Source organism: Tauraco erythrolophus, chromosome 13, assembly GCF_009769465.1.
Source record: "Tauraco erythrolophus isolate bTauEry1 chromosome 13, bTauEry1.pri, whole genome shotgun sequence".
Taxonomy (NCBI): Eukaryota; Metazoa; Chordata; class Aves; order Musophagiformes; family Musophagidae; genus Tauraco; species Tauraco erythrolophus.
Window position 1 is genome coordinate 23542139 of NC_141477.1, and position 133483 is coordinate 23675621.

Sequence of the window (133483 nt, forward strand, 5' to 3'; positions counted from 1 at the left end):
CCTGGGTCGGGGCAGGGGGCCTGGCTGGGGCAGACAAGGCAGAGCCCCACAAAGAGGGACGGGGACAGCGGGGCTGCAGGGATCCGCCTGGCCCAGCGAACCGGGGCCGGGGGGGGAGCCCAGTGCTGGCTGCGGGCAGGTGGAGGTGCGGGCAGAGGGGCTGCACGCGCCCCGTGCTGGGCACTTCACCTTCACTAAAGCAAACAAGAAACCCCCCTGTGCCATCCCCGGGGGCCGGTGCGAAGGTTTCCCACGGCTTTTGGGGCAGGCAGGGCAGAGGGAAGCTGGGGCCACCAGCCCAGCGAGGGGCTCTCCGGCGTCACGGCACGGAAACGCTCTCCGCTTCCTTTCCTTTTTTTTTCTTTCCAGCCTGGGGTAAATTCATGCAACGCAACCGCGGCCCCATCCGCAGGCGAGCGCTATCTGGCCGCCCCAGGGTGCCGCACGGGGCCAGCGACACCCGGGCAGGGTCCCTGGCACAGTCACAGCACAGGCAGCACCCACTCCGATAAGCGTGCCAGCATTCACAGAAGAGCCCTGCGTGGTTTTGGGGAGAATTCAGGGAGTTGCAGGGCACCCGTTCCCAACCCCGTGGGTGCCCACGCCCCAGCCCCACTGGACAGCCCCCCCTTCCCCAGTATGACCCGGCTGCAGGGGAGAAGGGTGACCATGGCAGCTCTGCCCTGGCCCCAGGGGACAGGCAGCAGCCAGGGGACCCTGCCTGGCTGCTTCCCGGGCAGGCTGCAGTGCCAACGTGGTGCCAATGTGGGAGGAGGTGTCCCTGGCGCGAGGGACGTGTTTCCTGGGAGCAGCAGCAGCTCCAGCTCCTTCACTCAGGCTGGGGAGTGTTTCTCTGACTGGCATGAGCGCAGCGCACGTGGGCAGAGGGAGGAGAGGCCTGGCAGGATCCCTGCCCACTCCTGTTCCACCAGGCGGCTCTGGCACATCCCTCCGCTAGCGCCGGACATGCCAAGCACCCCGCTGTCACCCTCTGAGGGGTGGGCTGGGCCCAGTGGCGTGACGATGGCAGCGTGGCTGCGCTGGGGGGGAGCCAGCTCCCAGCGCTGGCGGAACAGTGGCACCTTACAGACCCGCTTTCCAGCTCATCGGGTTTATTTCTTACTTTGGAGCTGCAGGTGGCCGTGAGGAGCGGTGCCCCGGGGCTGGGCTTGGCACAGCAGCGCTGGGAGAAAGCTCCTTGCGCCAAGATTTAAAAAAAAACCAACCCCAAACGTATAGATTGTATATAAAAAAAGGGGGGTGTGAAAGACAAAAACACCGGCCAGGGGACACCCAGCCCCGCGGGAGCACGGGCAGCTGCTCCACCCCCCGCTCCAGCCCTCCCAGTCCGACCCAGTGTGTGCCATTCACGTTACACCGGGCCAAAGCGCCCGGCCCCGCGCTGGGCCCCACGGACAGGCAGGAGGGCACCAGCTGTCTGGCCCGGGGCACTGCCGGGGCAGACGCAGAGCGCACAGAGGAGGCAGCCCAGAGTTTTATTGGGGGCAGGGGGTAGAACGCACTGGGCAGAATCCGGAGTGTCTCCCGGTTCCTCCGCCAGCCCCAGTCCGAGCACCAGAGACCCACGGGCACAGGGCTATCGCACTCTCCTGCGCGGGCGGCGAAAGGGCTGCTCCTGCTGCCTGGGTGCCATTTCCAGTGCGGGCTTGGCTCCGCCGCCCGCTGCCGGGGCCATGTCGGGGACGTCCTCGGCAGAGATGGGCTGGATGATGTGGCCCGCCCGGGTGACGACTCGGGGGGCGGTCAGCCTCTGGAAGGCACGCTGCGTGTTCCACGTGGAGCCCACGGGCGCCCGGATGCTCTGCTCGAACTGCTCGTGCCTCTCGAAGGGGAAGGGCAGATCGCTGACCTGCGGGGACACGGCGCAGCGGGGTGACTCCCGCACCCCGGGGCTGCTCTCCTCCCACTCACCCAGCACCCGCTCGCGCCGCTTCCAGCCCCCTGCCCACCTCCCTCCATCCCCGCTTCCAGCAGATCCCAGAAGAGCTGGCACAGCAGCAGCTCCCATCCAGGGAGCAGTCCTGTAAATTCCTCCTCCCTCCATCACCCTGGCAGCCTCTGGGTTGTCAAAGCCGGAAACTACGTGGCTGGGCAGGGATTGCAGGCAGGGAGGGATTCAGGACTTTTGGGAACGGGTCACAGGAAGGTTCTGGGCCAGCCTGCGTGCCGGAGCGCTCGCTGCTGCCGGGCATCACCCACCTGGTGTGCTGCTGCGTGGATGTTGCGCCGCTCGCTTATGATGACGTGGGGCAAACGCTGGTCCTTCCTGGGAGGCGCCGGGGGCGGCTTGAGCAGGAACCTGCCGGGCAAGCGAGACGTCAGGGCCTGGCACTGGGGTAACGCCCCCGCGGCTTTTCCACACTTACCGTTTGATTTTCTTGGCACTGGGCTTCAGCCCCGTGCCCCCCCACTCGCCCCAGCCCGGCAGCACCAGGTTCACCGGCTGCGGCTTCGCAGCCTCCTCTGCTTTGCGCTTCTCCCGGCGGAAGTCGGCGACCACATCGTCCCCGGCAAAGGCCTCCGTGATCACCCCCCTTTGGTCGATGCCACCCTCCTGTGGAGAGGAGAGTCAGTCCCCTGCGGATAACCCTGCCCTGGGACCGAGGGGCAGCCCACCCTGCTCACCTCCTCCTCCACGACCACAGGGAGGCTGGTGCACTGCACCTCCTGGGACTTCCCAGCCAGCACAGCCTCCAGGCTAATCATCTTCTTCCTGGCTGCTGCTTTCTTGGCACGCCTGCCCCCAGCTCGGCCTTCCTCCTGCTGCTGCGCTCGCTTCTCTGTTCGCGCTGCCGCTGGCTTCTCCTGCTCTTCCACACGCTCCTCGGAGGCCAGAGCCTCGACGTCCTCCATTGTCCGCGCTCGGCCCAGCTGCTCTGACAGCAGGATCTCCTCCTGGGCCTGGGGAGGCTGCTCGATCCCGGGGCTCGCCGGCTCCATCCCGGGGCTCGCCGGCTCCTCAGCACAGACGGGCAGGATGGGGCTGCCCTCCGGCAGTTCAGAAAGCGCCTCTGTCTCATCAGCACCTACGCATTGAGGTGACAGGTAAGAAAGTCACCCACGAGCAGGGAAGGGGAGAGCAGGACAGCTGCGTGAAGCCAGGCAGAAAACAGCCCCTGCAACTCCTTTCTTTCGCCCAGCCCTGCGGCACACCGGACCCACGATGCCCGGGGCTGCCAGCTCCTCACCTTGTCCCCCAGGGCTTCCTGCCCGCTGCTGCCGCGTGTGCCGTTTCTGCGCAAAGTCTTGTAGCAGAGCTTCCTCCTCTGACATCTCCTCCTCTGACATCTCCTCCTTGCTCTCCGCAGCACCAGGGACTGCACTGTCTCCAAGACCCTCCTGCGCCTCAGGCTCCTCAGCTGGGCTGCTGGGCTTGCCCAGCATCCAAGGATTAGCTCCGCTGGCACCCGCAGGTATGGTGGGGACTGTCACTGACGTGAGGTCCTCCTCAGGCACGTCACCTGGCTCCTCCTCAGGCAGCTCCACCCGCACCTTCTGCATCAGCTCCTTGTTCTTGGCCAGCTGCTCCTGCATGGCCTTGCGGGCCTGGGAGGGGATCGAGACGTTTCTAACACAGGCCAGAAACAACATGCCCACCCTCCTCGCCTCACCTGTCTCCCCTTTCCCCAACCTCTGTTGGAGACCTTATTGTGGCTCTTCAATATATAAAAGGGGCTTATGAGGCAGAGAGAGAGAGACTTTATACCGAGGCCTGCAGTGACAGGACAAGGGGCAACTGCTTCAAACTAAAAGAGGGTTTAGGATGGATATAAAGAAGAAACTTTTTATGCTGGGGGTGGTGAGACACTGCAGCAGGTTGCCCAGAGAAGCTGTGGCTGCCCCATCCCTGAAGTGTTCAAGGTCAGGTTGGATGGCACTTCGAGCGACCTGATCCAGTCAAGGACATCCCTGCCCACGGCAGAAGCGTTGGACTAGATGGTCTTCAAAAGTTCGTCCCAACCCAAGCCCTTCTGTGATTCTGTGATCTCACCTCTAGGTCATACTTGGCCATAATGGCCCTGGAACGGGCCCACTTCCCCTTGTTCTGGTGCTTCAGACTCATCCGCTCCTGGGGGGAAGAGAGAACCATCAGAGAGAGCACCCTTGGGAACAAGAGACTTCCCAATGGGCGAGGGAGAAGTGCAAAAGCAGCACCTGCATCCGGAGCTGCTCCAGCTCCTCCAGCTTTGCCAGGGCAGCCTCTGGGTCCGACTGATGCAGCAGCTCAAACTCCTTCAGGGCCTTGCGCCTCTTGCTCTTCTTCAGCACGCGATGGTACCTGCAGCACAAGGGTGCAGGGCCAGGGCGTGAGACCTCGCGGTGCCAGGGAGCCCATTGGGAACGCGGCGCTGGTTGGGGCAGGACGCTGCCCGACACACTGCCCATCCCGCGGAGGAAGGGCGACGCTCTGCCCTTCTCCGTGTTTGGGCCGTACCCGCGTGCTGGGCAAGGTCGGCTCCAGCGCTAAAGCTGGGACCCAGTCGCCTTCCGCCACACCAAGCCCAGCAACGGCGGAGCCTTACTTCTTGCTCTTGATCTTCTTCTCTCGCCGAGCCTTAGCTTCGTAGTAGGACTGCACCACCCGAGCCTTCTGCAGCTCTGCCCGCCGCTGCCGGGCCTGCCGGGGAGCGCGGAGTGAGGGCGCGAGCCAAGGAAGAGGCCTCCAGAGCCAGGGCATGGCACGGGGGAAAGCACTCACCTCCTCCAAGCTCATGGCCTGCAGTGAGGCTGTCTCCTCTGGTGTCAGCAGAGGGTCTGTGATGGGCTGCTGCGTCTTGCGGAGCAGCCCAAAGATCTCCTGCTCCAGGGGAGTTCGGGCCTGTCATGACAGGACAGACACAGCAAGAGCATGATGAGAAGAACTGCCAGAGCCAACGCTCCTGCAGATGTTCCTGCCCTCCCTGGTGCCCCCGAGCAGGCCCACGGGAGGGCCCAGAGGAAAAGGCTCGCGGCCAACGGGCAGCGCCGGACGGGGTGCGCGCAGCAGAAGCTCCGGGCCATGTGACACCATGTCCCACCAGAATGGAAAGGGGCCTTTGGGCAGGTCGGGGCGAGTGCCGGGTACATCAGGAGCTCGGCGGGGGCTGCCACTCACCTGAGCACCTGGCAGAGCTCTCAGGGACAACAGCAACTCTCCTACCAGCAGCACAACTCCCACGGGAACTCACATTCAAAACCAAGAGTGCCCTTCTTGCATAACAAGGATTTACGGACATGCAGGCTTTGGCACACCAACCCTTCCCTCTGCCTCCACACAAGTGGCTGAGGGCTACCAGAAGGCACCTGGCCCAGCCCAGGGACTGGGAAACGGCAGACTGAGCTGCGAGTCTGGAGCTGAAAGGCTAAAGAGAGGAGGCAGAGCAGACTCCAGACCCTCTGCTCACGCCTCACCGGCCTCTCCCAGAGAGCACTTATACATCTGCTATACGTGAGGAACACAGGGGACCTCCCTTTTCAGCTTCCCAAGCTCAGTGTGCACCTGCCCAGAGCCTCAGCTCCAGGCTGGGCCTTCCTCACGCCTTCCTCACTCCAGCCGACCCCCGGGAGCTGTGTGACACATGACAGCACCCACCTTCCATGCTGAAGCCGCTTGCTCCAGGGGCACAACCGTAGCAATCTCCTGCTTCAGAGGGAACACCAGCTGCTCCGCCCGTCGGTTCTGCAGAACCACCTGCTGCCATTTGCCCACGTCTTTGGAGGTCCTGACGTAGGCGGCTTCCCGCATGACCTGCGGGCAGGGACGAGGAAGGAAAAGGATGAACAGATAACGTAAAGAACGAGAAAAGCCTGTCAGCATCAGAGACGAGCAGGTGGGCACTCAGGGCTCTGCCCATAGGGCCAGGCCATCCCTCTGCTGCCTGCACAGCCCACTCACCCGCTTTGCTTCCTCCTTGCTGAGCGGCAGCTCCACCGCCTTCTTCTGCTTCACTCTGGTCAGCTCTTTCTTCACGCTGCTCAGGGCGGATCTGGGACGGATGGGCTGCAGGAGCTCGGACAGAACCAACTTCTCGCCGGTGCCTGCACGAGGTCCCTCCTGTCAGCACAGCGCTCAGCCCTCGGGGCCCGGGCTGGCACAGCGATCCCATGCTGCCCGCTGCAGGCGGGCAAGAGCTCTGCCCCGGCGGGGGGGTCTCACCTTTGCAGCTGACATTGAACTCGGACACCTGCACACTTGGCTCCGTCCGCTCCGCCAGCTTCCGCCTGCGGGGAGAGAAAATAAAGCAGAGGGCTCCTCGCGGGCCCCGGGGGAACGGCAGGGAACCGAGTGCCCTCCCGAAGCGCTCCGTGCAGCCTCACGGGGGAAACGGGGGGCGAGAGCGCCAGGGAAGGAGCCCCTCGGACCCCCCCCCCCCACTCACCGCTTCCGTCCGGAGAGGGAGCTGACCGCCTCCAGGAGCCGCCGGTGCCGCCGCTCGCCGTCCTCCCGCCCCTGGCGCACGGCAGACGCGGTTACGGTGCCCGCTCAGCGCGGGCAGGCGCGGAGCGCGGCCGCAGGGACGGCCCCGGCCGGCGCTACCGGGCGCAGCGCCCGCTCCCCGGGGCCGCCCGCTCCCCGGGGCCGCCCGCTCCCCGGGGCCGCCCCGCCTCCCGGCCGAGGCCCGGGGCGCACAGGACGGGGAGGGCCCGGAACGCCGCACGCCGCGGCGGTGGCTGCCGGGGGAGCCGAGCCGAGCCGAGCCCAGCCCCGCTCACCTCATCCTCATCCTCGCCCTCGCCCTCGCTGGCACTCGCGGCCGCCTCCACGCCCAGCCAGTCCTCCGCCATCGCGCCGCACGCCGGGGGTGCCGGAAAGCGCCGCGCGACGCGCCGGAAAGCGCGCCGCTTCCGCCCGAGCTGCCACCGCCCGCCGCGCTTCCGCCCTCCCCACCTGACGTCACTGTTGCCGTGGCAGCGGGGCCCGGCGAAGGGAGGGGGGGCCGCGCCCGGGCCGGGAGCCCCGGCGGTCCCCGCCCCTCCACGGCCGGCGTGACTGAACCGTCCCGGGCCCCGGGGGCCCCGGCCGGCCGCGGCGGCGGCAGGTCTGGCCCTCGCTGCGGCGGCGGCCGCCCTCCCGCCCGTGCTCCTCCCGGAGCGCTGCGGGGCCGCGGGAGCCGGCGGGCCGGACGGGGCGGCGCCGCAGCGGGCCCCAAACGCGGCTCCGAGTGTCTCCGCGCTGCGGGGCCGGGCGGGCGGCCCCGAGACCCCCCTCCCGCGGGAGATGGGCTCCGGTATCCCCGCGGGTCCTGTCCAGCGCCGGGTGTTCTGTGACTCGCGATTCCCACCGGGAAGCTGCGGGCTCGGGCGGAGCTGAGGGCCCCGCGGCGCAGCTGCCCCTCGCTCGCGGCTTCACCGCTCCGCTCGGTCCCTCCTCCCCCCACCCCCTGCCTGCGGTAACGCTCCCGAACCGGGCGCAGGAGGGGGGCTGCCGGGCCGCGTCTGGAGAAGGGGGAGAAACAACGAGCCGCTCCCCGATCTGCCTCGGTCTCCATAGCAACGACCGCGGGAAAAGTTCCTTCGTTTCCCCCCGGGATTTGACGCGCCGGCGGGGGCTCGGGCGGGGGGCGCACCGCGCGGTCTGACAGCCCCCAGGGCGGCGCCGGGCCGAACCGGAGGGGGGTCCGCTCCAGCCCCGGGCCCCGCCGGCCGCCCCGGCCCCGCTCCCGGCCGCCGCACCGGCGCTACGGCCCCGCCCCCGGCCACGTGCTGAGCCCCGGGGCGGCCCCGCCCCCCGCCCCGCCTCCCCTTGTCCGCACCGGCGCGGGGGGGGTGGGGTGGGTCCCGCGGAGTGACGCCTCACGCACCCAATGGGAAGGCGCGGAGCGGCGGGGCGGGGCAGCGGGCGCAGAGCGGCCAATGGCGGGAGCGGCCCCGCCCCCTCGGCGGCGCGGGGCGGGGCGGCCCCTCCCGCGGCGCTGGGGAGCGATCGGCCCGCCCGGCCCGGCCCGGCCCGCCCGGCGCTGCCCGCACCGGCGCACGGTGAGCGGCGGCGGCGGCGGCAGCGCGGACCCCTCCCCTCCTTCCCTCCCTCCCTCTCTCTCCCCCCCCTCCGGGGCTCGGGTCCTGGCGCGGCCGCGGGGCGGGGGCTGACCCGTCCCGTCCTCTCTCCTCTCCTCCCGGTAGGGCCCGTGCAGGGCCGCCCCCCTCCCGCGGCGCGCCCCCCTCGGGGCCGGGGGTTTCCCTGGCCGCGCCCTGCTGCCCCCCCCTCCTCCCCGGTGGGTTTCCATGGCGACACCCCTCCCGGGGCGCGGGGGTTTCCATGGCGACGGCCGCCGCCCCCCGGCGCTGCGCCCCGCCGCGCTCCCGCCGGTGCGAGCCGCCGCCCCGGTGCTGAGGCGGTGCTCTCCCTCTCCCTGCAGCCCCCAGCCCAGCCCTCCGGGGCCCCCGATGATGCCGGGGGCGCGGGCGGCGGAGGAGCAGCGCCTGGACGTGTGGCGGCCGCCGCCGCCCCAGTGACGGCCGCGCCATGTCGGTGATGGTGGCGAGGAAGAAGGTGGTTCGGAAATGGGAGAAGCTGCCGGGCAGGAACACCTTCTGCTGCGACGGCCGCATCATGATGGCCCGGCAGAAGGGCATCTTCTACCTGACGCTCTTCCTCATCCTCGGCACCTGCGCCCTCTTCTTCGCCTTTGAGTGAGTTCCCCGCGGCGGCCGGGTGACCCCCGGGCCCGGCGACGGGGCTTGGCCAGGGCTCGGCTGCCCGGCGGCCTCGGGAGAGGGAGGGGAGCTCGGGGCAGAGGGGCCCGGGGCGGTGCGGCTCTCCCTGGCAGGATCTGCCTCTTCGTCCTCAGCAGATTGACCCTGGAGGCTCTGGGGGAGGCCGGGCCCTGCTGGAGCTTCCCCCTGGCTCTGCCCGTGGTGTGATGCCCGCTCTTCGTCCCTGCTGGCCGCGCTTCCATGCGCCTGGGGCTTGGCCTGAGCACAGCTAGCGGGGAGGGGGGTTTGGGGTGCGTGATTCTCGCCCGGGGCAGCCGGGGTGCAAGGACACTGCTGCTGCAGCAGCCACGGCCGGCGCGGGCCCCACTGAGCCCGGCTCCCTGCCCGCTGGGTGTGCGGGCAGCCCCCGGGCAGCCCGATCAGGGGGGTGACCCAGCTGGAGAGTTAACAAAAAGGCAGCGAGCGTGGCGGCACCGGGGTTCGGTGCAGATCCAGCTCGCCCTGCAGCTGTGTGCCAGCCGGGTGTGCAGAGTGCTGCGCTACAGCAGACCCTCCCGCGAGCTGAGGCTTCGGCGTTCGGAGAGGCTCCGGCCACCCTTTTGCGCCAGCTCGGCGCCCCAAAAACCTGCAGCTGAAGTCGGGGACGCTGCCAGAAGAGCAGGACCTGCCCCCTCCTCACGGCTGCATGAGCGGGCTTGGGGAACTGCTCTGGCCTTAGACTGATCTGACAAAAAACCAAACACACAAAAAAGGACAAAAAGCCCGTGTTTTGTCTTAAGCACTGATGTTGTAGGAGGGGCGGGGCACGACTGCCCCTTTTTGCCTGTTCTGAGGATGAGCTTGGATCAGCTGAACAACCGTGAAACTTTCCTTCCCGGTCTCCATCAGCACGGTGATGTTGTTCTTGGGAGGCGAAGGTCCTGACGGTGCTGGGTAACACAAACGCTCTTTCAGCCGGGAAAGCAGGCGGAGGAAACCGCTCGCTGGTTAAGCCCTGGCTGTTCCTCCGGATACGTAACGCACTCGGCCCAGGTGCTGGCCTCCTAGACATCTTCCCCAGACCAGGGTGCTCGTCTCAACGTCCCCTGGCCTGGCATTGCTCTCCCCAGCTCCTCCGTTAGCGGGTATGGCTGGCAGCCTTGGAAAGGGCTTTCTGGAACAGTCTGCCAAGGCTCGCCGTGTCCCAGCAGCAGCAGCGAAGTGGCTAGCGCCGGGCCTTGGCCAGGTGCGAGACTGGTTTTTCTGCTTAGTCGTTGTGCGGCTTTGGAGGCAGGAGCCGTGCAACTGTAGCACGGGGTGTTGGGATTCCCGAGGGTGGACAGCCCGAATTATCCCTGACTCAGTCTGAATCCAAAGGTATGAAATGACACGATGGTTTGGTTTGTTGTTTGTTTTTTTTTTCCCATCTGAAAAATGAGGCTAAGACTTCCTGCCTCGCAGGAAGAACTAAGTGTTGCTGCTCCAGAAACACTTATTGCGGGGGATAATTGCTCTCCCTCCCTGCGGAGCCTGTCCTCAGCAGGAGAGTGAAGCCACATCCTGCTCTGCCCTCTGTGCCCTCGCCAGCGCGTGGTTGTGCGGGGCAGAGTGAACCAAGGCTGCCTTTCCAGTCCTGGGCCGTGTCGGCAGAGCCGGTGGCGTGATGGTTTGTTTGGCCATGGGCACAGCGGGTGCGTGACTGGAAATATCCCCGAGAATCCCCTTCCCGTGCTGCGGGAGGCAGAGGCCTGGGGAGGGGTCGCTTGCGCCAAGACATCTGGGACGTGCCCTCTGCATAGAGCTGGAGGGTGGTCTCCGCGGGGGACGCGGGCCCAGGGGCAGTTCTGCTGGGAGCAGAATCATCTCTGAATATTAGGTGAATCGGCTGAGCGGTTTCCACTGGGGAGATGAGGAAAAGTTTTTGGAAAATCCAAAATATCCATTTGATTCTGTCAAAGCACAGCACCTTAGTGTTTTCTGTTTGAAAGAGGTGGGTTTGTTTTGAAATCGTTCGGGGATTTTCGGATTTGGGATAGGGATGAAACATTGCCTTTCCAACTGGAAACACTCCCCAGTGTCTCCGAGATGAGCGGCTTGGCCGCTGGAGAGCCCTGTGTGCCCTTCTGCGCGCGCTGGGGTGCGTTCGCGTAGGGGTCTCGGCCTCGACCTTTTCGCTGTGTTATCCATTCGTGGCAGCTTTTGGCAGGTTCTCTGGCGTTTGCGCGGAGATTTGTGATTTCCCCCTTACAGTTTGTGCCGCAGAGGAACAATTCGGGTCGTTAGGGTCTGGTTTTGGAGAGCAGCAGACCGTGGTGGGTGGAGGAGTCCTTGTGCGCCTGCCGCAGGGGTGCCCGTGTTCCGTTCAGCTGAATCACTTGCGCAGTCACACCTTGTCTGGACGAGGCGCAGGGGCGCCTGGAGCCAGAAAATGTCTCGCTACGCGATCCGAGCCGGTGCGGGGTTGATCCTCGCCCCCCGGCTGCTCTGGCTCGGCTCGGGTTGCAAACGCTGTCGCTGGAGAGCCGGCGGTGACCGGCATCGCGCGTCATGAGATAAGCTGCTGCTTCCTCGCTGGAAGAGTCCTCCCCGGCCGCGCAATGACAGCCTCTGTTGGGGCTGCTGCTGGTGGTGGTTTATTTTTTTTCCCCCTCCAAGCAGCTCCGATGCCATCGGCTCATCTGCTGCATCTCCGGTTGAACGGTCCGAAGCCGCCTCAGCCCCGTGCGTGGGAATTTTTGTTTTTATCCCCCAGGCCGCAGAGCTGTGGTCTGGAAGCGGTAAGTGTTTTCGTCGGGGGAGCGAACGGGAGGCAGAGGCTGCCTGCGCTGCCAGCGCTGTACCTGGAGATCCGGCTCCTCCCTCCCGGATAGAGCAGAGGGCCGCGGAGCTGTACTGGCTCCTGTACTGGGGAAGTGCTCTGCAGCGACCGGAGTCCTCTGCCCAAGGGCACCTCTCTCGCCGCCGCCTTGGCAGAAAGCAGCTCCTGCTGCTCCAGGGCCGAGGCTGTTCCCTGCAGGGTCCGAGACCCACATTTAATTGGGTCTGCTCCGTGATCGTAACGCGTCACCTGAAATTCCGTTTGGTGTCCTCCTGGCATTGTTTCAGACGCTTATTGGGTATGCCAGCTTTCGTGGGAGGGTGCTTAGTTGTCTAACTGTGCTTGCGGTGTTTGAGGGCGAGGAGAAGCCCAGGTAAAGCACTCAGTGAAATCCGTTTGGGAATTAAGATGATGGGATGTGGCGTCCTCTCTCTGGCTGCTGGGAGTTTCCTCTCTGCAGTTTGCCGGTGTGTCTGTAATGGCCCTCCTGAAACGAGGGTTCTCCATCCAGCTCTCCAAAGCAGTGCCAGAGAACTGGATTTCTTTTGTCTCCAGCTTTTCAGCACGAGCGTTCGACATTTGTAAATGTTACAGGCAAGATAGCGCCGGCGATACCAGGCTGCTGAGCGCGGAACGGGGCTGCTGTTTGTTTTTCCAATAACCAACCATATTTATCACCTTATTTTCTTTTCTACTTTCCTAGCCACGTAGAGATTAAAATTTCTTTGTTGAAAAAAAACTATGCATGACCCTTCATGTGACTTAAATTTTTTTTTTTTTTTTTTCCCCAAACTCCAAAGATCCAAGATTTTGCCCTGACAAAGAAGTGCTTCTGAGATGGCTTTTACCTCCGGTGAGGTCTGTCAGGCGTTGTCAAAACCTACACAACAGTTGATGGGTGCTTCTTAGTTACAGTTTCTCTTGATGGAGGTGAAGTTGGTGGTATCCAGAGTTCAGCTCGTTTTGCTGGTGAGGATGTTCCCGCGGGAAGCGGCTGCTCCCGGCTTTCCGAATTGCACGCCCTTTTTCTTGCACGTGAGCTCCTTTTCGGAAGGCGACGTCGCTCTCCCTGCAGCGTGCACATCCTCCGTGGCAGCACCGTTCCCCGGGCAGATCTCAGGGCGCTGCCTTGCCCGTGCGGGGATTCGAGCCCAGCTGGAGAAAGGGCAGTGACCTCAGCGTCACGTTTCTGTCTCCCGCCTACAGTCGGGCGCCGCGTCGGTTGGCTTGGAAGCACGTGGCACGCGCTCGCCGCGGACCCGCGCCGGAAGCGGGTCTCTCGCCAGCGTTTTTGGGGTTGCTGTTGAGGGACGGGGAGAGTTTCCGTAGGCAGCTCCAGCTCGGGAAAGGGCCCCGAACTTGCGGCACTGCAGTGCAGCGGTCACCCGCGCTTTCGGAGCAATGGTTTCCGCGCTTACCGCAAGTACATCAGCTCCTGGAAGTCGTCCCAGGTCTGGGAGATGCAGATGACTGGAAGTGCTCTGGTGAGGGTCGAACGTTTGGTGGAGACGCTGCTTTGCTCCGCGGGCGTTCGGGACGAGTGTGTGGTGTGGTTATGTGCTGGTGCAGGAAAGTTAAATGGGTGATTTCCAAGGGAGATGTAAATGAATTGTACAGCAGAGCTTGCACTGAGCCCCGGAGGGACCTGGCCATGAGATGTGCTGCCTGCTGGCCGTGGCTGAAGCCCACTCCCATCAGGCCTGGCGTGTTTGTTTTCTCCTTCCTCCAGAGCTTCCCGTAGCGCGCTGGTTACAGCAGACCTCCCAAAGTGGTCGCAAAATAATGGGCCAAGCAGTCTTTGCACTGTGAACTCGTGGCACCTCGCAGCTGCTGCTTCTTGCTGCTCACCACCCCCCCATTCTAATGATCTCTTTGTTTGAGCCGTTCTCACCCCAGCCCCCCCTCGCCCCGTGGCGACGAGTTGCGATAGTGCTGTTATTGTCTGCTATTAGATGACAAGACTCAGGAGCACAGATACTGCACGGGGAGTGGAGGAGGAGCAGTGTCCTTACATGCCAACAGTATGTCTCTGTTGACTGTCAGCTTTCCCAAACAAAAGGTCTTTAACGTGTCTGTTACTTAGCAGTGGCAACGAACTGCTGAGCTGCAGACGAGGTGTAGGCTGAAGGCTCCCCAGCACTAGTGGGCACCAAGTCCAGACCTCCCACGGTGGCCTTACCTGTTGCTCAACCGTTCCAGACAGCGCTTGGCTTTCTCTGCCATGGCAGGTGCCTTGGGCATGTTCCCTGAAGGACACCTCCCTGAAAGCAAGGCTCCATCAGCGCAGGGAAGGACCGGAGCAGGCAGTGGGCTCACTGCTGGGTCTTGGGATGCGGTTTCAGCACGGTGGGGGTTTGTCTCCGGGCTGTGTTCGTGCGGAGGGGACGCAGTGGTGCTGCCAGCCCTGCTACCTGGGGAAGCAGGAGGGCCCTGCTTGGCCCCTGCTGCACCACGGCACGTCCGAGTGGCGAGCTTGAGCCTCCAGCACAGGGCCCGGATGTGTGCTTCGTGCCGGAGGGACGACGGCAGCAGGACAGTGGCTTTGCTGAGCAGACACCTCGTGCTTCAGTGAACAGCAGGTGAAGGGGCCAGCGTTAATGCCTCCTTGCGTGAGTTTCTGGGTGTCTTTTCCCCATCAGACGGGAGAGCAGGCATCTGGTGTTTTCTGGGGCTTTGTCCTTGTCCTCCCCCCTACCCACCTCTGGGCAGACAGGCAGTCTGCCTGGGATCGCTTCTCTGCCCTCCTGGATTGGGGACCTAACCTGCCCTGTGCCACACTGGGAGCTGGATGGAAGGGCTGGAGACCGGCTGGATGGTGCTGCTTCCCTTGCAACAGTGGGGAGGACAGTCACAGACTCATCTCTTTCTTCTCCTAAAACTGCAGGCTTCGTCCCGTTCCCATGCCACGCTCCACGGTGTGGGAACACCGATCTTGAGGCCACTCTTGCTGTGCCTCGGGGACTGCAGGACTTGCTGCATCCCCAGCGGGCAGGTTTCCTCGCAAAGATGCGTAGGGAACGGTCAGCAGGGAGTGAGTCCCATCCCGGGCTCGTGCTCGTACGCTGGCGGAGCGGGACCGCGCGGGCTGCTGCAGGGACCGATCCCGGTAATTCTGGAGTGCTGCTGCGTAGAGCTTTCAGGTGCGTGCCTGGGAGAGCACGCCCGGCACGGATCGCGTGCTCGCAGTTATTAAATCCCTTTGCTGACAGTGCACTGGGGAAACTTGTGTTAGTGTGTATGTGAGGCTGGAAGCTCTGGTGCAGCTTCGGCTCGGCTCTATCCAGTCCATGGATCCGTACTTTAAGCCCGTGCTACGTTCACGTTGTTACAACAGGTATAAAAGCTGTCGTGTCAGCTGGACAAGGGTCAAGCTGCAAACCCGTGTTCCTTCCCTTGATGGGATCCAAGGTTTCTGCGTAATCGCTGGCCGACTTGCAGTTCTCGTTCTAGACTTTGCCCTGGCAGAGGGAAGGCAGAGTTGTCTCGGGCTGCTCGGCCCTCCGGCCGCTCCGCCTGGCTCTTGGAACGTGCGTGGGACCCTGTGCGTGGCAGCTCTAAGGGTCGCGTTGTTTGGAGTAACTGCAGAGTTCGTGGTGTCTAAAATCAACAGCGTTGGTTTAAGGGGCAGGCCCTGTGCATCGCCATGGATGTTTCGTGGCCGGAGCGTTCCGTAGCTCCAGGATACAGCCCTCTGTGTGCCTCGTCACGGGCAGGGCGCCGTCGCCGGAGTCAAGCAATGGCAAATCAAAGCCCGGCGAGCCATCCTGCCATGGATGGTGGGCTTGCAGAATCCCGTGCTGCAAAGCGGCCAGCTGGAGCTAGAAACTTTGTTGTGTTTGGAGCAGCTGTGGGTGGGAAGTCTATCCAGAATTTAATAGTTAATGCTACGGATGTCGTAGCAATCGCCTTGCTTAGGATGACGGATCCACTGGGGGATGATCCCATGCCTTTCCCCACAGCAGCCTTGTGCTTTCTTAGAGGGCAACTGTGGATGGGAGCAGGAGTCTGGGTTGGATCAGGGCTTACGGGAAAGCCTGGGTACCCAGCTTCATTGGGAGGAGCCTGGGGAAGCAAGGCGTGCAAGGAGCAGTGAAATTTTGCACAAGCGTTGGGATTTGGGTGGGCTTTCCCTTAAACCATAGGAAGGCTCTGTAGGAACTTCACCCCAACATAGTGGGGTTTTCTGAAGGAATCAGGGTAAAAACGTGTTTTCCTTCAGCCCGGTGTGCCTCCAAACCATGACTTGGTACGGGCCTTCTGCATGGCCCGTGCTGCAGTGCCCACGGAGACGTGCTTGCGGGTGTCCAGAAGTGACACGGGCCACAGTGAGATTAGTCTCCTTCCTCCCTTTGCTCTGCCTCGATCAGCGGGATTAGCAACACAAACTCCTCGTTGGACCTTTCGTATTTATGAAGGAAGCAAACCTTGTGCTGTGTTTCCTCTCTTGAGCTGGGGTTGTTTTGGGGCCGGAGCCTTTCTACTTTATTTGGAGCTCTCGAGTCCCTTACCTCCGAAAAGTCGAGGGAAGCCAGACGTCTTGTGGCACGGGGATGTTGCACTTCTGTGGGAATCTGTTCCTGAGGAGCACTGGACGCAGTTAATCCCTGGAAAGTCATTTCTGCGGTACTGGTGGCGGCTGCCTCTTCAGCAGACAGCCAGAGATTCCCACTGTTCCTATGTGTGTCCGTGCCTTCCGGCTCCAGTGGTGGGACCAGCCCTTGGGTGCTTCTCCCGGAGCTGCGGCCCGTCCCTTGGCAGCTGGCTCCGGGCGGGATCCCTCTGGCTGTCCGTGTTTCTGGCATTGCCCGTGGCTCTGAGCAAAATGGGAAACAAAATGCTGGAAGGCTGTGCCTGGCCGGTTGAAAACCTGGTGGTATGTTGATGGTGCCTGGTCATCCGCGCTGCCCCGGGGATGTTTCCGTGTGGCGGTGGGATCGGAAGGAAGCGCTGAATGGCTTCCCTTGCCCGGCTGTAGCTGGTGTTCAGAAGGGTCTGGACTCTGACGCCTTGCCAGGCGGTGGGGCCCTGGCACGGGCAGAGCTCGCGGCGGTCTGGTTCATCGCCGCCCGGTGTCTCCGCAGGTGCCGGTACCTGGCGGTGCAGCTGTCCCCAGCCATCCCCGTGTTCGCCGCAGTCCTCTTCCTGTTCGCCATGGCCACGCTCCTGCGGACGAGCTTCAGCGATCCCGGGGTGATTCCGAGAGCCCTGCCCGACGAGGCAGCCTTCATCGAGATGGAGATTGGTGAGTGCGGAGCCAGCCGAGCTGGTGACACCTGGAAGAGCCTCTGGATTTCTGGCGTATCCATAGGCTACGCTCTCTGCAGAGCCTTTTTTCCTGCTGACCCTCCAAAAGCGAGGATTTCCCCAAATGGGGCATCATAGCACCCGCTGGCTGGTTCTGCTGGGCTGTGTCTGTGCGATGTGCCCGCTGCCCTTTCTGGGCGCCTTTCCACATGCCGTTTTCTCTCTCGTAGCAGCGTATATATAAACTGGGTTTTGGGAAGGGGTGCAGGAAGCTTGGTGTGGGCCTCTTGATCCTTCGGGTAGAGAGGAAGTTTGGTGGATGCGGGTCTGTACAGTGACACACACCCCCTCGGCCCCTCTCAATATGCCCATGAAAGCTCTGGCATCCATTTTCCTGCCGCCAAGCTGCCAGGTTGGCTCTGGACCATGTGAGCAAAGCTGCAGCTACTGGCTCCAGACCCCGCAGACTCTGATCCCACTGGTAGGAAAAGCAGGGAGGCGAGTAGTCCTTCTAGGCCTGTCATGTAGCAGCAGGTCTGATCCCTGCTTGGTTCTCTCTCTCAGAGGCCACCAACGGGACCGTGCCGCAGGGTCAGCGCCCGCCCCCACGGATTAAAAACTTCCAGATCAACAACCAGATCGTGAAGCTGAAGTATTGCTACACGTGTAAGATCTTCCGTCCGCCCCGTGCCTCTCACTGCAGCATCTGCGACAACTGTGTGGGTGAGTAGAAGAGGCCGTGCCTGCTCCTGCCCCGGCGTTCGGTGAGAGCCTTTGGAAGGGAACGGGTGAAGGTCGCTGCCTGGTCTCGCTCCGTATCAGGTCTCACTGCGGATGCTGAGCGAGTCCAGAATGGTGCTGTATGAACAGACGGGGACAGTCTGCCTCATCTTAAGCTCAAGGAGCTAGAGATTTGCTCAGAACCTGAAGCCAGATGGTTCGTCATGCTGGTAGTTCTTTGGCAATGACCAGTCTAACAGAAGTCTGAGCTTGTCCATGTGAATGTGCCATCCGTTTTTGAGGTTGACCGAACTGCTGGCCTTGCTGGGCCAGAGGGTTCCAGCGGAGAGCTGTGTCTTGCGTGAAGGCAGCCCCTTGTGTCGGCGCGGAGCTGCTGCTGTTGCGTCAGCGCGGAGCTGCTGCCGTTGCGCTGAGCGCCCCTGATTTTCGTTCCCCGTGCTGCGTAGCAGAAGCTCTCGCAGCCCTTTTGTGTATCTTAATTGGCTCGTGTTCAGCATCCCGTCTCCAGGAAGAAATGCCGTTCTTTTGGATCCCTTTCCTCCTCTGCAGGTTCCCAGCCCTTTGAATCTTTATACGGTTCCTTGAACCCTCTTCTAATTGTTCCAGTGTGAGTAAGTGGCACATGGGTTAGATAAGAACTTCTGAACTCCCAGGCTGCCGTCTAACCTGCTGTAGTACGCGCTGTTACACCTCGGGGCCCTGGGAGGGAAGACACGCACGAGGCCAGGCTCTTAAACTCTATCATAATGTGCAAAATGACTCACTAGTGAAGTGGTTTTGCACTTTCTTACCTTCTAGAAGAGAGCCATGATATGGGGCCCTGAGTTAGCAGAGGGTCAGACTTGATGGCCCAGAGGAGTCCTTGTCAGCCTTGGCAGTTTTGAGATGGGGGCACAGCAGTAAGCGTCGGACACAGGCGGGACTGTGCCAGGGCAGCACTGATCTCCGTCTTCGCTTTCACAGAGCGCTTCGACCATCACTGTCCCTGGGTGGGCAACTGCGTGGGGAAGAGGAACTACCGCTATTTCTACCTCTTCATCCTCTCGCTCTCACTCCTCACCATCTACATCTTCACCTTCAACATAGTCTACGTAGCACTGAGTGAGTCTGGCAGCAGAGAGGTGGATGGCTGGGCTGGCTAAGGGAGGGGGGGATACAGATGGTGTTGCTAACCTGAGATGGAGTGGGAAAGGGAACTGGACTCAGTGTGATATTCTAGAATAAAAAATACCTCTCTCTTTGTATTGCCAGAATCTCTGAAGATTGGGTTTCTGAACACGTTGAAGGAAACCCCAGGGACATATCCTTCCAGAGCACGGGGTGGTTGGCTTCTCCAAAGCTGGGGGTTAGTGTGAGCTGCATTATGGAGGGACTGGAGTCTCGATGCCTAGGCTTCTCTAAGAAGTCTTTCAGTTCAGTTTTCCCAGTGATTACAAGGCGAGGAGCAATTTTATGGCTTTTGGGAGGAGGGTAGAACAGAAAACCATGTCTGGGAGAAGAGGAGAAGTTAGGGTAGTGTGCCTGGGGGTAGTGACATAGCTGGGCTGGGACTGTTCCCAGGCTGTTCCCGGTCCTTAACTGTTCTCACTGTACTGGAGGTGCTCATCTGTTTCTTCACCCTGTGGTCAGTGGTGGGGTTAACTGGGTTCCACACCTTCCTGGTGGCACTGAATCAGACAACCAACGAAGATGTAAGTAGAGTCTTTCCATTCCTCTGAGCCATCTCTGTTTCTCATCGCTTCCTCAGTGTGCCACGGCTGCGTCCACCTTGCTGCCATGCCCCACGGGCTTAAGCAGGGCTCCGTGGGCTGGAGGCAGGTGTCGATGGAGCAGACCTGAGCTCATGCCCTCACTATTGCAGATTAAGGGGTCCTGGACCGGGAAGAACCGTGTGCAGAATCCCTACAGCCATGGCAACATAGTGAAGAACTGCTGCGAGGTGCTCTGTGGGCCTCTGCCCCCCAGGTAAGCTCTCAAGGAGCAGCCCGGCCGTTCTTGCCCCAGAGCCCGGTGCAGGACCCTGTGGAGCTCTCCTTGCTTGGGTACAAGACCTGGCTGCTCTTCTGCCAGCGCTGCGTGTATTGAGGGCTTCTGGAGGTCACTTGGGACATGTCTGGATGCTCTGGGGAGGAAGGTCTTGTGTCGCCTTCCTTGCATCTTTTGTCATGTGCTCCCTATCACCATGTGCTTGGGAAGCTGGTGGAGAAGTGACTCCCCTTCGCTGGGGCAGCGTATGGGGCAGAGGCTCTGTCCAGGGCACTGGTTTTGGTGGGCTCCCACCCTCTGAACTGGGCTGCTCTCCAAGGGCCTTGGTTTTTACAGGAGGAACGTAGACACTGCCAGCTAGGTTTGGGCCGTGCACAGCCTGTTTTGGAGAGGAGCCCCTTCACCTGATATTTGTCTTCCACCAGCAGTTTTCCTGCCAGGAAAAGGAGTCGGCTTTGGGGGAGGCGTGGGTCTCTGACGGTGCGATTCTGTTCCTGCAGCGTCTTGGACAGACGGGGCATCTTGCAGCAGGAGGAGAGCACAGCTCAGGAGGAGTCGTGCCCACGGGGGCCCCGCGCTCACGAGCCCGCTGCTGCTCGGGGCACGGGCGGGCAGGCGGAGGAGAGCAGCACGCAGCAGGACGGCAGCCTTCCTCCCCCGAGCGCTGTGAGTGGGTCCCTCTGCGCAGGGGGCGAGGGGGCTGCGCCTGCCCGGGGTCACTGGCGCAGAGAAGGCTGGTAGTGTGACTTGGCAGGAGCAAAGCAACGCTCGGGGCCGTGCCGAGAGGCTGCCGATGAAAAGCCTCTTGTGCTCTGGCCCTGGAAACTTGTTGCTCACCAGCCTGGGCTGCGGCACCAAGGACGCTGTTGCATCCTCCGCAGCCAGGAGGAAATGGCCTGCCTCTTGTAGGCAGGGTCGGTACCTTGAGTTGAGTACTTAATTAGTAGTTCATTATCTCATAGATTTCTAGGTTGGAAAAGACCTTAGAGATCATCGAGTCCAACCATCCCTAATCCCCATTAAACCATATCCTCAAGTAGCTCATCCACCCTATTCTTAAACTCATCCAGGGATGGGGACTCAACCACCTCCCTGGGCAGCTTATTCCAGTGGCTGACAACCCTTTCAGAGAAGAAATACTTCCTAACATCCAACCTGAATCTCCCCTGACTAAGCTTATGCCCATTTCCTCTTGTTCTATCACCCATCACTAATGTAAAGAGCCCTTCCCCCACCTCCCCACCATCTTTTCTCAAGTATTTATAGGCCGTAATCAGGTCTCCCCTCAGCCTCCTCTTCTCCAGGCTAAACAGCCCCAACTCCCTCAGCCGCTCCTCATAAGTTTTATTTTCCAGCCCCTTGACCAGTTTAGTCGCCCTTCTTTGGACTCGCTCCAGGAGCTCAATATCTCTCTTAAAGCAAGGGGCCCAAAACTGGACACAATATTCCAGGTGCGGCCTCACCAGTGCCGAGTACAGGGGCAGGATCACTTCCCTGTTCCTGCTGGTCACACTATTCTTGATACACGCCAGTATCCCATTGGCCTTTTTGGCCACCTGGGCACACTGCTGGCTCATATCAAGCCATCTCAACTCAGTCCAGCTGGGTAAGAATAATTGGTGCCATAATTCCCCCTTTTTGTTTTAGTATTTTTGTTTTCACAAAGGCTTTATGGGTGAGCAGAGACCCGGCCCATTCATCCAACTCCAGCACGCTTCCCTCCCGCGAATACCACGTCGGGGCTTGCGGCCTTACCTTCTTCTCCGAAGGACTCTCGCTCGGGCTCCCGGCTCCGGCGCTGGCTCCGGCTCTTTTGGCTCGGGCTCCTTTGCAGCCAGGGCTCTCGGCTTGGCGAGGGAGTCGGGGCTTCCCAGGGTCTCATCGATGTATCACGTCGGGGTCACCAGTTGTTGCTCACCAGCCTGGGCTGCAGCACCAGGGACACTGTTGCATCTTCCACAGCCAGGAGGAAATGGCCTGCCTCTTGTAGGCAGGGTCGGTACCTTGAGTTGAGTACTTAATTAGTAGTTCATTAGCTCAACTCAGTCCAGCTGGGTAAGAATAATTGGTGCCATAGAAACTAGCATCTCCCCGGAGCTGGCCGGGAGGGCGCTGGGCTCCTCTGACTCCTGGGTAAACCCCAAAGGCAATCACAGCTGGCTGCTGTTTTGGAGATGTCAGTTCTGTCGTGAGAGCATCCAGGAGCTGGCGCTTACGGAGGCGGGAGGGGTTGAGGAGGGGTGGGAGATGGCAGGCGTCTTCTGGCACCGGGTGCGAGCTGAAGGGCTGTCCCTGGGAAGGGCCCTGGCAGGTGTGGGATCTCCATCCTTGGAGAAAGCCATTGCCCCACTGGATATGGCCCCAGGCAGCCTGCTCTGTCTTCGAAATTAGCCCTGCTTTGGGATATGGTTGTACTGGAGGCTTCCGGAGCGCTCTTCCCACTTCATTTTTCCTGTGAACGTGGTGGGAAATGGCTGGGCCCTGCTCCTGCTTGGGCATGAGCTGCTCGTTTCTCTGGTGGAAGCAGTCCAGACCTCTTCCAGTGCTCCAGATCTTCATGAAGCTGCTGTTTTGCCTCTTTGGTGGCCCCTGGTTTCTCCTTTTCCCAGGCACAGCTGAGAGCTCTGCCTGGTAGAGCTGGAGGCGGGAGCAGGGCGGTGGGTCGGTGTGTCTGTGCTCAAACAAATGCTCGTGCAAGTCCCCGCTGTCTTCTCTCTCCAGGTCCCTGCGCCGGCCCTGAGCAGCGCTGAGATGCCAGAGGAGAAGCAGCTAACGTCTGGGGAGCTCCCGGTCCCACCCCAGGACGCTGGGCGAGCAGAGCACTAGCCTCTGCTTGAAAGGGAGAACTTTCTTGTTTTGTCTAATCGAAGCTGGAAGTGATTGAGGAGAGGAGGAGAAGGGCTGGATGGCAGGCAAGCGATTCCTCGTGGCCATTTTGCTTTAGTCATTATTCACCTGGATGTGCGGGCGGTGCGGGCTGGCGCTGGCCTTGCACGGTGTCGAAGGACAACGGGCACGAGTGGCCCGCGCCGGTCACCGAGGGGCACTCGCCGCCGCCGAGGCTGGTCTCCCTGCAGGCCGAGGCAGGACCTCTTGCTCTGCAGGTTGTCCTGGATGCTGAACGCCGGCTTGGTGGCCGGGGCTGCCCCTCCGCCTGGCCCCGGCTCTCTGACCAGATGGCTCGCGGTCAAGCAGCTCAGAAGCAACGTTAGGGTGGGCCTGCTCCCTACTGCTGAGGAATCCTGGTGGGAAGGGGAAAGCGATTTATGGCAGTAGCGTCCTCTCTCCCCTCCTCCCTCCTTCCCCTCATCTGTGGCATTGTTTTATTGGTTAACGTGGCAGGGCTTGTCGGGAGACGGTTTGGTGCCAAAAGGGCCAAAACAACGGGGAAGGTGTTCTGCTGGCAGCGATTTTTTAAGGAGCTTCCTTCCCATGCTCCTTCTTTTCACAGGGCTCGGCTGGCACGAGAGCGGTGGCGGCGGGGGCCTCCTTCCCTTCCCGTCCTTCCGCGGGGCTCGCACCCAGCGGAGGGCTGCGGGGAAGGAGCGGGGCAGCAGCCCGTCTTCCTGCTGCTTGTCTCCGCCCCGCGCCGGCCGCAGAGCAGTTGTGCAAGGGCTGGAGCCAGCTGCGGCGGAGGGTCTGCCTGTGCCACGGGCGCTCTCGCTAAGTGCCAGGGCTGCGTTCGCTCCGGGTGCCTGTGCTGAGCACAGCCATGCCCTCCGCTTTCCCACCAGGCTGGGGCATGCCGCTCACCCGCTGTTCTGCAGAGCCTCAGCCCCCGTTTTGTGTTGTGTTCCCCCTGCCTGGCCCTGCGTTTCTCAGCCATCCTCAACCAGCTTTTGGAGCCTCGACTCTTCCCTGGGCTTTGCCAGCTGTCCTGGGACTGGCTGCGTGGTGTTGGCCATCTGTGCCTGCTTGGCAGAGGAGGGAGGAGAGGCCCGGGCTGGGCGGCGGTGGGTGACCTCCATGCTGTGGCAGGGCTCCTCTCCCACTGCAGCGCTCCCTGTCCTGCGCCTGGCAGCGGGGCTGGGAAGAGCCTCGTGTCTGCGGGGTGCCCACAGAGGCTGGTGATGGAGGCAAGGCCTTTCTGTGCCCTGGCAGCTCTCCATTCCGTACCACAAAGGCCGGGTACTTCTGTGCCTCCCCGCAGATACGTGGTGAGTGGGTGGCAGGTGGGGAACGTCCTGCCAGGGCAGTCCTGCTTGTTTTTCTGCGATGCTCCTGCCTGGCAGCGTGGAGTGGCTGCTCCTCCTTCCCTGGCCTCATGTGCCATCCTGCTTTCGACAGTGGCGTGGGGCGGAGCGAAGCAGGGAGCCTTGTCCCTCCAGAGCCTGATGTGTGCCTCCCAACCCGCTCCTCTTCCCTGGCCCTCGCAGCGCTGACCTGGGCTGTGCCTGGCAGCGGGTGAAGTGGTAGTAACGTGGCGACCAGCACTGCCCCCTCTCCCCTAATGCCAGGGTCTCCTCTGCTGGGCAAGAGGGCAGAGCTGCCGCTGCGGGCTCCAGCAGCGGGTTCACAGTTGCCCTGCAGCCGTTCCCTGCTGGCATTCACCCGGGAAGGAGCCCTGGCTCCCTGCTGCCCGCGGGGCCCGGGCTGCCCGGCTCACAGCGCTGCCACCCTGCAGCCAGCCTGGCCGTGCCCCCGGGCAGGGGGGTCCCGGGACCAGCCCCGGCAGCCGAGCCCGGCCCCACGCGCACCCCGCTGGCGGTGGGAGCCGCCCCTCCTCTCCCACCCGCCCCAACACGCTACTGACCAAATCTCAAAGTCGTTGTGAAAAGGTGTATTTTTTGGTTTTACTAATCTCTTTTCTAACGCGGTGTGTGGCGCGCTGCCTGCCGGGCCGTCACGGGTGCTGCCTGCACCTGCGGTTCCTGTCGCTCCGTTCAGGTTCTCTGTGAAGGAAGTGGGGGTAGGGCGAGGGTTGGGGTTTCTTTGTTTTGTTCTTCTTTTTTTTTTTTTTTTAATTTTAAAACAATGAAGGAAACTTAATTGGTTTGAAAAATGGCTGAGCTGTAGCCTCTGCCTGTGTCTGTTCCTCCCTACGCCAGCTGCCTCCTTCCCCTTCCCTGTGGCTTTCCAGCCTCTACATCTCACACTTCCAGGGTGTCTCATCTGCCTCGTCTTGTTTGCGTCCCACGGTGGGTGAAGGGGGTCGTGGTGGGCACATGCTGTAGCCCAGACTGGAGCGGTGACAAATCCCAACGGGTGCAGCTGGGAAGTGTCCTGGGAAGCTTTCGGTTACCAGCAGGCACTGCTCCCTTCCCCAGCTCCCTCCCCTGGCACGTGGGAAGCAGGCTGAAGGCCGGAGCAGAACAGACTCGCACGCTTTTATTGGGATCGAGCACAAAGGAACAAACTGGGTACCCAAAGGCCGATGCTGCAGCAGCAGGAGCGGGGTTGGAGGGGGCTGGGGTGGGTACCCCAGCGGGGGCTGCCCTACATTCCCATACGGATGCCTTCCCTTGCCTGCCCCTGCCCGGCCCCTGCCCACGCAGGGTGGCTCTGCGGGGCCCTGGCTGGGCTGCAGCTCCCCTGCCTCTTCCCAGGGGGTGCTCGGGGTGGCTGGTGCTTTGGGGGATCTGGCAGCCTGGAAGGGGCTGTTGTGCCCTGGGGGGCTGTCCTGCTGGAGCCTTCGGGGCTCCCCTGGAGCGCAGTGAGGGGGCTCCCAGTGCCCTCGCTGGGGTGCTCCCAGCTCGGCAGAACGTCTCCCGCGCAACCCACACTTTCCAGCAAACCTTTCCCTGCCTATCCCGGCTGTGCGAGGAAGATGCTGGAGGAAGGCAGTGCGGGTGGTCTCCCTGCCGGCGAGGGGCTGGGCTCGGGGGGATCTCTGCGCGCTCCCACCCAGCTGCTGAGCGCTGGGTTTGCTCCGTCCCTGCCTGCCCAGGACCTCCCTGTCCTTGTGGGCTTCTCTGCGCTCAGTGCAGCGGGCCAGGGCTCCGGGGGAGCTCTTAAAGCTGTGGATGAAGTGGGGCAAACCCGGGAGAGGCAATCCAGGCCCGCGGCATCTCGGCGGGGAGCGTGGTGCCCCAGGGTGCCCGGCACACCCGTATCAGGGCAGCGGTGCCAGGCAGTGCAGCGTGAAATGGCTTGGGGGCTGAGCTGAGCTGCCTTGCAGCCATGTGGCGCGGGGGCCCATGCTGGGCCCGGGGGTCCCACTGCCAGGGCTCACCGCTTCCCTGCTGAGCAGCTGTGCCCCACAGTCCGGACCCGCTGCCAGGCTGGGGCCGGAGTGGGAAGCAGCTGTGGGCTGCGTCCATCGGCAGGGCAGTGCCGGCAGGCAGGGCAGGCTCAGGGGGACTCTGCCAGGGAGAGGGCCCTGAGCTGCCCCTCGGGACCCCCCAGCTCGGCCTCATCCCGGCTGCCATCTAGGGTCTCCGATCCCTCGAAGCAGCCTGAGTCCCGGGGAATGTCCCCCTTGGGCTCTGGGGGCGAAGGCTGGGCTTCGGAGCTGTCACCTTCCTCCGGCTCGCTCGCTGCTGGGAGAGATGGGATGTGGCATTAGCGGGCGGCGAGGCTGCCCGGCACGGGGGCTGCGGGCAGCGTGGGGTGTCTCCCCCTCGCTCCCCCCAGCTCTTACTGTCATAATCCAGGAGGAGCTCGGCGGCTGTGAGCAGCTTGGCGCGGTGCTGGGGGTCCGTGATGTTCAGCTCGTTGAGGTGGGTCTCCCGCAGCTCCTTGAAGTCCTCCAGGGTCTGGTAGCCGTTCAGCAGCAGGGTGGAGGTGTGCTCCTGGGGCGGGAGGGCACCGGGCATCGCGGCGGAGGGGTGAGCGGAGCGTGGCATGGCTCCCCCCAGCTCGCCCTGCCTGCCCCTCGGTGCCAGCCACGTGGCTCCGGCTGTGGCATGGGTCCACAGCAGGCACTCGCCTGAGCGTCATCTGGAAAAGCCCCTGTGTCCCCTCTGCCCCCCCAGCAGTGCTCGAGGCAGCGTGACCCATGGGGTCAGGGGACAGTGAAGGGCTGCTGGGGAGCAGAGAAGGGTGGTCCTGCCACTGGCACCCTGGGCTCGTGCTGGGTGCCCCTGCCCCCCCCGTGAGCCCCTGTCCCTCACCTGCAGGTTGATGCGCTCCAGCAGCTCGTGGAGGGTCTTGGGCTTGAGCCGCTTGCTCCTGCTGGGGCCGCGGCTCCTGCGGGCGGGGGCCGTCTCCTCGGGGATGACGTCCACGTAGATGAACTTGAAGGAGCCCACCCTGTTGTTGAGCAGCCCGGTCCAGGTGCCAACGGGCGGCTTCTCGATGATGCCGATGATGTCCCCTTTCTGGGAGTGGAGGTAGGCGCAGGCTTGGGGACAGCTGGGGAACCCCCCTCGGGGGTCTGCAGCCAACCCCGCTCCCCAGGGACCCCCCCAGCCCGGGCTGGCCGCGGTGGGGCTCACCTGCAGCTTCAGCGAGTCCCTGTCGTACGGGCTGGGCGTGAAGTCGGTGTGGACGCGTGCCCGGCCGCAGAAGGGGCCAGTGTAGGCTGAGCCACGCACCTCCAGCTGCGGGTTCTCCTGGTTGCTGCCGCCTGGGCCGGGGCTGGAAACTTCGCTGTCTGTGGAGGGGAGGGGGATCAGGATGTGCCCGGCGCTGGGGCGGGGGGCCAGGGTCCTGCCGGGGCTATGCTCACCGCTGGACAGCTGGCGGCTGACGGATGGGTGCCCGTCTTCCTCCATCTCCAGGTACGACAGGGGCACCTTCTCGTGGCTCGGCTGCTCCGTGCTGCTGGCTGGGGATGGGGGGCACAGGGACCCCTCCTCCTCCAGATCTCCCTGCTGGGGGGACCGGGATCAGACCAAGGGAGGGAGGGCTGCCCCTGCCTGCCTGGGACCCCCACTCACCTTCCCCTCAGCTAGCGCCTTCACCGCCATCCTGCCCATCTTGCGGTTCATGGTGCGGGAGATGACAGCCCGCCACTTCTTGCCCAGTTTCATCCCACTGCTCCGCACAGCATCGTCGGGGCCAGCGCTGCTGGGCTCATCCTCAGGGATCTGGCAGAGGGATGGAGAGTGAAGGCAGAGCTCTGCCCCCCTCGAACCTCAGCTGGGTCACACAGGGCTACAAGGCTCCTTGGGGAGCGAGACCCCCAAATCCTGCTGGTGCTGGAACCCCCGGGGCTGCCCCACGGCATGTGGGGCACCAGTTGGACCAGGAGTTTGGGGAAACGGGTTCTGGAAAGGGCTGAGCCCATCGGGAAGGTGGTCCTGGTGGAGCAGGACGTGGCAGGTGGTGCTGCCACCCTGGGGGGAGCTGGGCACTCACGTTGTCCTCCAGGTTGAATTCCTTCTCGGTTGGCGCCGGGGAGCTGACTTTGGGCTTGGCGAAGTCCTTGAAGCTGCTGGAGCGCTGGAGGGAGAGCTGGGAGAGAGAGAGAGGCGTGAGGCTTCTCCCTGTGTGCCCCATCCCTGCTCCCACCTCTGCTCTGGCACCCGGGCACCAAAACACGGCTTGCTGCACCAGCCCGGGGGTTTTGGGAAGCAGAGCGGAGTGGGACCCGCCTCGTGCCAAGCTCTGCTCCTGCGGCGGCTGCGCCGTGAGTCGCTCCCGCCCTTCCCTGCGTGTCCCACCGCTACAGGCGTTTTCAGCAGCTGAGAGCAGGAGCTGCCGTGCCTGTGCCACTGCCGTCCCCTCCAGCTGCCCGCGTTCTGCATGCGGGCATCGTCCCGGGTCACCCTCATCCCTGACGCCCAGCACCAGCACCACTGTGGGAGCTGGCTCACATGCTGGCACTGGGCGCGCTCGGCTCCTGGGCATCGGCGCGCTCGGAGCTCACACCCTGGTGCTTGGTCTTGCCTCGACCGCAAATTTAGCAATTTCCTTTCTCCAGTCGCTCTGCCCACCCCGGGCTCCTGCTCACCCCGGGGGCAGCTGAGGCCCTCCCCAGCCCCGGCGCAGTTTGCCCCGCTCAGGCACGGCCCTGCGCCTTCCCCTCCTCTTCCTCCTCTTCATCGACTCGACTGAGCATCCTTTATCTTTGCCGTTTTCTCATGGAGGGCTGGCTCGGCTCGCCCGGCTCCATCCCCGCTGTGGCTGTACTTAGCGGGACCCGCTCCGCTGGTGCATCCGTGCGGAGGAGATGCCGGTGCTTTGCCCGGCTCTGGCCCCAGCACCCCTGAACCCCCAGACCCGGGCAACTTGAGCCCCTTGGGTCACCCCCTGCACCCTTCCGATGAAACAACTTTGCACTCTCTGCCCCCTCCCCACCACCCCCCAGCTGGGAACGCTGCGGCATCGGCCGCTGCCCTGGGCTGGAGGAGCCGGGGGTGCGAGCAGCTGCGGGAAGCCTGGCAGCGGGGCCCCGGGGAGCGTGGCAGCGAGAGGGAAGTGAGAGCGGCGGCTGCGGCTGGGCAAGGGTGGGGGATGCCCGCTGGGACCTGCCAGGCTCGCTGGGCCACCCCGGCACAGGGAGGGGGGGCTTCACACAGATTTCCCCAGGGAGCTTCCCACGGGGCTCTGCTGGGATGTCTGCCTGCTGCGGGCAGAACCATGGCACCAGGCACTCTCCCCTGGTCATGGCCCCCAGCGGTGGTTCCAGCCCTCCAGGCAGGGTGGCACAGGGTGGCACAGGGTGGGGTGGCACATGGCCCTGCTGCGCAGGGACTCGCGAGAGGCTGCGGTGCTGGTAGCCGGTGCTGCTGGTGGCTCCTGGCTCTCGGTGCGGTGGTGCCGGAGGAAGCAGCTGACGCACGTGATGGAGCTGCAGCCTCGCAGCGCCTGGACCGCAGACACCTCGCTGCGCGGGCCGGGCTGGCAGCTGCGCACCCGGCAGCCGTGCGGCACCGCGGCCGTCCCCCCCGCCCCGGCAGGAAACGGCAGGCAACCACCCACGCTGTGGGGAGCCCACGGGGAGGGGGAGCTGCTCCCCCATGGCAGAGTCCCACGGGTCCCACTGGCACCCCTGCTTGCACCCACACTCACCCCGGGGGTCTGCGCATCCCCGCCACGCATCCCAGAGGGCTGCAAGGCAGGGTGGGAGCGGGATGTGGGTCAAGGTCAGGACCGTGCGGCGGTGAGGCCGCAGCGGCCGGTGATGGCAAGGACTGCCTGCTGGCCACGTTGCCCCCAAGCCCAAAAGGGCTCTGCTCCATGCCCACCCCACCCTGCGACACCAGCGCTCCCTGCTCAGCATCCTGTGGGCAGCCTGAGCTCAGCGGGTGCTGGGCGCACAGGGGCACCCACGGGTGCAGAGGGCAGCCAGGTGCCACCAGCACTCACCTTCCTGTGTCCCGACTCCTTCTCGCCAGCGTTGGAGGGCTTGCGGCGCAGCATGGTGCTGGGGCCTGGCGGCAAGGGCGCAGTGTTGGGGCAGCGCCTGGCACGGCACGTACCGAAACACCGGCACCGAGGCCGGGAGGCGCACAGGAAGCCGGCGGTCACATGAGAGGTGCTCGCAGCGGCGCGGCTCGGGGTGGCTGGCGGGTGCGCGGGCTGGGGCAGGAGGAAGGAAGCCCTCCACGAAGCTGCTGCCCTTCCTGGGGCCCCGGGGGCAGGGATGCCTGCCTGCACCCTGCCAACCCTCGGTGATGGTGCCTCCCCTCGGTGATGCTGCTGGTGGGCACCGCGTCCCGCTGTGCAAGGGATGAAGGTTCCCAACCCCTCCACCGTGCCAGCTCGGTCTCCCTGCTGGCACACAATGGCCAAGCCCTCCCTGTGAGACTTGCTCCGGGATACCCCCTCTGTACCCTGCATCTGTGGGTCCTCCTGGCTGGACATCGAGCCTGGGTGGGATGGGCCCCTTGCTGCTGGCACCCACAGGGCAGCAAGGACGGCCCCAGTTGGGCCGGCTGCCCTGCACCCTCTTGCTCCAGTTCTTCCATCTCTTGTCCCAAGAATTAAAATCTGCCCTGAATCCACCTCCTCACCACCGATGCCAACTTGGCCGCCCCAGCCCGAGGCAGACGGCACGGGCAGTGCCACATGTGTGGGGCTGGACCCCAGCCCCACTCCAGCCAGCGAGGCAGCGGCGGGGCTGGCAGCACGCGGGGCTGCCGCGGCAGGGCACAGCAGTGCACGGGCACCCGCCGGCGTTGCTCATGTTTAATCACAGCCAAGCAAACAGGACAGAAAAAGGAAGCGAGCGGCGGGGAGAAGGAACGGCAGCGGCAGGGAGGGGGCTGGCATGGGGCTGTCTGGCGCAGGGTCAGGCCTGCAGCCCGGCCAGCAGCGTGGAGAGGAGGGAGGTGAGGGCCAGCATGCCCAGCGTGCCCAGCGTGGCGGTGGCAGCGCTGCCCAGCGGGAAGGGCTCGGTGTTCCTCTGCAGCCAGCTGTACGCCTCCGCCAGCTGCTGCCGCTGCAGCTCCGGCCCCACGCGCGCCCGGATGGTCTCGTAGTAGGTGTTCAGGTACCGGATCTGCAGCCGGGCACCACGAGGGGCTGCGGGGGGACTGCCCCAGCCACCTGCCCTGCTCATGATGCCCCTCTTGCCCCCCATTTGCCCATCCAGCTACCCCCCACCCTGATCACTGGCCCCATCTGCAGACCCGGTTGCCCCTCTCCACCCACGCATCCACCCCTGCCCCAGCCCCATTCACCCGCCCCGACCTCATGCCGCAGCCCCGGTTTCCCACCACTTCCACCCCCCTCAGCCCCTTCCGCTCTCCCCGCGCTCCAGCCCCTGGCGCTGGACGCCCGTCCCTGCTCCACCCCGAGCACCCGGTACCTGCTCCGGTGACAGGAGGCTGAGGTCGATGAGGTTGCGGTCGTAGGGCACCAGGGACACCACCTCGAAGGTCAGGAAGGGCTCCTCCCCGCTCTGGTACTGCCGGAGAGAGGTGGCATTGGGTGCCCCCAGCCTCGCCTAGGGGGTGGCCCCCCCCCCCCAGCACTGTGTCACCCCTGCCAGCCCCATTGCTACCTCTGTCTGTGCCTCCACCACGAGCGCGATGTCCTCGATGCGGATCCCGAACTCGCCGTCCTGGTAATACCCGGGCTCTGGGGGCCGGGAAGGTGCCCGGTGAGTGCCGAGCCCCAGCGACTGCCCCAGCCCATCTCGCCCCGGAGGGGCTGGATCTGATCGCCTCCTCCCCTGGCCGGGCTCTGTGCCTGTGGCACATCCCCGCGTGCCCGAGGCGCCAGCCGGAGCAGTGGGCATGCGTACCGATGGAGGTGAACATGCCGGCCGCCAGTGGCACGTTGCTGGACTGGAAGCCCACGGGCCCTGCAGGGGACATGGGGAGAGTCACAGCTCCTGGGGACGGTGTGTGCTGCAGGGACTCCCCAGCAAGGACCTGGGTGGCACACCAGCAAGAGCTGCATGACCACTCCAGTAAGGACCAAGGGGCCACCCCAGCAAGGACCGTGGGTTCATCCCAGCAAGGACCACCGGGCCACTCCGCAAGAACTGTGGGATCATCCCAGCAAGGACCACAGCAGCCCGCAGATCGGAGCCACCCACCCGCGGCAGGAGACTCAGCCGGGCTGTGGGAAGCCCCAGACGAGCCCCTGCCCTCGTCCCCGTTCCCCGCGCTGGTGCCGGCGCCGCAGCACCTACACTCATGGACTGAGAGGAAGTTGCCGATGCCGTGGCCAGTCCCGTGGCCGTAGTTGAGTCCCACATCCCAGAGTGCCCGGCGGGCGAAGGACTCCACTGTTCTCCCTGGGGAGGGACGACATGGGATGGGGGCCAGTGAGCTGGCAAGGGCCCTCCTCACCCTCCTCCTCCCCATGCCTGGGGTCCTGGGCAGGGCCGGGCTGCCCGACACTGGCTCAGCACCCACCTGCCGTGTTGGGTGGGAAGATGAGGCGGGACAGGTCAATGTTGCCCATCAGCACACGGGTGTAGGCTTCCTACGAGGGGCATGGCGGCGGGGCTGAGCGTGGTGGTGCCTGGACACCCCCCAGCACATCCAGCCCTGGCTGGGACCTTGGTGCTGAGTGCTACAGGGGGGTGCTGGGCATCGCAGCAGGATGCTGGGGGGCACGGCAGGGGCTGGTACCTTCTGGAGTGGGGTGGGCACACCCCAGTGCACCGTCCGTGTGATGTCCGTTGTCCCATCCCTGCAAAGGGGGGATGTGAATGGGGGTGGCGAAGCCCCTGCACTGGTTTTAGGGCCCCCTGCCACCCTCCTGCACTGGGGGCACGGGGAGGGCATGGGGGGGTTGTGTGGGCTGGGGGGTCCGGGTTAAGGGCTACCCACAGATATTGCCCTCCGGTGTCGGCGAGGTACATCTCATCCACAGACAGCTGCCGGCTGCTCCCGTTGGAGGGGCTGCGAGGGGAGCGGGGGTCGGATCCTGCTCCCAGCCCCCAGCCACCCGCTCCCCACGGCAGCCGCGGCCCCTACCTGTAGTGGGCCAGTGCTGCGTTGAGCCCGCTGGCCGAGATGGGCTGGAAGCTGGGCCCGTGGCTGTGCTCCTGGGCCCTGGAAGGCAGCAGGGAGGGAGATGCTGGGGGTCCCCGGCTGCCCTGCGCCAGGCGGCGGGGTGAGGGGCCACAGCGGCAGCACTGACTGGCGGAGCGCGTTGATGTGCTCTGCTCCCAGAAACTCGTCCACCTGCCCCTGCGGGACCGTCTTCTCCAGCCACAGCAGGTACTGGATGACGGCCACTGCGTCCCGAACCTGGGGGGGGCCCGGCAGCATGAGGGGAGGGGGCAGCAGCAGTGCCCCCCGCTTCTGCTCGGGGCCGCGGGGATGGGGACAGCCCTTACATGAGCAGCTCGCAGCAGATCCTGCTCCTTGGCGTTTTTCACCGCCTTGGCCAGCATGACGGGCGAGTAGCTGTCCTCCAGCAGCTTCTCCTGTGAGGGCAGGCTGGGGGTGGCACGGCCGGGCACAGCCACCCACCCCCCCTGCCCCAGGGACGGCTGCGGCACATCCCACATCCCCACAGCTCGGTGGCATGGGGCTGTTCCCGAGCCCGGCGGGACCCACGTCGCCCACGGCCAGGCTCGGCGGCGCAGTGTCAGCGCCGGCACACGGCCATGCCCACCTGGGGGATGACGCTGTAGAGGCCATAGGTGGTGTACTCAGTGCCCAGCCAGATGGTGACATTGTCCTGGGCGTAGCGCTGGACGTAGGCACGCGCCTGCCCGTATTCCAGCAGCTCCACGCACAGCGGTCCCGGGCAGCCGTCCTGCAGGGACTGCCGCGCCGCCGCTGCCAGCCGTGTCTCGTCCACGAACAGGCTGGGGAAGGATGCGGGATCAGGTGGGCACAGCCATAAGGTTGGCCTTCTGCCTTTGGTTCCCCCCGAGCCCAGCTGTGCAGGGCATGCCAGCGGAGAGGAGGGGGCTGGGGGGCTCAGAGGGGGTGCTGGGCTAGGAACGAGGGTCGGGCTCAGGCTGGGCTGGAAGGGAGGGTGCTGCACCCCAAGGTGGGCTGGGTGGGAGGGGGCTGGACCTGGGCAAGATGCGGGGCTTGAGGGGACAGTCCATGGGGCTGGGCACTGCAGGATGCGGTGGGCTCTGGGGAAGGGGGCAGCTGGGCCGAGGGGAGGGTCCCGTGGGTGCTGGCCTTGGAAGGGAAGGGGGAGGTGGGTGCTGAGCGCCGTCCGTGCCCCGTGCCCACGGGGAGAGGTTGCCCACCTTATGCTGGTGTTGGTCAGCAGGGTGTAGGAGTAGAAGACGGGGTTGTAGGGGATGTCGTCTCCGCGAAGATTGAAGAGCCCTGACGGGAATGAGACCTCCGAGCCCGCGCCCGCCAGCCGCCCTCCCACCCCCAGGGCTCAGAGCCCACGGCACCCACCACGGTGCCACAGCTACTCACAGGCTGTCTCCTCTAGCCCCGACAGCAGCACGGCCGTGGGGCGCTGAACGTGCTGCTCCATCTGCTGCCGAATCCCGGCCACCTTCTCCTGCCAGCTGCTCCCTGGGAGGGGAGCGAGCAGCCGCTCAACTCTGGGACCACCGTGATCCCCCGGGCCGGGGGCTGCCACGGGCGAGCACCCGCCCAGCAGCCCTGGGGAGGACGGCGGTCGTACCTGTGAACGCTGTCGAGAGGCTGTAGATCTCACCGGAGGTTGGAGAGGGTCTCTGGTCACCCCACGCTTCGTCTACAAGGTTGGTCTCGATGGGGAGCAGGGTCCTGCCGGAGCCGTGCAGAGCCTGGCTGTAGCTGTTCCAGGTGGCTGAGGGGGGGAGCAGCCCCTGGGTTGGAGGCACCCGGTGAATCCGCACCCGGGAGCTGCCCCCACCTCAGGGAGGCTCCCCCCGTGCGATGGCCAACCCTACCGATGGAGAAGAGGAAGGGGTCCAAGCTGATGTTCCCCCCAACAGGAACCGCCTCCAGGATCCACAGCCCGATGGACTCGATGGAGGCTGCAGGAGAAGGCTGGGTGGCACCACAGGGACGCACCATGGCCTGGGGGCTAGGAGGGTGCTGGGGGCAGGGGGATGCCGTGGCCCTCCAGCCTGACCCACTGACTCGTCCTCTGCAGCTCCCAGTTGCAGTCCAGCTCCCGCTCCGCCTGGGTCCAGTAGCGGCTGTCGGTCCACAGGGCAGCCTTGTCCTGCGTCACCACGCCGGTGCCTGCGGCGGGAGCGGGGGCTCGGCCATCACCTCTACCCCCTCTCCAGGCAGCCGGTGGGACCCCCGGGGATCCCCAGCCCGATCTGCTGCGTGGAGCGGGACCGTGCCTGGCCCCAAGGATGGGGACCAGCAGGCAGCCGGGCACCGACCCCCGAGCAGGGACCCCGGGGTGGTGAGGGTGCTCTCACCTGCAGAGCCGGTGAAGCCGGTCAGCCAGCCCAGCCGGGAATCCCGCTCGGAGATGTACTCGCTCTGGAGCCAGAGACGGAGCCATGAGAGGCGGCCACGGGCGCCGAGTGGGGAGCCGGTCCCGGAGACGCAGGCAGGCTGCTGCCTTACCATGTGGGCATCCGTGGAGGGCACGATGTAGGCCTGGACGCCGTGGGCTTGCATAGTGCCACGCAGAGTGGCCAGCTGCGCTGTCGTATTGGTGGCCGTGGGGGGCAGGTACTGGTGGCACAAGGGTACACGTGCTGGGGGGCACCGGCTGCAGCAGTGGGGCTGGGGGGTGACCCCGTGTGGGGTGTCCTAGGAGCAGGGGGGCTGGGCACAGTGGCACTCACTGGTGGGTCCGTGGAGCAGTCCCGGATGTCGGTCCTGGCCGAGGCAGCGCGTGGCAGCCGGCCCGCAGCACAGCCTGGGGGCACAGGGACACCCCGGAGCCTCACGCTGCAGCCTGGGCTCCCTCTGGCCACTCGCTCCAGCCCAGAGCCAGCGCCAGGGCAGCCGTGCCCCTTGTCCCCAGCCCCAAACTCCGAGCTGGCCCAGCTTTGGGGCTTTTTGCAAAAAAACAGTGTTTCTAGCCCCAGGAATGGTGGGCGAAAACCAACGGCATCACCCGGCTCAGGAGGAAGTAAGTGCTTGGGGGGCACAGCCTGTGCCCACGGCATGCCTGGGATCAGGCCCCGCGGGTGAGGTGGGACCATCGCCAGGTGCAACCGGTGCCCACTGTGCCCGGGACCTGGTGAGGGGGTTGGCAGGAGCCAGCCCTGAGCATCCCTGGCACCGGGGCTGCTGGAGGACCTGGCTGGCAGCCAGAGACATGCCCTGGCAGGACCCGGCCTCTCGTCAGTGCTGCTCTGCATCTGGTGCCACCGCCAGCACCGCCTTTGCCCAAGCTCCCTATCCTGGCACCGCTGCAGTCTGCGGGCAGCGACCACGGTTCTTCACCTCGGGACAGGGGCACCAGGCTCGGGTCCGTGGGGCAACGGGTGGCCCTGAGCACGGTGCAGCCTCGGACACCCGGTCTCTGTGCCCCTGGGAGCTGCTCCTCACCCGTCCTCCCCCAGAGCTCAGCCCCGGGGCCAGGCTGGCAGGATGAGCCCCTCTCGGTGCCAGGGTGGCGGGTCTGGAGCAGCAGCACAGCCCTGGCTCCCCACGGGTAAACCCACCCTTGCTTCACCCTGAGCTGCGGTTCGGACGGCTGCGCAGCACCCCGGCATCCCCTGCGCCGGGACCAGCCTGGTCCAGGGTGCCCCAGGCTGTGATGCCCCTGACGAGCCCACCCCACCGACGTACCGTGGAGCAGCAGCACCCAGGCTGCGACCCACTGCGGGGGGTGCATGGCCGCCCTGGGGTGCCCGGCAGGAGTGGAGCGGAGGGGACGTTTCCCGGTGCCCTGGGTACAGGTCCCTCCTCCTGCGCCTTTGTCCTGGGGGCGGAGGGGTGCTGGGTGGCAGAGCGGAGGCCCGGAGCAGATACGGGGGGTTGTTGTCCTGTGCATGGAAAGTGAATCCTGCCGTTAAATAAACTCAAACAGCAAAATCAGCACAAAGTCCAAAGATCCTCCCGGAGCAGAGGTGGGGCTGAGCCAGCTCAGACGGGCACGTCCCGGCTGCCCGCGGCTGAAAGCTGCAGCCCACTCCGCTCCCCTGCATCCCTGGGGAAACCTCTGTCCCCCGGAGCCAGGCGGAGCTGGCATGGGGGTTCCTAGGGAAAAAACAAAGGGAAAGGAGCCGACCACCCTCAGCAGTGAGCCCTGAGCTCCCTGGGGATGCCTGTGGGCAGTGCCAGGGCAAAGCAGCACGGGCAGCAGCATGGCACTTACTGATGCCTCTGGTCTCCAGGCTGGCTGCGGGTCCTGCGCGCCTGCAGACGCTTTGGGCTGCATGAGAGGTGTCCGTGCGGGAAAACCGAGCGCTCTGGGGAGGGAACGGGTCTTGCTGGGTCTCCCTGGCCAGAGCGGGGCCAGCTGGAGGGCACCCAAAATCCTGCCATGCGCCCCCATGGACTGCAGAAGGAGCAGAGGTGACGGCTGTGCCGCTCCTGCCTGCTCTGCCCAGCCCCTGCCCGCGGGCCACGGAGGAGGACGGGGACCCCGCGGGACACGGAGATGGCGTCTGAACAGCGCGCGGAGGGACGGGGCCAGAGTGCGCGTGGCGCTGCAGCCTGGCATTTAGCCGGCGCGGTTACGTGGCAAAGGGATCACCCTCGGCGCGTGGTCCTGCGAACGGAGCAACAGCGGCGATAAACGGGGAGTGCGTTGGCAGGTCGGGTTGGAGACGCGGGCAAAGAAGGAGACAGCGGCGACATTTTAGCGTCGAGCAGCCTTACGCCACCAGGGACACGGGGAGGGAGGGGAGCGGGACAGTGGCGAACAGCCGGAGCTGTGCCGTGCAGGGGGGTACCAGCCCCGGCCGCACCCCGGGCACAGGGCTCAGCGACCTGCAGCCACCTCCAAGGGCTGCGCCAGGACCTGCTCTCTGTGGGAGATGCCCTCTGGGATGTGCCCTTTGTCCCATCGAGCCCCTGAGCTCTGGACCGCTGTGGCATCTGCCTTCCTGAAAACTTCCTTACCTTAGTCCTAACGAGCCTGACCCCGGGGCCTGTCACCTTTGCTGCACACGTGTTTCCTCCAGCGGGTTCACTGACTTCTCCGTGGCTGTGGAAGAGAAAGGGTGGCTGAAGGACAGACCTGCCGTCGGCAGGCAGCAGGGATGTCCCTCCATGGGTCGGACACGGACCATCAGGGGAGGATGCACTTCACATCCCACCCAGGGCAGACACACGTCCCACCCAGGACAGGGGTACCTGCAGGAGTCCCTGCTGGACAGTTGCTCATCACGGACCGTGAAGCTCCTTGTCACTGGCCAGGACGTCTCCTGGACCTGCTGCAGCACTGGGCAGGTGCACCATCACCGTCACAGCCAGCCAACTGTCGGGTACCTCGGGGCTCCATGGGGGCACAGCCAGCTGCATGGCACAAACACACCTTTGGAGGAGGGTAAAACAGAGATGGGACGGGGTGAGACATGGGGCAGGGACGGGAGATGTGCCAAGAGCACACCCTGAGAGAAGGGTGGAAGGACCTCGCTGCCATGGCGGCAGGACCTCACACTTGGCTCGTGCAGCAGGATGCAAGTTGCAGGAGGTCTTGTAGGTCCTACAGTAAATGAACAAGCAAACGCTTCACAAAACTCCTTGAAAGTGTAAGGGGCACTTCAGAAAATGTGGGCAGCAAACCCCTGTGACCCTGGTGCGATGGGCAGGAAGGAAGCCCTGCCAGGCTGGCTCCTGGGCTCTGCAGGACCCCTGCCACCCCCCTGCTGCCCCCTCACTCCTCACGAGTCCCTCTGCCAGCCCAGACCCTCTGCTGGGGCCATCTCCAGCACCGGGCTGTGGGTCCCTGCACCGTTGCCCACGAGCTCTCCGCTTCCCCTGCATGGCCACGGCCACGGCCACGAGGCTGGGTACAGGCAGGCCCAGGGTGGGAGTGACGGACCCGCTCAGAGGTGCTGCCCCTTCCCAGCGCTGTTTCACGAGCTGTTGGACAGCCCCTTTTTAACCCATTTAATGGGGCGGCACCTCCATGGTGCCCTTCGAGGTTCTTGAACGGCCATGGAGCTCCTCCGTCGGCTTTATGGCAGCTGGCGCATCCCATCCCGGCTTCACGGCAGTGCTAAGGGCACTGGCCTGGGTGCTGGAATTTGGGGTGACCCATCTTGTCCCTCTGCATGGACAAACTCCCAGCGACAGGGCAGCAAGGGCAGGGCCAACCCACGGGCGGTGGGCTGTGGGTGGGACCAGCTGCTGCAGTGCCTGCTGGTGCCAGGGCACACGCTGTGGCCTCTTGGCCACCCTCTTGTCCCAACCTCGTCCCCCCACATGCCAACCCCACTTTTGCTGAGCCCACTCGTCAGCTTCGGAGACTGGAGCACATGGCTGCCACTGCGCACGGGCACGATGCGGGCAGGGGTGCAGGCAGGGGTGCGACGCTGCACTCCTGGCACACGCCATGGGGCCAGTGCCCAGCCCCACTGCGCTGTGGGGCCAGCCCCCTCCCCTGGGGCTGGGGAGCAGCCTGGCCCCGGGACTGAAGGGTTGGGGGGCAGCGTGCCCACAGGGTCACCGCCCGGCTGTGCTGCCGAGCCACTGGTCACCCTGCGCAGCGGCTGCCTGGCCCGGAGGGGTCTGTCCGGCTGTGCCACCGCGGGGTCTGTCCGGCTGTGCCACCGCCATCCCGCTCACCACGAGGTGGCACCAGGACCGCGCCGTGGAGCCGCACAGCCCCCTGTCCCCGTCCCCCGCCCGCCCGCCCCGTCCTGCCGCAGCCCCGGTGCAGGTTGGTCCCGGTGCTCCCGCTGCCATCCTGGCCCTGCCGCGGGCGGCCGAGGCCTGGCACGCTCACGTCACGAATGGTCTCAAGCTGCCTGTGGCTGGCATCACCCTCCGGTCGCCTGCTCGAAGGAGCCCAGGGCGGGGGGCGGGGGGGGGCGGATCCCCCTGCCCCAGCAGCCTCAGGACGGGCAGGACAGGGGCAGGAGCGGGGACGGAGGGTGACAGCGAAACTGCCTGGCATTGTTATGGCAGCAAAAGTTTCTCAAGGACGTGCGATGCAGTTGCCGTGGCGACAGGCAGCGGTTTGCTGCCATCCTGCTAATTAGTCAAATGCGCTAACGATGTTTCTATCTTCCCCGCCTGCTCCCTGCCCGGTGCCAGGGTGGGGGCTGCACCCACGGCGGTGCCCAGGCTCCCCTGTCCCCTGCCACCCCCCCTCATGCCCAAGCCCATGGGGTCTGCACAGTGACATGGGTGTCCCTGCACCCCCTTATTCCCAACCGCTGAGCCCAACTCTGCGATGCCATCCCTGATGCCACCCCCCACGCCACATCCAAGGGATGAGGCTGGTACTGACCTCTACCATTGCCATGGGTACAGCATCAACGTGCACATCTCTCCTCCTCCTCATCCAGCATGGGGGAAGGTGGCACTGGCCGTCCCCGGGGACCCTCGGGGCCGCGTGCCGCTCCGAACACGTCAGCGTCAACAGGACGAAGCTCATCGGCCACCGCGCGTCCGGTGGGGCCCTTCCCTCCCGCGGGAGGTTTCCTCGAAGACGGGCCGGAGGAAGGCTTTGGGGGGACATCCTCCCTTTGTGGGCTATTGTTGGCCTTCCGTCACCTGCGGAGGCCGTGGGGTGACTCAGGCCGGGGTGACGTGCCCGGCAAACAGGACGCGGGTCGGGAGGGAGGGAGGGTGTGCGCGGCCCCAGGAATGCGGAAGCAAGTGGTGGCACAGGGCTGCTGCCACAATCCCTTGCCAAGGCAGGGCCTGCCCTCCCCTGCCTGTCCCAAAACCCAGCAGGTGATGTGTGCCCAGGGAGGATGGGCTGGGAGGGTCCCCGCTGCACCCCAGAGCCTGGCAGCTGGCCTGCAGGGATGGGGCTCCAGCTCCTGGACCCCATGGGCTGGGCCTCTCCGAAGGAGCACCCCACTTTGGGAGTGCCCACCACTGGCAGGGAGCAGTGACCCTACACTGTGCCAGCAGCAGGGGGGCTGCAGACAAACCTGCCAAGAGCCCTCAGCCAGGCTGCAGCGGCGGTGCGGGCACAAGCAGCAGGACTGGAACGGGCACTGGGGATGTCCTGCTCCTGCGGTGCCTACGGATGCTGCAGGGGTGTGACACGGTCCCCACATACCTCGTACGTTGCGGGTACAAGACACCGGGTGCCCACCAAGCCACTCAATCGCTGCCCTCCTCGGCTGGGCAGGGGGTAGGAAATAGAAGGAGAAGCTGGTGGGGCAAGACGGGACAGGGAGGGATCACTCACCCATCACCATCACGGGCAAAGCAGACTCGACTTGGGGAAATTAGTTGAATCTGTTACCAGTGAAATCAGAGTAACACAAAACACCTTCCCCCACCCCTCCCCTCTTGCCAGGCTCCACCACTCCTGATCGCTCTCTCTTCCCCCCAGCAGTGGAGGGGGGCAGGGAGTGGGGTTGTGGTCAGTTCATCACATGCTGCTTCTGCAGCTCCTTCCTCCTCACACTCTTCCTCTACTCCAGCGTGGGGTCCCTCCCGCGGGGTCACAGGTCCTACCAGCAAACTTGCTCCAGCCTGGGCTCCTCTCCCTGTGGGCTCCCAGTTCCTGCCAGGAGCCTGCTCCGGCTTCCTTGGGGTCACAGCCTCCTCCGGGCACCGCTGGCTCCACCACAGACCTCCGTGGCTGCAGGGCACAGCTGGCCTCGCCATGGGTCTGCACCAGGGGCTGCCAGGGAATGTCTGCTCCGGTGCCTGGAGCATGTCCCCCCCCTCCTGCACTGACCTTGGGGCGCTGTTCCTCTCATGTATCCTCACTCCTCTCTCCAGCTGCTGTTTTTCCACCAGGGTTTTTCCCCTTCTTGACTCCGTTATCCCAGAGGCACTACCACTGTCGCTGATGGGCTCGGCCCTGGCTGGCAGCAGGTCCATCTTGGAGCCGGCTGGCATTGGCTGTATCGGACATGGGGGAAACTTCTACCAGCTTCTCCCAGAAGCCACCCCTGTAGCCGCCCCCGCTACCAAAACCTCACCACACAAACCCAGCACACTGCTGTACCGGCACCCTGGCAGCCTCCTGCTCAGGGGAACCCCGTGCCCGGAGCTGGAGCAGCCGCTTTCTGACCGTTGGCTCACAGAACCCCTCGGTGTGCTGCGGCTGTCACCGTGCCAGTCCTTGGCACAGCTGGTTTCACAGTTGCCCTGACTTCCCCCTCCCCAGCTGCCATCTCCCAGTCCCAAATCCCTGGGGTGGCGTGGGGGGGGTCACAGCAGCCCTCAGCCCCCAGGGTGCTGGGGGAGAGGAGTGTTACAAACAGGGCTGGGCCTCCCCAAACCTCCCATGAGGTCTGTGGGACATGAAGGGTGATGTCCTGGCACGGTGCGTGGTCCCCGTGGCCTCCCTGGCAGTGGCTGCGGGCAAGGGGGTCCCCAGGTTGTGGCAGCCTTTGGCTCTGCCGTCATCACCCGCCACAACACCATGCCAGCGGCTGTACCTGCGCACCCAGGTCAATGAGGGGCTCCGTGGATGCTCAGTCAGCACCCAGGCCATGCAGGACTGGCACCGCCATGCAGGACTGGCACCCACACCTCTGTGCGTGGGGGTCTCAGGGTGCTTTAGCCCCCGCCCTGGCCCGTGATGGGTGCTGCAGCGCCCGTCCTGCAGCTGGTCTGTCCCCCATCCCCGCACAGGTAATGGCATCTGCGCTGTACACCCCCGCAGAGGGGGCTTCGTGTGTCCCCCTGGGCAGTGGCTGGATGACCTGGGGGGCAGCAGGGGAGGAGGGTGCTGTAGGTGGACCCCTCTGGGCGCACTGCCTGGCTGGGGGAGTGGAGGTGCAGGGGCTGCTGGGGGTGGTGGGCATCGGGGAATGCCAGGACAGCCTCCTGCCTCCTAGGGTGCCTGGGGAGGTGGGTGGGCTGCAAGGGGGGGCCTGGGCCAGGCAGGGTGGAGGATCCCAGGGTTAGGCTGGGAGGGGGGTCTTGGAGCCTGGACTGGAGGTGGGTCCTAGGGCCAGGCTGGGTAGGGGGTCCTGGGCCAGGATGGAAGGAGGGTCCTGGGGCCAGGCTGGGTGTAGGGGACCCAGAGCCAGCCCGGGTGAGGGATCCCAGGACCAAGCTGGGGAGGGTGGTCCCGGAGCCCTGGGGCTGGGGCCGGGCTGAGGGAGGATGTGGCGGGGGGATGTCCAGGAGGCGATACCCGTAAGGGAATCAAACGAGAGGGGGGATGTCCCAGGAGGGGTGCGGGACTGGGGCGGGACGGGGCGGGGACGGACCCCCCCCCCCCCCGCCGGGGGCCCGGCGGCCACATGACCGGGGGGCGGCGGGGCCGGGCCGGGCTCTCACCGCCTACAAATGCGGCTCCCCCGGAGCGGGGCCGCCGCCGCTGCCGCCTCCCGCCGCCGCCCCCGCCGCCCCGCAGCCCCCCAGCATGGCCGCGCCGCGCTGGCTCCTGGCGCTGCTGCTGCTCTGGCTCGCCCTGGCCGCCGCGGGTGAGTGCCGGGACCCCCGGGCGGGGGGGCGACCGCGGCTCCGCGCCGTGCTGGGGACCCCCCTGCTCCCTGACCCTCCCTTCCCCCCGTCCGGCATCGCCCGGTGCCCGGGCGGGTAGCGAGGAGGATGGAGGGAGCGTGCCCGGGTGACCGTGGGCAGGGTGGGCTGAGCGGGGCTCCGGGGGTACCGGCACCCCTGCCCGTGCCGGCCGGGAGCGGCTGCCGCCGGGCTGGGGAGGACAAAAGCGCTTTTCACGGTGCCAACAAACCCCCCCTGTCCACCCGGGCAGCCGAGCAGAACAACAGCCGGCCGAGGCCCGGAGAGCCGTCACTGCCACCGGCTGCCGGGGCACGAACCGCCTGGTGCCGCGGGTGACAGCCCGGGGCATCGCCGGGATGCTGGCAGCGGGACCCGCGGCCCTGCCGCGCTGCCCACGGCGGGTCTCCGCCCGTTTCCCCGTCCCGGCTCACGTCGTCTGGATGCGGGACCGGTGGTGCTGGCATCGGTGCTGGCACCGGAGCGTCTCTGCCAGGCGCCCTGGGGACCGGGCGGCAGCGGGCTGCAGGGAGAGGGCACTGGCTGAGGAGAGGCATGAGGGTCTCGGTAGACCCTGCCCATCGCTGGCAGGGAGAGGGGCACAGTAGGGTGGCTTTGGGGTGGGCTGGGGGGCAGAGCCTGAGGCCGGAATGCTCCGCGCCCCTCGGCGAGGCCGGTGGCCACACGCGGTGGCCACGCTCGGCGCAGGTGGCCCGGCCGCAGGAAACGCTCGCCCGGCGAATGGCTCCTGCCGGGGGCAATTCAGGAAGCGGGGTGGGGGGCCCGGCTAACGCTCTCCCTGCCCTCCAGGGCCGCTGGGCCGGGCGCCGGACGGGACGGCTGCGGAGGACGGCCTCATCCGGACGCTGGTGCGGCCGCGGGGGGCGCGGCGCGGGGCCGGGCAGCGGCCGGGCGGCTGGCGGAGGTACCGGCGGCCCCGGCCCCGGCTCTCCCACAAGGGCCCCATGCCCTTCTGAGGCAGGTGAGGAGCCGCGGGGCGTGGGGGGGACCCGGGGACACGCGTGACACTGCTGGGGGGGGACTCACGCGTGGCCGCGTCTGCTCTCGTTGCAGGGTTGGCACCGGCCCCCCAGGGATGCGCCTCCCGTCGCCCGCCGTGTGTCCTGGCCTGCTCCGCTTCTCTGCCGGCCCTGAGCGCGGGGTCCCACCCGTGAGCCCTCGGCCAGTGCCACCTCCTCCCTGTGGATGTCCCGGGTGGCCCTGGCACCGTGTCTGGCACCGTGGGTGCCTCCTGCCTCACCTCCCTGCCTCCTGGGGCTGGCTGAGAGCGGGTTGCCCATGTAGCTCGTGGTGGGGCCGGGTGCTGCCACGATGCTCCTGTCCTGGTGGGCACGGGGCTGCCCTGGGCATCAGCTCACCAGGACCCGTGGGCTTTGCGCAAAGCACTTTGTCAGGCAGAGGAGCTTCTCCGCAGGGATCTGCGAGCTCCCTCGGGGCTCCTGCCCGTCACCCACATGCTGGGCTGAGCACATAACTTGTCCTGATGTGGCATTTATTTATTCCCATGGTGCTAATCCCCCATCCTGGGTGAGTTGCCCTCCCCTCTCCAGTGGATGTGGAGTCCCCTTCCGGCTGGCAAACCCACCTCCTGGGGACCTCCGAGGCATGGGGTGCGTGCCCAGGACACAGCGTGGGGCTCTGGGCCCTCTGCCCTCTCCATGCTGTGGGACAGTGGGAGAACCGGGGGACACTGGGGTCTCTGTGTCAAGCACTGACATATGCCAAAGGAGGGACCCTTGCTCTGAGCGCTGCCAGGTCCTGTTGACCATGTTTCTCATGAAGATTTATTCCATGTAAATATATCTTTATAATAAAGAGTTATGATGTCAGTAAACCCTTATTTTTGCAGATGTGGGCACAGTCACTCACCTGCTGGAGGGGAGGGCTCCCAGGGGTCCTCTGCCCGCTCCCAGCACTGCCCAGTGGCAGCTGGGGGCCAAGGCAGCCCGTTCCCCAGCTTGGTGCTGGCAGAGAAGACACCCAGCAAAAAGAGGCCTGTAAAGTTGGGGAGGAGGGAAAATACAGGAGGCCAGCGTCCCGCAGGGCTGGGTGATGGAGGAGGGGATGCTGGATGGGCACAGGGATGCTGGTCCCAGCCAGGGTAAGTGGCTGTGGAGCAAAGACCCTGGGCTGCAAATTCTACCCTCTGCCTTTATCCCCTTCTGGGGTTTAATTTTCTGCTCATCCGAATTCCTCTCCGCGGTGGCCGTCGGCTGCGTGACGAGGGGCTGAGCGGTAATAACTGCTTTGGGAGCAGGGAGCAGGGCAGCGGAACGGGCTCTGCCGCCGAGGGACCGTGCGCAGATGCTTCATGCCCAGCCTGGACATGGCCTGGCCCATCCTGCTCGGGTCTGGGGACCAGCGCAGCTCGTTAGCCGGAGCCTTTGCTGGGATAACAGCTTTTGTAAGGTGGTTTCTGCAGGGAGGTGCAGGTGTGTGGGTGCTCCTGCCCTGCACCCCTGATGTCGCCATTGCCTTGGTTACCAGCGCCCACGGGTGCTGGGTGAAGCAGAGGGTGCTGCACTCATGTCCAGCAGCACGGTGCTGGGGCTGGGAGGAGGGTTTGGGACTGGCGTGGCCCCGGCGTAGGGAGGATGAGGCCAGTGGGACAGAGACAGGCAGGGACCGCGTGGCAGCAGCTGGAGCTGTCTCTGCCTACTGCCGAGCGCCTCGTTGGGATGCTCCAGCCCCAGGTGAAGGGCAGGCGGCTGCCCCAGTGCCACAGGGTGGTGGTCCAGTCCTGGGCACGTCTCCCTCACTGGTTCCATTAGACTCTGCTGCCTTCTGGCACCCCCAGTGGCCCCTTTCCCCTCGGCCTGAGCCCACCTGCCCTGTGCAGCTGTCCCTACAGCCCCGCAGACAGGAGCATCTGCGGGTGCCTGGTACCTGGCATCTCCATCCCTGGCATCCCTGTCCCTGGTGTCCTCGGCATCTCTCTCTCCAGTGTCCCTGTCCCTGGTATCCCCATCTCTGGTGTCCCCGTCCCCACGAGCTCGGGGGGGGGCGAGCAGGACCCATGCAGTGGGCAGGGCTCTGTAGGATCTCGCGGGTGGGTGGGGGCCGAGCCCTGCAAAGGGATGGGACCCCCCAGGACAGGACCACCCCCCGAGCCCCAGCCGGGACCCCCGAGCGAGGCGGTGCCCGTGCGGGGCCCCCACCCCCCGCATTGTTTGCAGGAGACCTCCCGCGCTCGCCGCCCCCGGGCGGAGGGAGGGCAGCTCAGCCCCGGCGCCGTGCGGGGCTGCGGGCCGGGGGGCGGCCGCACCGGCGGGGAGGGGGTTAACGGGGCCGCCGAGGAGCGGAAGGGCTGCAGCTGCGGGGCCGGGAGCGGAGCCCGGGGAAGCGGGGCCGGCCCAGCTGCCGCCATTACTCATCCTGCGGGACCGGGCGGGATGCGCCGCTCCCCGGCCACGCGCCAGCGCGCTCCCGCCGACCCACGCCCGGTGGGGACCGGGCAGCCGCTGCCGGGGGGGTGGGCGAGGGCTGCCCGGTCCCGTCCTGGCCCTTGCACGGCGGTTTCCAGCCCCACCAGCCTCCCGGGGCTGGCGCTGCCGCCGGGGCTGGGACCGGGGCAGGATGAGGTGCCACGGCTCCCCCCGGCTGAACCCCCCCGCTCCCGCTCTGCCTCGCCCGGGGTGATGGTGGGGGTACCAATCCTCCATTGCACCCTACCGTGCTGCTGCTACTGGTTTGAACTGGGAGGGGTCACCTCCTGCACCGCAAGCTGCCCCTCAGCACCGCTGGTTCGCCCCCCGCCCCAAGCTGCAGGCAGCCAGCACCCTGCCCATGGGCTCCGGCAGCGGGGTGGGGGGCACCCGCCTGGGTGCAAGCAGGACAGGCAGCCGGGGGCTGGCCTGGCAGCCTCCCTCAGTGCAGGCTGCCACAGCCCGTGCCAGGACAGGCAGCGATACCCCACAGCCCCACTGGGCATTGCCCAGCCCTGAGCACGGGGGCTTGGGCTGCGGCCAGGGGATGCACAGCTGAGCCCTGACCCTGGCCCTCCCGCGCCAGCCTGGAAGGAGGAGGCCAGGGAGGACCCCCCGGTTGGGCTGTGGCCAGCCGGTGCCGGAGGAAAAGGCTCCTGGGCCGGGAGACCTAAGGAATCTCTGGCTTTTCCTGGCCTGGCTGGCTGCCCGCAGGCAGGTGGGAGGCTGCCGGGCTCCGTCACGTTCCCGGTGCACCGCGTGCCATGGCAGCTCCTGCGCGTGCTGCCTGCAGTGCTGGAGCCCCTGCACCATGGCAGGAGCCGTGGTAGTGCAGGCAATGGGGCACAAGGGCAGTGCCGGGGACAGGGGCACGGGCAGAGTGGGGAGTGGTGGGCAGGCAGGGAGAGGAGCGTCTCCAGCACGGTGGCTGCTGCAAGTGCTGCCAGGCGGGTTGAAGCCAGAGGGCTGCCAGGTCTCTGGAGCCAGAGGCAGATGGCGAGTGCGCAGAGGCAGCCCCCTCCCCAGGCAGCTGTCCCTGGGTGCACGTGCGGATGCAGGTCCTGGCATGGCGAGGACGGGGTGCTCTGCTGGGTCTCAGCTCGCTGAATGGGGAACAAAGATGCTGGGTGGGCTGGGAAAGGGGCTGAGAACCGCTGGAGCCCTCCAGCCCTTGGGGACCTCTGGCTGCATCCAGGGGGACGGGCAGGGCTCACCACCCGCCTGGGACTGGCGATGGACACGCGGGGTAGACCTGGGACACCGGCTGTGCCAAAATCGCAGGCTGAGCCCAATCGCCCATGGCAGGCGCACGCTGCTGAGGTGCTACCAGCTGCACCAGTCACACCATCTGGGCATCACCAGCACCCATCAGTCCCCGCGACGTCTGCAGCGGGCTGACGGGCATGTGTGAGCCCCCCACCTCCACACAGGGCACAAAGCAGTGCGCCAACAGCCAAGGTCCCCCAAGGACCCCCATGCTCCTGGCTGAGCCTGAAGGATGAGCAGGCCCAGCCTTCGGCCCCATCCCTGGGGAGCGGCAGGGCTTCGTGCTTGCTCCGGCATTTCCGCCGGCAGTGGCAGGAATGTGATGGCTGCGGGAACAATGCCGGCACCTTGCACCGTCCCCTCTGTGACAGTGCTGGGAGCAGCTGCCCAGGCACAGCCCTGCTCTCAAGGAGCCAGCAGGAAGCAGATGGAGATGACACCGGTGGCCGTTTCCTGCGGCAGGACGCGCTGGCTTTCTCCACCGCTGCTCCAGTTGCTGAGCCAGTGGGGCCAGAGGGACCCAGGGTCCACCAGCATTGCTGCTCGAGCCTGCAAAAGCCCTGTGCCACACTCTCCCCAGTCCCTGCTCCGTGCCGATTCCCCGGGCTGCACCATCCTTGGTGTGGCATGTGCCAGGCACTCTGCCAAACGGCCAACCTGCTGCCCAGGAGCAGGAGCTAAACCAGAAGGAACCAGGGGAACACGATTCTCTGCTGCTGTCCCCCGGCTCTGCCCGGTGTGCTGCCAGAGTGGTGGTGGGCGAGCTCGAGGACTCGGCCGCCTTTGGAAGGCTCCAGCCCCTCCACTGGAGCCCGGAGCCGCGGGCAGGGAGGACGGCGGAGCTGAGCCACAGCTCTGCGTCACGGGATGCCGTGGCCCAGCCGCAGCCACCCCCGGGCCGCGCGGCACGGAGCTACGTGAGGGGCGGCAGGCTTGGCGCGAGCACCCAGCGCAGTCCCGCGAAACCTTGCACAACGGAGGTTTATTTGGAACAAACGGTTTCCCAATAAATTATGTAATTTAAAAATTTTGAAGAAAAGGAAAAAAAAAAAAAAAAAAAAAGAGCCACAAGGTAGGGGAGCCCCCAGCAGCTCAGCCAGCGCCCAGGGACCACGGAGCCACATGGACACCCACGGCCTGAGCACAGGCACTGGTGGGGGCTCCAGGACCGCAGCCCCCTCCCCAGTCTCTGGCAGTGGCCCCCCCCCAGCTGAGGCCACGCAGCCCCCAGCCCGAGCAGGCAGGACTGTGCGTAGTGTTTCAGTGGGACAGGGCTCCCCCTTGCACACAGCAGTCGTCAGACCCAGAGGTGTCCCCTCCCCAGCCGTGTGGGACCCTGGCACTACAGCCCCCCCCCAGCACAACACCCCCACATGCCCCTCAGCCGCTCTTCTGGGCCCTGAGGTGGATTTCTGGCTCATTTCCTCCTGTCACGTTCTCCCTGCAGCCTGCACCCTCTGGAAGCACCTCGGGGAGGGGGGAGGAAGGACAACATTCACCACCATCCCCATCACCCAGCCCAGTCCCACTGTGTCCTGCTCCGTGCCACACATGGGGACAGCCCTAGAGAAGCTGAGTGCACCTCACTGCCCTACCTGCCCTGGGCTCCTCCAAGGCACCCACCATCCCATGTCCCAGAAGGGAGCTGGGGCACAGGGGCAGGGAGAGGAGAGCAAGGCGCAGGTGGCAGCGGCAGGAGGCTGGGAGCGCAGGGAGAGAGCTGTGTGCCCGAGCCCTACAGCCCAGGAGGGAGGGGAGAGGATAACACCCTGCTGAAGGGAAGAGGCCAAATGTCCAGATAACCTTCTGGGGACAGCCACGGTCCTGCTTGCACAGCACAGTGATGGGGCATCAGGGTTGTCTCGGTCTGCCATGTGGCAGAGGGTGAGATGTGCCCAACGCCACCTGGGGCCGAGCGCGGGCTCTCAGCAGTACAGTCGGTACGCACCAGCACGCTCGCGCCTGCAGGGATGCAGCCGGCCGTGCCACGGCCCCCCAAGAGCACTGTCAGTCTCCACTCTTCCCCGCAACAGCTCCAGGAGATGGGGGGTGAAAAGGAGAGAGAAGCGTGACTCGGGGAACTGGTGACACTGCCATGGGATGATCGGGTCGCTGGCACAGTGCTCGGGTATCAACAGATCCACCCAGCTCCCAGGAAGAAAGCAGGAGGATGTCGTGGATGGCAGTGCAATGAGCGTGCAGGTCCTCTGCAGTGTAGGGTACAGCGGTGGGAAGGAGAGGGGAACACGTCCCTTCCTACTGTAAACACGGCACTTGGAGTAGCTTAGAGCCTTGTACCCCTCTGGAGCTGTTGGAGACCCAGCCTCAGCGCGAGGCTGGCGGCACGGGCCTCGGCTTTGGCACTCGGGCAGGAGTCACTCCTCATCCCCGGCAAGCAGGAAGCTGTAGAGGAAGTTGATGGCACGCTGGCGGTCCTGCTGAGTCTGCTTTGCCATCAGGTTGGGCGGGGGGCGCAGGAGGAGGCTGGAGAACAAGGCGGCTGCAGAGGCAGCAAAATCAGTTATCGGTCAGGAGCGGAGACCTTGAAAGGCAGCGGGAAGGGGCTGTGTTCCAGTGAGGGCAGCCGGAGCGGAGACACGGAACACTTACCGATCATGGCGACACTGACGTTGTTGTCTTCTGAGTATCTGAGCAGCTCTCGGAGGAACGACATTAGGTACCGAAACACACTGCGATGGCAACGGGGCAGCTGGAAAATCACCTGCAAAGAAAACAAAGAGAGGAAGCCTTTCCAGTTGGCATCACTGCAGCCTGGGCACACCGTGGCACTGCGGGCTCCAGTCAGGCAGCCTTCCCCCTTCTGCTGCCTTGAGGCCGTTCCGTGACCACTGGCACAAGCCCCAGGCCCAGAGAGAAACCAGCGAGCCACCCACTGTAGCCTAGTGCTGATGGCACTCGTGGGCTTTGGCTCCTGGTATCGCTGCCTCCAGGGTAACGGCATCACCGGGCATAAACTACCACTGCCCTGGGGCTGCTTCTGCTCATCTCCATCGGATCCCAGCTCTCACCCCCTGGCTGCACAGCAGCAGCACGAGGACCAGGACAAGAGGTTTCCTGATGCCAGTACTGAAAGCGTGCCCCAAAACCTCCTCCTCTGCCCAAGGACATGCTTGGCCTTGCTGCCCACCAGCTGTTCTTAAGAGCCACTCGGTCAGAGCCCCTAAGGGAAGCACAGGAACTGCAGCTCTGCGCAGGTGCTTAAGCCGTCAAGACCAGAGGAGGCTCTTCCATCCCTCGGGGCTGCTATTCCCCACGTGCTCTGAGTGACACAGGGCATGCCCGGGGTCTCTTTGGATGCCACCAGACTGCTGGGAGACACTGCAGTACCGACCTCGGGGCAGGAAAGCACTGCCAGAGCACCCAGGCCATCCTGCCCACTGCAGAGAACCTTCAAGCAACTGCCCCCGAAGCCCCTTGCCAGCTCCTGGGAAGGGAGCGGGACCCAGCAAGCCCCAGGACCGAGGCAGAGCTCGCGGCAGCAGGGAGAGCTGCCCTGAGCCTGCGGCAGGCGGATGGAGACGGAGGCAGCACCGCACCTGCCGGCACAGCCGGCTGCTGTGCGACCAGTCGAGGCACCGCTGATACAGCTCGTAGCAGATCACCGGCTCTGGCAGAGCCTCCAGGAAGATGAGGAGTGCTTCAGCCACGGAGTGGTTACTGCCCGCTGGACCGGTGGGAATCAAGGGGCATGCCGAGCAGATGGACCACCTCCCTCCTCAGTCTGCTCCCTGCAGACACTCCCCTCCTTCCCAGTTGCTTAGACTCTGTTTCCCCCTTGCAGGTCTTGGAAGTTCTCTACCTATCTAACTGCTCCCTGAAACCACAGCACTCCTCCTCCTCCTCCTCCTCTGTTGTCCCCCATCCACAGAAAGCGCTGTTCCATCCACCCTGCACTGCGCTTGCCCACTTCTAGCCCCACAGAAGTCCTCTGCTCCATTAGCCCCTTCTCCAGATCATGCTCCCTAATGTCCACCCTCCTCAGCTCTTGCGCTTGGCACAGCCTTGCAGAAGCTTCCAGAGCTCTGGCTCTGTGGCCGCTGTAGCCAGCACACGCTCGGCTTCAGGAGAGGTTATCTCTGGGGGGAGAGGGGGGAGCCAGCCCCCCAGGAGGGACCCTGCCAGCTAAAGGTCACAGACAAGTTCTCCTGAGAGGGAGCTCTCCCAGAAGAACTGAGACCCAGCAGGCTCCTGGGACAGTGAGGCACAGCAAAGGATACGGATTGTCTCGGGGATACTGGTGTCCAGGCAGTCAATGATCTGCTCCAACTCTTCTTGCATGCCTGGAGTCTGGAACAGGTCCTCCTGCCAAAAACAGCACAGAGATGGACAGTCACCTTCCTCACAAAGGCCGAGGCACACAGTGACAGCGGGGTGAAAGCTGGGACCCCCCAGCCAGTGCCTCAAGCACAGGAGAAAAGTCCTGCCCTATGAACACCACACTGGAGTCAATCTCCAGCTGCTGATGCATCAGGTCACCAAGCTCTCCAGAGCTTCCCGGCACGGCAGAGGCCTCCTCCCTCACCTGGTGGCAGGCATGCTTGAACAAGTGGTCCACCAGGAGCCAGATCTCCTTTGGCACCTGTAGCGGCATCTCACTCGCATCCTCGCTGTCCAGGGAGCCCATCTGCAGAACGGATTTCTCCTGGTGGCAAAGAGCACACAAGGTTTCAGGGAAACCTCAGTCCCTCTGGAAGGGCCTTAGTAAAGAAAGGCTGGAGCAGGGAAAAGCAGGACCCAGGACTCATCTGGCCCCTACTTGCTTTTACAGCACAGAGCCATCGCTCCGTAGGTCCCAGCTCCACTCCCTCCTGCTGCCCCCCAGAACAACCACCACGAAACTGCAGAAGATGGTCTCAGCCACACCAGCTCCCACAGGATGGGTCTCTTGCTGGCCAAGGTGGCCTGTCCAAATCCCAACTCTCGCTCTGCAGCTGACACTCTGGAGGACTGGAGCCAAGCGAGTCCTTCTGCTGCCTTCACTTCCACATTTTAGGCTAAATCCAGCCACCACGCCCCGCTCATCCAGCTGATCTCTGGATGCAGAGTGAAGGCCATGCCTGTCCAGACTCCTGTGTGCTCTGACCATGTCCGTCCTCTGGGTGCTAAACCAGACCCGTTTTCTACAGTTTCTTTCCTGATTTTCCAAAGGAGAGGTCTCTTCTGACACCATTGTCACGTTTTCCCACTTACTCATGCCAAGCAGCTGACGAGCGCAACCGCTCCGAAATCTCCATCACATCAATCTTTAACAGGATCAATGTTTTTGCTTGATTTTAATCTCACTTCACCATCGCTCACACCCCTGTGTACTCCCAAGGAGGAAGCCATGCACAGCTCTCGTGAAGCACGTTCGGCAGAAGCACCCAGAAGACACCGGCACAGAGGGGAACACAACCCAGGGACGCCAGCGGAGAGGAGCGCCACAAGCCAAACGCGAAGCGCTTCACTTCAGCTGCCAGCTCACGTGACGACTGCCATCGCCGTCCCTCTGCGGCACACGCAATCGCTCACGGCCAGCTGGGGCCAGCTTCAGCCCCCCAGCGAAGACACGAGCCCCGCCGGCACAGGCAATAGCCACGCTTGCCACCCAGCACAGCATAGCTTTGCTCTGCCCTGCACACCGCCAGGTTTAACCCAGCCAGCAGATGCTGGGTCGTGGCTACACGTCTGCCTTGCTCATCCGAGCACGCAGGGGAGGTCTGGAAGCAGCACGGTAGGCAAGGTGAGAGCTGTGGACCCTCTTTCAGAGCTCAAGCCTTTTCAGCAGGAAATCCCCACGCCAGGGCATTGCAGCACCCGGGCCGAGTGCCAGAACAGCATTCGACTCTGCCAGGCTGTCCTGGGCACGACTTGGAGAGTTGCGGAGACCCTCAGGGCAGGAGACCCCAGCTGCTCAGGGCAGAGAAGAAGGAGAAGGCTCGGGGCGGCTCAGGGCAGAGGAGGAGGAGGAAGAAGCTCAGGGCAGAGGAGGAGGAGGAGGAAGAGAAGGAGGAGGAGGAGCCGGCGCTGGGCCGTCCGCTCCACCGTGCGGGCACCGAGCGCCCTCTCCTGCCGTGTCCGAGGAGGGGAGAAAACGTCCGTGTCGCTCTGCAGGAAGGACGATGCTCTGCGAAAGGATGTTCCCAGGAACTCCTCTCTGCTCCGGTTCAACACCCGAGTTCAAGCCCCTCTTGCAGAGGGGACATCCATTCTCTCCCTCCTGTTCCACCCTGGCACTGCCTGGAGAGGGACGTGTCGCCCAGCCCGGGACGCAGGCACGGAGCCAGCTCAAACAAGCTACCAAACGCCCGAGCCGGCGCCGGGAGCGCAGGAACAACGCTGCCGCGCACACGCCGGCATCTCCCACTTGCTCCTTGAATGACGGACCTGACTCGCTCGGCCGCCAGCACAGCAGAGCAGCGATGCCGGCCGGGCAGCGGAGGCACCGGCGTTGGCAGCCCAAGCCCTGCTGCTCGAGGAAGCACAGAAACATCCGTCTCCCGCGCGAGGCCCTCCCTCAGCCTCCATAAGGACACAGCAAGATGGAAAGAGCAAAAGACTTCAGGTTTTTAATTCAGCCCTCTCCCCACATCACCTCTCTGAAAAGGGTGCTGTGGTGAACTCCATCTTCTGTGCATGGTTAGAGCTAATTTGGATCTGTCAAAGGTTGTCAATCTTTTTCAGAAATAGCTATCATTGCTGCTAGGATCAGGAGAGTATTTTCTTTTTCCTCCCAGGCAAATTTGGCGAGCTTTAAGCAGCTTGTTTGGGCCGGCCCCGTTGCGGCTACGGGGTCATTTTGTGCTCCTACACGTTCCCATCTAGCGCACAGCTGTGCTAAGAGGCTTTGCTGGAACAAGTGCTCCCTCTGCACCCACCTCCCCTGCCCTCCTCAGCAGCAAACAAGGGGAAAACTCTCATTCTTTACAAACAGGTCATTGAGAAGCAGACTTCCCCGGCAAATGTTTGCGTTACCTTTTCTAAGAAGCTGTCTTCTCCCTGAGAGCAGTGGGAAAGAGAGAAGAGGAAAAAAGTATCGTTAAGAGAGAGAACGCACTCTCAGATTAAGCAGAAACCTAATTTGCATTACGAGAACCCGCTGAGCGCCAGGTCCTTCACACATTTTGCTGACATGGCCAAAGTTAAACCTGTGGTGAGAGATTTGCCTGCCAATTAGCAAAAATCCTGCTCACATGATGAACAACCTTGTCAGGATTTCTACAAACTCCTCAAAGGGGCCTTGCAGCAGCACCGTTCGCTATCCAGCAAACGGTCAGGCCACGGGCAGATGACAGGTGTCCACCAGGAAGAAGTTCTCCTTCTTGAATCTTCCTGGTAAGAAATAAACATCCCTGGATTATTTCAGCCATCTTCCCTTGCGACCAGGCCAGAGATAAAACCCTCGCTGGGCTAAATCCGTATTTCTGGGTGTGTGGCAGCTGTGGAGCTAGCAGGCCCCCTAAGCAGCTTTGTGTACAGTCAGGGAAATGAGTGTTTGTGCTCAAAACCCCGGGCTGCTCGTCTGTCTCAACCTAATAGCATTAACACCCTGCGAGGAGGAGCGTGCCGAAGCCCCTCCAGGCTGCACGTCCAATCCCTCAGGCGATCCTGAAACACAGCATCCCTTTCCCAGCGCAGTGCAGGCTGGCAGCGTAGGACACTGTTCAGCGGAGTCTGCAGGAGGAAAGAGAAGCAGGCTGCCCGAGCTGAGTTTTGGCAGATTGACCTTTCAGGGTGGGAGCAATGCTGGGAACATAGCTGCAGCCCCCGTGGCACAGGGCACGCCCGGGAGGGAGCAGCATCTCGGGCTCCCCTGCGCCTTCTGCAGTGCCCGCTTCCTTTGGAGGGTCACTGAGCTTTAGTAGAGCCACAACAGACCGGGCTCTTGCAGAGAACAGCTTGCTCCAAACACAAGCTGGCACGGGTGCTTCTTCCAAGGCACGGGGGGAGGGATGGCAGCCACAGGCTTGGGACGGCAGACAGCCACGCTGCACAGGAGAGGGGCTCGTTTCGTAACGGGTGAGTCATCTCAACAGCCTCCGTACCACCTACCTGCCTGCTCGCCCTGCTCTTCACCTCTTCCTGTGGCGTTCAGCACAATTAGCTCCATGAGACCAACCTGCTCCTGACAAAGATTCTTCAAGAGGCTTTTTAAAGCCCACAGTAGGATCCCAAGAAAAAGTAGGATGAGACACTAATACTGAAACCTCAAAGGCGAGATGCTCAAGTGTCAGCAGCTTCTCCCAGGAGAACCAGGAGAGCCATTTCCAAACAAGCTCCCACCTACACTTTGCTATCCTGCATCAAACTGCCTCTCAGACCCCTACTGACCTGCATTCTCCAGACCTCCTTCTGCTGAAGGCAACAGATACAGCCCAGGCTGAGAAACACGCTCGACACAGTGAAGGGCAAGCCCTAACGCCACCTGAGTGCAGGAGGGAAAGTAGCTCTTGGTACACAAACACCGTGCCTTCCTCGCACGGTCTGAGCATCAGCCAAACACACGCAACTGGACCAACACGCTTCCGGGCTGCAGCGCGGTCAGCGTGTGCGCCGCTCTCCCTCGCAGAACGCGCTCGGCTCGTCCTGCCTCCAAGAATTTCCCAACTCACAGGTATGATCTAAACCAAAACACCTAAAATAGCTCTAACGTGACAGTAGCTTTATAATCCGAGTGACTAAATTTTGCTTTGGGCCGTCACACATCGTATTGCTTGAGTTTGCTTCACGTGCTCTGATGGCAGTACTGCAGTCCCACTGACCCCACTGGCACAAGAGACTGTTCCTTTGCTGCAGATACTGGGACAGGGTGCTCTTCTCCGATTGTTTTCCTTCCTGTACTTCTGTATGTTTCACTGAATAACAGGAGAAGGAAATCTATAGGTAAAGGAAGCAGAAGAAGCCTCAAAGTACTCCTAGAAAAGTAATAGTGTGTGTCTGTGAGGGCAGAAGTCAAGAGTCGAGGCCCATGTTCCTATCTATCAAGGCAGAAGTCAGCACTGAGCAGGAAAAAGCAGGTGGAAAAGCCACCAAGACTCATTAAATGCTCCAGACCAAGTTCAACACGTTTCTAGAATAAGACTGACTTTCAGTCGAAGCCTGAAAAGTAGAGGAGCCTGAGGCTTGGATTAGCAGCTTGAACTGGGGGCAAACACTGTGTCTTAGCCTGATCTTGTGATTACAAAAATCAAAATTTTGGTACAAAAATGGCCTTTCTGTGTGTTGGGTCTGTGAGAAAAGTAGACACCTACGACAAAAGGTGGGAACTGGAAGAGGCAGCAAGAGGCACGGTGCAACTGCCAAAGGAAGAGGAAGTGTGGTGTGAAGAGAAAGCGTACGCAGAAAGGACTGGAAGCTGTCGAATCCACAGGCGTGAAAAAGCAGCAGCTCACTGGACAAAAAAAACGCAGGTAAGGATGAGACTGTAAGGTATGGGAGGAGAGGAAAGGTGTCGTGTCAGAGATGGAAAGAACTGGGCTAATCTTTCAGGTGAACAAAACCCAAGCGGCTTTCCTGGCTAAGCAAGAACGAGCACATAGGCTGAAACTCAGGAACGGCTAAACCCCACTGAAGCAAGGCCAGGAAAGGCCATCGGAAGAGAGGAAGGAAAGAAGGCTGGAAACAAGAATTAGGATCCCCAAAACAGGCCTAAATCTCAGAAACAGCCACGAGACACCAAAAAGACAAAAGGTGACCAAGGCACAACTGCAGGCCCTCGCACGCACGCGAGTGGTTCAGAAGGATGAATATTGACGCCCGGGGCCGGTGAAGCTTGGGGAGAGGAACAGGCCAGTGTGGTCAGTGGGAGAGGAACTGGCCATTTGCTGGGCTGTACTCGTCAGCACACCCAACAGCATCGAAGTCCTTTCTTCGGGCCTCCTGTTTCTGCTTGTTCCTTCCCCCGAGCAGTGCGAGTGCCTCAAGTGTCCAGGAGGAAAAGGATCCTGGAGCCCTCGTCACTGCAGAGGAAGCACAGGCACCTCGGAGGAGAACACTTCAATCACACCTCTTACGACACACCAGTGCCACCCAGCTGAGCCTGCCAGCACCAACACGACAGTAACACAAAGCGCGAGGTGCTGGGATCACTTTTTTGTCCCACCAAACAGTATTTAGAACCTACTCAGAAATAGGGAATAAAGTACAGGCTGTCAAAAGCCACTGGTTGTGGTGGAGGGAAATAATAAGAGAGCACCTCAAGGCTGGAAAAAGTAAACCAGCTCAGAGCCAGCACGGCTGATCCTGGCTGAAGGCATTCCTCCTGCTTTTAGGAGTAATTAGAAAGGAATATGGTCTCTCCCTGTTAAGAGAGCTGCTCCGGAACGCTGCTACTCACCAGGTCAATGAGTTTGGTGACTGGGACTTCTCGAATCGGTCGTCTCATTCGGCATAAGGCCTCCAGGGAGGTGCCAAAGCAGCTGGGCAGGTAGGTTCCACTGATGGTAAGGAAATAGTCCTTCCCTCGGTCCAAGTGAAGGACAAGAATATCCTCAATTTTATCCTCGCCAGAGTTCAGAAGCGTTACTGAGTCCTTACTGACATACACATCCAGGGAGATGTCCATGCTCTCATCTGCAACAGACAGGAGCTCTGAAGAACACAGAGATGCTCTCCAAAAGGGATGACAAGGACAAACAATCAGTGGCAGTGACAAAGGCCACAAAACTGAGAAGACACACAGACAAGGATGATGTCAAGAAAGATGAGACGCAGGAAAGATGGGAAGAAGTGAACGGAGAAGGGGTAGCAGCCTACACCAGTACACACTGTAGAAACCGTGGTGAAACTCACCTGGCTCCAAGTAACCTTCACAAGGCTCAGCCCGAAGCCATGGCTTACAGTAGTGGCTATCGTTGAGCTTTGGGATGAACGAGAAGTGACAGGGGACCTGCCCGTTATTGGTGATCTGGAACTTCTGCTTCTGCAGCTGACGGAACTTCACGTTCTCAAACTCAAACTGCAGAGCAAAGAGAAAACACAAATCATGTTAGCGGCCACAGTGGGACACACAGCTCGGCACCCAGACTCTGCCGTGGCAACCCATGACTGAGAAGTGCCCACGCAATGCAGAACTCCTAACGGAAGACCTGCCAAGAAGCCAAGGCAAGATGTCCCTTCTAATCCAATTCCTGATCATAAGATGACAGATGAAGTTCTATTTCTTATAATCCAGTTTACTGAATCAAAGTCTTTAAAAGTATTTCTAGCACTTCTAAGGCTGCTGTGTTTGGGAGGTGGACAGTGATTCAGGTTTCATCCTCACTTCTCTCCTGCTTAGCTCCAGCGAAGGAAGGAAGTCATTCTCCATTCTGTCCATTATACGAACGATGTCTTCAAACAACTTCCGATACTTCTGCTCATCCACAACCTTTACCTGTGGAAGATCAGAAAACACTCAGCAAAGTTTCTGACCAGCTTCACAAGAACTCTTTTGATCAGGAGTAAACTGCAGCGGCAGAATATTTCTTTAAGCACTTGCTGTGTGCAGCTGAAAGGCCGAGAGAATTTGCACGCACGGGTGCACCTCCGAGCTGCGTATGCAACTTTACGTGTATTTTACCCCTGCAGATGTTACTACAGTTTTTCTGGCCACTAATTACACTACTGGGAGATCACTGGGGGCGATCTCTGTGGGACAGCGTTGGCGTCTCGCAGCATTACTCAGGATTCTCCAGAGGAAGAGGAGAAAGGCTCTCCTTTAAGGAGACCTGAGGTACCTAGGGAGCAGGGGGTAGCAAACCCAGACTGTCTCTATTCAGTAAGGCAGGAAAGCCAAACCTGCTGCCAGCCATTCACCACCAAAGAAATTCAGATGTGAACCAGTGACACGCTCTGGTGTTAATACACATCAGAGGCGACATCACAACAGCAGGCACAACTATTTACAGGTTTCTGCTGTGTCTCCTTGCGGAGGACAGAAAACCATTGGAGTAGCTCACCCATTCTGGTACTAGATATCACGCGTTATAGCCCAGAAGCCAAGCAGCCCCATTAAAGCAGCCAAGGGAAACACCTTTCTATTTACTACATGGGCACACCTGCCCAGGTAAACTCCCGGGATCACCTGCACAACTGGGGCATAACACTACCCGGGTGCGACACAGCCGAGCAGCGCTGCGCACGCAGAGCAAGTCGCCGTTTGGGCGGCGGAGGCTGCCGAGCAGCAGCACACCTACGCGGTGGGCACACCTTGTTTGTGTTTCCTCTGTCCTCTCGCAACGGCGTGAGCAGAGGTGCCTCCACTACATAACCCCCTCCTGAAGGAATGGAAGGCAACACTGTGGTCCTACCCTAGCATATAAAAAAAAGTTACCCCAATGCGGAAAAGCGCGCTGACTGGCTTGTGGTCACTGGTCTTCAGGTCCATGTGGCTGCAATACCGGAGCTGATTTATGTTCCCTCCTCTCCAAAGGACTCGATCACACCACGCTGGCACACGACACTTTCCACTACAAAGAAAAACAGGTTACCAGGGAAATACAACAATCCTAATGAACCATCCAAGCTGTTCCTCTTCCCAGCCAGGCAGCTCCCTCCGCCCCCACCGTCATTGACTGAATCAGCAGTGACAGGATGAACTCCTATCACTTCCCTCAACTTCAATACTTTGTTATTTTGGCTACTCTCTTTCCCTTTCCCTCTACAGCAGCTAAAATTCCCATCCTTTCCAGCATCAGGAAACAAAACAGCCTCAGACAAGACTGTTTCTGCAGCCTGAAGCCTGTGTACCCTGACCCAAGCTGCACTAGTTTCTTTGGCTGCCAGATCTTTGTGCCCACTACAACCTGATCCTTCGCTTACTGTTTCCACTGCAGAAAGGCTACTCAGCCATTACTATTATGTTATGGTTATCCTTTTCCAGACTAACTACTGTGCAGATTCATAAACACAGGCAGAGGAAAATGCAATCGCTGTATAGTTTGAAACTCCTTCTTGGGAGTTTCTCCATTTAGAGCCAGCTTCTGCAGCAGATGCATAAACACCCGTGGGAGGCACCAACAGAGAGCAGCGAGCAGGAACCACTGCTGCTATCGCAGCACAGCCACCCCTGCGGGTGAGCAAGTCAGGGAACAGGATGACTCAGAGAGACTGTTTCCTTATCTTTTCAATTCCTTGTATACTGGTTGGCTGTCCCTGGTAGCAGAAAAAACCCTGCAGTGCAGGGCCACCTGCGGGCTCACACTTCACCTGCCTTCACCTATGGGGATCAGCAGCAATCGAGGTTTAAGGCATGTGCCTGGTCATACAGGTCTGCTTATTTCAGAAAGTCGGGGAAACACAGGAGCACAGACTTGTCTATGCACTCCAGCCAGCACCATAACACAGAGGTATTTCAGCTCTAGGAAGCAGGAAATCAAGTTTTGTGAGAAAATGCTTTCTATGTCATAGGCAAACATGTCCGTTGGCAGCTGATTTACCTGGAGTCCCAGCGATCTGTTTTAGAGTCATATTTATACGTGGGGATGAATTTAATCTCTCCCTCGTTGAAATCTGCAAATGCTTTCTTATGAGTGCGCTGAATATTCAGCTAAGGCAGAAAAAGAACACTTAAAACGAAACCAAAAAGCCCCCTCAAACACCCCCCCACCACAGCAGAGTGTCAGAGAGCAGATCTACAGGCAGAGCAATTGTAACCTGTGGCCATGGGACTCAGCAGACACCCCCCAAACTGCCTCTCAGACCTTACACCTTTAAAAAAGGTAAAAATTCAACACATCAGTGGGATGTTTCCTAAACAGATTGGATCCGAACTGGCACAGCGCTGCTACCAGACCATGCAGACAGCATAAAACAATAGCTAAGGGAAATATTAACTGTTCCACTTGTGCTAAATGCCTGAATCAGGCTTAAGCATCACCATCGTTAATATCACACTGCTAATCATTTGAGCAAAAGCCTCCAGGAGTGCACTTGGCTGACAACCCGACACTGCCTTCCTTTTCTCATTTACTCTTCTGAAGAATTTCCTAGTTGTTTTCCTCACAAACATCTAAGCTCCAGTTGTTTTCTGCAGGAAGCTCTGCAGTACAGCAAAAACGAGCTACAGAACAGCATCAATCAGCTTTCCTGTTAAACTGCGTGTCGGAGATGACATTACACTACTTCTGTTCATGTTTCACAGGTACAATCCTTCATCTTAAAGGCACATCTGGCGCCGTCTCGTTTTTCAGTGTGCTGCAAAGAAATGCTGAACTGGGAAGACCACAGCACAGAACCTAGGTCCAAGGGGCTGAGCAGAGAGCCTTGGCCACAAGCACTGGTCCCTAAATCAGTACCGCTTCCAGAACCCCCATTACAGCAGCTTTTGTTGCTGTTACAAATTCCTACGTTCCTGTGTGCAGTTTGTATGTAAGAGAGAACTATTCCAATCTGCTGCAAAGACACCTCTGGGGTAACTGCCAGAGTCATCCAGTTAATCCCGGTACGACGTCCCGTCTGTTTTCATTCAGGGGGTTCTGTCACCAGGACACCCAGAGCTCTGTCTGGGCTCTACGTCTACAGACACTCCTGGCAGGGCACGTGCCAGCTCCTCGCAAGCACACGCACGCCTTGATCCAAGACGGCCTCACGAGTACGGAGCAAACTTAAGCGGAGTTCACTGACCTGGTCGTATGTCAGCAATTTCTGAAGCTCATTCTTACTGATAAGACTTTTCACTTCACTGGCATCAGGGAGACAAAGCCTGTAGTTCAAGTCTCCTAGCCAGATGACAACACTGGAAGCAAAGACAAACGTGGAAAAGAACAGCCAGTAGTTAGTACCGCAGGCCACGGAGGCAAGAAGGGGCGTAGGAGAATAGACGGTCGGTTGCTGGTGATTAAAGTTGAGACACATGGAAGACAAAAGGAGACATGAAAGATGGAGTCTGACAGCAGAAATTTCTAGTGGCAGCAGATACTATAGCACTAAGTCCATCTCCTCTGGAATCCCACATGGGATGGACGACTTACTTTAACGGGAGACGGTTGAGTTTGCCTCAGTCTGAAAAAAGCCCGAGAACATCACCAACTCTCTAATGAGGTGAAACCAGCCCAGCTCACCAAGCTCCAAAACCTCCCGAGCTACACGAAATCCATCTGATATTCAGGCTCTTCTGGTGTACAGAAGAGGGCAATGACAGAACTCATTAAGCAGAGCCGGCTCATCGACCAGTTCGGCAGGCTGGTGTGCGTGTACCCGCACGCTCCTACCCCATGCGGTACCGTGCTTTTACCAGTTCTTTTTCCACTGCTTTTCCTTCAACCAGACCAGGCCACTACTGCGTCATCCACCTAACAAAGACTGGCTGATGCAGAACTGGCAGAAGCAGAGTTCAGTTCCTGTTGAGTTTATGACCTCCTGAATGTTACTGTCCCACCTCGCCCACCAGCCACGCTGCATCAGCACCTGCTCTTCCTCTGCTCCTCTCTGGGCTTTCAAACAGACCTACAGCCTTCTCACTACCAGCAGCTAAAGAAACACTCGGGGCATTCACTCTTTACTCCATAAAGGTTTCATTTAAAGATTAAAATCTAAATCCCTCTCTAGTATCAAAGCTCTTCCTGTTTATAGTCAAACCTTAAAATTTCCATTAATGGATTATCAAGGATAATCTAATATTTGAAGTTTTTTTTTCTGTACTAATCTACTCTCTACATTTTATTTCCAGTTTTCGAATGGTTTAAATATTAAGTACAGAAGTATTAATCACTTCTATCAGCTTTAAGAAAACTTAATTGATATGCTTTGCTGTACACGTTTGAGTTTGATTTGGATTATTCATCACCACTGTACTGTCATCTGATTAAAAATAATAATAATTTAAAAGAAATCAATATTGCCTGCATATCATCCGATTGATTTAAAAAGAAACTGAAACAGCAGTTGTAACCACTTGTTACTCAAAAAAGCCTAAAGAGCACAGCCTCTGCCCATCCTGCCATTCCTTCTCTTCCCTGCTCATGCTCCCATTTCCCATCACAACCCCCCCAGTTTCTCCAAGCCCTGCAAAGTTCAGCCATTGACTCGGAACGGCGCCTGCTGAAACGGGGCACGCCAGGAGAGGGCAAGCAGTGACAGGCAGCACAAGTCACCACTAAGAAGGTGACCACGTAGTCTGACTGCAGGAGCAGGACTGCACACCAGAGGCCTTTTCAGTTACATTATTAAGACAGAAAACTTATCTGCACGAAACCTCCCGTTGCTGTGATTCCGGCTTGATTTGGATTATCCAACACTACTTCAAAAGGGAAAAACAGCCAAATGAACTTACTCGTGTTTCATGATGTTGAGCTGAGGTAGACTATCATCAACGGTTACAAAACTCATCCGAGCACATATATCCTTGTAATCCTGATTCCGCCGCTCGAAGTCCTCCACGTGAGCAGCGAGGTGGGAATTGACAACGCAGAAGGTGGTGTTGTGGAACACAAACCTCACCGCCACGCCGCCCTTGTTGCCCTGGGGAGAGCAGGTACCAGCGTCGTTAGAGAAGGCGGCAGGTGAGGCACCAGAGAGGAGCCGGGGAGGGCACAGACAGGTGAACAAAACCCGACTGTGCCGCTTCTTGCATGGACGCACGGAAGCAACACATCGGCCTCGGTGACTCACCATCTTTCCCATGATTCCCGTGCCCACGGACTCCGTCATGATCTCTCTGATATTGCTCAGATGATCTTTCTTAGCAAAAACGAGCAACATCATCCCAACCAGACGGACCATGTGCACCTGCAAAAAATAAAAGGAATCCTGAGTTCCCAGAAAGGCAGTGGAAACGCAGTTCTGATTTGCCTGCTCTGTCTGGTGTTCTGCTTCTCTGGCTCTCCCTGTTCCTCATCACCTTCTGTGCTCAATACGTGCTTGCAACACCACTCGAAGGACCTCCTGTCCCAGAGAAAGGCTCTGCAGGACAATCTGTCACCTGTGCTGAGCTCACTACATTCCCCCTCCCTGCTGCTTTTCCACAAGCAGGGCTGTCTTGCAAGGCAACAAACTTCATAAGCACAGAGCAGATCTGTCTGTGAAGTCTCAGCCTTTTGCTTCTTGAGCACAGTCTACAGGCTCACTTTGGAGGCTTAAAACCATTAAGATGTGTTGGGATTAACCCCATGCAGTGAGGGAAGACACTGAAATCGGAGAATTCACCTGGAAGAGCCCAAGCACGCAGTCCACACTGCAGGAGCAGAATTTGCACGCAACCGCGAGTCTGATCTACGGTTTCAGTCACTTCCCCCTGCCTGCAGCCATATCCTGCTCTCTTCCTTCCACGACAGTGGGAGAAATTCACCTAAAACCCAAGAAAAAGCCAAGGGGCGGAACACGAGCCTCTCCGCAGCGCAGGCCGTGGCCCCCAGCTCCCTCTCGACGCCCTCGGTTCAGCGAGGGGCTGTTTCCTGCTCTGAGCTCCTGTAACGTGCCGCTGAGCTCAGCTCAAAGCCAGCACAGGGGCGTGCCGGTGAGCACACAGGCCAAGGGGGAAGGGGAAACTGCTTAAGGTATTTAGGTAGTAGGGAAAATACTTAAGGTATTCCGCTGGTACCTACAGCGGAAAGGTTTGCTACAGCTGAGATATTAATTTTATTTACCAGCTCCAGACATACGTTGCTTCTATAGTACCACAGCAAGAGGGTGCCACAGATAAAGAATTTGAATGTGCTGCTATGATTCTATCAAGCGTACTATTTTCCTGATACCTTCCTCATATTTCACAAAGTTATTTTGATCCTCATCTTTTTAAATTTCTGCTTCAAAGTGCGGTATCCCCCTACAACTGTGGGACAGAAATGGACTCTCCGGATTGAAGTTGTCAAACCTGACACGTGCACAGGCACACACACGCCACATACACACCCTTGGCTTCTCCAGTCACCACTCCCGGGGTCAGGTGAGGAAAGGGGAAGCCCATTTCTGTTTTCCTTCCAGTCATGTCAACTCCACGACAAAAGCCCACAACACTGAACAGAACTCACTTTCTTATACTTAGCCTGCGGGTGCAGGGACTTCTCCACAGCAGCCAGCCATTCTTGCTCCTTTGCAGAATCAAGGTAGAAAAACGCCTCCGTGCTGAGGTCCAGCTCCTGGAACCTAAAAAACCAAGCCAACTTCAAACACCCCACCTCTCCTCGCTGCAGGAAATGTAGAAACTTCTAGCAACAGCTCCTCTTGGAAGAGAAGCTCCTTATTCCCACGTGCTAAACAGAGCAGCAGAATTTCACCACGGTGCCTCTGAGACCTTCATGCCACACGCTCCAGCAACCATCTCTCTGAGAAGTATTACTTCAGGCTGAGGACAACCAGAGAGCTCCCTGGATGCCTCAAGGAAAATCCATTTTGTTATGTCATGGCAGCCTCATTTAACCCGATACTCCACCCCATCCAAATGAGTCTTCCCCCTCACACAGCTCTTCCAAGACACAGCTCAGCTTTGTGGGACCTCGGAGAACGTGACAGGAACTTAAAATAAATACAGCCCACCGTTATCCAAGCAAGAGCAACAAGAAACCCAGCACCATAAGTACATACGAGGTCACTGCTACTCACCCGATGCAGTAGAAGTCTGGAGGCTCCGAGTCGCACACCAGCCAGGGCTCCAAGCTGCTGTCTGGAGACTGCCCGTTCACATTCCACGTTCCCACAAAAAATCTACAACACAGAAGCAGCTGAACTGTTAGAAAACACAGGAACAAGTGCGCCAGCCCCGTCTCTCCAGTGTGTGCACAGCAGCATCCAGGCTGGGAGCAGACACAAGGTGGGAGCTGCCCATGCGCAGGCCCATGCCAGCTATGGGGGAACTGAAAACTCTCCCAGGCTTGGCTCACTTTCAGCGACACTCATTTCGGGGATTTTGCAGCATGCTACAAAACTAAAGACGTTTCATGGGGGCCAGCAAATGTCTGGCTCTTTTAACATCATGTCACGTGGGGCACCACGAATACAGCGTGGTGGGACGGCTGCCTTCACCCTCTTTCTGCCCGACTGCTTGAGTCTGGCTCGAGGGGCAAGAGATCTGACACATATTTGGGAAAAGACACGAAGGGAGAAGCTGCACTGCAGGCACTTATTGACCTTCAGCCTGCTCCGACTCTCCTTTAGCCACCCAGGCTGGCCACACATCAGCGCTGTCAGATCTCAAACCTGGGCGAGATCTGAGTTCACAGAAAGGACGAAAGAGCTTTGTCTCTGTGCACACAGCTCCTCAGGCACAGCTCTAACCTGAAGTTGTGAAGGTTGACATATGCCTTCTCTCTCTTGGCAAGCACGTGTTTGATGAGGCCTTCTCTTTGTCCCGACTGCGTGCTGGGCAAAAACATTTTGCGCATAGTGTTGGTCACTTTTGGCTGGTCTCTTGATCCACCTTCTCTCTCTCTGTGAAATCTAGGGAGGAAGCAAGAGCAGAATTAAAACTGGTTCTGCTGTCTAGGAAGAGAAGGAAAAAAGGGAACAGATTCTCCACGTTACTTACTGCCTATTTTGAGGCACAGGAGGAGGTGGGGGTTCCCGGCGAGATCCCATTTGGTGGTTTTGCATGTTTCTTTTCTCTTCTAGGCTTAGAGTGTTGAAGTCATCCTCAAATCCCAGAGCTCCTACAATGAAAAAAACAAGCACAATGCCCTGAGAAACAATTTCAAACAGCTCAGATCAAGAAGGAAAAAATATAACTCTACAGAAAGTGAAAAGGCAAACGATAATAGCAGTGTATCAACTCTGATGACTCAGGGAACAAGAGAAAGGCTTACTAACAACAAGCCAAGGCAAGAGGGAGCGTAACATACACAAACCAAGGGCAGAAGACAGCCCTCGAGGAGGAATGAATGGTGCAAGGCAACAGAATCCAAGGACTGAGATGTTTTATTTTGTGCAGGGTGGTGTGAAGTGAGGAAAGGGGGCAGAGGCCAGACTTCTGAGTGCAAGGTCAGACACAGCTCCCTGTCCCCAAGTGCCCCATCACCCTGTGCAGATCACAGAGAGTACACAGAGGACAGACAGTTCAGTACCCGGAGAAGAGGTCTGCGATAGACCTGGGAGGTTCTTCTCCACCTGGTGCCAGCTGGCTGAGTCCTTAGGTTCAGGAAGAGCCTTCATGTGGGCTGGAAAAAAAAGTCAGCCCTGTCAGAAACTGCTGGCAGTCAGAGGATTGCACAAACACAACTATAGCTCTGCTTACCTTCCTGTATGCTCTGCACTTCTGAAAGGAACCCTAAGCAACGCTCCTCATCAGGGATTTCAAAGAGCCGCTCCGCCATCTCGTCACCTTGTATCCGGACCTTACAGCCTGCTTCAGGCACAAACACAGACTCACAGAGTCAGTCAACCTTCACAGATATCGTGTCCTGAGAGTGACCAGGATCTCTAGGTATCCTTGGAGCTCATCAACGAAAGCCAACTTCCAGGTATTGTTTCCGATGGGTATCGGTACCTAAGCTAGTTTCCCTGTGCTTCTGAGATCCCCCCTCATTGCCTCCCTTGGGGAGACATCAGTCATGTTTTCCTGGCTTTAGGAATACTCCTCACTACTTCAATCTCACAGAGAAGAGCTCTAAAAGTAGTAAGAAAAATTTATTGAAAGGGAAAGAATTGGTGACTAGACAGAGCATTGTCAACATGGAAAAAGGCAGACAGCAGCCTCGGCTCAAGCACAGGTCAAAGAAACAGAAAGGAGACGAGAGTGGTTCGCAGTGCACTGCAGGGCCTTGGGAAAAGACTTAAGAAGGCTGACCAAGTGCCAGTACTTCAATCTGGGCATTTAAGACCATGTCTGCCATGACAACTGACTGTCTAAAAAGAGCCAGACAACATTAGAGGGAATACAATCCCTGCTTGACGGAAAGACAAACACAAAGTATGGAGGAAGACTACGAAGCGGTAGGTAAAACAAGCACACGTCAGTGCCCAACGGGCTCCTTCCTGAAAGGAGCTTTAGCCACACGACTGCAGTTATAAAACTTACTGTTTGTAGCTATATCAATCAGGAGGGTTTCTTCTGCCTCTGGAAAAGAGAAAAACAGGATCAAGAGAGTTCATGCTGAATGCCGCAGTAACTGAGCGCTCAAAAAAGCATGCTGCCTGCTACGAGCCACAAGAGAGTCCTAACAAGGAACAAACAGCTTTAACTGACATCTGTACCACTGCTAACGGCTCCAGCAGAAAGAATGGTCATATCTGGACAGCCTGGACAGTCACTTCCTGCAATCGAAGTGTCCCAGGGGAGATTCCTACATCCAGAGCTCTCGCACACCTGGATGGTTTGTTCCACATCGGTGTAGCTCCTTTGGGAAAGACCAGCCTGACAATGAACTTCAGAGCTTGTCTACACAGCAAAAATGATAGGCAGGACCAGACCAAGGGGTAGAGAGGGCTATAAGCTAATCCAGGTAAAGGTGCTTTTATTCCTGAACAAGCATTTGCCCCAGGGACACACGCTGCTATTTAACTTCTTCCAAGACAAGGTCAAAAGCTCTTTCCCATTCCATGAGTGGCTTTTTGGACTTGACAGCACGCCAGACCTTAGAGAGAGTTTTGATCTGAACATGTAGGAATCAGACTAAAGCTCCCAACTCTTGCCACGACGGAGCAGACAGACAGACGTCAGCAGACACCAAATGCTGCTGCAGACAAGCGCTGAACGCGCTGGCTCTGAGCGACGCCGAGCCCACCGCTCATCTGAACCAGCCGAGTTCCTCACAACTGTATGCTGACATGGAAAGACTACCCGCTCAGACGAGGAGGAAGCAGAATTCTATAAACTGTGAGTTTTAGTTTCACGGGGAAGCATTCAATCTATCTGGGCGCTCCGGAGGCAGGCCAAGAAACGCCGCTAAACTCGGGTTTTGCCAATGAACAGCAGTGGATTCCTGCCACCACCAGAGAGCCCACTCCAGGAGAGTTGGTACCTTGTACGCATTTAAAGCGGCTGTTGATGGGAATATAATCCGGATCAGAGTTTTCTTTCTCCTGCGAATGGATAACTATCCTAGAGACAGAAAAAAGGCTTGTAAAAACAGAGAAACAACTCCCTCCTCAAACACAGGCAAATGTTAACACAGTCACAGAGCTGTATTTACAGAGAAACGCAATGTTTGACTTCTACTGCTGTGCTGCTGGGATGGGAGTCGGGAAAGGGGAAAAAGGCTCAGAGCCGTGCAGGATGCGGGTGCACATGTTGAGAGAGTGAGCGCCGTTCAGCTCTCGCTGACACGGGGCAGATTCCGCGTTAGGGTGGCAGCAGCTCCGGCTCCCCGGAGGAGCCCAGAGGAGCCGGGGCACGCAGCAGGAACACGCAGCTGGGACGCAGGTTCCCCGTCTCCCTGCTCGCAGGACACCGACTCCCACGCTGGAGGGAGAGCGCCGGGGGAAGCGGCGGCCGCCAGAACCCGCTCTGCCTCCCGGCGCCTCCCGAACCCCGCCGCTCCGCAGCGCTGAGTTTCCTCCGGCGGTCACAGCGCCCGCGGCCGCTCGGCGCAGCCTTCGCCACCCGGGGCCCGGCGGCAGCGGAGAGAAACGGGCCGTCCCAGGACACGGCGCCCGCCCCCCGAGCCCCCGCAGCACCAGCCCGGCTCACGGCAGAGCGGGCACACGGCCGGGCCGGGCCGGGCCTCGCCTCCCGCCGCCGGGGGGGCCGACCCGCCCCCGAGCCGCTCCAGCCCCGCCGCCCCCGCCGGCGCGGCCTGCAGCCCCGCCGCGGCCCCGCACTCACCCGTAGCGCCCGCTCCGCCGGCCCAGGCTGAGCACGCACGGCTCCCGCCGCCCGGCCCGCACCTCCGCGCCGGCAACGCTCTGCGCCGCAGCTAAGGAAACCGCCGCCGACTGCCCCGCTCCCCACCGGCCCCCGCCTGCCCGGCCCGGCCCCTCCCGCCCCTCCCCGGCCCCGGGCAGGTCCCGGCGGATACGAGGAGGCCCCAGGCCGCGGCGGGCGGCTCCATGGCGGCGCCTCGGTCTCCCGGCGACTCCGCGCTGCCCACCGGCGCGGCGCAGAGCGGCGCCCCCGCCCCGCACAACGCCCCCTGCCGGCAGGCGGACCGCGCCGCCGACGGCCGCGCGGGAGAGGGCGGGGCTGTACCGGGGGCGGGGCTGTACCGGGGGGCGGGGCTGTACCGGGGGCGGGGCTGTACCGGGCGGGGCTGTACCGGGGGCGGGGCTGTACCGGGGAATCGGGGCGCGGAGGTGCGGGATGCGGCCGTGGGCCCGCCCGGCCCCGGGCAGCTCCCCGCGGGGTGCCCGCACCTCGCCTCCCGCCGCGCGGGGGGGTGGGGCCCGGTGCCGGGCCGCGTGCCCCGCCCACCCGGCGCTGATTGGCTGCAGGCGCCGCTCATTTGCATGCCCGTGACGCAGCGCGGGGCATGACGGGAAAGCGCTGTCGTTTGAAGCGCTGGGCGGCAGCGGGAGCGCGGGCGCCATGGCGGCACCGGCGGCGGAGGAGGAGGAGCAGTACCGGCGGTGAGCGGCGGGGCGGGCGGGCGGTGTGCGGGGGGTTCACTTGGACGGGACGGGCCGGCGCGGGGGAGATCGGCGGGCCCGAGGGCGGAGCGGGGTGGCGGAGGTCCCGGGGAGCGGGGTGGCGGCGGGGGGCCGGGCCGGGGCGGGTGCGGACCCGGCCCCGGCGCAGCCGGTGCTCACGGTGGCTCTCGCAGGCTGGTGAGCGGCGCCAAGGCGGCGGCGGGCGGCGGGGAGCTGGAGGAGGCGCTGCGGCTGTTCCGGCTGGCGGCCGCCATCCGCCCCAGCGAGAAGCTGCGCGGCCGCATCCAGCGGGTGGAGGAGGTGCTGGCGGCGGCGGCGCGGGAGGAGGACGGGGAGGAGGAGGAGGAAGAGGAAGGCTTCGTGGACGTGTGCGGCAGCGGCCTGCTGATCTACGGGGAGATGCACGGGAAGCTCTTCCAGCACCAGCGGGAAGGCGTCGCCTTCCTCTACCGCCTGCACCGGGAGGGCAGGCCTGGCGGCATCCTGGCGGATGACATGGGCCTGGGCAAGACCATCCAGGTCATCGCCTTCCTCTCGGGCATGTTCGATGCCGAGCTCGTCCGGCACGTCCTGCTCATCATGCCCACCACCCTGGTCAGCAGCTGGCTGGCGGAGTTTGCCCGCTGGACCCCCGGCCTGCGCGTCAAGGAGTTCCACGGCACCAGCAAGGCAGAGCGCACCAGGAACCTGGAGAGGGTCCAGAGGAAGAACGGCATCGTCATCACCAGCTACCAGATGCTCATTAACAACTGGAAGCAGCTTGCCAGCAGCCACGAGCAGGAGTTCGTCTGGGACTACGTCATCCTCGATGAAGCACATAAAATCAAGTGCCCGTCTAACAAAACGACCAAGTGTGTGTACGCGATTCCCGCCAAGCATCGCCTGCTCCTCACGGGCACCCCGGTGCAGAACAACCTGCGGGAAATGTGGTCCTTGTTTGACTTTGCGTGCCAAGGCTCCCTCTTGGGAACGGCCAAAACTTTTAGAATGGAATACGAGAATCCTATTACGAGGGCAAGGGAGAAGGATGCGACTCTAGGCGAGAAAGCACTGGGGCTAAAGATATCCGAGAATCTAATGACAATTATAAAGCCGTATTTCCTCAGAAGAACCAAAGACGATATCAAAAACAGTCACACTGACAAACCAGACGCTCCTCTTCCTGAGGATCCCAGTGAGAACAGCGCTCCTGTCATGCCATCCCTCACTAGGAAAAATGACTTTGTTGTGTGGGTGTACTTGGCACCAGTGCAGGAAGAAATCTACAGGAACTTTCTCTCTCTGGATCACGTGAAAGAAGTGCTGATGACAACCCGATCGCCTTTGGCTGAGCTGACTGTCTTGAAGAAGCTGTGTGACCATCCCAGGCTTCTGTCTGCAAGAGCATGTATCCAGCTGGGCTTGGAGGAACAGGAGCACTCTGAGCAGGCTCACGGGAGCGAAGCAGGTGTGCTGTCAGGTGCTAATAAAATAGATCATCTCTCTGATGAGACTGTGATTCAGGAGTCTGGGAAAATGCTGTTCCTTGTAGGACTTCTAGAAAGACTGCGGGAGGAGGGACACCGAACCCTGGTGTTCTCGCAGTCGAGGAAGATGCTGGATATCATAGAGCACGTCTTGTCTCGCAGACAGTTCAAGATCATGCGTATTGACGGAACGGTAACCCACCTAACAGAGCGGGAGAAGCGCATCCACGCCTTCCAGAGCAACAAGGACCACTCCGTCTTCCTGCTCACCACACAAGTTGGTGGTGTTGGTATAACCTTAACTGCAGCCAGCCGAGTGGTGATCTTCGATCCCAGCTGGAATCCAGCTACAGATGCTCAGGCTGTAGACAGGGCTTACAGGATTGGGCAAAAAGAGAACGTCATAATTTATAGACTGATTACCTGCGGTACGGTGGAAGAGAAAATATACAGGCGACAAGTATTTAAGGATTCACTGATCAGACAGACTACCGGTGACAAAAAGAACCCCTTCAGGTATTTCTCCAAACAGGAACTAAGGGAGCTCTTCACACTAGAAGATACTCGAACATCCGCCACTCAGATCCAGCTGCAGTCTTTGCACGCCACCCAGAGAAAGACTGACCTGCAGCTGGATGAACACATTGCTTATCTGCACTCTCTGGAAATGTTTGGCATTTCCGACCATGACTTGATATACACGAGGGAAATGGCTCACGAGGAGCAGGTCGAGAGTGAGGAAGCCCATCAGTACATTCAACGGAGGGTACAGAAAGCCCACGAGCTAGTTCAGTTAGAGTCCCAGCTTAGAGACCAGAGGATAGAGGACATCAGAAACGCTTGTGAAGTGATGTGGCAAAGACCACCAGAATTGGTTTCTGAGCCAAAGAAGTTGTCTCCAGGGTTGAACAACATAAATCGCTTTGTTTCACCACCAGCAGCTGATAAACATGAAAATGACAAAGTTATTGATCTCACAGAGGACAAGGAGGTCCCAGTTCTTAATGTCAGCTCCAGAATGACAAGCCTGACTATTGATGACTTGGATGAAGAGAAACTGGCACAAGATGTGTCCAGTGTGGATACTGAGCTGCTTAATACCAGCAAGACAGTGAAACAATCCAATATGCAGGAATGTGAGCAAAATCTTGGGTCAAGCATTATACCATCATCACCTGGCCTCCATCCACTTGACAAAGAGAGTCAGAGTCCTGAGCAGAAACAGAACAGAACAGATAGCTTGACTGAGGCAGGGAACGGCCTGTCTGGGCATCGTCAGCATTCCTCGGACGAGTCTGGTACGGCTGATGATCCCCAAAGGTTAACAGATGCCGAAACGTCAGATCAGGTTCTTGGCCCACATGCTGCCTTGGGCACAGGTAAGAATGACGTTTCTGAGCCAGCTTTGGCTGCTGCAGTGCCAAGAGTAGCAAACGTTACGCCAGAAATCCATGCTGGGCTCCAGAAGTCTCTCATGCTGGAAACCAGCTTGGAGGATATGTCTGTGCCTTCTCTCCAGGATCAGGTTGACTTCAATCTGGTCTTGGAGGAGTCTGAAGATGGGTGGCAGGACGCCTCAAATAGGGAAAGATCACTGGAGCACCCAGAAAAGGAGGGCTCCCAACTAAAAGCAGAAAGCTTTTATAAATCGCCAACGAAAACTGGGCCAAGTGAGAGCAGCGACTGTGGAAAACCCTGTCACGCCGCTGAAGAAGAGCCAAATAATTCCCTGCAAGGGATTGAGGCATCGGAGGAAAGCAGTGAGGCCGTTGCTTTCAGCAGAAAGAAATGCTTACAGAGAATTGTTTCAGACAGTGAGGATGAAGACTGTTCCCTTATGATCTTGGAGGAAAACCAGCCTGAAAAAAGGCCCTCTCCCTTGAACAGCCCTTTGCATCCCTTTCTGGAAGGAATTAGTGCGTCCACTCCTAAATGTGACAGAAACATAGCAAAAGCCATCTTTTCTCCCCAACTAACTAACAGTGGTAACAGGTCTACTGCTTCCAGGCGCTCTCTCATCAACAAGGTGGTAGATGAGGTTGAAGATATCGGAGAAATGATGGGAACCACTGATATAGAAGATGACGATGACAGTGATGAGGAGCAAGACGACCTTGTGGAAGAAGAAGCTGAAGAATGTAGTGGGGAATCTGCTGAGACTGAAGAAGAACCTGCTGGAGAAACGCTTGATACAGCTGAAGAACCCTTCCACGGCCTGCCCTCTGAGCAGTCTGAAGCAGGCGAGACCGAGTCCTCTCAGGAGGAATCCACTGGCGATGCTGAGCTTCAGTCGGGTGAGCAGATAGACTACTTCACCCAGGCCAGCGCCTCTGAGGGAGAGGCTGGCCAGAACTCCTCTCCTGCCGTAGGTGATTACAACACCTTGGTAGATAGTGGGAAGAAACTGATGGAGGACGGAAAACTACAGGAGGCGTTGAACTGTTTCCTCCAAGCCCTGGATATAAAAAGTGGAGATCCTGAAATTATGCTCATGACTTTAAACTTGTATAGACAGCTAGACCAGAAATGAAATATGTTTGCCTTTATTAAGTACAGTCTTTTTCTCATTAAACGTTTGTATGAACTGCATCCCTGTGACTTTTTTCTTTAAACTAGCTTAAGACTGATGGCTGCAACGCACACTCCTTCCATGGTGACTGAACAAATTCAGCACCTCCTCCTGGGTGAGGGAACAGTCTAAGAACCGAGTGGTCAGGTGCTGGGGAAGGGACCTCACTGTGGACTCAGGTCACAAACATGAAACCAATTCATGCTCCTGCCTGATTGTTTAATTGAAAAAAAAAAAGTATTCTTTATGTCTAAGCCCCTCTCCAAGCTCACAGCCCTGGCTTCATCTTTCTGCCCTTTGCATTCTGCTTCTCTCCTGAGAGGATGCCAAGGGTGTGGGTCCCCAGCAGTGTCATGCCCAAACTGCTGTAGTTCCTCCCTCCTTGACTTGAAATAAGGCGATTTGCCTGCCTGAGCGTCACCCACCGTTTGGGTGAGCTACATGCTGGTGCCAAGCAGAGAACAGAACTACTGCAACTGGTTTTAAGGTGGTCTGAGAATGTACGTGCTGTGGAGGAATAAAAAAAAAGAAGTTGGTTGCTGCTATAAATCCTCCGAGGAAGGGAAGCCAGCACCCCATCTGCCCGGTGCCAGCTCTGACACGGGCTGTGGTACTGCAGCCACCCTCTGCTCGGGTGCCTGCCAGACTGTGGCTGCTGCGAAGGGGTGTAGGAGGGGGGGCACAGAAGGACTGGAGTGACAGACCTTGACTGCTGCATGGAGCAGAACACCTCCAATCTTTTGGTATTGCTGGAGGAGTCGAGGACTTTAAAGGAGGCTCCAGTCTGACCTTGTCTGCCTCACCCCCCATCCTTTTGCCCTCCGAATGGTACAGTCAGAGCCTGTTCCTGCACAAAGGCAGCAGGATGGGGAAATAACGGTTTTAAAGTTTTGAGCTGCTTTTCCTCTGGTAAGCAAGTCCTCCAACCCTCCTCCCACAAGCAGTTTAGCTGTGGTCAATTAAATATTTCTCTCAGGTACGTTGTGCAGGCACAACAAAGCGGGTTCGTAGCTCAGAAACATGCAAGTTTCAAGTCAGAACCTTGGTTCTGGCTCCTGGTAACGCTCTGCTCATCAGACGTGCCCCCCCTGCCACCATGCAGGTGAACTCGGCTGGGGTACACTCATCACCAACCATCTTCTGCACCGTCTTCCCTCGTGACAACACAGCAGGGACTTTTGATGCCTCCTCATGTCGTGCATGTTTAGTGCTTAGTGAGTTTACCTTCAGTATTACAGTGTGACACTTCCACACCTTGCTGAGTTTTGCAGGTTTTAGAGAAGAAACTGGCCTGCTGAATTTAAATCCTTTGTACTAGGAGACATGACAAACACGAACAATGATCCCGTTGGCACAGAGATGTGCCAATGTGCTTTTGCTAATAGGCAGAACAAAGCTGTGGTAGCCTGGAAACAAGCAGTTCATTAACAGAGCATTCCCTAAACGAGGCCACATCTGCCCGTGCACTGTGAGAAGACCTGCCTGCCTTTCACAACAACATCAGCGAACTGGAGCTTCACAACCTTGGCCTCTCTGAGCTTTCCACTCTCTTAACAAAACAAACACCCCCAAAAAGAGCGGGAGGAGAAAGACCTGACCTGGTTTTGGTCTCACCTCTTCCTTGTACATGGTCTTAGGAACGGCCTTTTGTTGTCCTCGCTGTCCTCTCCCGCCTCGGAGCCCTCTGACGCCAGGATCCAAGAGGCAGGGCGCGCAACGCGCCGCTCACTTGCATCGACCACGCCGTCCGATCACGCTGTCCGTCAGACGAGGCGCAGCCCGAGGCTCGTGGCACGTGCTGCACGCCCAGCGGGGCAGGGGTGCGGGAGGCAACAAGCATTTAGCGGCTTTTCTCTCATTCCAGCCTGAATTACACAGCCTCTTCCCCCGGCGCTGAGCGGGTAAGGTGCAGCTTTAGGCACGGGTAAGCTGACGTGCAGGAGGACCCCTGCCCGCCATTGCTCAGCCAGGGTGCCCCCAGCCCCGGCCTCACCCGCGCCTCTGCTGGCTATCTGCAGGAGTGAGCCGCCTGCCGGGGCACTGACCACCAGCTCTAGCTGTGGCATCACCCACCCTCTGCCAAAGGGACTGTCCTCCCAGGCCCAGTCTGAGCTCTGGAGCAGAGACAGCAGCACAGGAGCTGCCCGCACCCTCACTGGCCAGGACGGGGATAACAATCGAGGCCCTGGGGAACGCCTTTCCCTTTCTGGACCACTTGCATTTGCAGATAACAGCCCGAGCACCTTATTCAGGTGGTCAGACCATTGTCTCCACAACCAGAAAAGCAAGAGACCCATCTGCCAGGCAAGGCAGATTTCAACAACTGTGGAAAGCTCTTCTTTCACCTTTTCCAGGGAATGCTTTACCTCTCCAGGCAGGCCCTGTTCTCTGCCAGCTGTAATCTGTGCGTCCTGCCACGAAGGCAGGGATGGCTGGCTGCCTCCAAGCATGCTGCTGGTTATGACCAACCCGCTCCACGCTTACGGTGTCTGGGAAGCTCTCGGGATTCAAGCAGTCAACATGGTAACGGTCATTCATATTTTATTTTCTGCCTTCCACCATGATAATGTGGTACCCGAACTTTGTTTTGACAGGAGGGTCCGTATACACTGGCTTGTCCATGCTGCTCACAGGCAAGGCGAACGCCGCTTCCTGGAAAGGTCCCACCATGGAGCCTCTGGTCATCCAGCCCAAGTCTCCCTGCAAGAAGGAACCATCAGGGCTAAGCTTTGAGACTCTCACTGCAGCAGTGGCATCATCAGCAGGGAGGGTGGGCGATGCGGCCATGGGAGAGGAAACCTTCTTGGCAGCATGTCTTGGCACAGGGAAGAGCTCCTCACACGGGGCTGCCCCTCAGCAAGCACTGGCTGGCTACCGCCCCGGCAGGCTGGGGCTCTGCCTCCTCGAGCGCCTGCGGCCGCATGGCGCTCATGCCACAGCTCCGCTGGAGGTATTTACAGCCGAGCTTCTGGCACCTGCTTGTGCCTTTGCCTGGCAGCTAATGGCTGCCCCGCTCAGTGTCTGCCCACCCCGCTGGGAATGCTGGGGGTGCTGTGCAAACCAGCTTTTTGGAGGCACCGGCAAGGACCTGACAACAGCAGCCTCCTTCAAGCACGGAGCGCTGAAACAGCAGCGACGGCCACTGGGAGCCCGGCTTCCCCCCCCCCCCCCAACCTCGGGAGCCCAGCTTCCCCCCCCCCGCCCCCCCGGGAGCCCGGTCCCCCGCCGCCCGCTGTCCCTCCCCGAGCGCAGCGGCGGGGGCGACATTACCCCCTGCCTGGCCTTGTCCTCGCTGTACTGCGAGGCGACCTCGCTGAAGCGCTGGCCGGACTTCAGCTTCTCCATGGCCTCCATGGCTCTGCCGTGCTTCTCGCACAGGATGTGCCGGACCTGGGAGGGGGCAGCGAAGCGGGGCCGTGGCGGGCGGGCCGAGGCCTGCGCCGGGGGACGAGCGGGCAGAGCCCTTCCCCGCCGCCCCGGGGGGGACCCGCCCGGCGCCCGGCATCCCTCGGACCCACCTTCACGGCGCTGCCGCCTCCCTTCGGGCCCTGCGCTTTGCCGTCGCTGCCGCCGCCGCTATCGCCGCCTGTGAACGCAGAGCCCTGAGCCCGGCCCGGCCCTCACCGCCCCCAGCCCCCGCCCGCACTCACCCCTGCCCGCCTTGCCGCCGCCCTTCCCTTTCGGAGCCATCTTGCCGCCGCCGGGCCGCGCCGAGGCCCCCGGGCTGCCCGCGCCGAGGCCCCCGGGCTGCCCGCGGCGCGCCGGGCTGGGACTGCCTCTGGGGCTGCCCCTGCCGGTGCCTGCGCCTGCCGGTGCCTGCGCCCGGCACCCGCCCCGCCCGTGCCCCGGAGCGCGCACCGGTGCCCGGCACCCACCCGGCACCCCGCCTCCTGCCCGGCACCCCGGGCTGACCCACGTCCGTCCGCAGTCCCCCGCGCCCGACCCGCGGCAGTGTCCCGGTGCGCACCCAGAGCCGCCGGGGACACCGGGGGGGCCGTGCCCGTCACCGTCCCCTCGAGCCACCCGGGGGGCGCCGGCGGGGCCCGTCCCGTCCGCCCCAGCACCCTCCCCGGGGTGCGGGCTCCCTCGGCGGCCGCAAGGACCAGAAGACACAGGCAGCCGTCGGCAGGAGCGCTTTACCGGGCTGGCGAGATGCCGAGTACAACGCGCAGTCCGGGCAGGGACAGGGGGGTCTCCGTGCCCCGGCCGGACCCCGGCTCGGCAGCCAGGATCCACCCGGGGCTCCCAGGCATTCCTTATCCCACAGCAGACGAGCGCTTTCGAGCGGCGCTGGGTTTTTGCAGAGGTGTGTCCCGTTCCCCCCCCGCCTCCCCCGGCTGCCGGCCCCTCCACCGCCTCCACCACCACCAGTTTCCTGAGCAGTCATGTGCAAAATGTACCCGTCCCCAGAGCGTCCCTCTGCCGCCCCCGGGACCCCATCCTCAACCCCGCCAGGCCAGCACCCTGCCGCCGGGCCGGGAGCAGCGGGGGGGCGGGGGGCCGTGGGATGGAGACGAAGCACAGAAATTTGTTACAGCTTTTTTTTTTTTTTTTTTTCCTGAGTTTCTCAGCCTGGATCTTAATTACAGGCTTAAATCTGCAACCCCGGGAGAGGGAAGGGAAAGGAGAAAACCGCGAGGAGAGCGGAGCTTCTTTTAGGGTCAAATCCAGCACGGGTGTGCGGCCGGGGAGGTGCTGGCAGAGGGCTGCGCTCCCCGGGGGCCCAGGCTGTGTGCGGAGCTCCCAGGGGGTGGCAGAGACCCCCCCAGACCAGCCCTGGCCCCTCGCAGGGTCAGCTGCAGTGCTGCCGTGGTGCCCTCCTTCCCCTGCCGCTGCCCGGACCCGGCCGTGCCGCGCTGTGCCACGCACGGGAGGGCTGGGGCATGCCGGAGCTTGCAGAAACACATCAAGAAATAAAGCAGAAATTTTCCTGAACACCCTGATCCTTCGTCAGCCGCAGTCTGGCCCTTTCTCTCCTGCTACGGGCGCGCAGTCGTGCTCTGGGCTGGGGCTGGCTTTTCTGCTCTGTCCTGCCCTCCTCCCGGGCCCTGTCCCGGCCCCGGACACACTCTGCAGGAGATGCTGTCGCGGTGCCCTTCGGTGCAATGCAAGAGGCAGAGCTGGGCAAGGGCTTCCCTGGGCAGTGCTGGCGTCACCCGGAGCCGACAGCCCGGTGCAGGACCACTCACGCCAGGCAGCCGCGGGGAGCGGGGAGGCTGGCAGACCCCCGTGTGCGGCGAGGCTGGTGGGGCGAGGGTCCCAGGGGCTGGCGGCGGAGGCGACTCTGGGGTGCGCTTTGGGACTGAGAGCCGAGGAGCTCTGAAATGCAGCATTTTGGGGGCTTTCGAGGGGCTGGGGTTTGGCTTGAGGTCATCGCGCTGGCCGTGGACCTCCGGGGCGCCCGTTCCCCGTGCAGCGGGGAGGATGCTTGGGACGACGAGGGGCACCGCCTGTGGCTCTTCAAAAGCAACCTCAATTCCAGCCGGCCCCCTTACATCTTCCCAAAGTACATCTCCATGTATCCAGCGGAACTCAAACCTGGGATCTTTGCCTGGGAAACTCAAGGTACAACGTCAAATGACAGAGAGTAAAACATCATCACCACTGTGCATTAGAAAAGCCGTTTAAAGTACCACATGCCGAAGTGACCAAACAGTTTCAAGCTAGCTTCGCTGCGGGTGCTGAGCGGCGCCGGGGGCTGCAGTCCTGCTCTGCTTCCCAAGCAGGTGCCTTCGGTCCCGGGAGCCGGCTCAGTCAGGGACGGTCCCAGCCGCGGTGCCGCTTCTTCCCTCCTGGAAAGGGCCCAGCTCTGCCAGAGACACGGGGGCCCGGGCTCCAAACGCCGCCTCTCAGCTGGCGGCTCTCCAAGGAAGAAACAAAAGCAGAAGAAAACGCCCGGCGGGACACGTGGGCTCACCGGGGCAGCCAGGACACCCCTTCCGCAGCAATGCTCCCTCTGCAGCCATCTCCAGCCCTCCACGGCCAGAAGGGACCACGCAAGGTTAGGGCTGGCTTTTGGGGCTGTTTGCACCGTCCAGCTCGGGGGCAAACTCCATCATGACCCTCCGAGCCAGCGGGTTTGTGGTCTTGAGCAGTTCAGCGGCGGATGGCCGAGTACCGGGGCTGGTTTTGCTGCTCTTCTTCTGGAGCAGGGCTTTAAAGTCTTCGTTCCTGCTGGAGGACTTCCCGGTGCTGCCCGCTGCTGCTGCCACTGGGGACTCGCTGGTCGGGGAGCCCAAAGTCTTTACGGGTGAGTGGGAGTTGGGCCGGCTGCCAAAGGTGTCACCAGGCTCTTTCCGCCCCAAGACCTTCCTCTTCGACCTGGGCATCAAAGTGACATGTGGTGAGAGCGGCCCCGGGTGGGAGGTGCCACGGCGCTGGATGGGGTGAGGTCCTGTAGCAAGGGGCACAATCCCGCCCGGCCACGGCTGTGCCCGCTCCACCGGGGCACAAGGACAACCCACACGTGGCAGGCGATGCACCCAACTTCTGGTAAACGCTCTCCTGGCAGCTGGGTCCGACCCACACCAAGGCTGATGGAGCAGTGGACCACCCCCCTGCCAGCTGGTGACCCACCATGGCCGCAGGCACGGCATGCTGAGCTCTGAAGCGCTCGAGGCAGCATCAGCCGGGCTGTCCCCCAGTGTGAGTGTCAGCCCCATTTAAGGTGTCATGGCAGGGACGACACTGTGCCCAGCCCTGTGACCGCAGCAGGATGCAGCCGGTGCCAGGGGCTGTGCCCACCCGGTGCCACGCACCAGCCCTACCTGTGGATCACGGTGAAGAGATCCTCCGTGGTGCGGGATGTCACGAACACATCGTCGTCCTCCTCTGCGATGGAGTCGGCCGTCTTGTCGCTGGCGAAGCTCTTCTCCTCCGTGCCACCCTCCACCGAGCTGCCTGCGGGCAGGGAGGAGAAGGCACCTGTCAGCCACCCTGTGTGGGCACGGGGGAGACCCCCTGTCCCTAGGGTGAGAGGGGTAGGAGTGGGGAGACCCTCACCTTGTTCTGACGCAGGGTCGCTGGCTTGTGCTGTGCCCAGCGCCTCCGGGGATGGCAGATCCTCAGCATCGGGGTTGCAGCACGTGGGGTCGGTGTCCAGCGTGATGATGGGGCTGGGGGTGGGCACCTGGTCCCCCGTGCCAGCTCCCCGCTGCACCAGGGCTGGGGTGAGCGGCAGGTAGAGCACGCTGGGCTTTTTGGGCACTGGTGGTGGCACCTTGGCCTTCCTCCGCTTCCCCTCGCCGGCACCGCCTCGCTCCAGCCGTGGCTCGTCCTCTGGGCTGCCCTGCGAGAGCCGCCGGGGTCCCGCCAGGGCCAGGGATGAGGGGGGCTCCCCCGGACCCCTCCTCAGCTCCCCTTTCCGCAGCACCACGAAACCGTCCTGCGGCAGCCCCTTCTCCTTGGCGGCAGCGCCCGGCGGGGACGTGGGGGACAGCGGACCCTCCTCCCGCAGAGCCGGGGGCTTGGGCAGGATGATGGGGGGCCGCTTGGCCAGTGGTGGCTTCTCCGCCACAGGCGGCTTCACCTTCCTCTCCGGCCCCGGGCAGGGGCCGCGTGCCGGCTCCTCGGCGAGCTCCGGGCCGTCGGCGTTGTCCTCCAGCTCCGAGCGGCTGATGGAGCGGAGGCGGACGGAGCGCAGGTCAGACTGCGTGACCACCGGCATGACGGGCGCGATGGGGCTGGTCTTCTGGGCCAGCTTGGTGCCGAAGGTGGAGTCGGAGTGGTGCCGGCTGACCTTGGTCTTCCCTTTCAGGGAGATCTTCAGCCCCGAGAGGTCGAGGTGGGCGGGCGGCGTGAGCGGCAGGTCGAAGGACAGCCTGGACTTGGGGCTCCTCTCCATGGGGGACATGGGGGGCAGCGAGGACTTCCTCTCAGGGACCAGCGGCCGCACCCGCACCTGGTGCGGCGAGTGCCCGAGGATGGCGGAGGTGGGGACGGTGGGGGTCGGCGTCTCCGACTGGCTAGAGTACCCGCTGGACGGGGACATGAGCCCCACGGGCCTGCCGGGGGACGAGGTCTTGAGGTCTGCCTCGGCGGAGAGCTGGGAGGGCGTCGTGGCCCTGGAGACGGAGGGGGACACGAGGGACTCGGAGCTGCCCCGCACCTTGGCGCACTCGACGGCCGTGGTCCCTGTGGCCGTGCTCGAGCTGGAGAGGGACCGGTAGGGATCGGCGGCCCTCCAGTCCCCGAGGTGCCACTGGCGGGGGGCAGCCGTGCCGTCGCTTTCCCTCCCTGCGCTGCCCTGGGGGTCAGTGTGCACCAGCCGGTGGCCCGGGGGCTCCGACGGGATGCACAGGCTCTTTGGTCGCTGGTCCTTGGGCAGTGCCGAGCCGAGCCCCGCGTCATCGTCGTGCCCCTCTTTAATGAGCGAGACGCTGCGCGTGGGCGGACAGGGCTTCTTCTTCGCCTTCTTGAGGGAGATGCTCTTGGAGCGCCGCCGCCGCTGCCCCTCCTGCTCCAGCCCCAGGGAGACGTTGTCGGTGCTGGTGCTGCCCTCGGAGCTGGCACTGGGGTAGCCCAGGGCGTAGTTGGCGCTGCCCCGCCGGGTCTCGGCGTACGCGATGTCCACGGAGCAGAGTGAGCCCGAGTCGGTGGGCACCGACAGCGACCGCTCGCGGAACCGACACCCTGCCCGATCCACCTCCAGCCGCGCCGGCTCCGCCGCCAGCTCCGGCTCCTCTTGGCTTCCTGGCAAGAAGTTCACTTTGGCTTCTCGGCCCTCGCACCTCTGGCCACCCCCGGAGGTGGGGGGGGACTCGGGCACTGTGCCAGAGAAGGAGCCGGGCCCGTTGCTGCCCACGTGCTCCTCCGTGGCGACGAAGAAGGAGGCGGTAGGGATGGGTGAGCCCAGGCTGGGCGACGGGCTGGAGCCACCCGGCGAGGCACAGGCGAGCCCCTTGCCCTGGCTGGTGGAAGGGCTGGGGGGGCTCGTGTAGCCCAGGGTGCCCCAGGGCGGGGGGAAGGGGGTGCCCGGCGGCCCGTTGCAGGTGCTGGCACAAGGGGTGGCTGCGCCGTCCATGGCGGCGGGTGGCTGGCAGCAGCGGGCCCCGAGGTCACTGAAAGTCTTCCTCAGTGGGGCAGAGAGGGGCTGGCGGGGGCTGATCTCCTGCGGCGCCTTCGCCCCGCTCGTGGCCTCAGGCACGAAGCTGCAGGAGAGCGACTCGGTGATGGGCGCACGGGCGTTGGATGTGGGGCCGTTGGTGCCACCTGCGAGGAGAGACACAGCGGGTGAGTGCCGTCCCGCTTTGCGCTCTGCCAGCGGGTTGCTGGCACGGCCCTGTCCCGTGTGCTGCGGTGCCAGGACTGGTCCCACCCCGTGACCAGTCTCTGGGGCTGCACTGCTGCCCAGGCATGGAACATGCCCAGGCAGACTGGAGGGGATGGATCGGCACCCTCTTGCCAGAGGCTCTTCTACCCCTGCCCTGGTGTGGCCACAGCCCAGCTGGGGACAGTCCCCAGCTGTTCCAACCCTTGAGCTTGGGACCTGTTGGCTGGGACGTGCCATGGACAACTCAGCAGCTGTGGCAGGAGTCTCTGTCCATGGGGACATCAGCCCCATGGTGACCAGAGTGCTGCCCCGATGCCGGCCCAGGGTGGGGATGCAGCTGGGTACCGCGAAGAGCAGGGCACAGCACCGCCGCCCGTGCTGGGGAGGGACGCGATGGCTCCTGGTGCCACCGCACCCAGAACAGCCTGGGTGGGGAAGGACAGGGGACCCTGCGCAGAGCACAGCCACCAGACCGGGGTGCCCAGGGCTGTGGTGGGTCGAGGTCTGCCCGTCTCCATGGGAGGAGCCGTGACATATTTTGGAGGTTTGACTGCTGTCCGGGAGAAAAACCTTCCTCCTACCCAGTGACATTCCCCCTGGTGCAGCTGGCGCCACGGCTTCTCCTCCTCCCGTCCCTACCTGCCTCCGGCAAGAGGCTGCCTCTGGTTTCTCTGTGCCGTCCATAGGGGACAGCACGACAACGCCCCCGCGCCCGGATTGCTGCTGTCCCCGTGGGGTCCAGCACCGGTGCGTGGCAGTGCCAGGAGCACCACGGGCACCCTCGGCTGCATGAGCACCCTCCGCATGCCGGTGCAGGCCAACTCGCCAGCCCTAGCACAGACCCAGGCAGGGTGCATGCCCACAGCCTCGGCACCCCGTGCGCGCACTCTGCCCGCAGCCAGGGACGGCGGGCATGGGGGAGGAGCTGCCTGAGCTGAGGCTGGGTGACTCCTGCCACCAGGAGACATTTCAGCGGCCTTCCTGCCCCGTAAGTGTGCAGGACCCCGACTTGGGGTGAAGGGGCCATCTCCGATGCCATGCCAGCCCCAGGGCCAGCCCGGCATCACCCGCGTGCCCAGCACCTTGGTGCTGCGGGAGGGAGCAGAGCTAGTGCGGTGGCCTCCACCTCCCCTTCGCCGGGGCATTCCCAGGGAGCCCCTCTGTGCCCAAGCTGGCTGCCAGCCTCGGGGGCAGCTCTGCCCACCGTCTGGGCAGCTCCGGCAGGTGGGACATGGAAGTGGCTGCGTGGTTCTTGCCGTCACCTTGGTCTCGCAGGGACAGGTTAGGGAATCCGATAATGGTCCGTCTACGCCGCAGGGTGGACTTGGGGTTGATGGCGGTCTCTGTGTTAAAGAGGGAGTGCCGAGCACCGGCGTGCCTGGCCGCGTGCTGCCCTGTAGCCAAAACAAACACGCTGTACGGCGGTGCCAGTGCCGGCAGGGGCTGCTGGGGCGGGGGCTCGGCCCTCTCCATCACTGGGGGTGCCCCGGCCCGGGGTGGGGACTGCAGGCAGGAACATGGGATGGCGATGCCGCAGATGGAGGTGGGATGCACGGAAAGCTGCGGAGCCCGGTCCCGCTCTGTGCGACAGGCTCTGGTGTGCGCCGGAGTGGCCAGACTCTGTGCCACCGGGCTTCGCTAATGGGGCCAGCATGCTGAGCCACACTGGGGACACGGGTGTGAGGAAGGGCAGGGAGAGGGACCAGCGTGGCACCGGCACAGCTCTCCATCAGGGAGGGAAAGGGCGGAAAGACCCTTCAGCAGATGCATCTGCTCAGCCACCAGCCTCGGGCTCCAACCGGGGGACAGAGTGTGGCTACTGGGAGCTGCAGCCCCGCAAGGACGGATGGACGGATGGACAGACAGACAGGTGAGACAGACTGGCGGCACGCAGCGCAGCGAGAGCCAAGGTGACAACAGAACCGGCCGGCTGGGCAGCGCGGCGCAAACAAGAGACCAGATGGCGGCGTGGCCGGTGGATCAAATGCACAAAGTTGCGGATGGCCGGAGAGATGGCTGGGAATGACAGATGCCAGTGTGGCCCTGCTGCCCCCTGCACTGCCCCTGGCACCCGCCTGGCCCCCTCCCTCTGCCTGGCACCCTGCCGCAGCCAGATGCTGGGGCACATCCCGCCCCTGGTGCTGGCACGGCACTGGGGCTGCCCTCCGCACCTCTGCCCCCGCTGCAGCGCGGGAGTGCTGCCCTACCCGAGACGTTGATGGGGATGACGTTGGTTTGGATAGAGCAGGACTGGTGCCACTGCTTCTCCTCCACAGTGGGCAGGGGGAAGGCCCTGCTCCACGCTGGCTGCTTGTCGGGGCTGGTGGGGAGGCTCAGGGGGGTGTCGGGCGGGTGAGCACCCAGCGCGGTCGTGCCGGCGGTCTCCTCTTCGGTCGCTCGCCGGCTTGGGGGCTGCGAGGAGAAAGGCAAGTGACCCACCAAAGGGATGAGGGTGGGACACGACCGGCCCCCCCGGCCCCGCTCCGCGCCCCGGCACTCACCATAAGCACGAACTCGAGGCGCTTGGCAGGCGGGGGTCGGGGCGATGGCTCCGGGGACGTGTCAGGGGGCAGGTGAGCAGCGGCGCGGAAGGTCTGCCCGGTGACCCTGCTCTCGGCGTACTGCTCCTCATACTCCTCTGCAAGAGGAACGGCGCCTGGGACCCAGCTCCAGCCCCTGGCTGCGGTGCAGGCTTTGCTCCCAGGGCAGGAGGGACATGGAGGCGCGGGCAGCTGCCCCCAGTCCCGTCCCTGGGCTGGCTCCCCGTTCCCGGGCTGGCTCCCCGTCCCTGCTCAACGCTGGCAGCCCAGGAGGTGGGGAAGGGAGACCCCCTGGAGCAACGCCAGGGCTAGGGGGTGCCAAGGTGGCGCTGGGGCCCCGGCAGCCTGCCCCGCTCCTCTCCGGGGCTGCCCGTGCAGGCGGTGGGTCCTGGGGGGAAGCAGAGCCAGCCAGGAGGGAACTCAGCGTCTCCCCATCCTGTAATTGTTGAGCTAATTAGTGCCGGTCGTCATGGCCTGGCGGAAAGCAGGTCTGCTCGGGCTGACTTAACGAGATTACGGGGCCGGGCTGCTGATCTCATCGGCGGCTGCAGAGCATCCAGCCCCGGCCGCGTGACGGCGCGGTTAAGAAATTGGAAGGAAACAAAATCAACGGCCACGCTGATCCGGTTAGACAGATCAGCAGCCGCTCATGGGCAGAACTGTGCCGCGGCGGGGCCAGCAGGCACCCCGGCAGCCAGTCTCGGCCCCCGTCGCTTTGCCGCTTGCGGCAGTGACTGAGGAGCAGGGATGGGAGAGGGGCTGCCGGAGGCGGGGACCCCCCGGGGACCCAACTGCGACACCTCGGGGAGGTCCGAGGAGCGGCTCGGACACATGCACACAGAGACGACCTCGCTGTCAGCACGGCGGTCACGCACCCAGGGCAGCACCCATCCCTGCCACCCTTGCCCAGCCCACCGCCGGCCCCCCGTGCCCCGCTACCTTGCAGCAAGCTCTGGAGGTTGAGCTGGGCCTCCTGGTGCAGCTGCTCCATGCCCGGCGGGCGCCCGGCCGCCAGGAAGACATTCACCGGCTGCTGCCATGCCAGCTTGGCGTGAGCACCTTTCTTGCTCTCGAGGTCCAGGTTAGAGGTGGCTGCGAGCGAGAGGGAGCAGAGTGAGAGGTAGGCAGGCGGGCGGCTCCCCCGCGAGCTGCCAGCTGGCGCCACATGGGCACAGCGCACTCATCCCGTCCTGGGTCTCTCCAGGGACATGAGGGCTGGGATGTGGCTGTCCCCTGCGCTGGCAAAGCCACCCAGGCAGCCTGCTGCCGCGTGGGACTGGGCCCCATCACTGCCGCCGCTGCGGTGCCAGGGGCTGGACACGGTCCCCATGGGCTGCCAGAACAAGCCGGGAAGGGAGCAGGGTGCAATTGCGGAAGGAAGGCAGCCCTGTTGTCCCGGGTGACTGCCCGGCCACTCCTGGGTGCAGGAAACGCCACACGCTCCGGTGAAGCAACCTCCTGGATGCAGAAGAGCAGAAGTTGCAACCGAAACGAGGGCGCGATGGGGACACGGCGCCTTTCGTCACGCGGTGCCAGCCCTCTCGGCGCGGTTAACGCACCCTGCCCTGGCGGTGGACGCCCAGCGAAGGGCTCCTGGGAAGGAAACCTCTGCCGTGATGGGCCAGGCGCTTGCCCAGACCCTCTGAAACACCCACACAAGTGGAAAAGTCCCCGGGAGAAGGATTTGGGCTCGCCAGGGAGCCGTGCTGGCAGCTGAGCAGTGCTCTGGCAAACAGGCTCTGCCACGGGAACTCATGCAGCCCCAGCACCTCCGCTCCGGAGCAGCGCTGGCCCCCAACGGATGTGGGTTTCCTACCCAGCGCGGTTTTGCACCGGAGCCAAGGGAGTGCCAGCAGCGGCACACTGCCTGTGAGCGCACCCGAGCCCGACCCGGGCAGGGAAGGCAGAGAGCGGGTTTGGGAGATTTAAACAGGGCGCTCATGGATGCCTGGGGTCTCATCCCTGGGGATTTACGGCTAATCCTTCTCCAGCTGCCCCTGGTGTGGGCAGAGGGACGACTGCTGTCAGGGCAGGACACAGGACACTGTGCCCGGTGTCACCCACCGCACTGGGGTCACCCCGGGGAGCAGGCTCCCACGTTCCTTCGCCCTGTCTGGTAACCGGGATGTTGCCACTCAGCAGCCAGCACGGCTTCACCCGCCGGCCCGCGGCCGACTCACATTTAGCAGGGGCGAGAGTGGGGTGCCAGGGGTGAGCGTGGCATGCCAGGGGCTGAGGGCTTCCTGGCAGTGCCAAGGGTGCGGGCAGGCTCTGCCCACATGCCCGTCCTCGTCCCCAGCGGTCGAGGCACTTTGTTACCAGCGCGACAAACACCTCCCCTCTGCCGCCCGCAGTGCGGGGCCGCGGGGTGCCTGTCCCTGCAAGCAGCCCACCGCCCCGCTGCCCGCGGCACCCTGCTTCGTGCTGCTGGCGATCACAGCGACAGCAGTGCCGACTCGCATGGCTGAAGGGTAACAGCCCCGAAATGGTGCCAGGCTCCCCAGCACACCCTGCACAACCATGTCCCCCTCTTCCTGCGGCGTTCGGTCAGCGGTGCCCCGGCTCAGCTGGCACCGCGTCCTGAGCATCCCCCCTGCTGCCCATGGGTGCCATCCTGCCCACCCTTCCCCCTCGCTCCGGCTGACGGAGCAGCAGAGCCCACACAACGCCCAGCACCCCAACGCGAGGTGCCACGTCCCCAGCCTAGTTACTTTTATAATTTGTGTTACCATAACGACGTGCCTTAACACCAGGCTTTTTTCTTTTTTTTTTTTCCCCCCTCCTTTAAATAATTTGACTCGTTTCCATATCAACCAAGAGGTGTCGGGGCGTGTGTGTGTGTGTGTGTGTGTGTGTAAACCACGCAGAGGCTTTGCCCGGCTGCGGAGCCCCAGCCCGGCGGGCAGTGCCACACAGCTGGGAATGAAGTTTCCCCAGCTCGGGGCGAGGGCAGGAGCCCCTTTTCCCGCACAGGGATGGGGCTTTTCCTCCTCTCGCCTCCCAGTTTGGTGCCTGCCTGGTGGCGATGCCCGGAGGGGCCGGGGGTCCTCGCAGAGGTGGCGGCAGAAGGAGCCCTGTGCCCGGTCTCTGGCTCACCCCCCGTGCCCAGTCGTCCCCCCGCAAACCTGACCCACTGGGCTGTAGGAAGGGAGCGGGGGGCACGGTGGGGTGAGCGGACCCCAGCCCCCCGACCCACTCTCTTTGGTGAGGTGGGGGCTCCGCTGCTGCCCCCTCCACTTCTGAGCGGACCTCAAGGGCGGACCCTGCACCCCGCATGGCTGCACCCCCTCCGCCAGCGCACACAGACCAGCCTCGGTGGGTGCCAACGCTCCTTGCCTTCTGCCCACGCAGCCCCCACCAACCCCCATCACAGACCCCGCAGCAGCTACGCGGCGTCCCCCCGAGACTCGGGGACACCCCCAAAGCACAGCCCCCGCCGTGGCCCCCCCACCTCCCCAAGCCACCCGGTGCCAGTGTCGTGCTGGGGGCAGCCCCCTGTCACCCCCCCTGGAGCCGTGGTACGGGAGCTTACCTCCGCAGCCTCGGCCCTGCTGCCGGGGCACCCCTGGGCACCCACCCTGTGGGCTCCAACCACGTGGGCAAACCGCAGCACCGGAACGCGGGGCCGCCCTGGGCGAAGCGGAAGCGTGCCCTGGCAGTGGCGAGGGGGGCCCAGCACCCTGCCCTGCCCGCGTGAGCTGCAGGCATGGAAGAGAGGGCAGCGTGGGCAGCTGGCGCTGGACAAAGTGGGAAAGGGCAGCGCAGGGTGGCCAGGGGGGGTCCCTGCCATATGGTGCCAGGAGCCACAGCCCAGCCCGTGGTGGGGGCTAAGGTGGCACCACTGGCAGCACTCTCCAGGGCCTGGCTGCCTTCGGAAGCAGCCTGGTGCAGGAGCAGGTTTGGGATGTCCGTGCACGCTGCAGCTGCCACCCGCATGCAGAGGGCTTGGGATGCCCCAGCCGAGCCGGAGAGCCTGGCGGGAGGACACGGCGGGAACGGCGCAGCCGGAGCAGAGCCCGCTGCCCTTGGCGGTGACCCTCCTGCCAGGCTTATCGGTGACAGCCTCAAAATACAAAGTGCCTCCAAGGGGGCCCCCACCCCGTGGCACATGCCTGCGGGAGCCAAAGGGCACCCTGGGAGCGCAGAGCCGGAGGGCTGGCTCCATCCCACCCACCCCCAGCACTCCTGATCTGAACCTGGCCAGCCTCGCTGCTGGGGGAAACTGAGGCATGGCAGGTATGGGGGCTCACCCAGCTCCCTGCAGGCGTCAATCCCCTCTCCCTGCTCCAGGCCTTGCAGAGGGGAGTGGGCAGCAGTGCCGGCTCTGCCCGCAGACGGGCACGGGCACAGGCACGGGCAGAGGCGTTAGCCACAGGCAGCCGGAGGCTGCTCCCCGCGTGTCCCCGTATCTCCCGGGGCGTCTGTCCCCTCTCAGGGCTGCAGGCTGGCAGCAGCAGGCTCTGCCTCCGCCCTGGGGCTGGAAGTGGGGGCAGAATCGCTGGCACGGTCCCTGCCAGGCTGCCTGGGCAGGGGTGTGAGCTGGCACCATCAGCCACAGCGGGGCTGTGACAACCATCAGTCGTACGGAGCGCGAGCTCCGGGCCTGGGATGCCACGGCTGCCGCGGGTGCGCGGGGAGCCGAAGCCACGGGGAGGCTGCTCCGAGGGGAGCTGACCCTGGGAGAGGAGCGTGCCCGCAGGACCCCAGCCGCAGAGCACAGAACACGTGCCCCCTGCCAGCATCTCCCTGAGCCCCCCGCTCCACACCACCATCCCTATTTACCGACTGCCCAGGCATCCCGGATCCACAGGGAGATGTTCGACAGAGCCATGGGGAGCCGCTTCAGTCCGGGCCGAAGCTCCCGTGAGATGATGCCTCTTGCTCGAGCTCACCACCAAACTTTTCCTTCTCAAGCTCGCTCCGAGCGAGCGGGAAGCGCCGGCGATGCAGACGGTGCCGCTCGGCCCCTCGCTGCCGATGCAGAGGTACCACGGGAGTGATGTAACGGCAGCGGCAGGCGATGCACCATTAGCAGAGCAGCCATGGCAACGGGTATCGGCACAGCGGCGAGGCAGCCGCCGCCGCCAGCGCACCGGAGGACGAGGGCTGCGAACTCGGGGGCCGAGATTGATCCCGGTAGCAACACAAACCCCGCCGGTAGGAGCCGACGTGCCACAGTGCCGGCAACAGATGCCGCCGGCATCGAGCAAGCGCCCCGGCCTGCTGCCGGCACCGCGACTGCTCGCTCCCAGCGCGTGCGGCTCGATGACATTCCCCGTGGTACGGAGCCAAAGCGCCCGCTGCTCTGCGATGAGCGGAGAGGAAGAGAAAAGAGCAAACAGCGGGAGCTGGCAGCGGCTGCAGAAAGCGCCTCCTGTCCCAAGCTCACCCCCCGCTGAACTCAGACCCGCCGGTCCAGCTGTCCCGCCAGGATGCGGAGCGGCATCCGCACGTGCGGCAGCTCCGGAGCCGGATGCCCGCCCAGGTCCGAACGCCGTCCCGAAGCGACGCCCCACTGAACGTCCACAAACCCAGTGCCGCAAGGGAGCGTGGCTCCCTGCCGGACCTGCCCACCTCGCCGCAAGCGCTTGCCGTGCAGGGCTGGAGCGTGCCCAAGACGAGCCCTCGTCGGGATGGCCAATGTACTGTGCCCTGTCCAAATCCGGACCCTTCCCAGGACGTTGCCCCTCTGTTAGGCATCTTGCGGCGCCACCCCCGAGCCCTCAGCGAGGCAGGGCCACCCTTACGGACGTTTGACCTGCTGGTGGTTGAGGCCGGAGGGGCTGGAAGGTTTTTAGGGGGGTTCCCACACCAGGACCCCGATGTTGCCCTGCACAGCACATCTGTGTGCTCCGCGCAGATGCCCGTGGGGCAGGACCGTGGGGCACTGAGGAATACCACCCTGCTACACCGAGTCTGCCGGAGGCTCTTGGCTCTTCTTGCTCTCCCTGTTTCACAGGCAATCAGCAGATTTTTTACTGACGGCAGATAACGGCACTGCAGAAGCTGCTGGTGCAGGGGGTGGGTTTGGCAGCTGTAAGGGTCACTCAGCTCATGGGGAGAGGCTGGATTGTTTGAGAAGTTTCTACTAAAACCACCAGAAGCAAAACAGTCCATTATGTCAGCGTCCATCAGTAGGGCTCAGAGTCATCAGCGTGCTAAGGCGCTCTGGCTGCCTGGCCCTGTGATGAGATCTGGTAAGACAGATAAAAGCCCTCTTTCTCCAGCCAAGTCCTGTGATCCATCATCACCTTCACCTCATGCCTTGTGTACTGGAGGGGACGCGTGTGCTCCCTACAGATGGTGTCAGCTGTGACCCCACACAGACAGGCCGGAGCCTCCCACGGTGGGGTGCGTGGAGTGCCCTGCCACGGTGGCAGCAGGGTGGCTGCCAGTCAAAGTCCCTGTGAGCTGTGGCACTGCTGCCCTGGACTCCGGCAGGGCTGGAGGGTGGGGAGCGGGTGGGGGACACTGGTGAAACGCCGCTCTGGGTACGTTTGGCTCTGGCAACACCAGTTGGGACCCTGTCGGGGCGTTCTGGCAGGCAGGCGAGGCACGCGTGCTGCAGGGAGGACTTGGCCAGTGAGCCCGGCACAGGAGGAGCCCTGGCGTGCCATCCGCCTGTGCTGCGGGGACAGGAACCGCTCGTGGCCGCGCTCGCAGCGGGGCTTGGCCTGGCACCACTGCCGGCCGAGATGAACTCACGCTGCTCCCTGCCAAGGGGCAGAGAGCCACCGCTCCCGAGGACGGAACAGCTTTGGGCTGGGCCACGGGTGCCCTCATCACCCTGAGCCTCACCAGACCCCGGCCCCTGCCGCGAGCCACCAGCCATGGGCAGCAGGATTGGACCCCTCGGAGCCCTCCTGCCAGCTCCGCCGCGGCTCCCCGGCAGCCTTCCTCCTTGTGTCACAACCTTCGCTCTCACCCGCTTCCCAGCCAAAAAAACAGGCACGAGCCTTGCCAGAGAGCCTCAGGAAACCTGGCACGGCAACCTGCCAGCCCCAGCCCCAGCCTTGGCACCCTGGCACAGCATCGCCATGCACCGCGGCCAAGGGCACCCCCAGGCACGGGGCGGCCACCCGCTCCCTTCCCTGGGCAATGTCCCCAGTGTGGCTGGAACTGTCCAGTGGCACACGGATGCCCGGGACAGTGCCCACAGCCCTCCCGGGCGCACGGGCTGCCTGTGCCGGCGAGGCTGCAGCCCCTTGCCGGGCTGGGGTGCTTCCAGGAAAGCACCATTTCCCCTGTGCCCGGCTGGTTTTACACTCTGCGGGGCTGGGACAATGCAAGGAAGTGGCCCGCGAGGGGAACGCGGCCAGGCCCCAGGACAAAGGGGCCCAAGACATGAAATCAGCCACAGCAGGAGCGATGGCGAGCGCAGGGAGAGCAGCGGCTGACTGCGAGGTTATGTCGACCCACGGTCCCGCGGTCCCCAGTCCCACCCCCACCAGCAAACGAGAGCCACCAGAAGGGTACAGCACCACGCGGCTGGGCAGGATCTGTCCCAGCGGGGCTCAGCCCCAGCCTGAGGAGTGGGATGCGCAGGCAGGGGGGTTCTGTGCTCCTCTCACTTTGTCAGAGAGCAAAGAATGTCACCATGGATTTAAAAGGGAAGGGGACATGGCACGGTCGAGGCCAGGCTGGGAAAGGTGCAACAAGACCCACATTGCCAGGCAGCACCGACCCCACGGCTATGGCACAGCCTCTGGAGACAGGAGCCTCTGCATCCCCGTGCCCGACAGCTCACGCCAACCTGGGGTCTTGCCCTGCAGAGCAAGGGCACCTGCAAACTCCACCACCCTTGCTGCCTGCCCCTGCCCACGCTGCCCGCCCCTGCCCGCGCTGCCCGCCTTACCTGCCCGGTGCCAGGGTGCCAGGAGCCACTCTGCTTTGGCCATGGCTGTGGGTGCAGGCAGGAGGGTGCTCGTTCCCGCTACCTGGGAGCCCTTGCTTCAAAAACAGGCTGAGAGACGCGGGGTTCCTCCGCCTTCGCCGCCCGCGGCCGCTCCAGCCCGCAGGGAGAGAGGAAGCGACCAGGAACTGGCTGTTTGAGTCAGCGCCGCAGCCCATTGTCCCGGCCCCGGCCCCTCTTCCTTCCCCGCCACCGGCCCGCGGAGCCATGGCGGAGGGGCCGTGGTTTTGCGCAGCCCGTCCTCTGCCCACCCACCCTTCCAGGTCTGGCTGGAGGGTCTCGTCCCCCTCCGTACATCCCTGCAGGGCACAGAGAGGGGACGGGGTCCTGGCCATGGCAAGGACAGGCTGGGCTCCTCCCGGCTGAGTGGAGTCATGAAGCCAAAACATCCCCCCGCCACGTCCAGAGCAGCGACCGGCACCATCCGAAAGCCACAAGTGACTTGGGGGGCCACCAGCGCGTGCTGCCTCGTCCCCCCAGCAGAGCACGGCTGCTCCAGCATGTCCAAGCTGGAGTGGCCATCAGCATCCTCACCTGGAACTCCGTGCCCTGGAGCCTGCTGCTCCCCCAGCCTCCCAGCACCTACTTGCTAAAAAAAGTGGGGGGGCCCTCTGGGTGCACCTGACTTTGCCCTGGAAGCTCCAACAGCCCCCAGAGCTTCCTGTCACTTCGGCTCCTTCCAAGAGCCGCGAGCAGCAGCTCCTCGGGGACCACTTCCCAGCACCCCGGGGCTTTGCAAAGCCCATCATCCTGCTTTTCCCGGAGGACAAAGGCCCCTGGGAGCCAGGAGCGCAGCGGAGACGGGAACGCAGCCCCGAGCCCTGCCTTACTGTGGGAAGCAGCTTTGGGACTGGCGGGGCAGCGCGGGCAGCACGCGCCTCGCTGGGGGCTGGCACCATCCACCCCCATGCCAGGCACCCAGCCATGCCGCAGACCCAAACCACGGGATGGGTAACAGACGGCAGATACCAGCAGAGTTCCTTTTCCCCCTGGCAGCCTGGGCAGCACTCGCACACAACTCTGACAGATGCCCCAATGGCCAGTGCTTCTTCTGGGACCCTGTCCCGCAGTTACGGCACCAGCCGACGATGGGTGCAATAAGTGGAGAGCTGCCTCCCAGCCCCACCAGAGCAATGGGCACAGAGACTTGCCAACTCATCACATCAGTTCCAGCAGCCTACAGGCGTGCTGCCGTCTCCAAACCCCTCCGAACACCACCACACTCACGCACAACCATCCTGGGCTCAGGAGCAGCCGCCCCGGCTCATCCGATGGGCAGGGAAGGGGTGCGGGGGGATGTGAGCCCCCACCCGCGTTAGAGGACCATCAAAGACTGGCATCAGCCAAGCGGGCAGAGCCAGGGCTCGCACGCCCCAGACTCACGCGGCCTTTCCCAGCCCATGGGGACATGAGGAAGGCTGGATTTTAGTGATCAGGGATGGCAGCGTAAGGACCCCTCTGTGGGCTGCCCTGCGCACAGGGCGGAAGAATGATCCTGCCTGAGATGAGCCAAGATCCTCCTGGTACGGCGGGTCCTTGCCCTCCTCGTCCCACCCTGCCAGTGACCCAGACCCACCGCAGGGCTGCTGCTTATCAAGTTCCAGCTCCCTCCCCTCAGCAGATAAGCTCCAGCCGGGACCTGACGCCGCCTCTCCGCAAGGAAGCCTGCGTGCAGCTGCTCAGGAATGCCCCAGCCATTGAGGTCCCAGCAGCCCCAAGCCCAAACCGCCCAGGAGCACCCAAGTATTCTCCCAGCCTCACGCCCAAGGTGAGTTTTGAGCTCTCCAGTGCCCAGCCCCATTCCTCTCTGCTCCCAGCAGCCAGACACCGCTCCGCCATCTCCCCAGGGGAGGCCAGGCACTGGGATGAAGATCCATTGGAGATCTCCAGGCTGGCGGGGAGATGTGTCCTGCGCCCGAGGACACAGATGAATCAGCTTTGGTGCGAGGGTGGCCTTGCAAACCCCCCTTGGGCCCTTCCCGGGAAGGTGATCTGCAGCTCCCAAGAATCCCTTTGATGATGCAGAAGTGTGACTACCTCCCGTCCCACTCCGGGCTGCACTGGACAGTTGCAAGGGTGGGAGAGGCGGGCTGGGCGCGGGCCAGCGTCCCGCGGCCCCCTCTGAGCCCAGCGTCCAGCCACTGCCCACCTCCCATGCCCCGTGAGCCAAAGGCGATGTGCTGGGTACCGACTGGCACAGCATCCTTCATCCCTCAGGACCCACCAGATCAGCATCCCTCCTGTCCCCCCACGCAACCCCAAAGCTCTTTTGCCCCGTTTTGGTCCTTTCCAACAACCGCTACAGCAGCGGCTGCAAAATTAGACAGAGACAGGCTGTGCTTCCACCCCCTCTGCCCGCTAATTATTAAGCTGTGACAGTTTCTTGGGCTGTGACAATCACCCCCCATTTTCTTGCAGATTCTAAGCAATTTTCCCGAGGTGTCTCCCAGGGCTGGCAGATCCCTGCTGCTGCCCGCACCACCATGTCCCAGCTCTCGAGTCAGCAGCCAGGCAAAGGGCGGTGGGTGCAGGAGCAGAGGCCAGCAGACCCCGGCACGCCGTGCGCTGGGGCACCAGGAGCTGGGGCAGACCCCAGCCCCCTGGGTCTTCTGGCATTTCCAGGAGCTGGGCTGGGTCGGGGAGGGGAGCCCGAGTCCCGGGTGTCTGGAAAGGGCTGCTGAACTGCCTGGGCCAGCCAGGTGGGGAGCGACCAGACAGGTCCTGCTTGTTCGACCCACCTTTTTCGAGGGCACCTGTGCTCGGCTGCCCGCTCCCGCTCTGGGGGAGCCCTCCGCTTGCCCTGCTCCCCCCAAACGCCCCACACACATTTGCAGGGCTTTCTGCCTTCCTTAGATAATTCGTGGTAGGAGGCCCCTCAGAGACACCCACCACATTCATGATGGGTGGGAGAAGGGGGATGGGGATGCGGGGGGCTATGCAGGCAGGGGCTCCCTGCCTGGCCAGGACCCAGCTCTAGGTCCAGCGAGTGCAGGGCTGGCTCCCCGCACCTTGGGGCTGATCCTGCTGCCTGGGGATGGCTGCCCATCATTGGAGCTGGCTCCCTGCTGCTTGGAGCTGGCTCCCCATAGCCTGGGGCTGGCTCCTGCTGCCCTGGGCTGGCTCCCCATGGTCGGAGCTGGCTCCCCGCTGCCCTGGGCTGGCTCCCCGCTGCCCTGGGCTGGCTCCTCGCTGCCCTAGGCTGGCTCCTGCTGCCCTGGGCTGGCTCCCCATGGTCGGAGCTGGCTCCCCGCTGCCCTGGGCTGGCTCCTCGCTGCCCTAGGCTGGCTCCTCGCTGTCCTGGGCTGGCTCCCCGCTGCCCTGGGCTGGCTCCTCGCTGCCCTGGGCTGGCTCCCCGCTGCCCTGGGCTGGCTCCCCACGGTCGGAGCTGGCTCCCCACAGCTCGGGGTGAGGGTCAGCACCTGTTCCACGCACCGGGGGACCGTGGTGGGCCCCACCGCGAACCCCATCCCTCTCCGACCCCGCCAGCGAGGCCAAGCCTCAGCTGGAGGTCACCTCTGCCCGCGTCCTCCAAGCGACCCAAAGGGGCCGGGGCCCCGGGGGGGGCCGCGGCAGAGGCCGAGCCTCCCCCTCCCCTGCAGCTGCTGCCTCCGGCTCCATCCCAGCCCGCGGGGCCGGGGGCAGCGCGGGGTGCGGGTCCGGTCCCGCCCCGTCCCGTCCCCCGGTACCTGTTGCTGAGCGCATCCTGCCCCGCCGCTGGCTGCGCGGCGCCTTCCGCTGCGCGTTGCCCATCCTCCGCCGCGGCTCGCCCGGCCCAGGTGGTCACAGCGCCGCCGCCCCCGGGCCGCTCCCCGCCGGCTCCAGGCCTCCCCCGCCGCCGGGCCCGCCGCGCCGCGCGGGGAGGAGCCGCCGGGCCGGGCCGGGCCGAGCCCCGCCGGGCCGCATCGCATCGCACCGCACCGGCCGCCCTCCTCCCCGCCGCATCGGCGCGGCCGCCGCCGGCCCGACCGCCCCCTCGGAGCCCGCCCGCCGCCGCCGCCGCCGCCGCCGCGCCGGGGCCGCCGAGCCGCCGCGCTGCCGAGCGGGGCCCAATGGCGGCTGCTGCGGGGGGCGGACGGGGGCAGCGCGGGCGGGAGGCTGGGGGCGGCGGGGGCTGGGCGGCCCCCGCGGGGTGATGGGGCTGGGTGGGGGGTTCTGGGGCTGGGAAGTCCCTGCGGGATGATGGAGGTGGGTGCGGGGGTTCTGGGGCTGGGCAGCCCCCGTGGGGTGATGGGGCTGGGTGGGGGGTCCTGGGGCTGGGCAGCCCCCGCGGGGTGATGGAGATGGCTGGGGGACCCGAGGCTGGTCCTGTGGGGTGGGGGGCTGAGCAGGGGACGGATGCAGGCAAGAGGGCAGGGAACACGGCACCCCGAGAGGAGCTTGGGCCATGCACTGGTGCAGGAGGAGACAGGAGGGTGTGGGGTGAGATTTGAGGCTGGCACCCTGTGGGGAAAACCTGTGTGAGAGCCATGGGACACTGCATGAGCCAGGCCTGGGGGTGATGGGGTCTCTGGTAGGAGAAACAGGGGCGTCTCTGGCTGCCAGCACTGCCAGGAGCCCCATCCCTGGCACTGAGCATCCCAGGCAGTGCCACATCTGCACAAGGCTGAGCTGCACTTGGGGACCCCCCAACCAGAGCACTGCACACCTGGATCAACTATTGCCCTTGGGCTCCTTTCCCCAGCCCAAACCTCACCACATCCCTCTGAGGGGGGAACAAACTACTGCTAGGTCAGGGGAAACTTGCTCCATGTGCCCTGGCCTCCAGCGAGCGCACAGCCCTTTGCACCCGGGAGCCAGAGGTACTGGGTGATGGCTCAGCCCAGCCGCTCCATCCCAGGCCGGAGCATCCCTTACATGCCGAAGCTCAGCATCCACGCAGCGACAGAAAGGACCAGAAAGCACTGGGAGGTTGTTATGGAAACAGCCACAAATTGGATCAGTACTTGGCGCAAGAAGCGGTTTGTGTGACTGATGTGGGAGCAGGTGGGTGTGACAGCTGCAGCGGTGCGGGGGCCCTGCTGTGGCACCCCCGGCTCCTGTGCCCTGTGCTGTGCCCCCGTGCTGGGGCAGGGCTGCGGCAGCGCCTCGGCTCTCCGGGACAGCCCGCAACGGGGCCGCAGCAGGAGCTGCCGGCAGCGCAGGTGTACTCCCACCTCGCCCCGGCCTCCGTGCGCTCCCCGGAAGATGAAAGACTGATGCGAGCCTGGGGTGGTTTGCAGAAATGCCATCGAGAAAATATTTTCTCCCGTTCCCCCAAGCCCCCAGCCAAGCCAAGGCACGTGGTGTCGAGCCCCAGACCCCACGTCCTCCTTCGAGCCCTGTGGGCGCACGCGGCGCCCCTGCGCTTCCCCAGCTGCGCGCTTCTTGCAGCCTGAGCCAGCTCCCTGCGACGGGGCCTGCGAAGCAGGAGGGTGCGAGCGGCCAAGTGCACCCCGGTGTGCCCCCGCCACCCGCTGCCGCCGTGGAGTCGGGGAAAAGCCGGCGCTGGTGGCTCCGTTGGCCCCGGGCACGGGGAGCGGCTCAGCTCTCCGTTTGCAGAGCAGCCCCTCTCCTGGCGGAGACGGCAGCTTCTCCGAAGAAGCCAGAGATGCTCGCGGAGCCGACGAGCTGATTCTCTTCTGGCCGAGAGACCGTGTTAAAAAATACCGCCCGGGGAGGCAGATGGGCTCGTTGGAGAACAAGGCGCGGGGCCGGGGGGAGCGGGGCCAGGGCTGCCCGGCCCCGCACAGGCACCGCGGGTCGCTCCCGGGGCCGCGTCGGACCCTCGGGGTCCCACGTCCCGGCGGAGCCGGTGCCAGGTCGGGCACGGGCACCGACAGCGTCCCGGCCGGGCTGGGGGCACAGCCCGGGCCGCGGAGCCCCGCGGGCGGCAGCCGCTCCGCTCGCCCCCGGCCGCGGGCTCCCGCCCCCCGGAGCTGCCGGCAGCGGCTGCGGAGCGGGGCCGAAACTGCCGTGCCACCTCGTGTCCCCTCCGGGTTCTGCATTCCTGGGATTCCTCCAGTGCAGCAACATATTTCCGTGCTCCCGGGAGCTGCACCGGGACAAACCCCTCCTCGCTGGGACAGGGTACTGCCGGCGGTGCCCGCTGTGCTCCCGGTTCACCACGGCAGCCTGGCTCCCACCGAGCAGCCACAACCTTGCCACCCCCCGGAGCCCCTCGTTCAGCCGTGCAGGGGGTGGGCACGTTGCGGGTGCAGGTGCTGCAAGGGGTTGCACCAGTGCACCAGCCCCACACGCTCATGCCTCAGCTCAGCATCACGGTGCCCAGCTGGCTCATGGCCGTGCCACGGCCAGGCTCTTCTCCAGGCTCCGCACCGCTGCTCTGGCCCCCCTCAGCTGCTCAGGGGAGGAAAAACACACGGTGGGCCCAGCAACGGGGTCCTGTGACGGCCACCGTGCCACCCGCACAGACAAGCTGTGAGGCCTCTGCTGCCCACGCAAAGGTCGAGCCCAGGGGACATGGAGACCCTGGCCCTGGTCACTCCAACAACCTGCACCTGCCCCCCCGCCCCCCGACAGCCTCCTCTGGCTTGGGAAAACTAAACACACCCCCCAAACGGCTGTGCCAGAGAACCAGCGCAGACCCGGACTGCCACCATGTGCCATGATGCCATCACTAGTTTGTGTCATTTAGGAGCCTGTCGTGGGAGACATGGGGTGCAAGGCATGGCACTGGCATCCCTCCCCGCATGGCCACTGGGTCCCCCAGTGCCTCTGCCCACAACGGCAGGAGGTGGGCAGCAGTGCAGGGCCACATGGGCACCTTCCTCCCAACCGGGGATGCCCCCCGCCCCAGCCCGAGCGGGTGGGGAGGAAGAGGAGGGACACATCCAGCCCTAGGGCTGGACGTGGGCACTGCCCAGGGAGTGGTGGGCACTGCATCCCCACCGAGGGGCTCTGCCCACCATCACCATCGGTGCATCCTGGCACTGCGAGCCCTCGTGTGACAGGCGGCGAGGTGCCCAACTGGCCCCATCCTGCCATCCCCATCACTCAGCACGTGCGGGCAGGAGCCAGAAGGAGCCAAGCAGGTGGCTCTGCCAGCCCCGGCCATGCGGGTGAGCCCTGGGGCTGCCCGCTGCCAGCACCCACCTTTGGAGATGGCCGCCCGTCCCATGCCGCACACCCTCTGCGCTCCCTGTCCTCATCCTGCAGTGCTGCCAGCCCCCTCCCTGGAGTCCAGCAGGCGGGAAGGAGGATAAAACTTCTACGTACCCAGTGCTGCCTCCTCCTTTTCCTCTTCTTTCAGGAACCACGGGGGAATGAAGGCTGCCCTGCGCCCCACCGGCTGCTCCGAACCCCCATGGGCACTTGCGGGGTGAGCTGGCGGCCATGCCGGCCGGGAGCCGGGAACGGCCGCGGCGCCAACTCCGCCGCTCGCTCGCTGCTAACGCTAACTCGATCCAGGTTTGCTGGGAGAAAAGCTGGATGGAAATGCTTCTCCCACCCCAGCCCAGGCCCTTCTTAAAGATATAGCTACACATCCCTGCTGCGGATGCCAGAGCCACGGAGACGGAGTGGGGCCGGAGCGTCCCAACAGCATGTCCCACGCAGCACGGCTGCCAGCTGGCATCCCGCCGACAGGCCTCGGGAGCCGCAACGAGGGGTGAGAGCAGCCTGTGTGGAGCGCTGGCGGCACGGATCCCGACACCCACTGCAAGTGCCGGAGCCCCTCGGCTCTGCAACAGGCACACGCGTGCACGCTCAGACACGTACAGACACGTAAGCACAGGCGCGAGGATGGCGTTTGCCCTGTGCCAGGGTTACAGGGTGCCCTGCTGAACCCATCCTCCTGTCTGGCCATGGGGATGCTGAGGCAGGATCTGAGCTCACGCTGGGGCTGTGCTGGTCGGTATGGAATGTGGACGGTGACCCGAGGTGCCAGGAAGGGAGGAAAACAGCCGCTACCACCATCGCCTGGTTAACTGGGGGAATTAGCTTGTGCTCCACACAGCTGCTTCGATCTGCCATCATCAGATTCACTCGAGGGGCTAAAGACCCACTCCCGCTCCCCGTACTGCCCACCACGCTCAGCCTCCCCCCACCACCGGGCAGCTCCCCTACAGCTCCTGTGACCAGCTGTCAGCCCCGTCCTGCTGTGCCAGGCTGGCCGCTGCACTGGGGGCCAGGGCTCTGGCAGAAGGGAGCCGGTCACCCTGGCGTGCCGGCGGGTACTCACCCAGAGCAGCGCACGTGCTGCTGCCGGTGCCCGAAGCGCCAGCCTGCTCCCCCTCCAGTGGCATCTTGGTGCCCGTGGTGGGTAGCTGTCCTCGCTGCCAGGCACGAGCGCAGAAGGAGGGCGGTGGAGCTCACTGGCATGGGCAAGACGAAGAAGAGCCGATTCTCCCCGCCAGCATACTTGGCCTGTTCAGCGCCGTGCCAGCTCTCACTCAATCCAGGCTTTGTGCTGCCAGCAAATGGCCCTGTGCGTGCGCAGTGGCCAACATGCTGCCAGGCCCCGTGCCAGCGGCTGCAGGGTGCTGGGTATGGCCAGCGGACACAGTGCTGGGGAGCATGGACCATGCTGGGAGCTGGATACGACTCCCCAAGGGATTGATGGGTTCTAAGCAGCCAGGAGAGGTCCCCCACCCCATGCCCACCAGGATCGAAGCAGTGGGTGCCCAGCACACACAGGACTGGCATGTGAGAGCCCTCAGTGGTATTCGGGCTGTGCTGAGCAGTGCCGGGCACAGCCACAGCCCCCCCTGGGTGGCAGCAATGCCACAGGACACGCCTCGGGGGACAGCGAGGGCTGGGCGAGAGACTCTGGGACATGAGGGGCTGAGGGGGAGGACGCTGGTCTGGGGGTGCTGCGGGGTTTGGGAGCAGGACATGTTGCTGGCGGCTCACATCGGCATCCCCTCCCTACGCTGTGGCTGTCCCCACAAGGTGGCCGAGGGCATGGGCAGGTGGGCAGCACAGAGCTAGCTGGCTCCCATGGGTGCTAGAGTGTCACCAGCCGGGCACCCCACTTGCTTTGCCAGCCCCGCTGTGCCCCAGCCCCGATGCCACGGCAGCCCAGTGCTGCCAGCACTCCCGAAATCCCCGCTCGCTGGGAGCCAGGGCTTGGGCTTTGGACGTGGTGCAGGGCCATGGGGTGCCCTGAACCCGCCAGCACCTTGCCCTGTGCCCCACACAGGGTCGTGACGGGGCTCACAGCACGTGTTTTCGGAGCATGGCGCTCAGCCCGCTACGGACGGTGTCGGCCAGCGCGGCTCCGGGTGGGAGATGTGCTTGGCCCATCCGCCCGCCTTTCGCCAGCCACTCCTGCCGACGGCTCCTGTTCAGAGCGAGGGGGCGGCCCCCGCTCCCCTCCTCTGGCAGCTGCAGCCACCCATCCCAGCCTCGGGCAGCTTCCCACCTCCCGAGGCAGCCCTGGGGCAGCTGCGCTCTCCCCTCCGACGCTGAAATCGCCGCTGGTTTAGAAAAAAGCGGGCAGAGAAAACACCTTGGAGGTGGGTTCACACGGGTGGGGTGGGTCCCTGGGGCTGTGGCTGCAGCCCCATCCCCGGTCCCTGGCAGCAGCTCTGCTCCGAGGGACAGCGCAGCCACCCCAGCCTGGCAGGACACTCCAGCAAGTCAGCAAGGGTTCTTTTTCTTTCTTCTATTTTTTTTTAAACCAGTGACTGCACCCAGGGGAAAAGGTCCATGCCAGCCCTTACCCACCCAGGGAGGAGAGAGGTGGGTGGCGGGCGCGGGGGGCAGCAGCCCCTGGGGCTGGCTGAGGGCTCTGCCTGTCTCCACGGCTGGTCTCAAGACGAAGGCTGGGAGGTCAGGGGACGGCGAACGCTGCATATTTTGGCAAGAGCAGTAAACAGCTCCTCCTGCCAGCACAGCCAGGGCTTCTTCCAGAGAACCATCCCCACAGCTCTTCAGGGACGAGGGTTTAAACAGCCCTCAGCGCCAGGCCCCCATCCTCTCCTTTGCTGAGATTTACTTCTGGAGCCGCTGGGTCCTGAGCCGGGTTCAGTGCCACCTCCCAAGACATGGCCATACCAAGGGAAGTGGGATGGGGAGCCTGCTCCCCGCTCTGCCCTCGGCCACAGCGGGACCCCCGCGCTCAGCCCCAGCATCCTCACCTCCACGCTCCGAGGGAGGCAGCAACATGGAGCTGCGGCCGGCGGGCAGGATGGGCCCCGCTCCCCAGGGACAGACACGCACCCTCCTCGCTCTCACGCAACTGCCGGTGAATAAGAGCAAAGGAATCCGACAGCCCTTGGCTGCCGTCTCGCGCTGGAAACAACCACGCTGCCTCGTCGGACTAAGCACTCCCCCGGCCCTTGGTGGTGCGATTCCCTCGTCTGGCAGCAACGCTGCTACGCCAGCATCTCCCATCCTGATGAGGAAGACAAGGCAGCTCCCACCAGCTCACAGCCTCCGGACAGACGGACAGACATGTCCTGCTGCACAGCGGTGACCTGAGCTCCCGAGCCGTGGGGCTTCCCTCGCCAGCGACTCTTCGCCCACGGCTTTTGGATCCCTTCAACCAGCCTGGGAGGGACCAAAGCCAGGAAAAGGCTCCTGACCCAACTGAGGATGCCAAAAACTTGGAGCTGAAGTGCCACGAGGACCATCCTTGGGAAGGGCAAACCACCACAGGCCAACCTGAGCTGAAGCGAGCTGGGCTGTTCTGGGCTGGTCAGCTGACCCCACACCGTGCCTGCCCCCACACCATGCGGCTGAGGTTTCCTCACCGGGGTTTGGCAACGCCTGGTCCATCACCTTCCTCACAAGATGCTCGAGCCGGCTGCAACGTCACCCAGACCCCACCGGCTGCCTGAAGGCTACACCAAGGAGCATCTGGTGCTGGGTGATGTCCTTGCGTCTCCCAGGGACAAGACAGGGTTCTAGTCCAGTTTAAGAGGAGAAAAGTTATTTTTGCCATTGGATCCTCTTCGAGAAACAGAAATGAAGAGAAAAAACCCAAACCCAAACCCCAAGCGGAGTGTTAAGCGTCTGCTCCTCACTCAAGGGACTCCGTGCGGTGCCGCAGCTCGGTGCGAAGCTCCCGCGCAGCCTCGGGCTGTCTCCGCTCTCCCCACAGTGCTGGGGGCTGGGGGATGCAAGGAGCTCCCGTCCTCCAGAGACACGAACCGTTCCCCCGCGACAGGCTGGTGCTGGAGCTCTTAGGAAAACAAACAGCAACCGCAACTGCTATCGGAATTTTGTTCTTACCCTAAATAAAGAGTTCAGTAAAGCTGGAGGCTCCCGCATCCCTCTGGCTGCAGGAACAGTGGTGGTGGATGGATGAGGAGCCGGGGAGAAATGCAAAACCCGCCAAGTCTCTGTGCTGCCGGAGCAGGGGTGAAGGGAGTTGTGGTGGGCACGGCTCCGCTTGCTTTACCCCACTCTGGCTATTCCCACAAAAAACGCAAAGCATTTTGATCACCACGCACCGATCCCCCACCATGCTGCCAGCTCGGAGCCCTCCCTGCACCTCTGCACACGCGCACGCTCGCGGGGGGCTGCAGCACGGCGGGACTATTTGCCCGCTGCATCGCGCAGCCCGCTCACAGCTACCTGTGATGTTGCTCCACAAGAAACTCCAGGCACCAACACGCAGCCAAAAACACAACCCGGGGACTACAACCTCCACCTGCCTGCAGCAGCGGCTGCCCCTCGCCCCCCTCGCCCCCACACCGTCCCCCCCTGCCTTCCACAGCCCCTACGGCAGCACATGAGGCTCCTGCAGCCACCAAGAGCGTTCCCAACCTGCGGGCCTGATGCAGGTGGTGAGGGACCATCTGGTCACCGTCACAGCCAACTCCTCCTCCAGGACACAGCGGTCCAGCGCGTCGGGTGATGACGCTGCGGGGTTTGGCCCCGCACTGGTGCGGTGCATGGGCCAGCTCGGGCGACTGTGGTACCTCCGTGTCCCCTCATTTCTCCACCGACCGATGCACGGGACAGCAGGAGCTTCTCACCTTGATAATGGATTTACTCCACTGGTATTTGCAAGAGCAGCACATCTCCCGGGCCGAGGCCGAGCGTTCCGCTTGCTCCCTGCACCCCGGAGGCTGGCTGCGAGGGTCTGCCAGTCGTTTCCCACGGCTCCGGGCAGACGAAGCAGCGGAACGGTGCTCGCAAGGAGCTTTGCAGAAAGCACCAGAGACACGAGCTGTGCCGAGGGCCTGAGAAACGGGCAGCACTTCTGGGGAAAATGTGCTTCAACAACACTCCCCTCCCGCCCTGCAAAGCCTTCTAAAATAAACTTTTATAAACAATTCCAAAACGAGCTTATTTTAAGCTCCTCTGAAAACAGGCTGCCCGCTCCTGACCCGGCACAGCAGCCTGTGCCAAACCGAAACGCTTGAAACGGGAAGCGCAAGGAGTCCAGGCAAAGCCAAACCGCGCTCGCTGCCAGGAGGGACGAGCAGCCAGGACACCCCGGCTGCAGCTTGTCATCTTCCCCGGCCGCACACAAGCCCCAGCGGCAGCCGCTCCGCAGCCACACACCGGCTGGAAGCACAGCAAGGGGACGGGCACCTCGGCCCCCCGCCCCGGGACGGGGGTGAAGCGCCCCGGGCACGGGCAGCGGCGCGGACCAGCCCTCGCGTCCCCGCTGTCCCGGAGCGCCTGGAACGAAACGGCCGCCGGTAATCGGGGACGCAGCGTGAAACGCGCGCTTGGCCGGCGGCCTGGAAAATGCCCACGGTGTGCGGGAAAATAAAGGGCAGGCAGAGGGAAAGGCTGCTGCTGAGCTGTCCCCGCCTCACCCCACGGCGAGAGGCCGGCACGCTTCCCCAGCCGGCTCCCGCTACCGGGCCGAAACGGCTTCGCGGCGGCACCGCCGCTCCCCAGCCGCCCCGTTCCCCGCCGCCGCGACGGAGGGAAACGGGACCTCGACAGCAGGAGCCGGCGCGGGTCAGCCGCCCCGGAGAGGCGACGCGGGGAATCCGGCGGGGACCACGTCGGGGGAACCGCGGCCGAGCCCCCCCCTGCACCGAGGAGGGGAGACGGGACCCTCTCGGAGCGCGACGCAGCCCCGACGGGGACACACCCCGCCCGCGCGTCCCGCCCGGGGCCGGGGGACCCAGGGAGCCCCCCGAGGGCACCCGGCGGGGCGGGGGTCGCCTTACCTGGGGCAGCGCTCGCCCCGCGCAGCGGCCGGCCCCGCAGCAGCGCCTGGAGGCGGGCGGCCCGGCGGTGCAGCCGCCCGGTGCGGCGACCGAGCGCCAGGACGTGGCCCTCGATGTCTCCCAGGAGGGCGAGCGAGTGGCCGCAGAGGTCGGCGAGCTGCCGGAGCAGGGTGAGGGCCGCCCGGCTGCAGACGTCCCGCAGCTCGGCCAGCGGCACCGCCGACCCGCCCCGCCGCGCCACCACGCTCCGCTTGTAGAACGGCATGGCCCGGCCCGGCCCGGCCCCGCTCCCCCGGCCAGCCCCGCAGCTGCGAGGGCTCTGGCCCGGCCGCGGCGCCGGGGCTCGGGGCCGGCCGGTGGGAGGAGGAGGAGGAGGAGGAAGAGGAGGGAGGGAGGGGCGGCCCCGCTCGGGGGTGCTCGGGCCGGCGGCGGGGCCCGGGAGCCGGGAGGGAGAGAGCGGAGCGGGCGCGGTGCGGTGCGCGAAGCCGCGGGGTGCGCTCCGGGCCGTGTCCCGGCGGGCCCGTTCCCGGCGCTGGCACTGCTGGGGCTGGGGGCACGGCCGCCCCCCGCTGCCGGCTCTTCCCTCCCGGTGCCCGTTCGGGAGGGCACGGGCATCCCCCAGCACCTGCTTTCCCACTGTCAGCGGTTCCCCCCGTGCTGGGACTGGCGGGGGGTGCCGGCCTTCCCGCGGACCCCTGGCTCAGCTTCTCTGGGATTTTCGGGGGGGGCTCTGGGGCTGCTGTTCGCCAAGAGGAGGGCAGGAGCCCAGTCGACGCAGCAGGGAGAGCACATTAATCTCGTGTTTTTTCTGGCATTCCTCTCCCGTGGATGTTCTTGGCCCCCAGCAGCTGCTCTCCTTTCCCCGTCCCCCCTCTCCCCAGCGCACGCTAAAGCAAATATTTGTGCTGGCCTCGTAGCAAGAATTCCCCTGTTTGAAACCGTCTACAACCTGCCATCCCTCTGGGGTGGCACTGGGGTGGCACGGAGATGTCCTGGCTGCCCGGTTTCCCAGGCACCGCAGGCTGCGTGCATGGGCGCTCCCCAGTCCTCCAGGCTGCCTGGCTTGGGCAGGGTTTGGGCACGGTTTGGGCTCCAGCAGGGCAAAGCTGCTGGGCAGAGGTGCGGGACTGCCTTTGCCCCCGGGCACCTGGAATGAGGTTTCACTGCAGCCCCCAAAGGCTCTTCCTTCAGGTCTCTGGACTTTTAAGCTTCCTTTTGCAGTGACAGTGGGTCCATACATCACTGCAGGGCCATGCTGATGAGCGAGCCAGGGCTGTGTGCCCCCGGCTGTGTCCAGCCCGGGGGACAGGCCCAGTGAGGGTCAGGGCACTGGGCACAGGGTGATGAGTTGAGTTTTCCAGTCCTTTGGCTGGGCTGCTTGCAGCGAGCTCCAGCTGAGCGCAGGAGCTCTTACATCCAGGGCAAGAGCAGCCGTGAGGGCAGCAGCGAAGGCAGGCTCCCCACCAGCACTCGAGGAGCCTTTCGCCCTTCCGTAACCAGGCTAAATTTAACATGTTCTTACTTGATCTGTTCTTCATGCCAATGTTTTTTCCTCTTCAGTAAGAAAAACGTGCCTTGGCAGTGTGTTGTTGTGGCTGTATGGGTGTCCCCTGGATGGGACGCAGGCCTGAAGCACGGTGCCAGGGCGGGACGGATGAGGGAACCCTTCCCTGGGTCATGAGAGGTGCCGGGGAGCCCGGATTTAAAACAAAAATGCAGTTCCTAGTTCCTCGCCTGCATCTGCCTCTGTGCCAGCACGTGTCCTGGGCAGGGTGCAGCAGGAAAAGCACGAGAAGAGCAGAGGTGGTGGGTGCACCCCCAGATCCAGCTAGCCCGGCACCCTGTCCCCAGCAGTCCCAGTTGCCTGGTGCAGATTAGGAATGAAATTCCTACTGGGAATTTTGCGAGCTGGATGCCATTTCTCCCTGCATGGTGAACCTTTCTGGACTCCTGAGCTATTCGTGCTCCTCTTGGGCTCATGTAGATGTTTATGCATCCAAACCCAGCTCCATGGGCCTGCTACCACCATGTGAAGAACACACCCCTTCCCTTCCCTTCCCTTCCCTTCCCTTCCCTTCCCTTCCCTTCCCTTCCCTTCCCTTCCCTTCCCTTCCCTTCCCTTCCCTTCCCTTCCCTTCCCTTCCCTTCCCTTCCCTTCCCTTCCCTTCCCTTCCCTTCCCTTCCCTTCCTTCGGACGTGGGCTGATGCCTCGAACGGGAGCTCTGCCAGCGCGAGGGGTTGAGCTGGAGAGGGCAGATTGGACATGCCGAGGGAATCAAGGTCTGAACCAATTCACCGCAGACAGATGTGCGTCTCCCACATACCCCCACGGAAGCGGCCGGCTCTTGCGCTGCCAGTGCACCCGCACAGTAGCTCTGCATGTTGCAGATGGGGAAACTGAGGCACAGGGTCACATCCCACCAGGAGGCAAAGGGGGTGAAGTCAGCCCGATTCCCCCGGCCTGGTCTGTCCCTGATCATGAGTCATCATCCGGGTAAGGAGAGCATCTGGAGCCCATCAGGATCACCGGGATGGGTCTAGCGGGGAACAACAGGCTGTGCCGAGTGCGGGGAGCTCGCTCTGCTCGGCTCTGCTCGCCTCGAGCCCCCGGCCCACCCTCCCTCCCTGACACTGACCTCTCCTACTGCCAAAAGAGAAAGAACACACGCGGACAATGTGCCTATTTTTGCGGCTTTTCCAACCGAGATCTGCTTATTTCAGGATTTTCCTTAGAGAGCGAAATTCAAGAGCCCGGTTGGAACTGTCCTTCCCAACAGCTGCGGCGCACACCCGGGCGCGATCCCGCCATGGCCAGGGGTGCAGGCAGGGAACTCTGCCTAAACGTGGGTTTGTCCAATTTTCCTCCGGTTTCGAGGCGGTTTCCTCTCGCTCTGCCTCGCCACGCGGGTCTGTCCCCGCAGCAGCGCTGGCGTGTCCAGCGTTTTCTTCGGCTTGTTCCCAGGTCTCGAGGCTGGCTTGGCGAGCGGCAGGATTTTAAGCCTGGTAAGTGGCAAAGGCTTTTTCTCTCGCTTTCTGTGTGCCTTTGGCCTCATTTTCAAGCCTTTCTCTGCCACTCGGAGAGGACTCAACACCTTGCCAACGAGTGCAAGTGGAGATCCTCGGGTAATCACCTGACTCCGGGAGCCAGGGGATTCATAAGACCATCACACAGTGCAAGAGCCTTAATAAAGTCACAAAATTTGGTTGCTTAGCAACTTAAATTGGCTTTTTTCTAAATGGAGTGTGTTCTCCTCAAGTCTTCAGTCAAATATTTAGCGTTAGAAAACTAAAATGACCCTTCAAATTGCAGTAAGCTGAGTAATGAAGTCACCACGTTAGTATGATGGTCGTTACTTGAAGAGCCGGGATGGCCGGGGCTGGAAAGGCGCAGCCACAGCCCCGCAATAGCCCTGGAGCTGCCGGACAAGCCCCCGGGGAGGAATCCCGGGGGAAGCAGCGCGGGAACAGCGTGGCCCCGTGCCTGCGCAGGGTTGTTTGCGGTGTGGGGTCTCAGTTCTCTGCCGGGGCCGGACCCCTCGGCGTGGGCAGCGCCGGGAGCCAGGTGCTGCTCCAGGGATGCAACGGGCCGTAACGGACGTGCAAAACCGCGGCACACGGAGCAATGGGCTCAGGATCCTGTGGGAAACAGCTCGCTTGGCTGTGGGCCGGGAAGGAGCTCGGCCAGTTCTGCAAACAGTGATTGCGAGCAGATGCTGTGGGCGATGCCTTTCCTGCTCCGGCTCCGCAGCGGAGCATCTCCAGAGAGGAAGGGGACATGGCATGCCCGGGGTGATGCCTTGGGTGGGCTCTTTTGGGTGGCAGGGCTTCGAGTGAATCTCACTTGCTGGGGAAGGGGCAGGGGATGGGGGTGCTGGGATCCTGGCGGAGGGTAGCAGGGGAACCTCACCTTCCTCCTCCTCCCCTGAGTGTCCTGGTGCAGCTCTGAGACTGGGCTGTTCTGCTCCGGCTGCCCCCAGGACCCCTCGCCCCGGGTCCCTGTCTTGCTGCCCAGATGCCCAGATTCCTCCTGTGCCCAGTGTGCAGCAAGCAGCCAGTGTGAGGGTCCCACCGGCCTCCCAGTGCCCGCTGGAGGGGGTACTGCTCAGGTTTGTGCCGTTGATGCTCCCGAGCAGCCCTTGGTGCAGCAGCCGGTGAGAAAAAAATAAGGTGGAGGTTGGAGTGGTTTTGCTGGGATCTGCAGGTAAAGCCCCTTCCCCAGTGAGGAGGCCATGCCAGACCCCACAGGGCACAGCGCAGGACCCTGCTGCAGCCCCACTCCCAGAGCCAGCTCCTGCTTCTCATTTGCCCTCCCCTGCCCTGCCTTGATTTGCCCTCCCAGGCCTTTGCTGTGGGGCTGTGGCATGGTGGGGTGGCAGCCGAGGGACCACGGCTGCTCCGTGTGCCGGAGCCACGGGCAGACACCTCCAGTCCATGCCACACTGCCGTGCCGCTCACCGTGGCCTCAAGGCACACGGGACTGCAGCTCCCAAGCCATCCCTCTTGAAAGTCCCTTTCCCGCTCCTGCTCCCAAATCCAGCAGTTTCTGCAGCCTCCCCACTAACCCTGCACCCCCTCCCAGGACCCTCCAGCCACCCCACACAATCTTATGGAGCACCTCTCAGCACGGGCACGCGGGCTGCGGGTGCCGCAGTCGGGTCAGACTTGATTCTCCGGCCCAGGACACCAAGGGCAGGACACAACAGCTCCGGGGGTCAGGCTTCTCTTCCATGCAACCCCCTGTATTTACTGGATTACATGTGAGGGCTCCAGAACTTCATCTGAGCAGCAGGAAATATCCCCAGTCAGGCAAACGGACCCTGTCCCCATCTCCCACTAACAATTATTTGCCAGATCAGATACTCCAAGAGCATTTCCTACAACCAGGTCTCCTCACTGATGCCGTTTGCTGCCACAATTGGATCTGACATCCCTTGTTCTTAGCTTACACCTGGTCTTAATTGTCAGAGCATCTCCTTTTCTCTTGGCATCAGCTCCCCCGTGCCCTGGTAGGGACTGCCACATGCTCCCGAGCCCGGCTGCGCACTCGCTGCAACTCCTGTGCTGCAGTATTTGTTTGCTGAAGTCGATATTCAGCTACAAACTCGGCAGCTGGTTCCCTGGCCGAGGTTTCTCTGAGGTGCTTATGGCTTTTTCTGGATTCAATTAACTTCCCTCTATGTCATCTGCAAACTGGGCTCTGCTTCCCGGCTCCTTCTCCTTTCCAGCTTGCTGCGGAAAGCATTAGCATATGCAGCAATGAGATCCATGGTGATAGTGTTCACAAAAAATTGAAGATTAAATCCCCTTAGTTTTTGATCTGAGCCATTTTTTTCCCTCAACGATGGTGTTCCCCACTCTTGCCTGTCCGTGCTTCCCCTCACTCAGACCTCTGGCAGCCCGGAAAAGCCATACCTCGGGTTGGGAGCAGGAGCGGCATCGGGGATGTTTTGGAGAGACTGATATGTTTTCCTTCATGGAATCCATGTCATCCCATCTGTGCTCCATTAGCCTATTTTTAATCACAATTTTAAAACATTTTCCAGGAACAAACACAAAGCTCACTGGCCTGTAATTCCTCCAGCCCCTCGCGACGTTTGAGGTCCAGGTACGGGATTTGCTGCCAGGTAGAGCGGAGGCTGCGTGCAAGGGCTGCATACTTTTGAGAGCAGATCAACAATTAGATTCTCCCCCTTTTTTATCGCATTATCACTTGGTTGAGTCACCGCTGTGCACCTAATTCATTTTCTTGAGCTAGAGACTGGTGATGTTCCCCTCCCACCTCCAGCTCCGACACCCCGCATGCTGAATCCCGCAGCTGCCCCCTGGGAGCGTGCTGCACCCCCCCGCCTCGTGTCCCTCCGGCTCGGAAGGGTACATTGGGGTGAAGGGTACATTGGGGTGAAGGGTACATTGGGATGAAGGGTACATTGGGATGAAGAGTGCGTTGGGATGAAGGGTCGCACTTCCCTGAAGAAGTGATGCGGCCGTCACAGGTTGTTCTGGGCACAGCTTGTGCTCCCTCCAGGTTTCCCTGGACACAGAGACCAGCACGTGCCGGTGCTCGGTGCTCAGCTGCCACCAAACAACAGCAAAGCAGGGGTGCAAGGGGGGGCACGGTGGGGTCTCTTGGAGGTCTCCTCCCGCGGAGCAGACATCTCTGCTGTACTCGGGTGTCCCTGTGGCATCCATCTCATCCTGTTCCCAACAGAAACGGGACGGCTGTGTGGCTCCTGCAGGGATGTGAGGAGCTTCTCCCACCTGTGTTGACAGAGCCATACAGTTGCCTTCAAGGATGAAAATCATTCTGTAGCTGTGGCTGGGAAATGTCCCGTTATTCAGGTGATCTCTCAGTATCAAAATGTTAATTAAAAACTTCGCATAGCTCAACTATGTTTCCACCCCTGTATTTTGCAGCATTTTGCTATTTAATCTTCAGGGACACAGAACTCATTATTTGATGCGCTGGCAATGATGAGTAAGTGCTTAAATAAACTGGTGCAAAATAATAATTATCTGACAAAACCCACAGGCAAAATTCAATCCACAGGGCAAAGAAACACGGTTCTTCTAATAGATCCTCTGCAGGCACTTGTGTCGGTACAGAACACCTGTGATTTTTGAATGAGTCCTAATAAATGGCTCACCCGGGCAGAGTCTTTGTGGATGGATCTCGCCGCGCGCTCGGCATTACTTACCCTTTTCTTCTGCTGAAGCGGAGGGCTCCAGGCACGCTGGCAGCGCGTGGCGTTCTCCACAGCCACATTTTTGTTTGTTCTCTGTTTCATCCTTCAGGTAATTTACTCTCGCAAATGAAATGAGATTTATTTTTTTTTCCTGCGCCAATAGGTTTTGTAAGGTTTCTATCCGTTTAAAAGCCAGGGGCTGGGAGGAGGTGCACCTGCAGCGAGGTGTTGCTAAACGAGCTTCTCGATCGCGGTGTGTCTCGACCGAAAAGCTCCTGGGCGGGATGGCCAGTCCAGTCTGAGGGGTGTTGAGTGTCCTCGTGGAGGTATCGCCGGACGAGTCAGGGAACACTCCCAGGGACTCACGTTTATTTGTGTGTGGGACATATCTGCACACGAGGGCACCACGAGTCCTACACCTCGGGACTGCTTTTGGACAGTCCACATGAAGCCATGATTGTCCCGTGGCCACGGCACTGCTGCTCTGGGGTGGGCAGGCTCTGGCTGTGGCACCGGTGTCTGAGCATCTGGCAGCAGTGCCAGGACAGGCAGAGGCGGTTTGGGGACCTGCTGAGCTGCCTCTTGATGGCACCATCTCCTCCAAGCAAGAAACACCCACCAAGCCCTATGGAGCACAGGCCACATGGAGCAGGAGGAGCCCAAGCAGGTGGAGTGGACGCGGCTCATCCCAAAACAGGCAGGACCTGCGTCCAGGCTCTGCCCCAGAGCAGCGCAGGGAAACAGTCATCTTGGAGAGCTGGAGAGGGGTCCAGGGCAAAGTCCCTCTCTGCCAAACCATGACTGTACGTTTATATTGAGGGGCTTTGGTTCTCTGCTAATCTAAACTTTTAATGTATCGATGTGACTGTAAATGGCTGAGCAGCAGCCGTACACAATGCAGCAATATATTGAATTAAATATGGGCTACTCTATGTGCAACATATATTTTAGAGACACACTAAATTACCAACATATTTTTTGCCCGGCTTCTTTATGAATATTTATAGGGCCTGGGGGGTGACTTCTTCTCCCGGAAAATAAATAGTGTTACTTTTCCATATTGAAATACATATTTCTAGAACAGAAATGAATTATTTACTCTCCTCACGTGACGTGTGTCCAGCACCAAAGCAGAGATGTGTCCAGCGCCAAAGCAGATGGCAGAAGGGCAGCGTTGGCCTCTGCCCTCCACCCGCGGTTGCCCCGCGGAGCTGCCCCTCACCGGCGCCCCGGTCCCCCCGGTCCCGGCGCGGCGGTGACAACGTTCGGGGCTGTCCTCTGGGTGTCACTGTGCCACCGCGCTCCGACCTGAGCGTCTGCGCTCGGGGTGGGGGGATTTGGCCCAAAAGAGGAGAGGAAAATATTTCTCATGGCGTGCACCGACCCCAGCGGGGGCGGCCGAGCGCTTCCCCCCCCCTTGGCCCCCTCGCTCCGACCACTTCGAACTCAGAATTCCTGGTGAAAACAACCAGAAAATGCATTTGATGGTTTAACTCTTGACAGTGTAGTTCTCGGTCCCCAGTTAGCAGTAGCTGGTTTCGGTTTCACAATTAGCAATTGTAATTGATGCCCGAGCACGGGATAACTGCCTCTGGATGGAGCTTCTGTCAGCCCTCGTGACAGCTCTTTCCGTCCCGAGATGATTTGTGCCAGCTCAGGGCTTCCCAGGCACAATGCTCTGTTTTCCCACCCATGAACTGCTTTCGTTTCCTTCTCCGTGCCTCTCATTCCCACTCACAAACTGGTGCTCAGCCTCCGTCAGTTATTCTGTTAGCTCAGGACTGAGCGAGCCCAGCATTCGTTACGGGGACGAACACAGACGCGGCGCTGGTGTGCCCACATGCCTGGAGCTGTGGCTGTGCCCAGATGCCGCGGCTCACGCAGACATGGGTGGACTCGTAATTCTTTCATCGATTCTCCCTTCCACGTGGCGGATCAGGGAGAAGCCCTGGCTGGGGACGCGCAAGGAGCGGCTGGGTTTGCTCTTCTGCACGCAGCGCGGGCACTGCCAGGGAGGAGCAGGGGACCACGGGCGGGAGAGGGGTCCCGGGCTCCCCAGGGCTCTGCGCGGGGCTGCGGCTGCAGCAGCTGGAGGGGAGCACGAGCGATGCCGTGTCCAGGGTGGGATGAGCCACCTCAGACCGGTGGGTGGTCGCGAGAAGCCAGAGCCACCACAGCGATGAGATTTAGCTCATTGGGCTGGAGCACCAGTGAACCTCCGAGGTGGCCGGCCAGCATCTTGGAGAGCTGCAGGGACTGCCAGGCACAGCTCCAGGCACATATCCAGCCCGCGGGTCAGGGCAGGAGGGCGGGTAGAGGCAGTGGAAGGAGGTTGTCCTTGGTTAGATGGTGCGCAGTCTAGTACGTTGGGATGTTGGCAGGCATCTCAGCCTGGAGACTCTGCCCCATCCACCCTCAGGGACTGGAGCTGCCGTCTGAACTCAGCCGGTGTGACCGAAGGGCTTCGTACCAGCCAGCCCAGAGCACTCGCCATCATTAACACAAAGCCAAAAAGGAAATAAAAGGCCCTTTGTCCTTCTCCTCATTAGCCTGGGTGCCTCCCCAGTGCAGGGGAAGTAATTATCCATCTCTCCACGCTGGTGTGGAGTCTCCTCTTTCCCTCGGTGAGTGCCCAAACACCTCGTCTGCAGAGTTAATTGATGTGCACAATGGATTTCTTCTCGTTATTCCCGTTCTCTGAAAGGGCTCTGTGTTACAGGAGTTTTTCTTTCTTTTTTTTTTTTATTTTTTCTGTTGCGGTGCCCACTCAATTAACCCAATAGGGGCAATTTTGCCTTTAGGGATGGGATTACTCCCCAGGCGGTGAGCACGTATGTGCAGAGCCAGTGTCCCCTCTCCGGGCCATGCGGGACCCCAGGCAGGCGGCTCGCGCTTCCCGTGCCAGGCTGGCCACCAGCTCCCGGGGACTCATGGCTGCTCAGCCCCACGGCTCTGGGCACTGAGGTGCCCCTGCCCAGGGCTGTGCTCGGCCCACAGGCTTCTCCTCAAAGCAGCTGCCACACCACTCACGGGCCTCATCTTCTCCAGCAACAGGAGGTTCAGGATTATGAAAGTGAAATCTCTGTTCTCGCCCACCAGCCATGGCTTTGAGCCGATAACCCCGGGGAGTTTGGATCCCTGTGGGCCAAAGAGCAGGAGGCGAGTTCCTGGAGCAACATCTCACGGTGGCTGACGAGGGGCTGGCCATGGCTGTGGCTAGTTTTAGCCCAGGTGGTAAATTGTGTGCCCAGCTTCAGGGCAGCGGGCATAGCCCTGGCACATGAACAGCCAAGGGGCTGAGCCCTGGGGGGTGCGAGGTGCCCATCGCAGCAGCCTGAAAGGTCTCTCAGTTTAGCCTTGAGCTCTTAAAAACAACCTCCTACCTATTGGTAATAACTAATTTGGAAGATGTTATTGAATTAGTACTATCGGTGTCCCCTCCTGAAGGTCGGGCTGGTAATAAAATTGTATGCTAGTATTTATGCTAATATTAAAATTAATTACCTGCCATTTTTGCGTGTATTAATGTTTTGACTGTGATGCTCTTTATAGCTGTAACAGAGGGGCCAGCGACTGGAATAGCTCTGTTTTTATGAACGTAATTAAAGAGAAAGCCCTTCGAGGCATTTATCCACAAATAACACCCCCAGAATCTGAACCTGGGTGGCAGGTCCGACCCGCGCTCTTTGTTAAATGTCATGCCCACTGCCCACAACTGCGGGCTCCCGCCTGATTCACGTCAGGTTGCTGGAGCGGGACGGGGTCTCCGGGCAGTGCCACCCGAGGCCGCCGAGCAGGAGGATGCGTGGAGCCGCTCTGTGCCTCCTGCTCCCGCGGAGTCACCCCGGGGCTCCTTCGTGTCGCGCCGCTTCGGAAGCCGAAGACGTGTCACCTGCGGGAGCGGGAGCACGACCTTGTCTTGAAGGAAGCAAAAGGTCAGAACAGGCTTTGGGAAAACTGCTGCTCAGCAGACGGAGGCTCTGAAAGAAGAAATGGTTTCTCTTAGAACTGAAGTTTTTGACTGTTTTAATCACTTCTTAATGTTCTGGATATATTTTAAGGCATTTTTTTGAACTTACTCTGGGCAACTTCTTTGGGAGGGGCTCTGACATAAGCCATTTGGCAACATCAGCCGGAATCTGTGATTTATTCTGGAGACGAGCCTGTGTTTGTGGTGTTAAGACCTGTTGGAAAGTCCCACCCATCTCCAATTCCAATAGAAGATGTAACCCGGCCCCTTGCCATCCCTCTGCACTGTGGGAATTTGGAAGCAGCAGCAACTGACACCTATTTCTGCCGCTCATGACAGTTGACCTGAATTTTTCCACTACTGGCACCTGCAATCGCTCCCAATTGACATGAAGTAGTGCCCGGGCATCCTGAGCAAGGTCGGGGCAGGAGCCTGGTGAGAGCCGCTGCCGCCGCGCAGCCTGAACAGATGGAGGGAGGAGCAGGAGCGGAGCGCGGAGGATCACTCCCGGCCTTTCGCTTTGAGCCGGCGGGGTACAGCTGCTTGTGCAGAGAGGGGACAATATTCTCTACGTCTGATTAGCATTAAGCATTTCACAGCTCCCGCAGTCCCGGCGTGCCTTAGCATATGGCAGAGTTGCCTTAGTTTTGGCTACCGAGAGAGGATGATTAATTAGTAAGACGTTTTTATGTATGAAAGGGAAAACATTACAATCTCTGTGGTTGGCAGCGCGCTGATGTTTTACATTTCTGTTCGGAATAGGAGGATATGCCCATTGGCACGCTTCCCTGAAATGTTTACCAGTAAACATTTGTCCTTGTTTTCTTAAATAGAAAAAAATTGCGTACTACACGTCAGAGCATGTTGGAAACGGGCCCTTTGGAAGCAAAATGGGATAGTGCGATCTCCTGCTGCAGAAACGCGCTTCTCTCTTCACCCGGGGCGGGGGGTCCCCGGGCTCCACTTCAAGGGCTCCTGGAAACAACAGCGTCCAGCCCAGGCACCCGCCTGCACCGGCGGCCGGGCGAAGGGTGGTCATCAGGACACGTCATGCTGCTGGACATCTCCCTGCTCCACAAGCCGCCCTCCCCGTAGCTCAGCACTGCTCCTGGACGGGCTGCCAGCCACCAAATCGCACCGATGCCACCGTTCCCAGCCCCCCGCCGGCGGCAGAGCCTTCCCCGGCACAGCGCTGGTGGGCAGCGGGTGGTTAATGACGCGGAATTCACTGCCCTGGTGTTTATTGCCAGCGGGAATTACCCAGATTAATCACAACTGCTACTACAAAGTTCCGCAATAAAAATCTAAATGAAGTAAAAGACGGGCAAGTGATTCATTGATGGAAATCCCTCTCCTGTTCCCAACGAAAGTGCTTGCTGTAATCTCCGTGGCATTGTTTCTTTCAGTTCCCTGACTTTAATCCATAAAACACTGTTACGGCTCAGAGGTATCTTGCAGGCTGAGAGATCTGGGAAAGGGATCGTTCCTGCCAGGGAGGGGGCAGCCTGCTGGGGATCTCTGAGCAGTTTCTGGAAAACCCTTGGACTTGGCTCCTGGGCCCGCCAGCTGTTTGCCAGCAGCTGAGAAAGCCCCTCTGGCAGTCAGAACCAGAGAACTTTTGTGCTGCACAGAGGAGAAGACCCTGAAGAAGTGGTCTAGGTACCTCAAAAAACAGCTGATACCCTCTTAAAAAAAGACAGCATTTCCTCCTGATGCTCCTCACCTGAACCTTTTCTGATCCTTTATAATTGCCGTGCTCAGGCACTGACAGGCTCGTTAGAGCAGCAGCACCATGTGCTCTTGCAACTCGTTTGATGGGACTCTAGAAGTAGTTGCAAGCACTGGCCTGGTGGCAAGGTTGGCTGCTGGGCTGGTGCCTTGTTTGGTTGGTTTCCAAGGGGGTTAGAGATGGGTGAGGGTCAGTGCAGGGCTCTCTCCTCCCAGGTTTGGCTGAGCTGCTGTGGGCTCCCAGGCAAAAGCAACCTGCAACCCTTTGGGCTTAAGGTGATTCTTCCTCTGCCACTGGGCATCTGCAGGTGGCAGGAACCTCCTGGGACTTATCCCCTTCCCCAGTGTCCTCCTTTCCTTGGGGAGGTCGTAGCAAAGAGGGGTCTGATGCTGAACAGGAGGCCAATGAGCCATCCAGGAGCAGGTGAGCCTGGAGCTCACTTTGTCCTTGGGGAGCCTCCGAGCCTGGGACATCTGTCAGATTCACCCAGGATGCCCAGCCCAGCAGCTCTGGTGACCCAGCAGCAGGACATGGTGCCAGCAGAGACAGGTCCCTGTCTCCTCGTCCTGACCATGCGTAGCTGTGAGTACCACGAGGGCATCGCTGAACACACGTGGCCTTTGGGAAAAGCATCCGTGTTCCCTAAAACGCAGCCTCCTGGCAAGGCTGAGATGCCGTGCTGAGAGGGAACGAGATTCCACGTCCCTGCCAGAAGCAGACGCGCATCCGCACGGACCGAGGAGGTTCCCTGGTTTGGCTCCGTCTGAGACGGGGTATTTACCATAAATACGTTTGCACTGAAGTTGTGAAAATTAAGTCACGTTGGTTGAAAACCCCACAGCAGATGTTGTCTCAGCATCCCCCAGGAAACCGTCACAGTCGACTTTCCCTAATGTGGGAGCGACAGTTGCTTCGGAAACAGTTTGGGAAGCGAATGTTTGGCTGAGGGGGGGTTTGTGCTGCGTTGCCGGTGGAATATTGTGTTTCTGTTTGATGCATTAAGCATCATGTAAAATTTAATCAAAAACGCATTTATTATACATGATAGAGGGGGAAAAAACCAAGCCAGCACGGGCTTCTGCTGCTCATTAACTGCCTTAACAACGGGTAGAGAGAAGGGGGAAAGTGCCTCTGCTTAGCAAAAAGGCTCGAAAATAAGCGAGCTGTTGGTAACGTCGCTGACCTGAGAATCCATCGAGGGGAGCGTGCAAAGGCTGGGGACAAAAAAAAAAAACAAAAACACAACAAAGAGAAATGAAAGGAGAAAAGCTGGTGGGAGGAAAATGGATCTGGAAATCGGGTATCTCTGCATCGGGGGAAATGATTTTTAGAGAAAATAATTGCAAAATCCTGCACGAACAGGGTTTTACACTGTCAGACAGAAAATAAAGCGAAGGGGAAGGCTGGGCTGGTTGCAGTTGTAATTGATTTTGACTGTAATTTTGTAAGGGCAGGAACTGCCGGAGCAGAGCTGAGCAAAGACCAAATTCTCTTCTCACAAGCAAGAACTGGGTGGCATGCTGCTAGAAAATGGCTTATTCCCTGAAAAATGGAGTTTGAGAAAAGCCGTTCAAATAGCCAAGGTAAATTGAAAAGTATAACTGTTTAGGGGAAAGCCAAAATGTTTAATTTGGCAATTTAAAAAGAAAATAATCCCATTTTCTTTTCAAATTAATGTTCTGAAAGGCAGTATGGTTTTTTTTTTCAGGTTGAAATGAAACAAAACCCCTCCTGAACGAAATAAAAAAGGTTTTTAGTTCGATAAGAAAACAGTAACACTTTCGCTTTGGAGAAATCCGAAATAGGTTTTATTTATTTTCTTGGTTTAATGCCAGACTGAAAAACAAAAACCTGGCACCGCCCCGGTGCGTGTGCGCTGCCGAAGCATGCGGGGGAGCGAGTCAGCGGGGGCTTAGGGTGAAGTGGGACCTTTTTGTACGGAAGGGGAGAAAACCCCGCAAACAGATGTGTCAATGAATTTATGAGAGGTTATTTGTCACGGGCTGCGGCAGGCGCTGGCTGCGCCGTCGGGCTTTTCATTGGAAAATCGATAATAATTGTGTCCCCCGCGCGCCAGCTGCAGCCAGCCGGGCTCTCGCAGACCGTGGGGATGGGCCGGTCGTCTCAAGGCATCTTGATTTGAACACTCAGGAGGTTTGGGGAAAAGGAAGAACTCATTGAAAAGCTCCAACTTCCGTGGTGTACAGCACGTGGCCGGTGGATTCCTGGTGCTGACTTTTTATAGTGTTGTATAAATGCGAAAAGCAGCGATATCCGGTGTCATCCAGCTGTGCCCAGCCAGCTGCACCACCTGTCCCTTGCCCTGGGCATGTTTTAACCAATGCCAGCTGGGTTCATCAGACTTCCTGAAGTTTTTTGTGAGTAGAAAGCCCATCGCTGCCCAGCTGCCAGCAGGTCCCTGCTTTGATCTCACGGTCTGGTGGCTGGGGGTCAAAGTCTGCAAAGCAGACACCAGCCCAGGAGAGGTGGCTCACTCAGAGTGGCATCAGCATGTTCTGCATCAGTCCTACAGGGGTAGAGGGTGAAGAGCTAGTGCAGGTTGATGCTTCCAGGGTTAATTTATGGAGGCAAAATGTAATTAGCTGGGTTGAAAATACTGAGCTGAGACCTCAGGGTGTGGGAAAAGTGCTGCAGGACCGTTACAATCCGTAGAGGGCACTTCAGGGACGGGTTGTGGGGCCGGTGGCACGTGGCGCTGGGCCAGCCCTGCAGTGCTCTCGCTGCAGGGACGTGCTCTGTCCTGCGCAGCCACGGCCCTGACGTCCTCCTGCCCTTTGCGACAGGAAAAGGGCACCAGCACTGTCTCCCAGGCTTCCTATGCTGTTTTTCCACCCGGCAATCCCAACGCAAGCACTGGCTTAACGACGTCATTCCCATGTCCCACCCTATTAGGCTGATTCCGTGAGACAGTCCATCACGGCGTGCTCTGCTGAACATATTCTGGGTGATTTTATAAGGTGCTGCCTCGCTGTGTATTATGGATGTGAAATGTCATCGGTCGCAGGGTAATTCTTCAAGATCCAACAGTTTGAAAAAGATATTGTATTTGTGCTAGAAAATGTGTGATAAGACATAGCTGTTGGCCTGGAAGATGATGGTAACACTTTACCCCGCTGGTAAACGCAGCACACGGCGCGCTCTGGAATACCCAGTGCTGCCGCGGCGGTCAAAGCCCGCGGGAAGGTTTCAGAGGTTTCACCAAAGCGGTGACCCCGTCTGCGCGCCGCGACCAACAAGCACCGAGTCACACAGCAAAGCCGGCGCGTTGCAAAGAGCCACCCAGAAAAGTCGGAATCACGGCGATTTGGCCCGTGGAAGGGCGTTGCTGTCTGCAGGCCGGAGGAAATGGAGCTCTCGGGGAGCTGAAGCGTTCCCAGCTGGCAGTCCCCGTGTTGTTTGTGCCTGACAAACTGGCGACATGTGAGTAATTATCTCATTAACCTCAGCCCCGCGGAGGCAGCGCCGGGCAGTGACGCGTCCCTCCCGCTTTGTTAAGATTCGCTTTGTTTCCCGGTGGATTCTGGCAAACGAGGAGAGGAGAACCCCCTCCCACCGGCCGCAGCAGTGGCAGCCGGTGCTCCCTGACGCTGGGGATGCCCGCCCATGAGGCTCCCAGCCCTCTTCCAGGACTGAGCCTGAATCCATGCCAGGAGCCAGCCCTTTCCGTTGTGATGCTGTGCCTGAGTCCTTTGGAAAGAGGCTGGTGCAGAGACTCAGGAGAGAGGATGATGATGGCAACACAAAGGGGTGTGGATGGCACCGTGGTGCCAGCTGGCCGGGTGCTGGGAGCTCTGACAGCAGATCGCACAGAAAAGCAGCGTTGGAAGCCGAGGTCTGATCTCGCACGAGTCCACAGGGTCTGCAGGAGAGTGGGACCCGCAGCACCGTGGGCACACGAGGCAAAGTCAGGCACATCCGGAGCCGGGACAGCTGCCGGGTGGCTCCTAACGGAGCCCCGTGACGGGGTGCAGCGGATTCCAGGCGCCTCTCCAGCGCGCGTCTGCCGCGGTGGCACTTGGTGGGTGCCAGGGCCGGAGCTGGTCTCAGGGGGTTTCCAGCAAGTCCAGCGGGCGATCAGCAGGGAATGAACAGGAATGGGGGCGTTCCATGGGAATCCCAAAGGGATCTGTACAAGGCTCGTGGCTATGGCCAGCAGTGCTCCGAGGGTAACGTGGAATCACCGTGATGTGTAAAGAACAGCTCGGGACAGGCACGATGGGACGTTTCGGATTCCCTCGTGAAACGGTTTGTTCAAAAGGCAGCACAGACTCATCGCACCGCGGGGGATCACCGGGAAACTGAATCTGGAAAGGGGTTAGAGGCACCCTGAGCAAGCGCGTTCCGGGGGTTCGATCTGTGAAAGCCGCGTGGTGCAGAGGGTCTGGGGGCTGGGACTGACGGGGCAACTTGTCTCTCCATCCAAAGGGATTGAATCAGGATGATGGGACAGATGTATCAGAGCTGGAGATCCGATGGGCTCCCCCAGGGCTGATTCTCCAGGAAGTTTGGGACCTGGGAAGGATGCAGAAGAAGAGGAAGCTGCCCTGTCAGAGCCCATTGCCCCAGCCCGGCCCCTGCATTAAGTTTTCCCCCTTTTTTAAATTTAAAAATGCAGCTGCCTGAAGATGCATGTGCAGCTTCAGTGAATCCTCCATCCCAGAAGCTGCTGAGTGGATAAACGGTTTGACATGGTTGATACAAAAACTGTGTCTTGGCATTTTCAGGAGGAGGAGTTCCAATGTCTTTCCATTTCAAAAAGTGCTTGAAAAGGAGTTAAAAGATCAGCTGAAACGGAAGCAAAATTGTTTGAAGTTCTCTAAATATGTGTATATATACACATAGAGAGTGAGGAAAAAAAAGGAGAAAGAATCCTGATTTGATTTTTTTTTTTCCTTTTTGCCTTAGGTACATCAATTTTATTTCAGCTTTTCATCTGGTTTTGTACTAAGGCTTTTACTTTTCTGCATTTTTTTGAAGATGTTTCTGAGGTCAGGATACAGCTTCCTCCACTTTTCAGCAGCCTGGGGCGTGAGGGAGGAGAGTGGCACGGGATCTCGGAGTGCCCTGAAGTTGGCAACGACAGAAAGTGCCTGTGCTAATACTTAGTGTGAGGGAAGAAGAGAAAACCTCTCCCAAACCCCGGGTTACACAACCGTGGGGCGAGCGTGTGGCTCACGTGCAACGAGCACCATCAGGGAGGGGTTTCGCAGCGCAGGGCTGAGGAGTTTTAGCTACGGGGCCATTTCCTTCCTGGTTAATTCTCCAAGTCGTTAATCTTAACAGACTTTTATCCTCACCCGATCTGACCTCCCGCGCGAGGCAGGATGGATGATTCATGGGCCAGCTCCGGGTTGGTGATGTCGTTATTTACTGAGCAGCTTCGGTTCCCGCGGTGCGTGCTGCTCACGGCGGGCACCCGCCGCTCCCGATTTGTGCCGTTCGACTGAGCCTTACGGGACGGAAAATCATTCCCCGAGCCGGCGTTCTGCAGCAGGGAGTTAATTGCTGGCCAGATAGCAGCTCCTGCTTAATTGTCAAGGTCTCGGCTCTCCGCAAGCAGCCTCCGAAGCACCAGGCAGCCTCGTTCCCAAGAAGCCAGCGTGGCTGTTAAAGCCTCATAGTGGGTTTTTAAACGGGGAAGGAGATCACAAAGTCATATGGATGTTTCCCTGGCTGCCTCCGTCTGCACAGTCCTGCGCTATTTACTGTCCTAACGCTCTGCTGAACTGTTTTACCATCGTCTGTTTTCTCCTTCATAATCTCCTTTAGGTGTATCCCGCAGGTGTATCCAACGGGATCAGACTCTCTCCGCCTCTGAGAACTCCCGTCCCCGGGTCTCCAGCGAGCCCCTCGCCGTCCCGGCTCCCGGCTTCTGCCAGGAGCATGGCTCAGCGGTGTGGAGGGCAGAGCTAAGGTGAGGACAGACCCGGTCGCCCACGTCTGCGAGAGCCGGGCAGGGGGGAGCAGCTGTTCCATGAGGTCCCGCTTCCAACGGAGCTGTCTCTGCGGGTGCTCAGGGCCTGGCGAGCGCGCGGGGCTCAGCCGCACGGGGGTCTCCTGCTCTCCTCCGAGCACGGGTCTCTGCAGGACCCATCCGTGCCGGCCCCAGCTGATGCAGTGGGACGAGGAGCAGCCCAGCGCTCCCCCTCCACCCCCTGCAAGGGGCTGGCGGCCGATCCTGTACTCCAAACGCCTCGTTCCCCTTCAGCACTCGTTTTCTGGTGCAGGAACGTTGACTCTTCTGCACCTACGCTGCATACCAAACGCGCCGGCTCTGCTCCGACGTGTGCGGTTCAAGGTCTTTTCTCTAACAGCCTCGGTTTTACCTTTTCAAAACAGTTCCAGAGTGACCGCGCTGATGAGCCAGGAGGAACGAGGGACGGTGCACAGCGGCACCATCGTGGGCATGAATCTTAATGGCAACCTGCAAACCCTCAGATGGATACCGGCACGGAGGAGATGATGGTGCCCCAGAACACGCCCCGCAGCGTGACCTCCGCATTCGCCATTAGTCCTGTGCGCGCTTGGAGATCAAAAGGAGACCGGTCTAATTAAAGCCAATATAAATTTGGATCTCCTAAAATACGACTGACTAATAATGTATTACGCTCTAGCAACAGTGAGCTGTAAATCACCCAGGCGGTGGCACAGCCGCCGGCTCGCTGCGTGCCACGCTTGGCGCTGCCAGTGACGCCCGGCTCCTGAGTCACGTCTGCTTGGGTTCGTCCCCAACAGACCAGAGAGACTTAATTCTCCAAGTTCAATAAATAACGCGTCTGTCTGCAACACAGCGGGTCATTCATTGCCTCCCGTGTAACCAGTAGCTCAAAGACCTTCATTTAAAGCTCTTTATGGGGAAGCGACTCTTTCATGTGTTAGGGGTGGTTATGGAGTCTCTCATTTTCGAATTACTGGGTAAAACCTAGCCCAGTTTAAATCTGGCCATTAATTAGAGGGAGTAATTGCAGCTCCGTGTCTCGTCAGTGTCTCTAATGTGAAAGGAAACAGCCACTTGGGCTCGGTTGCTGGTGGACAGACGCCCGCAGCACTGAGCCCCGACTGGGTCCCAGCCCTGGAGACGTCGGGGCTGGAACCAAGGTTCCAAACTCCTGCAGCAGCAGAGCTGTGGATTTCGGCACCCACACCAGCCTGGTGCAGGGGAAGGGGCAGGAAGGGCGCTGAGCGTGCAGAGCTCTGCTGCATCCATCACTTTGGGAACTCGGAACAGTCGGACTCCTCTGGCAGACTGGTGATTCACTAATGGGGAGCACGCTGAGCACCCAGGCAGCGGGGAGATGGAGGAGGTCTTCGTTATGGGAAATGACTGTCAGCTGGGGTGGGGGAGGCACTTACTGCATCCATTTTCACCAGTGATTACAAAAAATGTGTTTCATCATGATCAGGCTGCTGACTTGTCTTCCTCTCCTGCCTTTGACACTGCTCACCCTGCTAATCACCTTGCTAATCATCCTGCTAATCACCCTGCTGCTCATCAGCTGGGGAGCGGCTCCTGCAGCCTTTTCATCTTTCCTGGACCCACCAGTCCCACCATGGGCTGCCTCTGCTCTGAGCTGCGGCCAGAGCTGCCTTCGGGACAGGCAACAGCTGCGAATGCCGATGGGACCCCGGCCCTGCAGGACACCCCGGGCGGGGAGAGACTCCGGGGAGTCTCTGCTTCTGCCTCCGGCTTGGGGCAGGGTCGGGCCGCGCTGCCGGTGAAAGCCTTGGCCGGAGGATGGGAGCACGGCTGCCCTCGGGAAGGGAGCTCCGCATCAGCGGTCACCTGGAGAGGCCACTTCTGGGGGGACTCAATTTTCCACGGGTGCCTTTAGCAGCCATGGATGTGGGCTGAGGCATGACAGGCAGCGTGCTGGGACTTGGGGCTGCGGCTGTGGAAGGGGCTGGTTTGGGCAGGGACCAGCGAGCACCTTCAGCACTTTCACCCCGAAAAGTGGCCTGGAGTGAAACGGAGTTTGGCTGAATGGTGGAGGGGAGAGGGCTCTGCCTGGGGATGTGTTGCAGTGGGAGAAGCAGGTTTGGTGTGCAGAATAATCTCCACGTGCTGAAAAAATCGTCCAAAATCAATGGCAGAAAATCCAATAACAAGTGAAAGCACTGCACTTGGGGGGGGCGGGGGGTGGAACAGCACAAGAAGATGAAAGGCAGAACCATCGGCCCTGCAGCAGAACCGCAGGGTCAGCCGGAGAGGCCTGACCCACCTCGGAGGGTCTGGGAGCTGCCAGCCTCACCTGCGGCTGTGCCACGGACTGCGCGGTCCCGTGTGCCCACAGCTCCTTGTCACCGGGACGCTGGCGGCCGCGGTGCCCTGCTGGGGAATGGCAGCCCGGGCACTGCGTTTCCATTCGGCCTGTCCCTGCTCGGATCTCTCTTGAGAGCTGACTCAGCAGCCTTGGAAGCAGACTGGAAGATGAAAGATGATTCTGCCCTTGGAGTGCAGGGAGAGTGGACGTTTTTCCTCTTTCCCCAGTGAAAACTGGCCAGATCCCGGACCACGCGCCATGAGCCCGCAGCTCCAGGAACAATGTCACAGACAGACCGGATCATCGCCACAGATGACGCAGGCACCCGGCTTGGGTCTTGCGGCTAAAATTACCTCCAGGCTGGGATGGAGCCTGGTGTCAGCTGGAATAAACCACCGGCACGGCAGAGCCCAGACCGGAGCCCCAGCTCCTGCTCGGCCATTGCACGGTGGCTGCGTGACACTGGGAACCTCGGCTGCAGGAACGTGGGCTCTGATGCTGAGTGAGGTTGGAGTTAATGGATGGGAAGCAGGATTCAACGTGCTCTAGTGTCTGTTTGAAGAGTCAGGAAACACTGGGACTATTTAATTGAAAGTAACTGTACAAACCCCAGAATTAATTCTTATTAAACATCCACAGTGACATTTTCTTAAGTGGAAATTAAACAGAGATTAAAGTGAAGCCTCCTAAGGCTCTGCCTGTTGTGAACAAGAGCATTTTAAGGCACCAGGCTATGTTAAATTTGAAGGAGCGAGCTGATCTGGGTGCACTCACGCTTTATCCTCCCTGCCTGGCTGCTCAGGCAAGTGGGGGGAGCGTGATGTCCCGCTGTGATCCCGCTCACCCGGCAGCCCCAGCCTGTTCTTTCCCCCGTGCCCTGGAGGGGTGCGTTCCTTCCCCTCCTGCACCAGCTGGGACCAGCCTCACCGCCTCCCAGTGTCTGACCCCCCCAGCGGGGTCTGAGCTCAGCGCCGAAGCCTCCGTCCAGACTCGCCTGCCCTGCGGTTTCCCTGGCAGTCGGGTCAGTTCGAGACGGCAGCGCTGAGCCTCACCCCACGTGGGTGCTCAGCAGAGGAGGGCTGGGAAGAGCCACCAGCCCCTGAGCCCATCTCTGCAGAGGTCAGACCCCGTCCGAGCTGTCAGTGTGTTTGAGGAAGAAGAAGAGAGGTGTGGAAGAGTTGCCAAGAGGGATGCAGTGTCATGGGGCTCCTTGGAGCCTCCATCCTCCTGCATGCGGGAGCCGGGTGAGCTCTGGTCACTGTCGATGCACGGGGGGAAGAGCTGGGGGGAGCAGAGGCTGTTTTGGAGGCAGGAGCAAGATGGAGCACACCGTCCTGGGGGCAAAGAGCAAAACCTGCTAGAAGGTAACAATTCGACTGGAAATTGGAAGTTAGTTCTTGCCCATCAGGGCAGGAGAGCTCCTGTGGGAGCAATACGGACAGAAACCTGATCTTTTCAAGACGGTGCTCATTAAGTTCCTGAAAGAGGTGGTATGCCACAGTGCCCGGGGCTGGGAGAAGGCGACGGCCACCCACCAGCTCCTTCCGGTGTGAGGGTCCTCCGCTCCTCGCTCAACTCCCACATTTGTCCATCTCCTCTTCTCAACCAGTGTCCTATTCAATTAATTAAATATTCTCTCCTACAGATTGCTGGCTGAGGGTGACACACGTTTAATGAACAGCTGCAGGTCCCTAATCACATTGGCAATTAGGAATGTAATTAGAGCACTTGCAAATGGTTTTCACGCTGATAAAACATGACAGAATAGAGCGTTTTCACTCACTGTCAGCTGCCAGACAATCTGTTACCCATCTAATGGCAATTTAATTACAAATTCCTTCACTACCTTTGTTTCCGATCCCTCAAGTCCATGGCTTGGCTGGGCAGCTCTTGGTTCAAGAGCCATGCTACCCAACGTCATGGGTGTAGAGCTGCAGGTGGAGAAGAGCACAGGTTAAGAAGAGGGTTCCAGGAAAGGTCCAGAAGCTGTTTCTCTCCTGAGCCAGGTGAGAATGTCACAGCAATGCTTCTCAAAGGGCTGAGCTCAAAAATACAGGGGAACTACTTTTGGAGGAGGTCCCAGCTGGCTGGTGACCCCCCACCACCTGGGACGATGATGGGCTACCCGGGTGAAAACGTGATGCTGAGGGCCATCAGGCTGGAGGCTCTCCAGAGCAGCAGTGAGACTTGCGGGCACACGGCAGCCGAGCGTGAGACCCGGCTCTGAGCGCTCTGTTTTGGTGACGGCTCCCTGTGTTTCAAAGCGCTGCCCGGGCTCCTTTGTGCGGTACCGAAACCTGCCCCTCGAACCCGTGAGCCCCTCGAACCCATGAGCCCCTCACCCTGTGCCCGGGTCCTGGCGAGGATGCTGCTGTGTATTCCTGCAGTCGCTGTGTGCTGCCGAGCTGAAATAACCCTGCAATTTTGTCATCAACAGCTTCCCCGCCGTTCTCAGGGTGCTGCGTGAACGTTAAGAGTGTGTTTCACTCACCACCAGGTAGAGCAGGATGAAGAAGCCCGTTGCACAAACGAAGACGCTGCTCGAGAGAAGTCATTCACACCAGGGTCACGTCCTGAGCCAGCTGGGAGCAGAACCGAGGGCTTCCAGTGACAAGTGAAGGGTGAAGATCGAACAGGCGACTGCCACGTTTTTGGCACGTGAAATATCAGAGCCCGAGTGCCATCGAAACCGCCGGATCGGCCGCAAGCGGCGGTGCTTCCTCGGCAACACGGTGGCTGAACGCACAGCTCTGACGGCCCCGTGGAAAGGCTGCAGGTGATTTTTTCACTGTTCCAAAATTCGGAGCTGATGTTTAATTTGGCCACGTGTATGTTATAGCCGCAGCGAAGGTGTGCAGCGTGCTGGCGTCAGCTCCCGGCCTGCGGCACGGCCGTGGGCAGCACGGGGCGAGCTGGCGCTCCGCTCCGCCAGCCCCACATCCCAGAGCTTGTTCCCTTCCCATCGCCTCCCCCGTCACTTCTGCCCTGACAGCTCAGCACTGGCCCTCAACTTGCAGGTGATTACCGAAGGATTGTCATGGCAAAGGCGCCTGCGTGTTCGGAGCAGGATAGGGATGAAGGCTCCAGCTCCCGAGCACACAGGCAAAGGCAGCGGCTGCGTTGCTTGGAGCTGGGCTCGACACCCACTGCGCTAGTGGGAGCCACGATTCGGCTCTGGGGTCCCAGGCACCCAGGGCTCAGGGTCTCCCACCCTGTCCCCGCGGCTCTGTGTCCCTTTCCGGCTGAGTATTTACTTTTAAAACTTCTGGGAGCGTTCGCCTCCTCACATCCCGCGCCTGACCCAGTTCTTGCTCGTTGCCATGGAGAACTGGACTCGTTTCCATTTAACAGCCTTTGTGCTGCTCCTGCCTGGACCGCGTGGACCCACTTGGATGCTGTGACGAGCCTTGACGTGGTGCTCCCAGGGGAAGGGGCCAGATTAGCTTCACAAATGCCTCCAAAAGGCTGAGAAGCATCTCCCGGCCGCCGTTCTGCAGGTGGGTCTGTGTGTCTCTGCAGCCGTCTGTCACCTCCGCGATTGCTCCCAGCGCTCCTGCACTCTGGCTTCTGCAGCCTCTGGCGCAGCCCGTGTCTGCTGGTGCTTCAGAATGATGCTCAGCATTGTGTTAGCGCTGCCCTGGGACCCTGGGGGAAACAGACACCTAAGGGTCAGCCCTGCGCTGCTCCGTGGCTCCGCTCCGGCTTCTGATCCTGTCCCTTGTCGTGTTGTCCATGCAGAGGGGGCTGAGACCTGCTGGGCTGCGGAAAGAGGAATGTTGTCGCCCAAATATCCCTCCGCACCCATTCTCCTCGGCACCTCCCGGGCGTTTTCAGTCCGAGACACAAAGTGCCACCGACAGACGGCCTCGTCCCCCACAGCCGTGGGCAGGACTGGGCGTCTGTGGCTCTCGCGCCGTGCACTGCTGGCCCGGGGACCATCCCCTCGGGAGCACGGGTGCCTGAGGCAGAGAGCTCCATGCCACACTCCACCCCGGGCACCCCCCGGGCACCCCCCGGGCACCCCCTGCTTCTCTGTCCCCCTTGGCCCAAACGCCGACAGCCGTTGGGTGATCATGTCCATAAGCGCCCGGAGATGCTCAGGAACGCTGTGGTCTGCTGTCTCATTTCAGGTATTGTCCCTGGCTTGTAGCCAGACCCAGGGATTTCCGCAGCGCGTTGAGTGGTGCTTTGACGTGTCTCCTGATCAAGAACAGTCAGTTTCAGGGGCTGATGTTTCAGACGAGTATTTAAAATCTCAATTAGAGTCCTATTAAGGAGGACTAATTTGGGGCCGGTTCAGACAATGTAGCGCAGAGACTATAAATCATTTACCCGGCGCAGTCTATGAATGGCTCAGGGGTGTAATTTTCTGTTCTGTCCATTTATTAAACTGTTGTGGGTTTTTTTCAACCTGGAGTGAATTCACCAGTTAGTTAAAGGAATTTTTGTCCATGGATGGAGGGACTGCAGCTTTGTATTCCCGGTCAGGATGATCACATCTCAGCGTGAGCCGTTGTCTTCAGCAGACAGGAACAGATGAGGCCGTCTCTTGATGTCACTTGCTATATAAAAATAGTATTTTTTCCTCTCTCTTTGCTTTGCAGCAAAGGGTGCAGCCCCAGGGCTCCCATGGAGTCAGGAGGATTTTGAGCTTCGCCAAGGGTGTTGTTTTGAATTTC

The 133483-nt window shown here is 61.7% G+C and overlaps 9 protein-coding genes across 17 annotated transcripts; 3 read left to right on the top strand and 6 right to left on the bottom strand.

The window, feature by feature from the left end:
• Positions 1-1552: 1552 nt before the first annotated feature.
• On the bottom strand, positions 1553-6786 carry UTP14A (UTP14A small subunit processome component). Its single transcript, XM_086619959.1, has 14 exons — positions 6715-6786; positions 6381-6451; positions 6158-6222; positions 5897-6039; positions 5594-5749; positions 4721-4840; positions 4545-4639; positions 4177-4300; positions 4013-4090; positions 3210-3567; positions 2647-3047; positions 2388-2575; positions 2221-2320; positions 1553-1870 (listed from the first exon to the last, which is right to left on the bottom strand). Exons 1-14 carry the CDS (start codon positions 6784-6786, stop codon positions 1598-1600), a joined length of 2244 nt encoding a protein of 747 aa, XP_086476085.1. The 3' UTR covers positions 1553-1597.
• Positions 6787-8456: 1670 nt separating this feature from the next.
• ZDHHC9 (zDHHC palmitoyltransferase 9) lies at positions 8457-22383 on the top strand. Its single transcript, XM_086619960.1, has 9 exons — positions 8457-8631; positions 16534-16694; positions 17261-17419; positions 18401-18538; positions 18689-18737; positions 19026-19128; positions 19299-19402; positions 19924-20089; positions 22145-22383. Exons 1-9 carry the CDS (start codon positions 8465-8467, stop codon positions 22247-22249), a joined length of 1152 nt encoding a protein of 383 aa, XP_086476086.1. The 5' UTR covers positions 8457-8464; the 3' UTR covers positions 22250-22383.
• Positions 22384-25714: 3331 nt separating this feature from the next.
• SASH3 (SAM and SH3 domain containing 3) lies at positions 25715-29701 on the bottom strand. 2 transcript variants are annotated; one of them, XM_086619770.1, is made up of 8 exons: positions 29618-29701; positions 27665-27760; positions 27244-27393; positions 27033-27174; positions 26800-26957; positions 26476-26682; positions 26004-26154; positions 25715-25902 (listed from the first exon to the last, which is right to left on the bottom strand). In XM_086619770.1, the coding sequence occupies exons 1-8, from the start codon at positions 29669-29671 to the stop codon at positions 25715-25717; spliced, it is 1146 nt and encodes a 381-aa protein (XP_086475896.1). In that variant the 5' UTR covers positions 29672-29701. The 2 variants fall into 2 exon arrangements, with proteins under 2 accessions (XP_086475896.1, XP_086475895.1); XM_086619769.1 differs by having other exon boundaries at positions 27033-27177.
• Positions 29702-30542: 841 nt separating this feature from the next.
• Positions 30543-36433, bottom strand: XPNPEP2 (X-prolyl aminopeptidase 2). The gene is made up of 21 exons (XM_086619631.1): positions 36388-36433; positions 35433-35506; positions 35209-35319; positions 35058-35121; positions 34765-34869; positions 34572-34658; positions 34322-34468; positions 34108-34209; positions 33927-34008; positions 33332-33527; positions 33051-33140; positions 32852-32961; positions 32686-32763; positions 32539-32610; positions 32338-32398; positions 32119-32188; positions 31893-31997; positions 31500-31559; positions 31257-31333; positions 31062-31160; positions 30543-30752 (listed from the first exon to the last, which is right to left on the bottom strand). The coding sequence occupies exons 1-21, from the start codon at positions 36431-36433 to the stop codon at positions 30543-30545; spliced, it is 2046 nt and encodes a 681-aa protein (XP_086475757.1).
• A 6627-nt stretch (positions 36434-43060) lies between these two features.
• On the top strand, positions 43061-44135 carry APLN (apelin). Its single transcript, XM_086619869.1, has 2 exons — positions 43061-43121; positions 43969-44135. Exons 1-2 carry the CDS (start codon positions 43061-43063, stop codon positions 44133-44135), a joined length of 228 nt encoding a protein of 75 aa, XP_086475995.1.
• A 5109-nt stretch (positions 44136-49244) lies between these two features.
• On the bottom strand, positions 49245-70768 carry OCRL (OCRL inositol polyphosphate-5-phosphatase). Of its 6 annotated transcripts, XM_086619392.1 has the most exons (24): positions 70736-70768; positions 70543-70622; positions 69740-69819; positions 68797-68835; positions 68014-68124; positions 67844-67936; positions 67312-67429; positions 67062-67223; positions 66390-66491; positions 65819-65933; positions 64461-64577; positions 64123-64310; positions 62475-62586; positions 61289-61398; positions 60184-60319; positions 59134-59244; positions 58662-58827; positions 58207-58442; positions 54846-54869; positions 52414-52533; positions 52109-52193; positions 51428-51555; positions 50481-50592; positions 49245-50370 (listed from the first exon to the last, which is right to left on the bottom strand). In XM_086619392.1, the coding sequence occupies exons 1-24, from the start codon at positions 70766-70768 to the stop codon at positions 50246-50248; spliced, it is 2703 nt and encodes a 900-aa protein (XP_086475518.1). In that variant the 3' UTR covers positions 49245-50245. The 6 variants fall into 6 exon arrangements, with proteins under 6 accessions (XP_086475518.1, XP_086475523.1, XP_086475519.1 ...); XM_086619397.1 differs by lacking the exon at positions 70736-70768 and having other exon boundaries at positions 67312-67432; positions 70543-70588; XM_086619393.1 differs by lacking the exons at positions 54846-54869; positions 69740-69819; positions 70543-70622; positions 70736-70768 and having other exon boundaries at positions 67312-67432; positions 68014-69492.
• Positions 70769-71241: 473 nt separating this feature from the next.
• On the top strand, positions 71242-75299 carry ERCC6L (ERCC excision repair 6 like, spindle assembly checkpoint helicase). The gene is made up of 2 exons (XM_086619613.1): positions 71242-71282; positions 71477-75299. The coding sequence occupies exons 1-2, from the start codon at positions 71242-71244 to the stop codon at positions 75297-75299; spliced, it is 3864 nt and encodes a 1287-aa protein (XP_086475739.1).
• Positions 75300-77862: 2563 nt separating this feature from the next.
• On the bottom strand, positions 77863-79042 carry PIN4 (peptidylprolyl cis/trans isomerase, NIMA-interacting 4). Its single transcript, XM_086619804.1, has 4 exons — positions 78989-79042; positions 78857-78924; positions 78609-78728; positions 77863-78038 (listed from the first exon to the last, which is right to left on the bottom strand). Exons 1-4 carry the CDS (start codon positions 79026-79028, stop codon positions 77880-77882), a joined length of 387 nt encoding a protein of 128 aa, XP_086475930.1. The 5' UTR covers positions 79029-79042; the 3' UTR covers positions 77863-77879.
• A 2298-nt stretch (positions 79043-81340) lies between these two features.
• Positions 81341-108405, bottom strand: LOC147527948 (NHS-like protein 2). Of its 3 annotated transcripts, XM_086619776.1 has the most exons (9): positions 108179-108405; positions 98748-98764; positions 88089-88241; positions 87111-87247; positions 86817-87021; positions 85872-86003; positions 82341-84548; positions 82106-82238; positions 81341-81659 (listed from the first exon to the last, which is right to left on the bottom strand). In XM_086619776.1, the coding sequence occupies exons 1-9, from the start codon at positions 108403-108405 to the stop codon at positions 81341-81343; spliced, it is 3531 nt and encodes a 1176-aa protein (XP_086475902.1). The 3 variants fall into 3 exon arrangements, with proteins under 3 accessions (XP_086475902.1, XP_086475901.1, XP_086475900.1); XM_086619775.1 differs by lacking the exon at positions 98748-98764 and having other exon boundaries at positions 108141-108405; XM_086619774.1 differs by lacking the exon at positions 98748-98764 and having other exon boundaries at positions 82106-82262; positions 108141-108405.
• Between the last annotated feature and the right edge of the window lie 25078 nt (positions 108406-133483).

Coding starts and splice junctions, on each gene's coding strand:
- UTP14A (XM_086619959.1), bottom strand. CDS start 6,786: ATGGCGGAGGACTGGCTGGGCGTGGAGGCGGCCGCGAGTGCCAGCGAG. Junction 6,452..6,714: donor AGGGCGAGGATGAGGATGAG/GTGAGCGGGGCT, acceptor GCCGTGCGCCAG/GGGCGGGAGGACGGCGAGCG. Junction 6,223..6,380: donor TCCCTCTCCGGACGGAAGCG/GTGAGTGGGGGG, acceptor CTCTCCCCGCAG/GCGGAAGCTGGCGGAGCGGA.
- ZDHHC9 (XM_086619960.1), top strand. CDS start 8,465: ATGTCGGTGATGGTGGCGAGGAAGAAGGTGGTTCGGAAATGGGAGAAG. Junction 17,420..18,400: donor CATCTGCGACAACTGTGTGG/GTGAGTAGAAGA, acceptor TCGCTTTCACAG/AGCGCTTCGACCATCACTGT. Junction 20,090..22,144: donor GCCTTCCTCCCCCGAGCGCT/GTGAGTGGGTCC, acceptor TTCTCTCTCCAG/GTCCCTGCGCCGGCCCTGAG.
- SASH3 (XM_086619769.1), bottom strand. CDS start 29,671: ATGCTGCGCCGCAAGCCCTCCAACGCTGGCGAGAAGGAGTCGGGACAC. Junction 27,761..29,617: donor AGGAGTCGGGACACAGGAAG/GTGAGTGCTGGT, acceptor TCTCTCTCCCAG/CTCTCCCTCCAGCGCTCCAG. Junction 27,178..27,243: donor AGGCGCTAGCTGAGGGGAAG/GTGAGTGGGGGT, acceptor CGGTCCCCCCAG/CAGGGAGATCTGGAGGAGGA.
- XPNPEP2 (XM_086619631.1), bottom strand. CDS start 36,433: ATGCACCCCCCGCAGTGGGTCGCAGCCTGGGTGCTGCTGCTCCACG. Junction 35,507..36,387: donor CTGGGTGCTGCTGCTCCACG/GTACGTCGGTGG, acceptor CTGTGCCCCCAG/GCTGTGCTGCGGGCCGGCTG. Junction 34,469..34,571: donor CCCCTTCCTCTTCTCCATCG/GTAGGGTTGGCC, acceptor TCCCCCCCTCAG/CCACCTGGAACAGCTACAGC.
- APLN (XM_086619869.1), top strand. CDS start 43,061: ATGGCCGCGCCGCGCTGGCTCCTGGCGCTGCTGCTGCTCTGGCTCGCC. Junction 43,122..43,968: donor GCTCGCCCTGGCCGCCGCGG/GTGAGTGCCGGG, acceptor CCTGCCCTCCAG/GGCCGCTGGGCCGGGCGCCG.
- OCRL (XM_086619392.1), bottom strand. CDS start 70,768: ATGGAGCCGCCCGCCGCGGCCTGGGGCCTCCTC. Junction 58,828..59,133: donor TGGAGCTAAGCAGGAGAGAA/GTGAGGATGAAA, acceptor TTTGCTCTGCAG/TTTGAGTTTGAGAACGTGAA. Junction 52,534..54,845: donor AAGACAGCTTCTTAGAAAAG/GTAACGCAAACA, acceptor CTTTGCCACCAG/GAGAAATCCGTTCTGCAGAT.
- ERCC6L (XM_086619613.1), top strand. CDS start 71,242: ATGGCGGCACCGGCGGCGGAGGAGGAGGAGCAGTACCGGCG. Junction 71,283..71,476: donor GAGGAGGAGCAGTACCGGCG/GTGAGCGGCGGG, acceptor TGGCTCTCGCAG/GCTGGTGAGCGGCGCCAAGG.
- PIN4 (XM_086619804.1), bottom strand. CDS start 79,028: ATGGCTCCGAAAGGGAAGGGCGGCGGCAAGGCGGGCAGGG. Junction 78,925..78,988: donor CGGCGGCAAGGCGGGCAGGG/GTGAGTGCGGGC, acceptor CTGCGTTCACAG/GCGGCGATAGCGGCGGCGGC. Junction 78,729..78,856: donor GAGGCGGCAGCGCCGTGAAG/GTGGGTCCGAGG, acceptor GCCCCCTCCCAG/GTCCGGCACATCCTGTGCGA.
- LOC147527948 (XM_086619774.1), bottom strand. CDS start 108,405: ATGCCGTTCTACAAGCGGAGCGTGGTGGCGCGGCGGGGCGGGTCGGCG. Junction 87,022..87,110: donor GCCTCGAGTTCGTGCTTATG/GTGAGTGCCGGG, acceptor TTCTCCTCGCAG/CCCCCAAGCCGGCGAGCGAC. Junction 82,263..82,340: donor CGACCCTGCGTCAGAACAAG/GTGAGGGTCTCC, acceptor GGTGGCTGACAG/GTGCCTTCTCCTCCCTGCCC.